The sequence below is a fragment of the Ambystoma mexicanum genome, chromosome 3q, assembly GCF_040938575.1.
Source record: "Ambystoma mexicanum isolate Mex_15411 chromosome 3q, UKY_AmexF1_1, whole genome shotgun sequence".
Classification (NCBI taxonomy): Eukaryota; Metazoa; Chordata; class Amphibia; order Caudata; family Ambystomatidae; genus Ambystoma; species Ambystoma mexicanum.
In genome coordinates, this window is record NC_090926.1 from 416,904,212 (window position 1) to 417,048,390 (window position 144,179).

The window sequence follows — 144,179 nt, forward strand, 5'->3', positions numbered from 1 at the left end:
CCCAAAGTTTATACTCAACTCCTACTAATTTCATGAGCGGTTTCTGCACTGGTTCTGGCAACCCTTGGCACAATATGTGGTAAAACACTGGTATTGATTTCGTCCAAGATTCATGCTTTTCGAGTATCCATGCGTCTTGGAAATTCTGGATATAGATTAACAGATCTTCGGACTCCTTAAATTTCTGAGTCATTATAGCTCCCATATCAGAGGTGTCTGGGTAGAGCACTCATAGCGCTTTCCATACTGCTGCTCTGCAATTGTTAAATGGTGCTCCATCGTGTGCAGTGTTAATTGTGGTTACACCAGGGTACCCTGCCCATGTCCACACATCGTCTGCTTTCTCACCAAGTATGGCGATCAAGAGACCTTTAATGTCCCCTATTGTGAGCGTGACTTCCCCCCGCCATTTATTCTAACTCATCTATCCACTTCCCGTCTCCAGATGTCAGCATTGGAAGCTTATTTTTCAGGTTTTCTCGGTCCATGTGTGGCCATGGAATATATTGTGGTCTTGCTCCCCCCTTCTCCAGTAACGGAAATTGGAATGGGCATCCTTCCTTGTCTTCTCTCATAGTTCTCCTGTCAATCGCATGGGTAACATTCTCGCATAGACGTCTACCTGGCAAAGTCCTCAATCTGTCTACATGGGGCGGTGAGGACACCCCCCTCTCACCATGATGTGTTCCTTCATTTCGGTCAGACTGTGGGGCTGACTCTGACGCCCTTGGTGTGGACTTGCTAGCATCTGACCATCGCACCCCTTTGTTCCTTGGGAGCTGTCTTTTGCGCCCTTTCCCTTCTTCATTTGTCTCGTGCTCCTCCTCTTCGGAGTCGGACATTGGTCCTTCCCAATTCATGCAACTTCTTGTGTCAGCATCGTTTCTGCTGATTCCTAAACTATCCAAAGACAGTTTCCTACTCTCACTACTTCGGTGACATCCTCAGTGTCTTACAGCTGAGTGCTCTCCAGGTGCTCATTCTCCCCCTCCCTTTGGGGTTATTGTTCTAGCCCCATTTCATCATATATTTTATCAATCGTTTCCCCGATGGTTCTGGTGTCGAAGTCATCTTCAATATTTGCCCTAGGCGTGTCTTGTACTGAATGGTACGTAGGGAAGAATTCCTCAATGTATTTGTATTCTATTTGTATTTTATTTATTTGTATAGCGCACCAGGCCCAGGGGCAACCGGGCGCATCACTTGGTTACAACATAAGAAAGACAGATAGAGCAATAATTACAAAAGTTTACAAGTATAATACAGAATTTACAGGTATAATGATATCAATGGAAGGGCAAGCAGATTGTATATACATGAGTACGGCTATGTACAAGTTAAACAGTGAACCCAGAGCTAGATGTCTTGGGCGGCCAACCAGGTTTTAGTAAAGTGTTTGAATCTCAGGAAGGAGGGTTCTGCTCTGAGCTCATTGGGAAGCATGTTCCATAGTTTGGCTGCCATGATAGGGAAGCTAATTCCACCTGATCTTTGGAGATTGAAACGTGGAACGACAAGGCTGTTTGAATGAGCCATTCTGCGGGTTCTAATGGAGTTGTCGAGTGCAAATCGGTTTGGCCAGGTAACAAGGGGCTTGGTTATGTAGGAATTTGTGGGTAAGAGCCAGGGTTTTCAGGGAGTTTCGGTGTGGGAGGGAGAGCCAGTGAATGTTGCGCCTAGCGTCAGATATGTGTTGTCGCCTGGGAATGTTGAGGGCAGCTCTAATCGCATTGTTTTGGACAATTTGCAGCTTGTTTAGGTTGCAGCGATTGGTGCCTAAGTACAGTGCATTGCAGTAATCAATCTTGGATAACACAAGAGTCCTGGCCAGGGTAACACAATTGGTTGCAGAGAGAAAAGGGCGACAGGCTGTAATAAGCTTGCAGGTGTATGCTGCTGCGGATGAGACTGAATTGGTTTGTCTGGTCAGGGATAGAGTCGAGTCAATGTAGATCCCTAGGGTTTTTGTGTCCTTGGCGGTAGGGATAGCATTCCCATCGATGATGAAGGACTTGAATGCAGGGTCGAGTTTGGTAAGTTTTTTTGGCGAACCAAGAATGAGGAGCTCTGTCTTTTCATCATTAAGACAGAGTCTGTGTTGTGCCATCCACGCTTGGATGACCTGGTAGATGACATTGATAGCGAGGGAGTCAGCAGAGTAGTCGCCAGAGATGGGGATTAGTATCTGGTTGTCATCGGTGTAATTAGTGTAAGTGACACCCAGATAGTCCAAGATATCGAAAAGGGGTTGGTGAACACGTTATACAATGTGGGTGAAACACAAAATCCTTGTGGTACGCCGCAGGAGACAGGAGCAGGTGGGGCGGCTGCTAGTTGGGAGAACACGCGCATTGATCTATTGTCTAAAAAGGAGCTAATCCAAGTTGTAGCTTTATCAGCGAAATGTGCAGCTGATTTGAGGTGGTGGCAAAGAATGTCATGATTGTCGAGATCAAAGGCCGCCGATAGGTCCAGGAGGAGTAAGAGAGCAAGTTTGCCTTTGTCTTTTAGATCTTCAATCTGTGTTTTTAAATCTATGAGGGCAGTTTCGGTGCCGTGACGTGGCCGAAACCCAGATTGCCTAAATCCCAGGAGGTTGTTAGATTCAAGGTAATCTTGAATTTGTAGATATGCTGCTCGGTCGAGGATTTTTAGTAAAAACAGGACCGTGGTGATTGGCCGGTAGTTAGTGGGTATGCTAGCGTCCAAGGTAGGTTTTTTCAATAGGGGGATGACCCACGCATCCTTTAGATTGTCAGGTACAGTCCCAGAGCTAAATGACGAGTTGATGAACGTAGTGATGAATGGCGCTAGGTTGTGAGCTGCTTCCTTAATAATGGGTGCCGGCAGAGGTCGCCTTGGCAATTGGATGGTTTAAGGCTAGTGATGATCTTTTCTACTTCGGAAATGGAAAGTGGAGAGAACCTAAAAGGAGTCAGAGAATCAGGGAAGGAGTGGATTGGGGTGCGAATGGGGTTAGGTTGTGGGTTGGATTGTAGGCTTGTTTGTTTGTTATTGATTTTAATTTGGAGAGAGGCAATCTTGCCGAGGCGGGCCTCTTGGCCTCCCTTCCTGTCAGTCAGAATGTCTTCCCAGTCTACCACTGGATCGGGTTTTTTAACCTTCCTCTCCAAGTATTTGAGATCTTGTGACCTCTGTCTATGTTTACCTTCAATATCATCATCACATTCTTTGCGTTTCCTCGCCTCTTCTCTGACCTTACCTTCTTCCCTTCTCCTTTCATCTCTACGTTCATCTGCCCTTTGAACTTCTTCATCCCTTCGTCTCCTTATCCTTTTTTCACATACCCTTTGCTCTTCTTCTAACATTTGCTGTTTCTGTCTGTCATGATCATAGGCTGCTCTCTGTTTGCGATCGAGCTGTTTTTCTTGCTCTTCGCGATATAGCTGTTCTTGCCTCAGCCTATCTTTCCTTTTTATCCTTTCATCCATTAACTCCTTTTCTTTGTCCTTTTTCTGAGCCTCATCTAACCTCTCTTTAGGTCTCACATCATCACTTCCTTTTCCATCGAGTTTCAATAATATTTGTCCTCCCATCCATTTGTCTTTCGCGATTGCAATTTCACCAGTTCTGTCTTCACTTCCTTTCCATTTCTTCCCTCTGTCTCCTTATTGAGAGATGCACTTGTCTGTGCCTTATCCTTCCTTTCATTGTCGCATCTCTCCTTGTCCCTCTGGACTGTGGAGGTAAGATTCTGGACCTGATCCTTCCCTCGATTCTCATCACTACTGTATGTAGGCGACTCATATACAGGGTTGCTGTACTCTGTAGCTGCTTTAAGCTCCCTTAATGGGTAGAGTCCCTCATGCTTACTTTCTTCGGGTTCTGTTTCAGTCGGGGCAGGTGGCGCAGTAGGCGGCTCACCCCCCTCAGTGCGGCTGAGTCTGATGCCCTTGGTGCGGACTCGCTAGCATCTGACCATCACACCCCTTTGTTCCTTGGGAGATGTCTATCGCGCCCTTTCCCTTCTTCATTTGTCTCGCGCTCCTCCTCTTCGGAGTCGGACATTGGTCGTTCCCAATTCATGCAACCTCTTATGTCAGCATTGTTTCCGCTGATTTCTAAACTATCCAAAGACAGTTTCCTACTCCCACTACCTCGGGTGACATCCTCAGTGTCTTACAGCTGAGTGCTCTCCAGGTGCTCGTCCTCCCCCTCCCTTTGAGGTAATTGGTCTAGCCCCATTTCATCATATATTTTATCGATCATTTCCCTGATGTTTCTGGTGTCGAAGTCATCTTCAATATTTGCCCTAGGCGTGTCTTGTACTGAATTGCACATAGGGAAGAATTCCTCAATGTCTTCCCAGTTTACCACTGCATCAGGTTTTTTATCCTCCCTCTCCAAATATTTGAGATCTCGTGACCTCTGTCTACGTTTACCTTCAATATCATCATCACATTCTTTGCGTTTCCTCGCCTCTTCTCTGACCTTATCTTCTTCCCTTCTCCTTTCATTTCTACGTTCATCTGCCCTTTGAACTTCCTCATCCCTTCGTCTCCTTATCCTTTTTTCACGTACCCTTTGCTCTTCTTGTAACCTTTGCTGTTTCTGTCTGTCATGATCATAGGCTACTCTCTGTTTGCGATCGAGCTGTTTTTCTTGCTCTTCGCGATATAGCTGTTCTTGCCTCAGCCTATCTTTCCTTCTTATCCTTTCATCCATTAACTCCTTTTGTTTGTCCTTTCTCTGAGCCTCATCTAACCTCTCCTTAGGTCTCACATCATAACTTCCTTTTCCATCGAGTTTCAATAATATTTGTCCTCCCATCCATTCGTCTTTCTCGAATGCTATTTCACCAGTTCTGTCTTCACTTCATTTCCATTTCTTTCCCTCTGTCTCCTTATCGAGAGATGCACTTGTCTGTGCTTTATGCTTCATTTCATTGTCATGTCTCTCCTTGTCCCTCTGGACTGCGGAGGTAAGATTCTGGACCTGATCCTTCCCTCGATTCTCATCACTACTGAATGTAGGCGACTCATATGCGGGGTTGCTGTACACTGTAGCTGCTTTAAGCTCCCTTAATGGGTAGAGTCCCTCATGCTTACTTTCTTCGGGTTCTGTTTCAGTAAGGGCAGGTGGCGCGGTAGGCGGCTCACCCCCCTCAGTGCATACATTTAGGGGGTAATTCATAGAATTTAGCGCACAAGTGGCGCACACGGCTGGCCCACAGTGTGCGCGTGCGAATCCCTGCGCCAGCCGCGTGCGCTAAAATCCATTTCCGCGCACAGCGTATTCATGGATTCCAGCTACCAAAACCAGCCGTGGCGCACAGTGGCGCAGCGACACTGCAGCAGCGCCAGTTACACCCCCAAGAACGCCCAGGGAAAAGCCATCAAAATCCCCAATCCAGCGCAAAGGGCTGTGCTAACCCTGTACCAGCACGGCAAGCGGGCTACGTGTATCACTGAGGTGCGCGGGAAGTACCTCACGTCATTTCAGCTGGGTACGTGTATTTCAGGGGTGCGCTGGAAGTTCCACACGCGATTCCATCAGGGTACGTGTACATAAGGGGTGCGCGGGAAGTTTCACACGTGAATTCAGCAGGGTACGTGTATATCAGGGGTGTGCAGGAAGTTCCACACGCGAATGTCCTGGCTACGTGTATTTCGGGGTGCGCGGGAAGTTTCACACTCGATATCAGCAGAGTACGTGTATTCCAGGGGTGCACTGGAAGTTCCACACGCGAATGTCCTGGCTACGTGTATCTTGGGGTGCGCGGGAAGTTTCACACGCGATATCAGCAGGGTACGTGTATATCAGGGGTGCGCGGGAAGTTCCACGCGTGAATGTCCTGGCTACGTGTATTTCGGGGTGCACGGAAGTTTCACACGCGACATCAGCAGGGTACGTGTATTCCAGGGGTGTGCGCGGGAAGTATCACACGCGATTCCATCAGGGTACGTGTATTCCAGGGGTGCGCGGGAAGTATCACACGCAACAACAGCAGGGTACGTGTATTCCAGGGGTGCGCGGGAAGTATCACACACGATTCCATCAGGGTACGTGTATCCCAGGGGTGCGCGGGAAGTATCACACGCAAAAACAGCAGGGTACGTGTATTCCAGGGGTGCACCGGAAGTATCACACGCAAAATCAGCAGGGTACGTGTATTTCAGGGGTGCGCGGGAAGTTTCACACGTGAATTCAGCAGGGTACATGTATATCAGGGGTGCGCGGGAAGTTCCACACGCGAATGTCCTGGCTACGTGTATCTTGGGGTGCGCGGGAAGTTTCACACGCGATATCAGCAGGGTACATGTATATCAGGGGTGCGCAGGAAGTTCTGCACGTGAATGTCCTGGCTACGTGTATTTCGGGGTGCGCAGAAGTTTCACACGCAACATCAGCAGGGTACGTGTATTCCAGGGGTGCGCAGGAAGTATCACACGCAATTCCATCAGGGTATGTGTATTCCAGGGGTGCGCGGGAAGTATCACACGCAAAAACAGCAGGGTACGTGTATTCCAGGGGTGCGCAGGAAGTATCACACGCAATTCCATCAGGGTATGTGTATTCCAGGGGTGCACGGGAAGTATCACACGCAAAATCAGCAGGGTACGTGTATTTCAGGGGTGCGCGGGAAGTTTCACACGTGAATTCAGCAGGGTACGTGTATATCAGGGGTGCGCGGGAAGTTCCACACGCGACTGTCCTGGCTACGTGTATTTCGGGGTGCGCGGGAAGTTTCACACGCGATATCAGCAAGGTACGTGTATTCCAGGGATGCGCTGGAAGTTCCACACGCGAATGTCCTGGCTACGTGTATCTTTGGGTGCGCGGGAAGTTTCACACGCGATATCAGCAGGGTACGTGTATATCAGGGGTGCGCGGGAAGTTCCACACGCGAATGTCCTGGCTACGTGTATTTCGGGGTGCGCAGAAGTTTCACACGCGGCATCAGCAGGGTACATGTATTCCAGGGGTGCGCGGGAAGTATCACACGCGATTCCATCAGGGTACGTGTATTCCAGGGGTGCGCGGGAAGTATCACACGCAAAAACAGCAGGGTATGTGTATTCCAGGGGTGCACGGGAAGTATCACACGCAAAATCAGCAGGGTACGTGTATTACAGGGGTGCGCGGGGAGCACCACACGTGAATTGCACGTGTGGGTCCTCCCAGGTGTTCCCTCTACACCCTCCACAGCACCTGCAGGTGGCCCACACCACAGGGGCCTACCCTGCAAATGTCCTGCAGGCACCCCATCCACCATGGCCATGCCCCCCAGCCAACCCACATGTCACCTTGCACTACTGCCCACCAACGCATGTCCCCCTGCACCCCCAGTCACCAGGGGCAGCCTCCACCAGGCCCCCACCCATGTCTCCCACCACCCCACCCCCCAGCAGTGCAGGGGCAGCCTCCACCAGGCCCCCACCCATGTCTCCCACCACCCCCACCCCCCAGCAGTGCAGGGGCAGCCTCCACCAGGCCCCCACTCATTTCCCCTATCACCCCCAACCCCCAGCCACCAGGGGCAGCCTCCACCAGGCCCCCACTCATGTCCCCTATCACCCCACCCCCCGGCAGTGCAGGGGCAGCCTCCACCAGGCCCCCACCCATGTCTACCACCACCCCCACCCCCCAGCAGTGCAGGGGCAGCCTCCACCAGGCCCCCACCCATGTCTCCCATCACCCCCACCCCCCAGCAGTGCAGGGGCAGCCTCCACCAGGCCCCCACTCATGTCTCCCATCACCCCCACCCCCCAGCACTGTGGGGCACCTGCCAGCAGGCCCCAACTCATGTCCAACTCATGTTCCTCTGCACCCCCACCCCCCAGCACTGTGGTGCACCCTCCACCAGGCCCCCACCCATGTCTCCCACCACCCCCACCCCCCAGCCACCAGGGGCAGCCTCCACCAGGCCCCCACCCATGTCTACCACCACCCCCACCCCCAGCAGTGCAGGGGCAGCCTCCACCAGGCCCTCACTCATGTCCCCTATCACCCCCACCCCCCAGCAGTGCAGGGGCAGCCTCCACCAGGCCCCCACTCATGTCTCCCATCACCCCCACCCCAGCCACCAGAGGCAGCCTCCACCAGGCCCCCACCCATGTCCCCTATCACCCCCATCCCCCAGCAGTGCAGGGGCAGCCTCCACCAGGCCCCCACCCATGTCTCCCACCACCAACACCCCCCAGCAGTGCAGGGGCAGCCTCCACCAGGCCCCCACCCATGTCTCCCATCACCCCCACCCTATCACCCCCACCCCCCAGCAGTGCAGGGGCAGCCTCCACCAGGCCCCCACCCATGTCTCCCATCACCCCCACTCCCCAGCACTGTGGGGCAGCCTCCACCAGGCCCCCACCCATATCTCCCACCACCCCCACCCCCCAGCAGTGCAGGGGCAGCCTCCACCAGGCCCCCACCCATGTCTCCCATCACCCCCACCCCCCAGCCACCAGGGGCAGCCTCCACCAGGCCCCCACTCATGTCCCCTATCACCCCCACCCCCCAGCAGTGCAGGTGCAGCCTCCACCAGGCCCCCACTCATGTCTCCCATCACCCCCTCCCCCCAGCACTGTGGGGCACCTGCCAGCAGGCCCCAACTCATGTCCAACTCATGTTCCCCTGCACCCCCACCCCCCAGCACTGTGGTGCACCCTCCACCAGGCCCCCACCCATTCTCCCACCTCCCCCACCCCCCAGCCACCAGGGGCAGCCTCCACAAGGCCCCCATCCATGTCTACCACCACCCCCACCCCCCAGCAGTGCAGGTGCAGCCTCCACCAGGCCCCCAATCATTTCCCCTATCACCCCCACCCCCCAGCAGTGCAGGGGCAGCCTCCACCAGGCCCCCACTCATGTCTCCCATCACCCCCACCCCCCAGCCACCAGGGGCAGCCTCCACCAGGCCCCCACCCATGTCTCCCACCACCCCCTCCCCCCAGCAGTGCAGGGGCAGCCTCCACCAGGCACCCACTCATGTCCCCTATCACCTCCACCCCCCAGCCAGCAGGGGCAGCCTCCACCAGGCCCCCACCCATGTCTCCCACCACCCCCACCCCCCAGCAGTGCAGGGGCAGCCTCCACCAGGCCCCCACCCATGTCTCCCACCACCCCCACCCCCCAGTAGTGCAGGTGCAGCCTCCACCAGGCCCCCACCCATGTCCCCTATCACCCCCATCCCCCAGCAGTGCAGGGGCAGCCTCCACCAGGCCCCCACCCATGTCTCCCACCACCAACACCCCCCAGCAGTGCAGGGGCAGCCTCCACCAGGCCCCCACCCATGTCTCCCATCACCCCCACCCTATCACCCCCACCCCCCAGCAGTGCAGGGGCAGCCTCCACCAGGCCCCCACCCATGTCTCCCATCACCCCCACTCCCCAGCACTGTGGGGCAGCCTCCACCAGGCCCCCACCCATATCTCCCACCACCCCCACCCCCCAGCAGTGCAGGGGCAGCCTCCACCAGGCCCCCACCCATGTCTCCCATCACCCCCACCCCCCAGCCACCAGGGGCAGCCTCCACCAGGCCCCCACTCATGTCCCCTATCACCCCCACCCCCCAGCAGTGCAGGTGCAGCCTCCACCAGGCCCCCACTCATGTCTCCCATCACCCCCTCCCCCCAGCACTGTGGGGCACCTGCCAGCAGGCCCCAACTCATGTCCAACTCATGTTCCCCTGCACCCCCACCCCCCAGCACTGTGGTGCACCCTCCACCAGGCCCCCACCCATTCTCCCACCTCCCCCACCCCCCAGCCACCAGGGGCAGCCTCCACAAGGCCCCCATCCATGTCTACCACCACCCCCACCCCCCAGCAGTGCAGGTGCAGCCTCCACCAGGCCCCCAATCATTTCCCCTATCACCCCCACCCCCCAGCAGTGCAGGGGCAGCCTCCACCAGGCCCCCACTCATGTCTCCCATCACCCCCACCCCCCAGCCACCAGGGGCAGCCTCCACCAGGCCCCCACCCATGTCTCCCACCACCCCCTCCCCCCAGCAGTGCAGGGGCAGCCTCCACCAGGCACCCACTCATGTCCCCTATCACCTCCACCCCCCAGCCAGCAGGGGCAGCCTCCACCAGGCCCCCACCCATGTCTCCCACCACCCCCACCCCCCAGCAGTGCAGGGGCAGCCTCCACCAGGCCCCCACCCATGTCTCCCACCACCCCCACCCCCCAGTAGTGCAGGTGCAGCCTCCACCAGGCCCCCACCCATGTCCCATATCACCCCCACCCCCCAGCAGTGCAGGGGCAGCCTCCACCAGGCCCCCACCCATGTCTCCCACCACCCCCACCCACCAGCCGTGCAGGGGCAGCCTCCACCAGGCCCCCACCCATGTCTCCCACCACCCCCACACCCCAGCAGTGCAGGGGCAGCCTCCACCAGGCCCCCACCCATGTCTACCACCACCTCCACCCCCCAGCAGTGCAGGGGCAGGCTCCACCAGGCCCCCACTCATGTCTCCCACCACCCCCACCCCCCAGCCACCAGGGGCAGGGTCCACCAGGCCCCCACTCATGTCTCCCATCACCCCCACCCCCCAGCCACCAGGGGCAGACTCCACCAGGCCCCCACTCATGTCTCCCATCACCCCCACCCCCCAGCCACCAGGGGCAGCCTCCACCAGGCCCCCACTCATGTCTCCCATCACCCCCACCCCCCAGCCACCAGGGGCAGCCTCCACCAGGCCCCCACCCATGTCTCCCACCACCCCCACCCCCAGCAGTGCAGGGGCAGCCTCCACCAGTCCCCCACCCATGTCTCCTACCACCCCCACCCCCCAGCACTGTGGGGCACCTGCCAGCAGGCCCCAACTTATGTTCCCCAGCCAACATGTCATCACAATCTAGATCCCTGGTCCCTATGGTCAGCCTCCAAAGGCAAAACACCCACCCGAGTATTGCATCCACCCACTTAGAAATGGCAATAACATGATAGAACACCAATTGCAAGTTCGGAAACGAACACATGTCCCTCACATACACCCAATGGGTGTCAGTGAATCTCAAAACCCATATCATGATATGCATGAAACCAATGAGATGATACTACACATTGAAGTTTGATCAAAAAATATGTATTTAAGGAAACATAAATTGAATCAAAAATAAACAAACAGAAATGGGAATGTAAAAAAATGAAAAGAAGCATGTCCGTGAAAAAAAGCAAAACCAAAAATCATAATCCAAAGGAATGGTTTCCAAAGTCACAGTCCACAAAAGAAAATCCAATGGAAAATTATAATTGAAAGCCATTGCTCCATGGGTAAATTGTAAAAGAAAAAGAAAATCCTACAGTGAACTATGTACAGATGAACAAGCCAGGGTCCATTATCCCAACAAAAGAAATGAAACCTATTTAACAACACTAACTAATAAAAAGAAACTATATACAAAAATGTGGCCCATTGTCCAAAAGGTCCAAAAAAATTCAAAAACAAAGGAAACCTAACACTAACTACATAACTATGTACAAGGGCAGCGGGCTAGTCTGACAGCTCACTTTTGGATGTCCCGGGCCAGGGCATCATCAAACTCCTGATCAATGTCCCGGAGGCGGTCCTCCTCCATGGCCCGGAGGGTCCGCAGGGCCGTCGACGTGCCCACCTCCAACCCCCTGCGGATTGCCTCGAGGCACTCGGCCCGCCTATGGGCCCTCCGCATGGAGTTCTCCGCCCTGACCATCGTGAGCCGTGCCTCTTCCGCCCGCTGCCGCTCCGCATCTATGGCCCAACCGCTGCCACACAGAAGACACTTTCTGTCCTGGGTCCTCCTGCCCTCCGGCCGATGCCTGCCCCTCCGATGTTGAAGGCCCTGAGCCTTCATGGCTCCCACCACGTTGCTGCTGCTGCTGTGCCTCTGCCCGTGCATTGCCTCCTGCTGCCTGCACATACTCCGCTGGCTGAGGTGCAGTCGTTGATGTGGCCACCCCTGCTGGACGTCCGACTCCCAACTGTGGCAGGGATGCCTCCTCCACCAGCCTGGCCGCACCGTCATAGGCAGCTCCACAGGGCACCCAGGTGACTGATGGGTGGGAAGATGGCACGGAGGACGACTGGCGCATAGGGGGTTCAGTTGAGGAGGGGGTCACAGCAAGCCCCATCAAACGGAGGAATCCGGCCTGGGTGACCTGTCCCAGTAGGCCGACGCGGTCAACGAGCCATTCGAGATGACGTGCAGTCTCCTCATGAAAAGACTGCAGGTCACCTCGCATGGCCCGTTGACGCAACGCCACACCGGTCAGGACAGGCTCAAACCGGACCCGGATAGCCACGTACGCAGGCAGAGGAAGGCCAGTTGTCGTGAGCTCACCCCCTGCCTGAAAATGGGTCTGGACGTAGGCATCCCTGCTGGTGCAAGATGATGCATGGACAGGATCAGGGACAGGATTGCACACAGGCACCTCCGCGGCGGCCTGTGCTGCCTCCTGTCCCTGGTCCTGCACTGCACCACTAGCACCAGTGGGATCCCCACCTCCAGACCCCGTCTCTGTTGCTTGCACGGCCTCCTCCTCCACCAAACCCCCCACCAACCTGGATGATTCCGTGCCATCTTCCCCCGTTGGGCCCAGTGGAGTCCCAGCTGCCCCTTCTGCTGCCGAGGAGTCCAACTCCAACCTCCGCCTCTTGGACCTCCCCCGCGGCAGCTGCGGCCTGGGACGCGGCACCGGACTCCTCACTCCCCGAAGAGATCACAACATGGGAGGGGAGCCGAGCCTTGCGTCTCCGGCTGGCGGTGGGATCCCCGCCGCTGTGCTCCACAGCACCTTCTCCGCCTTCTTCATCAGTTGACGCTGCAGACAGGGAGAAATAAAACACAGGCATCAGGGCACTGTACAATGGACAAATACACACATGACAGTTGTACATGAGTGGCATTGGCAAACCTCAGACATGCCATCACAATCCCCAACACACATGTCATTTCAACTCGCACACATGAGCCATACCACAGCCATATCGCAACTGCCAGCACCATCCATACACATACAACAGCATGAGCAGGCAAAGCTGAGCCAGACATCACATGCAACACAGGAAGTGCACTACACATGTACACACACCACCACACTTGCATGCATGTGTACACCTCTGCCAAGTGTCGCAGTGTTCAGAGGGGCATCCATGTCACATCTGCCAATCAGGCTTCCACATCCCGCTGTCACATGCATCCATGTTGCATCACTCTTGCACCCTTGTCAAATACACACAAATGCACATGTACACAGTGCTGATACATGCAGCTGAAAACAACATACATGCATGACATCACGAACATGTCTACTTACATACACATTCATCCAAACATGTGTGCCCACACAACTGCATTTGGCATGCAAGCCTACATACACAAGCACCATCCATGTCTCACACATTACAGCCCTCGCATGTGTTAGCCTCACGGCCCTGTACACCCCCACCTATACTCGACCCCATACAAACAGATGTGCAACCTGCACACTACTGAAACATCACCACACGCACAGCGCACAATCATGATGCATGTACACTTACCTCTCGACTCCAGACGTGTCTGCCTCTCAAGGACCTGGACGTGGAGCGCTGGGGATATGTGTTCCAGGACCCTCATCTGATCTTCCGACAAGTGGCCCCGGCGCCCCTTAGCATCCGCTGCCTTCAAGAGGCGCCGGGCCTTGTTCAGGCTCCTGGACCTGAAGTCCTCCCAGCGCTTCTTGACATGTTGTAAGTCGCGGACTGCCACCCCCTCCGCGTTGATGGCAGTCACGATGTCAGTCCAGATCCGAGTCCGTCCTTCCTTGTCGGCGCGGGAACTTCCGAAGAGGGCATCATACTGCCCCAGGACTTGCTCCACCAGGACACCAACTTCCCTGGCACTGAAGCTGGTGCCCCTCTGCCTCTCTGGCCGGGGGTTGTCAGTGGTGCCAGATGTTGCAGTGCCCAACATGACAACCCCAGAGGCAGGAGTGGGTGGGCAACTGGGTCCTGGGGATGGGCTGTGGAGCGATGGACTCCCAGTCGGGAGTCTTCGGTTCCAGCAGGGGTGGTCACAGCAACAGCACCCCTGGCTGATGTGCAGGCAGCAAATGGCAGGGCACGTGGGCAGCAGGCAGTCAGGCAGCAGCAGATGGCAGGTGGGAGCATGCTCAGGGCTCTGGGGGGCAGTAATTCGGCCTTCTGGGCAGGAGCGTGGTCTTCCGTGTGCTTACGCGTGGCCAGCTTGATACGGAGTGATTTGGCACGTGAAAATTCTGCACGTCAGCGTGTAATTCGAGGAAAGGCCCTTAGCGCGTAAGCGCGTCTGCACGCATACGCAATTTCATTGGACAGAAGGCCCCTCAAGCGCAAGCGCCCCTGTGACGTGACACGCACAGGCATGCATGGGCATTTCAGCGCGCGTGAAAAACTGCACGTCCGCGTGTAATCCGAGGAAAGGGCCCATGCGCGTAAGTGACGTGACGCGCGCGGGCGTTTCCCTCAGCACGGGTTAAAGGTGAGCGGGCCCAGCAGTTCGCTGTACGTGCCTTTCGTGGAGACCGACGTGTGTTGCTGCTTCCTGTTGTTTTGCGCGCCATCACAACTTCACAGCTATCAAAGACTTTTCTCTTCTTTTGGCGGCGGTATTGGCTACTGTTAGGGAGAATTCTCTGTTTAGGCTGAATTTCCTAACCTAGTGAGTCCTCCAGCAGCTTTGCTGGATTTCTGGAGTTTGTTTTTTCCATCCTTCCAAGAGTGAGACGCTTTTCCTCCCACTCTTGGACATGTATGTGTGTCATTCCTTTGAATGTCGATGTGTTCTATGGGCTATGGGGTCTTTTACTCCATAGGGTCTCATATGTTTTTCTATGTGCGTTACACTGCACCCTACGTGCCGTAACACTGGGGCGTCCTAGCGGACCTCCACCATAGACTCCATACCCGGGGACTGACTACTGTCTACCCGGGCATGTAAAGTCACCATTTGCTTTACTATACCTAAATTTACTAACAGAACTAGTACACACCATCTTATTGTGGACGTGCTAGTAGGGGTAATTCGATTACTCCTAGTTCTGTTACTCGAGGGGGCACTGTCCCGTCCCCCCTCGTCGAGTTTTGGCTGGTGGCAGTGGAAACTACTTGTTATTTTCGACCCCGAACATAACCCTATGGGATTCGTCCCATTGTTGGAGATTGATACTTTTCCTCGTTAATCTCTAACATACCATCAGTTTACTTATCTTAAATAAGTTTATCGGATGGTATTTTCTGCCAGAACTCGGTTTTTAAAATGGCGTCTGTGTTCGTCTCTGTGACTCCTAAACCAAAGGTTGAGCCCTTTGTTCCACTTTTGGCGGGCCTCTGTACAGAGACCCTCCAAAGTGGTGCCATTCTGTCTGGGTTACCACAGGGGTGTGGGAGGGGGTTTAGGCACCCTGGACCGAGTTGCCTTGCCAACTCCGGTCGCACTCTGGTGTGATTGGCCCAAGTGGTGAGCCTCCCCGCTCACCACTTAGCGTGTGTTGATTGACAGCTAGGCTGAATGAATGGGGGTTTTCTGCATAAAAGCAGGGCTTTTGGGACTGGATCTTCAGAAGTCGCCACAGGACTTAAGAATCCAACGAGGGTAACGCTGAGCCGACCTGCACGACGACACCTCCAGTGGAGCCCTGCGGAACCGACTCACCACTTCCCGACGACAGAGGAGATCTCCCTGCCGGAGAGTCTCTTCCCCTGACTGGTGGGAACAACCAGTCCCCTTTGCTTTTTCTTCGCCTCAGGATGCAGTGGTCGAATTGCCCGTGCAGAGCACCTCGGCAACCGGATAGCCACTATCCCTGTACCGCAACCAAAAGGTGGTGCCTTGTGACGGAGCACTCCGTGGCTGGTCTCTTCCCTGGTGGTGCACCGGACTTCACTTTTCTTCGACGACGAGATCATCTCTACTCTTGGCAAAGACCCGACGTGCATCCACCACCAGGAACAACTGCCCCTGCCGGAGCTGTCTCTCCACAAACAAGGTACTGTGTCCGCCTGGCTTCCCTTTCTGCCGGATCGAGTGAGGTGTCTTAATCCTCGCCTTTCCGTTGGGTCGCCTCCAAGCTTTCTCTAACGTGTTGTTCTGAACAGTTTCAATCTGCCGATAACAATTTGCTACAAAGACTCAAACGCATTTCCACTAAGAGACTTTTTGGGACATACCGCCTTGCCTCTCTCCGAGTAGGCCTGGCCTCTGAACTTTATAATCTATTTTGGTTCTCGCCTTCTTGCCTTGCATTTTTCCCGTGAAGTATTGAACTGTGTTGATTTCGTAACCTGCTTATTTTTCTCTCCCGTCCTAACTAATATTAGAGTGCCATCTAGGTTGAGGCATACACCTCTGTCTGCAAATAAGTGATGCTGGTAGAACCTAGACTTGTCGAAATATTGTTAGGGGGATTGATCGTTTCTTCTTCGTAGAGTAATTGTAATTGAGGTGTTTGCCGTGATAGTGCCATAGTGTTTTCCATAGATGTTCCGTTATAAATAAATACCTTAATATCTTTACACTGAAGCCTCGTTGCGTGTTTGCTTGTCTTACTGTGAAGAATTGCCCTATATTGTATACTCCACATACTGCTTAACTCTTCTTGAGGGAAGTCTGACTGCTCAGCCACAGCTACCAAGTGAATCTGTGTCGTACAGGCTGCTACCAAGTGGGTTTACTGCCAAACACCTGTAGTCCTAAATCTTTTGCAGTGGTCCCAGAGGGAACTGCACAGGTTTCCGCCTAACAGCTACGCGTGTTTTTCTGCATCGCGCTAGTCAGACGGTGAGTCGCACACGCTCTTTTTCCCACTGCGGGTGCCCATGTGTATCGCACCCATTTTCGATGTCATAGTAGCCTGCGTGTCCCACGCGTACGCGTTATTGGTGTTACTGGGTGCCACCGCGTACTGCGGGAGGTTGAATCCACGCACGTAGGCTGCAGGGTTGCGTGCACGGTTTTACTGCAGTTTTGGGGTGCCTGAGCGTTGCGTGACCCGTCACTACATCACCGGGGTCACATACAGCCTTGCAGGTGCAGGGGGGCTGTTAACATCTTGCTTCCCACCCCCTTCACCCCAATTGCCCAGGTTAATTGTGGTGTACACCTCCCATTGGCACCACTCCATCTGTGCCGGCACTACTACATCTGTGCCATGGTTGGGAGGCCACCAAAGGTGAGGGGCGCCTCAGCTGGGCGTCCTCCTCGTGGCAGGCGTGGTCGGGGACGTGGCCGTGGTTACCAGGGAGTAGGAGGACTCCAGGGTGTCCAGGGCGGCCACAGAGGGGGAAGAGGCAGGGGTGCGCCACTTGAGCACAATGTCGTGCCATGTGTCGGTGCAGTCATGCCACCACCCCCTGTCGTTCTGGGGGATGCAGCTTCTGCATCTGGCACTGGTGCCCGTGTGACCCGGCAGTCCGTTCCATCGACTGCCACGGGCCCAAGGGTAGTGGTAGCTGCAGGTGCAGCTGTGGACACCGCCACCCAGGCTCAGGGTCTGCCAGCGCAGGCTGCGTTGGCACTTGAGGAGCCCTTGGTAGATCTCCAACAGGCCAGGAGGGAAACCATAGGGGCAGGCCGGGCTGCTCAGACCAAGACACGTGTCCCTGGGGCAGTCATGTCATCTGCTGCCCCGAACAGCCGGGTTTTGGCAAGTGCAGGGGCAGATGCACCCAACAGCACCCCGGTTTTGATTCTGCCAACCAGGACCGTTGCGGTCGATGACCCTGCCACAGCTGATGTTGCTGCGCAGGGTCCATTAGTGGGCACCCAGCTGCCACTGACACAAGTCAGGCCTTTGGTCATCCCTCCACCTGCCACTCCCTTGGCTCAATCCACCGAACCCACTGGCCATACTGGTCAGGGCGGCATTAGCCAGCCAGGGTCTGCCCCACAGTCCAAGAGGAGGAAGGTTGCACCTGCAGCACAGGCTGGGACCCCACACACAGCCACGACCTCCTGCACGTCGAGGAAGAAGCCTTTCTGCAAGCAGGAACTGGACTTCCTCATGGACTATGTGCGGGGCCACAGCCGTGACATGCTAGTGGCTGCCAATAGTCAGACTACGGCTGCCCAACGTGACACCCACTGGAAGCATGTTGCGGAACATGTCAGTTCATTCGGCCATGAGGTGCGCACGGCGCAAGAGTGCAAAAAGCATTGGAATAACATCAAACGCAGCACTAAGGCTAAGCGTGCCTCTAATTACAACTTGACTCTGGTGACTGGCGGTGGGCCTGCACCAGAGGAGGAAGAGCTCACTCCGCATGAGGCACTCGTTGCTGAGTTCATACCACCTGAATTGGTCGAAGGAGTGGGAGAGATGCTGGACTTTGATGCCCAGTCCAGAGAGTGTTGATGCGTGTTTGTTGAGGCCGTGTGTGTTTCACTTGTGGGATGTGTTGTGCATGATTGCCACTACATGTGACGTGTACATGGTTCTGATGTGTAAGTAATGCAATGCTTCCGTCATGCATGTCTCCTCTGCCTGCATGCGGGGACTCCATGTAGGCACGCTCCCTTGCCCCTCCTCCGCCACTCTGCACCCCAGTTCCACCTTTGCACTGGTGTTCTTCAATCTTGCCAATGTGTACTTTCTTGTTCATGCGTCCTGTGTAGATGCTAACTTCCAGCGTAGAATCTGCCAAACATATGCCGTGTGGTACAGCCTTAGTACTTGATGCAGGGTATCTCACTTGTACTGTGCATAGGTCAGATGTCCCGCAGGGACATGAGTGCCCATTCATGCTCCATGTGCATTGCACGCATGCCCCTATGTGTCCTTGACTGGATGATCACTGTAATACAAGTCCTTGGTTACATACATTGCCTGCCATCTCATCAGCCTTCCCATGTCAACTGTGGCTCAGTCCTGCGTTGCACACATGTTTAGGGTCTGACAATCTGTGTGGCTCACAGGCCTCAGCCTGTTCAATGGCCAATGACTCTGTCCAACTGTTGTTGTGTCTTCTTCACACATGGGCGGAATCCAGAGTTTTCATCATGTGTCCTGCTTACTGTCCCAGCATCATTTGCAGTGTTGTCACTTGAATCACATTAAGCTGTTGATGCCAATCAACACTGCCTGTCAATACACAGGTGTATGGTCAGCCTTTTGATACCATGCTAGGCATCCCTTCTTTGGTACTGGGGTGGAGGGGTGCTTGGCTTCTAGATATGGTACACATTGAATGCACAATGCATGTGATGTCTGAATTTGACATTGCACTGCCTTCACATTTCCTGGCACACATCATGGAGTCCTTGTACATGTAGGTAGTGAGTGGCGTACACATTTTCTGCACTGCATAGACTTCCATGGAAACTGCCACATTTCAACAGGTCTGATCACAGAAGCAATTCAAAGTTGACCCAGCATGCATGCCAGGTTATATGTTGTGTGTCACATGTCTGCCTGATGCGTTTGCTGTCGGTGTGTGTGTGTGTGTTGTGTGCTTCTGACATGTGTAGTGACCTTTTTTCTCTCTATTTTTCAGGTGATGACGCAAAGGAGGCGGAGGATGGTGTTGTCATGCCAGACACAGGGTTGTTACCACTACATCAACCCGGCACTAGTGGGGGTCGTGTGGTGGTAGGCCACAAAACCCCCCAAGTGCTACAGTCCATCTTTTCTCTGCCTGCCTATGAGTCCAGCCTTGATGATGACTCTGACGTCCATGTTGAGTTGGATGAGCATCAAGTCCATGTGTCAGGGGTGAGTGATTCTGATGTGGACACTCCTCTGTCTGCGACACCTGCACTGAGGGATCAGACAGTCTTGGTTCCTCCGCCCGTGGTGGATCGGGACGCAGGGTCACCCTCCACACCAGTCACTGATGTGCCTGGGACATCACGTCGACGGGGGCATGTAGTCGTGCAGCTGCGGCCAACACAGCGAGGACCCCCGGTCCTTGGGTCCCGCAGGGGTCAAGCCCGGCAACGCGGTCGCCGCGCGCAACCGCAGTATACTGAGTGGGAGCAAGACATGACTGCCAATTCAGAACGGCAGGGGGCAGCAATGGAGAACATCGCTGAGAGCATGGAGCGTGTGGCCCGATCTGTGCTCCCCCCTGCTAGGCAGGTGCTTCTCCAGCAGCAGGCGGCACGGTTCACGGCCCGCTCGCTCAGGCTGGGCATGGCGGCTTCAGACAGGGCACGCCAGGCTGAAATGTCGTCTCTGCGTCAAGCAATTGCTGCTCACGCAGAGGCGCACATGGATGCCCTGAGGGAGGAGTATGCTTCCCTCAGATCCACTCTGGGTGTCCTTATGATGTCCCAGAGGCAGCAGGCAGAGGAGAGGTTTGCACAGCTTGAGCGTACCATCTCGGCTGAGCTACATGCTTGCCGGGAGGTGCAGTGGTTGTCCAGCCAGGCCTTGCAGGAGGAACTCCGTGTTACACGTGCTACCTTGCAAGAGGAAGCACGTGTATCATGTGAGGTTCTGCATGCAGACCTACGTCACATCGCAACACAGAACCAGGCTCACCCGTCCGGCAGACTTGCTGCCGACGAGGGGCAAGCTGCGGCTAGGCATGGCCAGGCTACTGTGCCATGTCCTCCTTTACAGGATGAGCCAGACTCGGACGACCATCTATCTCCCACATAGGTCGGGCTGTGCAGGCGTTGAGCCCATGGAGGTTTTTTTATTGGCTCAGCATCATCGCATGTGGATGTTGAGCAGCACCCTGTACCTCCCCCCTCCTGGGTGCCTCCCCTCCCCCCGGGTCGTATGTGGCCATTTTTGATTTTTCTTTTAGTTTAGTTAGTTAAGTTTCTGTTTGATAGTTAGTTTAATTAGGTAATGTAGGTTTTCCATAGTTAGTGTAATTAGTTAATATAGTTTAAAATTGCTTGTCTATTGTGCTTTCATGTGACGGTGCGGTGCTTTGTGGCTTTTGAAGGCATCCACTGTCTGTTCCAGCTGGGCCCTTCAGGCTTGTCTTGTGTATGTGTTTGCTGCTTGGGGTCCTTGACTCACATATGCCACTCCTGCCTCCCTTATCCATGGGCTCGCAAGGATGGTTCGGTGTCACAACCTTTTACACAAGGGCTTTGGACTGTCATATCTGTGGCATGTCTGGTGCTGTGTGACTTGTGTTTACACCCCTAGTGGGGATGATTTAGGTGTTATTGTCCACTGTTCAGCTTTTGCTAGATGGGGTGTTTCATGATTAATGTGTACATTCATTGCTATGCATTGTGTATTATGTTTCTTATCTTTACTGTACACATGCTTGTTGCAATTCATGCTGTAGATAGTGTTCCACACTTTGGATGTGAAAGACGGACTAATGGTGTGATTTATGATGTGACTTTCTGACATGGTCAAGTAATGAGATGCCTGAAGAGACACACACAGATGACTTTGAAGCATTAATCATGTGTTTCATGCCCTTTCTGCAGGGGGATGAGCCTCCAGAGCTTCTTTGCCAGCAGACATGTCCCATTGGGTGACGGAATTCTGGACACGTTTGTTGGTGCCCACAAGCAGAGGCACAGGGATTGCAGACCTACATCCTAGAACTGCTGACGTGTTCCAAGGAACTCCAGGCAAGGTGAGCAGCACAGGGGGGCCACAACACAGCAAAGCTTGCACCAGGAGAGTTGCACATGCAGGCTTAGTCACAGCACTGAGGGTGAGCTTGGACGAATATTGGTGTTGAAGCACACAGTGCAGCTCAGATGTGTTGGTGGACTGATGGCTGTTGATTGTAAGGTTGTCTGGGACACCTGCAGGGGCAGTGGCACATACCCTCCGGTACACCAAGGTCCATCGAGGCACTTGTATCAACCATGTAGCCTTCATAGACATGGAAAGGGGCAGCTCACAGGGACATACAGCAAGGGACATACTCGGGTGCAGTGCATTTCATTTCCATGTACATTATGATAAATGCACTGCCAACTTTGTTTCGGTCATGGTGGTACACAACTTGCTCTGAAGTCATGGCTTGCTATATGGGTATGTCTGCTTACCCAGGGAACATTGCATGTTGTGTGAATTGTGACACATTGGTGTTCCATTTGCCACGCACCCACCGGCGGCTGACTTACTGCATTGACTGTGTATGACCCATCACAGGGGTAATGTTATATATGGGTATGAAGCATCTACACCAGATTGTCTGTTTGTAGAGTAGTTTGTTGCTATGGGGCATGTTTGGTGGTGTGTTTTTGTGTAATTGGCACGTACAGGTTGTTGACTGTGGCTCTCTTCGCAGCATTGCTGTGCTCCTGTAACCGGACCTGAGAGTGCGCAGGCAGGAGGCCAGCACTCAAAACCAGAGCAAAGTGTCTTGTTGTTTTTCTTTCAAACTGCTCTGCATAGGCTTGCTGGGGGGTGCACTAATGCATGGATGTATGTGTAGTTCAATTTGGTATGTTTTTTTTCGCCCTAATCACCCGGAATCCTATGCAATTTTGAACCCTGTACCCTCTACCCGGTGTTCCTGCTTCCCGTACCTATCCAAGCAACGTTCCCTAACCCTCTTTCCCCGCTGGGGTTGCGGATGCCTGTGTAAGCCCCGAACTTGCAGGCGCCAAAACTCTAGAGGGGGTGGTTGGTTCGTGCCACTCCTAAGCCTGGACTACAGAAGGCCATGACAATGATGTCCAAGTTTGTTTGGATTGTGTATGTGTTCATGCAGGTAGTACATTTTCGTGCATTCCCTACTTTCATGTGTCATTCCTCCTCCCCTGTCCTGCCACTCATTCCAGTTATCCAGTGTGCCAACACCTGTCCCGACTGCATATCCCTGAACCTCCTTCCCCACCAGGGTCTCAGGGGCCTGTGTGAGTTTGACCTTGCAGGCACCCGGGACACGGTGGGGGTGGTTGTTTCGTGACACTCCTGCGCCTGTACACGGGACCTGTGACAGTATACATCCGTTCATGGTGCATTATCCTATGTTATGTACCACACATGGTTCACATCCTGTTGTGACATTGTTTTACTGTGCTACTTTGGTTGTTGCATCATTGTGGTAGTGCTTGGCCTTTGTGAGGTACTGCTACGTCAAGTCATCTACTGGAGGGTGTTCTGGTTCGTTTTTATGCCTTGGATTTTGTGATTTTGGAAATTAGTGTGGATTCTGAGGGTGCAGGCACCTTTTTACACACAAGGTGGGAGATGGTGACGAAGGGTAAAGGTGATCCTGTGGCCAGGTGGAATTAAGGGTTGAAGGCTCCATGACCCAGGTGCAGTTGTTCAGTGGGTCATGGTCATTTGTGAGGGAGGGGGGGGGGTTGTTGTTGATAGTTGCCTTGCCCTGCAGTGTGATGGGAACCCTGACATTGTAATGGTGGTATCCTATGTACATGTTGTGTTATGCTGATCAATGCCTGTTCATGTGTTGTGTTTACCTTTCAGGTGCGAGGGGATAGTTATGGTTTGACATGCTGGGGTGTACACATGGTGAATGTTCACATGTGGTGTGTAGAGAACACTGATGGTCACTTGATTGCGCATGCATATGTTGAGTGCATGTCCTTGCTGACCCATACACTTGCACTCTGATGCACTACATGTACTACCACCCTTGCATATCCACGTGTACACTGTTTGCCTTCTGGTGCCCACTGTGTCCCTGCAGCACATGTTCTGTGACCAATTATGGATCCTGTGCATGCCTAATTTGCTTTTTGATGTGGTCTGTCGCTTAGATGTGATGCTCAGGGTGTGCATCACACACAAGGGCTGTTCTGTGTGCTGTGCGCTGAGCAGTGTGTTGCAGGAGTAGGACACAGCACACAGAAGCGGCAGTGTTGATTTTGCAATGCACAATGTGCATGTAGACAGGCATTCATTGTTATGTTACGTCTACAACTCTTGTAATGCATTTGGAAATGACTTATTTTGGGTGGGAGGTTGTTGGTCAGTCATTTCATCTGATTCCAGGTCAGGCATCATTGTCTGATACCACTGTACATTTTGGACATGGCAATGTGTACCTTATTGTTACTGTGTTGGTGTATGGGTATTGCTTGCCATGTCATGTTGTGGGAGGGTTTGAGTGACATAACAGTGATGGCCATGGCCTGTTTTGCAGGTGTGTGTGATGCAACCTTGCATGTCAGGGTCATCCGCTTCTCAAAGCAATTAGCTGGGGGTAGATCTCTCTCCGCGGCAGGGCCCTCCCTCTGGAACAGCCTTCCTGCCTCACTGGAACTTGAGGGGAACCATCTCCGGATCGCGAAGCACCTCAAGACCTTCCTCTTTGCTTCTGCTTTCTCTCTGCCTCTCCCTTGCAAAATTCTTCACTGGAACTGCACTGGATCTGCAACTGGGCCACTCTCACCGACCTCGGTCCCTGGCCCAGCCACTCTCCACTTGCACTGCCTCCCTGGCAACCCATGCACTGTGGTACTGTCTCTCTATCCCTACAGCCCCCCTTCCCAGCACTTGTCTGCACTTACCTTTGCAGTTGCCACCAGCTGGCCTATGTATTTGTTTTTTGGTCTACTTACCCTGTACTGCACTCCCCCCCCCTCCCCTTCCCCTTGCACTTTTCCCTTCCCCCTACCCCTGCACTTGCACAATCTAAATGACACCTGGCCTAGTAGTACCGTTGTCTGTCTTCCCTTGTTCCCCCCTCCCTGCCTCATCGCACCTTGAAATACTTCTGTATAGGCCATATCATGTCATGTCATATGTGTGCCTTTTGGTCACACAGGATAGCTTGTATTTAAGTAGCTAGGGATGCAGACAATGTGGCACTTCCATGGCAACTATCTCAGGGTGGTAGGGTTGTGACAGTTGACTGTCTCTTTGTCATCATCGATTGTCACCTGGTATGTGCCAGGCCTGTGTGCACTCCGCAGGGGTGGGAGTTTAGGTGAAAAATGTGGCCACAAGCTGGGTCCGGGCTTCCTCGCCACGTGCCCTGTCCCCTCACATGGGCAGCGCTTGTGCCTGTGGTTGGGGATGTGGGGGCACCACCATGTCCACCGGGACGCCCTGCAGTGTTGCAACATTGTGCAGGACACATGCTGCCACAATGATGCTGCTCACTACTGGTGGTGCATAGAGTAGCTGCCCACCAGAGCGGTCAAGGTAGCGGAAACGTGACTTGAGCACTCTGAATGTGCGCTCCACTATGGCCCTGGTTGCAATATGGGCGGCGTTGTATCTTACCTGGGGTGGTGTGGTGGGGTTCCGGATTGGCGTCATCATGTGGTTGCTCAGAGGGTAGGCACGGTCCCCTGGGGAGGTGTAAATGGTTGTGATTATTGGGGTTTGTTTATTTGTGTGTGTGACATGCATGCATGTGCAAGGGCATTTATACTCACCTAGGAGCCATGTGTCGCCATGCTGCCCAGCTTCCAGGGCCCGGCTCAGGGCGGACATTCTGTATATGAAACTGTCATAGGTGGAGCCAGGGTAGTTTGCATAGACAGAGGTGATGATTCCCTTTGCATCGCATACCACCTGTACATTGATGGAATGCCAGTGCTTGCGGTTTCGGTAGATGTGCTCAGTGGCCCTAGGTGGACGTAGGGCCACATGGGTGCAATCTATGGCACCGAGCACTTTGGGGAAGTGTGCCACCCTGAAAAAATCCAGGACAACGGCCTGCCTTTCTGCGGGTGTTCGGGGCATGTATATGTGCCTGCGGACTGAGGGGCGCGCTGTCATGATTGCCAAGACCTGGTGTAGGCAGCGTGACTGCGTGGCCTGTGAGACCCCCCCCACTATGGCAGTAGTCCACTGAAATGACCCAGTGGCCAAAAAATGCAGGACATTCAGCAGCTTCTCCGAGGGGCTCAATGCTTGGGAGCAAAGGGTGGGGGATGTAAGGTCATCTTCCCACTCCCTGACCAGGTCTAGGATGATGTGGGGTGGAAACCTATACCTGCCATAGACCTTGTCGTCAGGCATCCCAAAAAGGCTTGTCCGTGGTGCGAAAATGCGTGCCCTGGCTATTCTCCTCCTCCTGCGGTGTCTCACGATCAGTGCTGCGACAAATGGGGCATTCATCGTAGCTGTATATACGTGTTTGTTGTTTGCGTGCACTTTTGTACTGTGCGCGGGGACGCTTCCGCCTGCCTTCGTGTGGCGGACGCGTTGACGCCTGTGTGCGTCTTTTGCCGTGCGCGGGTTTCCCGTATTCGAATCCATGAATACGGGTTGTTCGCGTGCGTGTGGGCGTTCCGTGTAGTTCCCTGCAGTACTTCCCCAGTTACGCCTTCTTTTTCACGCGTTATTCCCCATTCCGCGTGTTACGCCCACTGTTCCGCCCACTTGGGTTGTGTGCGTCGCGCTATGTGTGCTTTTGCTGTGCGCGTAGCGCACGCCGTGTATGCCTGCGTGGGCCATGGCTGGTTTGGGCGCACGGACACGGACTTCCTTGCAGCGCACACGTGCGCGTGCGCTGCGTTTCTCGCGCTTGCGCTACCTTGCGCCTGCTTGCGCTGGGATTTTCAGCGCACGTTTGCTCCATGAATCGACCCCTTAATATCCAGTCTGCAGGTGGCTCTTACTCCTTTGGCTGTTCGAACATTTTCCAGAGTTCTAGAACAGCAAGACGTTTCTCTAACTTCTTGGCTGTGTATGAGGCATAAAGAAAAGAGGGGGCTAGGTGCCTTCTTTTTTGTTAAAGAGGGGCTTGACTCAAAAAGGCGTTAATTACAGGGAGAAGAGAGAGTCATAAGCTACCCCTATTTCACTGTGTTAACTACGGTAGGTTTCCAAAAGGCAGGAAGCTAGATTGTAATTGCTAGCTGTCGAAAGTCACAAAAAAATATATATATATATCAGAATGGAAAGACATTTTTGGTTTATTCAGACATACATATAGAGTATAGAATTCATAGTAAAGAAAAAACAGTTTAAAATGAAAGATCACATGCAAGCCTAGTTTGGCTTGTAACAAAAGCACACAAAATAGTAATAAGTGCAAAACTGTTGTTACATCACAGTTTGGTAGGTGAGGGTTAGTAACATATATTGTGGATTTCAAATACTACAGTCAGATTGGTTGTATATCATAGTGGTCGACACATTGTTATAGGTGTTTCTGGTTCGGGGGGTATTCAACCTTCACTGAGTAGATAATGTTCACAGATGAAGGGTCCGAACTTTCATCAGGACGTTGTTGGGAATGCCTATTGGGAGGGAGGGAGAGGAGAGTATGTCAAGAGGAAAAAGTGTGACCACACAGAGGAATCCGTATGAAAAGAGTGCTGCACTTTAGGAAACCTACCTATGTTCTGTCAACGGTTGAACTGAATTCAGGGAGACAAATAAATTGATCTGGTGTCCGTGGTGGTAATCTACAATTGGAAAAAGGGGGCAATGAATGCGCCTGGATGGTATGAAGGATCATACATAATGGATCGAATAACGAGAGTGTTGCATACCTTAATTGATGGTATGCGGTCCAATTTAGAATTGTTTTGTTAAACGGGTGCAATTTACGTGTACTTGGAGGCTTTTTCAGGTTAGAAACATAGCCTATGCCGCTGTGTAGGAAGGAAAAGGATATTGTTTAGTGGCTAAAAAGGTGTTTTTACCTAGTGCTTAAAAACGATTTGGAGAAAAGTGCCCTTATTGCTAAAAAAGGAGAACCACGGATGGTTGAGCTAAGTAACGACCGCAGGCAAAGTGTCAATGATAATTATTATGGCAGTGAACTACCGGGTGCCTGAGCGGGCTCGAAAGTGTGGTATAGTGTTAAATTATGATTTCCGTGGCCATTGTCAATATAGAACCGTCATGACCATTTATTGAGTATAGAACGCAATTTATTGGTGCAAAACCCGAAAATATCTAGTAAAGCGTGAGGTAATTTCATGTCTGTTCTGTCTATTGTTGGTTGTACGTTTTTGTGGTAGTAGTTTGGGCTAGGGCCTGCCATCTGATTAGGTATGTGTTCGCGGTGCGGCGGTGGTTTGGGCTAAAGTTTGCCAAACAGAAGGGTAGTTTTTGGTTTAAGCGAAATAATCACGGTGCGGTTCTGTATTAGCGATAGACAGTCTAGTATTTAACTCTAACAAAGTAGTTGCTGGGTCATGGTGAGCTCGATTTCTTACCTGAAAAAGGAGCGTGAGGCGGTTGAATGAACGTCTGCCTTGCGAGTCCGGAAACCAAATAATTACTTTGGGAGAGGCGCGTAGTGTAAATACAAATTATGGCCGGTATGGCGCATGCGTAATGGCGACATTACTAGGGACGCTATGTTTGAAAAGAGGGCGCGCATGCGTCGTAAGGTGGTTTGCACGTATGTGGGATGGGGCTGGGATAAGGACACTAATAGGTGTTAGTGTAGAAAGCAAATGACAGCCGTGGTGGAAAAACATGGTTAATGTGTACATGTAACATGTATATGAGGCATGCAAGTAGGTCGCCATATGTTGTAAGAAGGCTTTAGATAAAGACCCATTTTGTGGCCATGGCATAAACATCCTGTGGGCGGTACCCTTAACCCACTCAGTGCTATACTTCTTTAGCTTAGGTGCGTGTTTCGGCAGTTGTTTGCATAAGTGTGCTAGTGAAGTAACGTCTTCCATGTTGAAATCTGTTCTTTTCCTCTTATACAACACCTTTCAATGCTTTCATGTAACCTTAACACTTCCAACAATATGAGCGAGCACCAAACACTGCAAGCTCCAATCCAATTTTTTCCCCCAAATGTTATATTACCACTTTACTCGAAACATCACTTCATATGCAATTCCATCTCAGCTGTCAAATTGCATGCATCTTAAACAACTCTCACATAAACACACAAAAATTCCTTCACAATAGGGATACACAGAATATGTAAGACAGACACTTAACGGACTAGACAGACACCAGCTGGGCACAAATATCTCTGCCTCTAATTTGTAGCCCTACATGGAGTTTAAACGAACCCCGTTCATGATGTCTTTAAACGTGGTGGTAGCCTAGTCGTCCCCTATTATGTGGGGCTCTGAGTTCATGTTTCTTCTGACTGCTATATTAAAGCGCAGGAATTAGGCGTATCCTCTCTCTTCTCAGGTGTCTGCCCTGGTATCCTCTCTCTTCTCAGGTGTCTGCCCTGGTATCCTCTATCTTCTCAGATGTATACCCTGGTATTCTTCTACTTCTCAGGTGTATACCCAGGTATTCTTCTACTTCTCAATTATTCTTGAGTCATTATCCCCTTGTATATATACAGTCTTCTCTACTTCTGACTATTTCATTTTCTCCACCACCCTCCATTACCTTTTCCCCTACTTGTTCTAAAGCCTGTGACTTTTATCGAAACATTACATTTTTTGTTTCACTGACCGCTGGCATCGTTCCTTTCTGGACCCTCGAGATAATGCCTCCGTTACCACCTCCTTCAGTCTTTCGCCTGATCCGCTGCCCGTAGGAATAGAAGGGTTATGTTTTTAAAACGGGTCCGTTCAGGCCCACTGCAGTTTTGGATCAAATTAAACTATCATTGTCCACGGGAAGCTTCACAGTTTACTCGGCCAAATGGCGAAGGACTTGTGATATTGCTGAAGACCTAGAGTTACTTTGTGTCGACGGTCAATACGTGTCTTATTTTAATCAATAATTAATGGTCAAAACCATCCTCTCCACTACCAAGTGTACAAGAGGATGGAGTGACCTCTTACGTGCCCATAGGATCAGAGCTCACCCTCTAGTACTTAAGACGAGATAGCTGCACCTTGAGGTGGATGTGGGTTCAGGCTTCTTGATCCAACACCAATCAATAAGGACAACTCAATGGTTTGGCAAAGGGGAGTCCGTTTAATGACAAGTACAAAAAACGGGGAAACATAGAAATCGACAATGATGCGATGGTCCATCTCGCTTCAACTCTCACTCTCTTCATTCAAACGACACTAGTTATAGTGAAAACTCGTCATCATTGACGTGTAACAATGAAAAGTTTGACATGCAATTCTACTGGTTGGAAAAGGTAACTGAAGTATAGGTACTATATCTGTATATGGTAACGGAGTGTTAGGATTGGATAACTCTTATCGAGTGGGCGTCTACGCCCTTCCCTCTAACATTACTCATGCAAACGTCACTAACAGTACGATATATCATTGGTTCTACTGTCTATAGGACCTTAGATTATTTGGCCCACTGTGATTGGGCTGGCGACAACCCTAAGCATAAATCTCCACTTTAATTAGCAGCATGCAGAATGGTCACCCAGATACATGATGCCCCAAGATTCACCCTGCCTCTCTTCCATCAATCGGTACTTTTAGGGCTATGTGTCAATTAGTTAGCTGAGGCTGGCCTCGAAACTGTAGTTTCTTATCAGTGAAAGTTATGGCATCTCCTGCTTGGGGTGACATCAGACGTTTGTACCTCTTCATGCTTGGCTAGTCACGTGTTGGTACACCGTGAATCGGCCTTGTTTTTCCTTCTATTTATGCATTTAATTCTCCTTTTCGGCCACCACCTGCCTGGGTCCCCTTATCTTGACCTTCACGGGGCAGGCTGCTCTGCTCCTAAGTTTTGATTCTCCGACGTTACTATTCACCTCCCCCTCTTGGTCTCACCTTGATTTCCAAGGCACGGCCTGCTCCTTGCTGGGTTTTGATTCTGCCGTCTCTCTTCTTGTTTCAGCTGGAAATAGAAATCCTGGCCTGTTTGACTCTCAGTATCCTGGGTTACTTCTGTTTTGGTATAAAGAGGATTGCACTTATATAGTGTGCTTTGTTGAGGTAGATATATATAGTTGGTGCTTGCCGCTCTGTTCTCCTAATAAGCATAGCAAGCCACACAGTTCTCTTAGCTTCTTTCATTACAAGCCTATGTACAGGTGTTTAGTTGGTTGAATACCTTCATCCTGCTTTATAGTTACATTTCTTTGTATTTCAACATCGTCTCTTCTTCCATGCCTGTTATACTCTTATCCATGGTGTTTTCGTCTCTGTCTGTTCCACGTGGGAAAGAGGAGGAACACAAATATATTAAATCCTGGATCCAGAAAGCCAGGTTCTTAGCTAGCCTTGTGAAACAGATTTAAAGGAAAATCATTGACTCTTGGAGCTAGGAGCAATTGTTTCTATTGCTACATGAGAGGGACAAATCTGAGAGTATATTACCACCCAGAGACTTCAAATACAAACTGAGATAATCCTCAAAGGAGCTGTATGGATCTGGGGCTAATCAACAGAACGAAAATGGATAGCTGGCAAACTTGAAAAAACATTTTACCAATAAGATTTCAAACTTTAGGTCTGTGTCTAGACATCTTAATTGAGGCAATCACATCACTTTAACTTAGCTACCTAAAATTGTTCCAGAATGGCCCCATGCCAGAGTCCTGCTGTATGGGCAAATTCACAAATGTCCTTGTACTGCTGTCACAGGTTGGCTGGTTAAGGAGCATATATACATTTGACCGAGTAGATTAGCAACTACTTGTGAAGTACTACCAGAAGACCCACACACACTCTAAGTAGCTTCACACAACCAAACTAATCTATTGTGGGTCACAATCCTCTACCTAAGGCCTCAGACATGTTATCAATAAATACATTAAATAAATAAATACACCAAAAGGCCCACCCTGCCTGATGACATGGGGGCATCCAGTCCACTAAAAGCACAACCAGCCTGCCTAACGCGTCAATTCAGAGGTGTGCAGTAATAAACTTGCAGCAAAACAGTAGTCTGTAAAGAATATTGTGCCAAAAATGCTGTGGGTTGTCCTGGTAAAGGTTTACCCATTATACCATTTAAGGGGAGCAGGGGTTGTAGGGGTGTCCCCCGCTCCTCTTAAATGGTAAAATGGGTCCAGGGCCACCAGGGTCTCCCCCACATCCATTACATGGATTGCGATGGCAAAACCACAGCCTTTTTGCTGCGTTTTTTTGTGTAAAAGGCCATTTTTGCCACGATTTTAATACATGGAACCAATTCAGATATATTGCCGGATTTATCTCAGGGTAAACATGAGAAACAACCAAGAGTACCACTGCTATAAAATCAGCAAATCCCAAAAGAAATACAACATTATGTATACTACTGCTGTTAGATTTATCTGCAGCATTCGACCTAGTGGATCACGACAAACTATGTGCGACACTAGCAAATTACTTTAGCTTCTCTGAAAATGGTACCCTCTGGGTGAAATCTTTCTTAGCTAAACACACGTTGCGAGTAACCATTGGCAAAGAGGCTGATGATGCTACACCAGTCCCCATCGGGGTGCCCCAAGGCGTGTGTCTCTCGCCCACATTATATAATGCGTACACAAAGCTTCTTTTCTCGGCATTGGATGACATGGTAGTTATCTACACAAACTTTGTGGATGACATGCAGATCCTCATAAAAATTACAGGGGACTATGTCCAGGATATGCTGACCATCAATGAGATATATGCCATTATCCAAAACTGGATGGCTCTGAACAGTCTCTGTCTCAACGATGAGAAAACAGAGATTCTCATTGTGGGCTCCCATTCCTAAATCAGTGCCCTCCACCCATATTACATATCTATCAACATAGATGGTAGCTTGATTCCAGCATCAAAACAGGTAAAAACCTTAGGAGTGTACTTAGACGCCAATCTTACGATGACCAAACAGGTCACGCCTTATAGTCCTCCACCTCGCACACGTCCAAACTAATTTCCCTTAGTCACCAGTTCCTTACACCAACAAATTGTGTCACCCTAGCTAGAGCATTAATTTTATCTAAGCTGGATTACTGTAATAAATTACTATTAGGAACTTCTAATACCAATTTAGCAAAACTACAACTAATGCAGAACAAGGCGTTACAAACAGCTCTAGGAATTAAAAAGTCTGATCATATCTCCAATATCAGACAGGGCGACCCATTGGCTTCCCGTCTAGGCAAGAATCTTCTTGAAAGCTTTATGTGTAACACACAAATACCTCACCACTAAAGCACCTATCTACCTAAATAATTCCATAAGCAGAAAACAACCCAGTAGAATGCTTAGATCCAACAAAGACTCGCACCTTTTGGTCCTGTGCTATAAAAGCTCCAGAGCAGGGGGTAGTAGCTTTCCAGTAATGGCCCCTAAACACTGGAATGCCCTTCCGCTTAATATCAAAAATGAAGGCACCCTCCACCGCTTCTAAAAATGACTAAAAACCTGGTTATTTAACCAATATTAGCTACCTCAATCACAACTAATCGCTCCTAGCTCTCTTTGACTTAGACCGAGACTCACCTTAATGGACTTTTATCATAATGTAATAACTAACCTAATTCTTGTAATGTATCAAACTATGTATTTTCAATGCATCTATCAGAATTTAACATTGGGCCTCATTACGACCCTGGCGGAGTGGGTTTACGCCAGCGGTATTCGCGGCGGACCCGTCCGCCCTACTACGAGTTCCCGTAGCGCCATGGAGCGTTTTCCGCCTGGTTTTTCCGGGCGGAGAAATCCATGGCGCTACGGGACCTTGTTGTTAATTACGCCACCGTATTTTACGGTGGCGTAATTAACGCCTTCCCCACTCCCATTATACCCTATGGGGCAAAAATGGGAATGGGGAAGGGTAAAATGGGGGATGGGGATTTACCGCCCCGCCAAGGTCGGAATGGGGCGGAAAATCCGCCAACCCCCATGGCGCTATCGGCAGCTTTCCGCCGTGCTCCATGGTGCATTTTGCACCACGATTTCCGCCAGGGTCGTAATGAGGGCCATTGTGTTTTAATGCTGTCAATATGTATGTATCCTTTGTATGCTGCTTAACCAATTATAAGATGTCTGTAACAACCGTGTGGTACCTCAGGGTTTGGGCGTTTAACAAATGTAATAAATAAATAAAAACGAAACATACTCTTGGTATCTTGGAGCTGGCACTGGATTGGCTTACCTTCTTCCTAACTGACCATTCATCCCGAGACATTTTGGGCACCTTCTCCTCACCTACTTCCTTCTCCACCTGTGGTGTCCCCAGGGCTCAAACCTTTCCCCCTGGCTCTTCAACACTTACCTTGCTCAGCTGACACTTCTCATTTCCTCCTTTTGCGCCAACTTCCAGTGCTATGCAGATGGCACACAACTATTTTTCAAATGCCCTGCTGACCCTCTTGCATCTTCTATCATCCCTAAATGTCATCCAGTCCTGGTGTACTTCCAACAATCTCTGCCTCAATGCCAGCAAATTGAGATCCTTCCCATCGGGACCACTGCTCCCTATGTTTTTCCCCTCACTCTGGTCATCCTATATGGGCTCTCCCCCAGCTCCTACTTCAGAAGCCAGAAACCTTGGAGTTATCTTTGACTCCTCTCTTTCCTTCCTCCCTCACACTCAGGACATTGCCGAGAGGTCCACTTTCAACTCTTTCTTCTCAAAGGAATTCTCCCTGTTCTCACTTTCCCCTAGAAGCACAATGTTACCCGAGCCCTGGTTCTTGCTAGGCTTGACTACTCAATAGCCTTCTCCTGAATCTACCCTCTTCCACTTTATGACCCTTCTGCCTAATCCAGAATAGGGCAGCACGTTGTATCCTTATCTTTGGCCTTAAGCTCAGGGACTGCATCTCTCCTGCCCTAAAATCTCTTCACTGACTCCGGTTGCACCATGGATTAAATTGAAATCCCCTGCATCCCCCACAAGGCTTTCTGGTGCCTGGGACCACACTGCCTGCAACCTTCTGTTACTAAATGCTCTCCCTCTAGAACTCTGTGGTCCTCTGGCGCCAACTTTCTGTGTGTAAAGCGTTTCGCTAAACAGAGGGCCAGAGGCCGATCACTTTCTTCAGCAGGCTCCCTCTTATGGAACACCCTCCCCTTCCCTCTTCGTCTTGAAAAGGACTTCCTCAAATTCCAGAAGCTCCTCAAGACTTTCCTCTTCACCTCTTCCTTCCCTTCGTCCCTCCTCTGCTAATCTCACAGTCACTGTGATTGGTGGCCAGGGCCATAATGCATCCCTCAGGGACCTGGTCTCCCATACCCAATCACACCAGCCTCTGCCTACCTCTCAGCACTTGCCTCAGCAACCACCGGCCTCAATCTTGTAGGCTTGCACATTCTACCCAATGCAACCCCAGGCCACATAGCCCTTACCTTACTATGTATTTCATCTGCTGCTCACCCACGAGCACAGGCATGCCAGCACTTACCCCCACCCTCCACCTACCCTCTTCTTGATGCACTTGCACCTTCTGAATTCTCACAAGGCATAGTAGGTTTGTCTTTTATCTTCTACTGTATTCATTGTTTTTCAATCCCATGTTCCCTCCCTGTTGCCCTGTGGGCACTTTGAAACAGAATTGACTTACTGTGTAAGTGCCTAACAAATGCACAATAAATAAATAAAATAAACTACACGACCCAGAATCTCCATCCCTTATTAGCATACTCCTGGAACAGGTCATGGCTTTACTTGTCCATACCGTGGTCCTCTAACAGGACTGTATGTCTCCTGTGCCGCCCTGCATGCAAAATTACCAGCCCTGGTAGCCCTTGCCTGATACTCCCAGTGGAGTTTTTAACAAGCCCTCTTATTTTATTGTGAGGCACCCCCACCGGGGATCTTCAATAAGATGCGACTCAAGGTCCAGCGACGCTCAGCATTGTGTGACATATCCGAGCCACAAACACCATCTGTCAAAGAACAGAAAATCATCACCCAATTAGTCCTCATCGGGATGAACAGGCAAAACTTTATTCCAAGACCTGGACGTTTCATTCAACATAACATCCGACCACGCTACCACAGCCAACCCAGCCTTGCCCTCCAACTCACCTCACCTTTAACCCACCTGAAGGCTCTTTCTACTTTACATAACTACTGCTTGGTTTCCTCCCGACTCCTCCACAACAATAAACCCTTTCATATGCAATTGTCGTCTTTCATCGGGTCGTATGTGTCAATGTACTTCTGGTTATCTTGTCACAAATAACAACATCCGCCCCATCCTCCTCAGGTGAGGGTTGTTGGTCTGCTGCCCCTTGTGTGTATATCTGCTGGTGATCAAGGCTCCATTGCTCGTTCTGCTTATAGTCCGTGCAGTCCAAAGATGGTGGCTGGGTGTCTTTGACCCAGTGCCATTTACAGTCTGAAAAGTGCTGATCTTCACATTGTATTTTGCACATGTCCCTAAACCAGCATTGACATTAGCAAACAGGATTTCGAGGAAAGTCCCAATTGTAAAAGTCTGCTGTAATTTAAACTGAAAATAATAACACTAGGACTCAATGTGACAACAGACAGCCATGTGGTATCATAAAACAGAGATCAGTGCCATAAAATATGTAGTGACCTTTCCCATTTTAAACATTCTTAATACTTCCGTGTTTAAGTACACACAGGGAAATGATGTCACATTCGTCAGTTATCATGACCCTGGGTTGCCCTGCACTGACACAATGAAAACAATAAAACAAATGCAAACTTGGAAAATGCTCTAAATGTGATTTCCAGAAGGAGCCCTTCTATTTCTAAATTCAATTCTCAATTCCATACTTTATTTCTACCAGTAACAGGTCATAAAAGTAATAAAATACACTGAAAAGACAATAAAATGCATCAATTCGATAAAACCAAGGATAAAACATAAAATATACTGAGAGTAAAAACAATACACACTATGAAGGTATGATAAAATTATGCACTGCGTATATAGCTCATGAACCGGGCCCTCCAGCGGCCATGTATTTGAATCGCTTCCCCCATGCTAACAACAAAATGTGCCCCATGCCAAAAAAGCGCACTAGGATTGCCAGCCAGACAAACATGCAGCTCTGAGGATGCCCTACTGAAGTTAGAGAGCCTAACTAATGGTAGCAGATATGTATTCCTAGCATACTTTTAGGCTGGGCAGAAAAAAACAAAATGCTCAATGCTTTCGACTACACTGCAGCAAAATGGACAGATGGCTGAATAGGACGCATTCCAAGAATGCTGATCAGAGGCCAAAGGCAGTATGCCAAGACGCGTCTTCATGTACAGGGCCCTCATTAATTTAGGAGGCATGATATCCAGGTAACATCAAACCCTGGGGTTAATATCCTAGTTAAATAGGGAGCTAAACTAGTTGAGCGTGCAAGGATTGCGCTAGTGTCTCTCTCCCATCTGACCCTAGAGGTCTTCTTGAATAGTTATTTGAAGTTCCTCGGGGATATAATTGGGCTGCAGCTAGTAACCGTATATCCCCACTGTGGACAGCCCCCTACGAATCACCCGGAACCAGGGTAGGCTTGGGCCACCCTAGCAAGCCAAAACATCACTAACCACTCTCCTATATTGGGCCAGTTTACCACTGGACCGCAATTGAGCCCAGAGAAACACCGGCCTCAGCAGAGATAACAAAAGCAGTGCTCTGTAGTCCCAGATCCCATAGTACCAGTGCATTTGGTGCATTCACAGGGAGCCCTAAATCCGATTTGAGGAACTGAATTTCTGTCCCATGGCCAGAGCTCTGCTAGGTTGCAGATGCCCCACAGCTTGGCCCCATACAAAGCTGCCTGCCATGCTTGGCTCTATTAGATTTGCAAGGTTACACTGATGTACTGCTGATGGGGCTGCCACAAGTGGAGGCTATCATCCATATATGTCGGAAAGAATGAGATACCATATGTGAAAGGTGGCCTCCAGAATTGAAGACAATTCTCCAGATGTGTTTTAAATAATTGGACACTAATGCTCCTAATGGCCTTCAGACTTGGAGACAGTACTCCATATGTGCCCTTAGGAAATGGGCACAGTTCCTCAGGAAGGAGTCCAGCTGACCCACCAGTGAGGCATGCAGGCACAAAGCAGTCACATTTTCCTCCTGCAGGTTGCACCTCTCCTTTTGTACCCTAGCAACTTCTTTACCCTCCTACGCAGTGCTTCATTTGTAAAAAAAATAAGTGCCAGTGCCAAAAAAATATTGACCCCATAATGCCAGGCGTGGCACCCAGTGTGGGCGTGGCACCACCCTCAGCGCAGGTGCAGCACCGCCCTTAGCACGGGTGCACCTGCCGCGCCAGTTCAGTGCTAGACCTACCTAGATCAGCCCCCCACCAGCCCATCACACTGCTGCTGCTCCATGTCACATGTTTGGTGCTGCAGCAACTGCTGGCACAGGCTAGTAGTAAATACGCAACCAAGGCATGCTCCTCCTGTAACTGCGTCCCGATGCCCCCGGGCTGTGTGAGCGCTTTAAAAATGCAAATAAATAAAAAAGCATTCTGTTTCAGTCACTGTTGCACTGTATTTGTCTCTACCCCTTCTGCCCCATCTGGCAGTCAGTTAAATACACCAAGTATTGTTAATCGGTTACCTCCAGGAAGAGCACCCTCCCTCAGCCCGTTCTTCAGTCACCTCATCCAGGTGTTTTGTGTAATTAATTTATTCTCAAGCCCTTATCAGTCATCACATCTCAGAAATGCATCCCCCTTCACCATTCCTTCAAGCATGAGCATGGTGTTGTATTACTTGGAGAAAGTCATTTCTGCAAGACATTGTTGTGAAATCAACGCCCTGTGCTACTTCTGCTTTAGGGCCTCTTTCCACCCTAACACATATTAAAAAACTAAATATGTTTTGTCACCCAAATTCAGGAGCCAGAGGAGAGTGCTTATTCGGATATCTCCTTCCCACTGACATGTTCTTGACATACTTCACTAAACTGCGGGGTGTAACAGACACCCACCTCCCTATCTGAGGATTCCTATCTGATGATTGCATGTGCTCTCATTCGGAGCACATGCTCGGAGTGTATTGTACCCAGGTTAAGGGGCCACATCTGGTGTATAAACCACACATCAGGATAGAAACCATGCGCTGGAATTATGTAAAACAATGACAGAAAAAGACGGTTGAGAATTATACACGAATACTCAACTAGTGCTTTTATTTATGACGACAGATTAGTGGGCATGTGCACCATGTTTATCCCCGTCTAGTTTCCATATGTGTATCTTTAAGCCTGAAATAGCATTTCAGAAGTTCGTCTTTGCATGGGCTTTTCTCGCGAAGTGCAGCCGCTTCGGTTTCGGCCCAATACTTGCACCGTTCCGGGTCCCCTCGCTGAAGCTCGTTTGTGAACTAATGAGGCCGATAACATTAAAAGGAAGAACGGAAACACCCAGGCAAAAATTCACAGTTCATGTTTCGCTTAGATGAATGCTATCCAGGGTCGGACTGGGGCATACAACTGTCTCGAGGAGGGTTCGGCACCAATGAAAAAGTGGCCAAAGTTGCAAACGACAATTCATTCCTTTTGTGACAGACACTTGTGGGACCACGCTGCCGCCCATGCCCCCTGGTCCTGGGCTTTGCCCTGCTTTACCTCAATCACTTAGGCTACCTTTCGTGGGGCCACCACCGCCACGGCCATGCTGAGCCTGATGATGACAAAAATAGGTGTGCAGTGCAGCGGCCCCACGGAAGGTAAGATTTTAAAAGAAAAAACACATATTTTGGCGGCTGGGGCCCATCACTTTTCAAAGTGATGGGCCACAGCCACCACTCAAAATAAGTTATTTCTTTTAAAACCTACCTTCTGTGGGGCGGGGCCCCGGCCATCGGTCCCACAGAAGGTCAGGTTTTCAAAGAAAACAGTAAAAAACATACTTTTGGGCACAATCCACGGGCCCGGCTGCCTGCGGCAGAGTCATTGACTCAGTCTGCGGCAGCCAGCAGCACCTGGTGACAGAAATTGGCCTAGGCCTGGCACTGACTGCAGTCAGCAGCACACTGCACACAGGTCACACAGACAGAAGCCCGGGCGCGGACGGGCCCTTAGTGGGGTCCTGACTACTGGGCAGTTAGGACACCTCAGGGGATCGCGCCGCCGCCCGGGCCCCGACCTGGGTGTTCCTTGCCTGATCACTTGACTGTGACAGGCTCAGGCTGCACTGCACGCAACAACAAGTGATTTACCTGCTTTGCCGGCTGGTTATTGGTCTCCTGGTGGGGCCTCAGGGTTGGGGGGGGCGGGTGCACATACTGGCACCCGCACAAATGAAAAAGCAGGCAGAGGGGGCCCCAGGAAGCAACTAGGCCGCACCACGCAGTGCAGCAGGGAAGGGTCTCTCTCTCTCTCACAAGTCAAGATCGCCGCCTGTGGCAACAACAACACGTCACCATGTAATTTCACTGGCTCAGAAGAGCAGCCAATGACAACTGCACATTCTGTGTTACTATACAGAAAGTATCAAATACTGCATAGTAACAACAGAATGGTAGTTTTCATTGGCTGTTGTTTGTAACAGTTTGTTGTTCATTGCTATTGCTGGCCCCTCCCAGGCCCAGCCAGCCATGGCCTGCAACCTGCAAGCAAGAGAGGGATCGAGATCAGAATGACAAATCCCAATGACTTATAATCGAAGCAAAGCGAAGTGGAAGAACCAACAAAGCAATTGCACGTGCGCTGGCCCCGCATGAGTTCCGGTGCCCAAAAAAGAGTGCCGGTGTTGGGCACTGGCAACCACCCCCACAAATTAAGCACTGCTCCTACGGACTTAAAGCATTGATTATTTTATTTGATGTCATCAGCTATTATAAAACCAGTATACGTCTCTTAATTGATAATCTTTACGGCCGCATCTCCCATCCATGACTACTCATTGAGACACCTAAGCATTGCATCTTTTTTTTTCTTCTATAATCTGCAAAGAGGTGACAACTCTGACACCAACATTTCCAGGTTCGTTTTTATGCACACCAGTGTCACTTTAGATTCACAGAACCTGCTTAGGCCTCATTTTGTGATGTTTCCTGATTATGTTAGTTGCATTGAACAGGGCTACATGCATGCACTGGCATCCTCGGAGCTTACCCATGGTCCTCAACAGAAGAAACATACATGCTTCTGCTTAGGTGTATGGAGAATGTTCCGAAGATCTGCAGTGTTTGTGTGGTATGCGGCGACGTTAACGAATACAAAATAAAGAATGAATATTAAACGAAACAGAAATGACAAAAAATGACTGATTATTAAAATCAAATATATGTGGGTGTGGGGCAAGGGGTTAACTCTGGTGGGGAAGGGGTTGGGGTGCAGTTTTAAACATGGTACCCCCCCCACAAAAGCAAGAAGAAAATGTAGATATATTTTTCGTAGTTTTTGTTTCGGAAAACATTAATTATTTAACAAACCGTGTGTGTGTGTGTCTGTGTGTCTGTGCATGTGTGTAAGTACTGAGCCAGATACGCAGTCAAAAAGTTCACTGAATCCACCAATACATGAACATGAAATCTAGCAAGCGTTCACAGACACCTCACAGGCGAACTTTAAGTACATGCCCAGGATGGAGGAAAGCAGGTCACCAGAAAGCAACTTTCCTTGTTAGCTTTTTGTGACCACTTCAGTGTTCAGGGATCGTGTGGACAGATGTAATCGGAAAGGCAATATGGCTGAGCACTATCAATTATTCAATGGCAAATTATACCTCATGCATGTTCTACTTTTCATCTAAAACTTACATGTCTAAGGGCTTTCAGACAATAGATTTTATTACAGCAAAAGTTGCTGCAGCTTTTAAGAATGTTCTCATATTTTTCTGTTTCCTTCAGACAGTTTTTGGCAAGGCCAATTATTTCCCTCTACTGCTGCAGGGTTTACATTTTGTTTAGTCGGTATGGAGCGGTGTGCTTCGCGCACTGCAGTGCACTGCTTCTTTTGAGCACGTGCTTGGAAAGCGGACATTTCTATAGTATAAACTAAGTATGCACAGAATTTTCTGTAGCAAAATGAATCGATTACGTAAAGGTAATCTTTATAACTCCTAACAGTATGCTTCCTCGTCACAGTACTTACCTATGGGACACTAGACTCAATGAAGGGATCCACTCTTAAACCTATTTAGTCTCACCCTCCTGTCCTGAAGGAGGTATAACACCTCAAGTATTTTACAATCACACAAATGATTTTCCAAGAGGAACATGGACACTTTCATAACATTGGAGGGCCAGACTAGGTCATCAGCACCAAGAGGAGGACTGGAAGTGATGAAGATCACCTGTAAGAAATCCATTAATTAATTCCACCTCCCACATCCATGTCCAAGTAGTTAGGTATGTGGTATACCAACACTGATGATTTACGGGGTCCATGACAAAACACACTGACCAGAAAGTATGCTGCCACACAACCCCTCATCATCTTGTGGTCTTGTGATTTGTGAACATTTGAGACCACTTTTGATAAACGGAATGGGCCACACCTTAACAAAAGTGTGTGTGAATGAACTGACAGAAGGGTGGCCTACATGAGAGGCCCTATGTCCCCAATTATCAGGCTGGTGTAAATGCCACCAAAAGCTTTTGCTTTACAGGTTTCCTTTAGAGTAAGGTGCTTAATGTCGATGTACTCAAGGGGCTCCAATGGTGTTACTTGCATTGCAGTAGCGGTTGTAGCATTCCTTCTTTGGAGGGGGGTACATATGCACCACAAATGAGAGCAAGCGACCGAGCATAGTGAGAGAGCGACAGTCAATCATGGAGGATTCAGATGACTGAAACATGTTTTAAATAATATATTAAAATGGTGAATTTTACAGCAGACACTTTTTTGAAAATTGGGTAAACAGCTATAAAATGTACAGATAGTTTTGTAGGGTAACCCGAGAAAAGTGAAATAGATGCCAGGGTGCTAAAAATACACCACAGTATTTTCCAACATATTACCTGATGTCTTTGCACACACTATATCCTAGTATTCTGCTGGTGTGAAACAACATTTTCATACTATCTGTGTCAATACAAACAAGTATTCCCATGTAAGAACACAGTCATGTTGGCTTTGTCAATGATTTTTTGATAAATAAAAATGAATGATGGGATGTTAGAATTGATATAATATTGTTTCGTCCTCATTGTATATGTTGGCCTATGCCCAGTCGCTTTGCGAGGAAATCCGGATTACAAGGTCATGACCTTAAGTAAATCAAGCCTCCATTTCAGGTTAAAGCTGCCATTTTAGTTATTCGTGCAAAGTCACCCTGCAGTCTAAAATGGCCGTCTCGTGTGCTCTTGTTCTTGCTTTAACCTCTCCAACCTCTGTAGGGGAGTTTATGTCCAACCTGCCTTCAGGCTACATGTTAGGGTCATGTAGACCTTGTCCTTCGTTGACCTCGGGATCAGGGGATTACTTGAATCAGCGATGTTAACCTACAACTATACAAGTATACAAGAACAATAACGCTATCCAAATACGACATGCTAAACATTTGTTTGATCTGTATTAAAGCAATGTGTAAAGAGTGTAAACGTTAAGCTAAAGAATAATGGTGTGTGTTAGTAAACATGTTAAAAAGTAAACCGCATGCACGAGATATGTAAATTAGGAAAAGAACCTGGCGCGACCCTAGCCCAGTATATAATTAACTTGTAAGAGTCTGGACATCATTATAACAAACTGTATAAATACGCTGATGTCCAGCTAGCAAATCCTGCTCACTGCTCACATTGAACCCTGCTGGTGGTCTCTGTGATGTATTCACAGCCAAATAGCTATTTGTGTACTTTGTTCGATACTGTTCAGTTTTGTAATAATGATTCTGGGAATCTTTACAAGCCTGTGTCGGTGTATTTTCCTTTGCATGGTGTAAAAGCCTTAATATTGTATTTTTCTGATTCCACAGATGGCGCCCAAATAGGGACCCTCAAGATCGACTTCGTCTTGTTGAAGGTTGGCTCGTCTATCGGACCGGGATCGGACGGTGCCAACAGAAATGCCCACTCTAGACGAGAAGCAAATTCCTCGACAAAACTGCACGATCCGATCCCTGAACGGTGAGCTGCAGCCCGAGACGACGTCTTGACGAGGGTCCATATATCGAGGTGGGTAAATTTGCCGAAAATCACCAGACACGTGGGTCCTTAGCGTTGTCCTTAGTAACCCAATCGGGCCTCCCAGTCCTTTGGTCAAGTGAATCGTGTCCCGATTCTTAATTTAACCCTGACAATTTGAATTTGGCGCATTGAACTCACGAGCACAATTACTTGACCAGGTAACACCAGAACTTTGATATGCCTGGGAAATTGTCTGCCTGCTTTAGGGCATTATTCCGCAGCGACAGACAATCTTTGGAAGATAGCCATCCCGCACCACAGGAGGGGTCGCCGGCATGTACTATGTACTGTAAGAAAGGCTTTGGTCATATAGAATTTAATGACATTTGGCACAGACAGACCAGACATAATTCTAATCTTCGGTGGCCAACCAATGGTATTTTTAAAATCCCTCGTATAGAATATCTAGAGTCTGTAATAGTAAAGAAAAAGGCTGGACCTGCAGCATTTGACGCATTGCACAGTTGGAAAACAGAAGCTTTGCAGCAACAAAAGAATAGAGAAAAACATATGCGTAGACATATGACAAGTGTCGAAAAGGCATGGTTATATGATCAAAATAAACAATTGGAGTCAGTTAGAAACACGGACAGGGCGTTTCAATTAGGCATTCAGAAAATCTACCCCTCAAAAGATTTTCATACGTCAGATGAATTGATTAATAAACGTTTGCATGAGCGAAGGCCCGGTGCCTCCGCGCCACCCCCGTACGTACGTCCCTCCTCCTGGTGCTTTGCCCCTTCCCGTTGTTATTCCCCCTCCTATAGTTCCTCCGGTCCTCCCTGCTGTTCTTCCTGTTCTTCCACCTGTCGCTCCTTTGCCCGCCCTCTTGCCTCCACCTGTTGATATTCAGAATGTGCCTACTCTTCCTCTTCCAAGTGATTCTGTATCGCTTGTAGTAGACCAGGGAGCGAGACCAAGGGTTGTGACTCGTAATACTGTGTCCCCAGACAAAAAGAATGAATTGATTGCTTGGGCTAAACATTGCATGGAGAAGGGTGAACAAGCTGATGTTTTTTCCACACTCGAAAATTTAAAAGGTATTACTGAGAAAAATGTTTTTATTGAAGGATTAGGGACTCATTTGAGTATAATGTGGAATAGATTAAACAATGTAGATTTCCCACAAGGGTTACGGGATTTGAACGCCTTAGCATTGTCCAGAGATACTGCGGAGAAAGTATATGAGCATGTTGAGAGGATTTTTGAGTATAGGAAGGAGTTGGAAGGGTTACAGAATGAGGAAGTAGATGGTAGTAGTTTAGGTATTATGTACTTACAGAAACGGTTTTCTCCTCGCCGTGAATTAAAGGATGAGAAGCGCAAATTTGTATAAAGGATGCGATAAGATGGATTTCGGATATGTCGATAACTCCAGATGAAGTATTTGACACATATATAGTCAGTATACATTAGAAATGCAAAAGAAAGTGATACAGGTGATGGTAGAGTACCTACAGAATGAGTGTGTAAAGAAAAAGATTTGTTGTCCCGCAGAATTGTTGAGTGTTTATAAGAGGGCTTTTTCGATTGATACTTCTTCGACTGCCTTAGCGCTTGACTTGGCTCTGTTGCTTAGTAAGCGTTCGGAGCTGCCTACTTCTCAGTTGCCTATGAGAGAGGTCCGACATTTGTCCCAAAAGTTGAGATTGCGGCCGATGCTGGACGAGGAATACTTGCGGGAGAAATTCCTGCACATTACGTATCGCAGTTTTTTCACGTCCCGTTTTCAAGACAGGAAGTGAACACCATAAAGCAATCTATTCCCGATGTAAGAAAGAATCCGACCGGGTTCTATAAAGAAATAGAGTCGGTCTTACAGTCGTCGGTATTCACCTTAAGTGATATTGATTTATTATTTCCCTTACTCCTGCCAGTCGATTTGTGGAAACAGATTAGGACTATAGATGATATACCTGGGTTGGGAGATACATGGGATAACATGGTTAGGCTAGATAGAGAAAGACCAGCTGGCGAATGACCACCTCAAGTGATATTAACCTTGCCTGATAGAATTATTGTAAAATTGAAAACTATAGTTCCTGAAAAAAGAATCATTTGGGACAAGCTTACGGCCTGTGTCCAAGGAAAATCTCAGGGTGCTACCAATTTCTTCAATCTGTTCGAGCAGGTATTTTCAAATTTCAGTGGACAAGACTTAGGCACAGAATCAGGGAAAAGGCTGTTTGTCGACAAATTTGTACATGGATTGCTGCCTGACATCCAGTTACAGATTATGTCTTCCGAAAGCGCTTGGCAGGCGAAGTCTCAATCAGAAGTACTGCATATGGCTCAGTACTATGAAAATCGTGTAAATACTGAAAAGGAAAAACTTGAGAAAAAAAAGCGTGACCTGAAAACAAAAGTCTTATTACAACAGATTGTTAGAAGCCCTAGAGGGGGTAATCAATTTAGAGGTCAGAACATTCCACAGGGAAGTGCGCCCTTGGCTCCGGTAACCATTAACCAGTGTGCTTATTGTCGACTGGAAGGCCACTGGCGTGCACAATGTCCGACCTTGCAGCAAAGGTCATTTGGGAACATGGGTAGACGATCCAGAGGTCGCCCAGGTGAAGGGGGCCCTGGCAGAGGTCAGTTTGCACCAGAATCAAAGCAACCTCATTCACAAGATAAGCAAGTTTCGAATGTGGGTAATAGAAACATTTTTGATCACCCTTCTGCCGCGTACCTCTCTGAAGAGCTTCCTTTTGATAATATTCTGTTTCGCTAGGATTGCCCGAAGCAGGATTTGGAACCAACGCCTATTCCCGTTCATCAGAAAGGCCCCTACGTTGAGATGGCGGTGGGAAATAGGAAGCATCTATTTTTAGTAGATACGGGAGCACAGAAATGTTCCATTGATCATTCACGGGTTCCAAATATTCCCCTGTCAGGGCAGTCCAACGTTTCCATAGGGTTTTCAGGCACACCTGTAGTTTGTCCGGTCTTTGCCGGTAGCGATAACACTGGGTCCCTTCACGGAACAGTGTCCATTTCTACTTACCACAAACTGTGGGGAGAACTTGCTGGGGTTAAATTTGTTGAAGGCATTGCATGCAGTAATACATCGTTCTCCGGACGGAGTTCCGTTAACAATTTCACCTCAGCAATCACTCGCCTCTCAGTTTTTGACTCGACCCTTACCGACAGAATTCAGTAATGTTCCAGAATGCTTATCGGCAATTGATGATAATGATGTGGGCATTCTTCAAATTGAACCTGTTAAAATTATTCTGAAACATGAAGTAAAATTGCCTCGCATCCCGCTATATTAGATCTTAGTTGAAGGCGAGCAGGCTTTGAAATGTATAGTTTCTGATTTTGTACATCGTGCAGTAATTGAGGAAATTACGGGTAGCCTATGTAACAGCCCCATTTTGCCAGTATACAAAAAAGGTGATAATGCGATTCCCTTTCGTTTTATAATTGATTTACGTGCTATTAACAAAATTGTGGATCCTCAGTTTCCTATTGTACCTGATGTTACAACGATTCTAACCATGATTCCGGCTTCTGCCACTCATTTTAGCGTTCTTGATCTTAAAAACGCGTTTTTCAGTATTCCTATACACAAGGATAGCAGGTATTTGTTCGCGTTTACTCTAGGTGGATGCTCATTCACATTCACTTGTGCACCACAAGGGTACACTGACAATCCAAGTATTTATAGTAGGGCATTGAAAGAGCAGCTCGATACTCTTGAGTCGCCTACTACTTGCACATTACTACAGTACGTAGATGATCTCCTCTTGGCTGCTGATTCCGAGAGCGCCTGCAAAGAAGGCACTGTGTTGTTGCTTTGTCATCTAGCGAAACATGGCCACAAAGCTTCACTTAAAAAATTCCAATATTGTTGTCAGGAGGTCGCCTATTTAGGCTATCTCCTGTCAAAGGAGGGAAGACGGATGACACCTGAACGAATAAAGACTATTTCTGGCATGTCTGTCCCAAATACGCAGAAGGAAGTTAGAGCCCTGATAGGTATGGCTTCTTACTGTAGATTGTGGATCCCTAACTTTTCATTAACGATTAAACCAATGCTTGCTTTGACAAAGAAGGGCATTTCTTTGCCATTGCCATGGACTTTGGAACACCAGACAGCATTTGATTTGCTCAAATCCGCGCTCAGCGTCGGTTTTAGGAACTCTGAATTATGACAAGGCCTTTGTGTTGTATGTGCATGAAGGTGATGGATGTGCTTTGGCTGTGTTAACGCAAGAACATGGAGGGAAGAATAGGCCATGTGGCTATTTCTCATCCACCCTTGATCCTGTTGAATGCGCTTTGCCGAGATGTTTGAGAGCTGTTGCTGCTGCGTCTGTAAAACAGAGTGAGGGAATGGTCCTGGGTCGTGCGTTAACCCTAATGGTACCTCACTCTGTAGATATTTTATTGAATAGAACTCAAACGCAACACCTCACTTTCGCACGATTGACAAGATATGAACTAATCTTGTTTGCCCCCCACATTCAAGTTCAGAGGTGTTGTGTATTAAATCCGGCTGAACATTTACCTGTCCCGCAAGATACTGTTGATGGTGACGAAACGTCACACAATTGCCTTTATGTGACAGAAGAAGAACTAAAGGCAAAATCGATCTGAAAGACACACCTTTGAATAACCCACAAGGAGAGCTATATTGTGATGGCTCTTGTTTTAAACTTCCGATCGGTACATCCACGGCTGCTTATGCCGTCACTACTTTAAGCACGATTGTGGAAACCAAAAGAATTATGCATAATTCCGTGCAGGCCGCAGAAATTATAGCATTAACTCGAGCTTGTGAACTTTCTGAAGGGCTTATAGTAAATATATATATCGATAGCCAGTATGCTTTTGGGGTGGTTCACAACTTCGGTAGACTTTGGAAAGAACGAGGGTTCTTGACCTCGCACGGAACGAAAATTCAGCATGGCACTTTAATAGTGTGATTGCTTTCAGCACTCGCACTCTCTTTTCAGTTAGCTATTATAAAATGTTCAGCACATCAAAAGATTACAGATGATGTAGGAAAAGGGAATGCTTTCGCTGGTCAGATGGCTAAACAAACTGCCACTGATTTCAGTTCAGAAATGTATGCTGTAAGAGAAACTGCAAATATTTGCACTTTGGGTGAAGTATCAATTCAGTAAAAGACATTCAAGCAGATGCTACCATAGAGAAAACTAAGAGATGGATCGAGGGTGCAGGGAGACTGGATGATGATGGGTGTTGGGTGGACAATATTGAAGGAAAATGGTTACTCTCTGACGCCTACATTACAATGATGGTTATTCTGGCTCATGGCCCGACACATGTTTGTGCACGTAAATTGACTAAAATGCTACACAGTGTATGGGCCAATGATAAGATTTTCAAAACTGCGGAGCGCTTTGTCCAAGGGTGCATGGTCTGCTTGCAGCACAATGTAGGAAAAGGTACCTCGACTCCTAGAGGAAGTTTCGCTCCACCTTCTGTTCCGTTTGAGGTTAGTCACTTTGATTTTATTGAAATGGAACGTTGCAACAATCTTAAATATGTGTTGGTTGTCATTTGTGCCTTTAGTAAGTGGGTTGAGGCCTTCCCGGTTAGAGATGCAATGGCCATAACCACGGCAAAAACTCTGTTGAAAGAGTTTTTTCCTAGGTTCGGGCTGCCGAGAGTCATCTGGTCGGATAATGGGCACACTTTATCGCTACTGTAATCCTACAAATTTGCAAAGGATTACAGATTGATAAACGGTTCCATTCGGCCAGGCATGCCCAAAGTGCCGGATTAGTGGAAAGGCATAACGGCATTATAAAGAACAAACTTGCTAAGACGTGTGCTGGCACCAAGCTAAAATGGCCGGACGCCTTACCGATCGAGTTACTGTCGATGAGAACAACCCCTCAAATTAAGACTGGGCTCTCTCCCTTTGAGGTGGTAGTGGGGAGACCTGCTAATATTTGGGGTTTGCCAAAAAGCAGTTCATTAAGGGATACAGAAAATGTGCTTCTATCAGATTACTGTAACCAGTTGACCAAAAATCTGTTTTCAATTTATCACCAGATGCGAGAGGCATTACCTGTACGGTACGAGGGTCCAGGTCACAGTCTATGACCGGGGGACTGGATCCTCACAAAGGTTTTTGAGAGGTTGTCTTGCCTTGCACCTCGGTGGAGTGGTCCCTACCAAGTCCTGCTAGTCACTCAGACTGCTGTGCGGGTAGCGGGTCGTAAGAACTGGATCCATGCGACACAAACCAAACGGATCCCGCAGCCCGTGCCATACGATACAGAAGACACAGAATCCCTTCCCACTGCTGTAACTAGCGTGCCTGAAACAGCAACAACCGACAAGGGAGTATCGGAGACCGTTCCAAAATTCGCAAGGCCAGACAAAACGGCCATCTTGTCTCCACACTCCCCAACAGTGGAACTTCCGGATCAATCCTTTTCTGATCCCATTTCCGTTCACTCGCCACCTCCAGGAGGAAGTGACGACACTTTGTTCTCACCAGAAACTGTGAAATATAATTTGCGTCCAAGGAAATAGACGTACAGCACGGTCTGACTGTGCGATTGAGAAAAATCATTTGAGGGCTTGTCTTTTTGGCCCGATTGTATGGAAGGATTCTGTTGGCTGAGGGTTGTGGGAAAGACATTAAGAAGACGCGTGATGGAGTCGCCAGCAAACGAACAATTGGTGTTTTTTCGATTGAAGACTACAATGCCTGCACCCGCTACTCCTCGTACTGAACTTTTAGATAAAAATGTGACTAGCAGAGACAATGATCAAGCATGTAAGGGGACCCCCAAAGTGTATTGTTGCCTTTTTGTAATAATAACTGGATTTTTAGTAACTGTTGGTTTTGGGTTATGGTATCTGGAGGAAGCATATCCGTTAGAGGACTTTTTACCTATTGAAAATGTATCTGTAATCCCCACTCCTTCCGTGCAATTACTTTATCGCCAAGAGATTCTTCGCATAGACGGAACTATCAGAATAATACCCTTTTGTTAATTATGAATGCCACTCATGCAATTTTAAATAGAACCAATTGCTGGATCTGTTCACACCTACCGCAACATGGGGATAAGGGGCTAGGTTGGTATATTCATCCTTTACCTTTGACAACTGCTTGTTACGCTTCTCTTAGAGCACTATTCTTTGGCCGATGGAATGACAGCATTTCAGGGAACTTTGATGGTACAAATTTGAATAGTTTTGAAAAGCATGTTTTGATGCCCCTAGGATGCTCGCTTTTTGCAAATAGAATTAAGCCAAACGTTGCTCTGTTAAGCCCTCTGATAGATTGTCTCGTCCTTTTCAGTCTTTAATCTCTTTCAAAATGGCTCCTATAGGCAATAAGGATGCCACGCCTCCATCTTAGTCTGTTAACCATAGCCCCGATTCAGTATCCTTCGGCATACAGAGGAATGGAACACGGTCAATGGGTAATTTTAGACAGTGCGCCAACATTGCGAATTTGACTAGTGAGAACAGACCTCTGTACGTAGGCGAACCTGTCTATTTTGTTTGCGGTGATGTGGCATTTCCATGGTTGCCCAGGGATTGGCAAGGAACCTGCTATTTAGGGATTCTACTACCTGGGGTATTTATTGCCAGTACTGCAGAAATTTCGAAAACTCGTCCACGACGAGGTGTAAAAGGGGATGCTCCAGCGCAAACTCTAGGAAACATCATGAAATCCTTTGTGCCATTTTTTGGGCAAATTACGAATTCAGAATATATCAGGGGACTAGCGAGAGTATTGGAGAGAACCAGCAACCGGACCACTGACATACTCTATAATATGACTTTAGTGGCTCTTCAGAACCAGATGGCATTAGATGTCATTCTGGCCGAGCGTGGAGGAGTATGTAAATTAGTGGGGTCCGTTTGCTGCGTTTACGCACCAGACTCCTCTCCAACGATCCTTAGGGCTATCCAAAATCTACATGTTCTTAGTTCAGAAGTACATGTTCCTGAGGGAAACTGGGAACTTGGTGCATGGTTTTTGGACCTCCTACGGTCATGGGGATGGAAGTTGTTTTTGGCCCTGTTGATTATCTTGGGAAGTTGTCTGTTCCTTTGTTGTTGTATACAGTGTCTCCCTGGTGTATGCTCAGTGTTAGGGGGGTGTTGCGCGCAAGCAACACGTGTATTAGGGCATAAAATATACGCCTCAGATAAGGTTTCCAAAGAGTATGTGTTGAAAGAAACTCTAGTGTCTGATCTAATGGCAATAGATATGTCCGATAATGATTCGGGATGTATAGATGTTGAAACATGGAGTTAGTCGCAAAGTGGTTGAAGGTAGTTTAGCGCTTGGCATAGGCCAAAAGGAGGGTTTGTTAGAATTGATATAATAATGTTTCGTCCTCATTGTATATGTTGGCCTATGCCCAGTCGCTTTGCGAGGAAATCCGTATTACAAGGTCGTGACCTTAAGTAAATCAAGCGTCCATTTTAGGTTAAAGCCGCCATTTTAGTTATTCGTGCAAAGTCACCCTGCAGTCTAAAATCTCCGTCTCGTGTGCTCTTGTTCTTGCTTTAACCTCTCCAACCTCTGTAGGGGAGCTAATGTCCAACATGCCTTCAGCCTACATGTTAGGGTCATGTAGACCTTGTCCTTCGTTGACCTCGGGATCAGGGGATTACTTGAATCAGCGATGTTAACCTACAAGTATACAAGAACAATAACGCTATCCAAATACAACATGCTAAACATTTGTTTGATCTGTATTAAAACAATGTGTAAAGAGTGTAAACGTTAAACTAAAGAATAATAGTGTGTGTTAGTAAATATGTTAAAAAGTAAACCGAATGCACGAGATATGTAAATTAGGAAACGATCCTGGCGCGACCCTAGCCCAGTATATAATCAAGTTGTACGAGGCTGGACATCATTATAACAAACTGTATAAATACGCTGATGTCCAGCTAGCAAATCCTGCTCACTGCTCACATTGAACCCTGCTGGTGGTCTCTGTGATGTATTGACAGCCAAATAGCTATTTGTGTACTTTGTTCAATACTGTTCAGTTTTGTGATAAAGATTCTGGGAATCTTTACAAGCCCGTGTCTGTGTATTTTCCTTTGCATGGTGTAAAAGATTTAATATTGTATTTTTCTGATTCCACAGGGAGACCAAATTCTGAGAAATGAGAGCGGCCATTCCGCATCCATTTTATCTGCTTCCTGCACCAAACACATAGTCACATGTACTCCGAGAAGATACAGCCTACAGGTGCTGTATTCCCCTGGCATATTCAGCTGGAATGTGACAGCTCTGGTTACATCTAAGCATTCCAATAAGGGGGAAGGCACAACTTCCTCCAGCCATGAGCAGTCTAATTTAAATATCAACGGCTCCATGGATCTACATTCCTTTTGTTCTCCGGCTGGTGGCAGTGCATACTAATGCCAGATAATTAAAGCAAGCCGAGAGGAGGGGCTTGGTTGCCAGACAGACAACAGGAAGATGGGACTAACACCCTTTGGTATGCAATGTGTCAACTTGAAGCTAGTTCCCGCCTTTCTATATGAAAGGCAGTGAAATGCGGTTCTGTGTTCTTTCATCGTCGGGGAGTATTACGACTGCCTTGTAAACCTATATAACATTTCGAAAAGATGTAATTGAATCTTCCTTCCACCACCAAACCCTAGTCCTGCACCTATTTTTAATTATTTGTGACCCCCTGGCACCTTAACTACCCTTTTCCATCCCCCAAAAATAAATGATGACATTTTTCGTAATTGTATTCACGTTTAAAAGGCAGTCGTAATACTGCCTAACAATGAAACAACGGTATACAATGAAATGCATGTCCGGGTCCGCTATGTACCGTAGGAAAACTCCTGAAGAGCTGACCCCTTTCAGAGGGGAGAAGTATGTGGTTAGATGTAGACAGGAAGTATGCTCCAAGCACAAACTTCAAGGGAACCCTGCACTTTAATCAAGAGTCACAGGGCTCAGTTCACCAGAGAGACACTTTGATCTACAACAGATAGGGAGAAGGGTGGGACTTAGGTATATGTTGTCACCCCCTTGTCTGTCCTGTTGCAGAGCACTCTGGTCGTGGCCTCATGCATAACAGAAGATTGTTGTTGGGGACCCAGGATTGGTTCCTTAAAATGGGCCTAGCATGTACCAATCACTGGGGTCCATTTGGCTTTGAAAGAGGGTTGATGGCCTCACTTAGCATATCATCTGAAGACTTTGAAAGGAGTAAGAAGAAGGACTCATTTGGGCCGAGCTGAAGGTCCAGTCTACCCTACATTGACATATTACATGATGGGTATTTAAAACAAAAACACCTAGGAGTTACTTAGAGACATGCTGATTGCGATTCATACTCTGCAACTAGGTTTGCCATATGTTGGTGCCTACTATTCAGTAAGAGAGACTACCGGGTACCAGCTTGCATCAAACACTTGCATATGACATTTGCTGTCACTGGCACATTGTGGAAATCTACAGAGTGGATTGGCACAGCTGATTACCATTCAGTAAATATAACTGACTGTGCCATATGTTTGGGACTACAATGACTACTTCAAGGAAGGAAATAATCCCAGTGATGAACTTGAGTGACATGCAAACACATGATATCTGTTGGTAGTGACCAGCAGGAAGTGGAAATTCTCAGGGTTGGTTGCAGACAAGAAATTGCATGCACTGGTTGGTAGCTGTGTGTGCAACCATTGAGTCCTTACAGTTTTAAAGTTTGGGTGATTGTGGATGCAGTTGGAAGGTCCTTGCAAGCCACACAAAAACACATACATTTTCTGTATCCTGAATATTAGATTTGGTTTGGCTTGTGAGTTCATTGACATGTAGGTTTGCCGAGTATAACTCCCAAAGAATGAAATTATTAGGTTGGGATATTATGTGGTACTTTCACCACCTATAAACCAAAACTATTGCTTTAGAGTACATACAGAGTACATAGAGACATAGCATTTGAGCAGGGACACAAGCTTGTAGGTGTTGTTTGGTTATTTGCACATCCATTGACTGCTAATGGCCATCCTAATCCCTATGATCATTCACACCCACTTCCTTCCCCTCTGCGCCCAAAACACCTTCTCATGGGAACCCTTTTAGCTCTATTTATTCAAGACTTTGCACTCAAATTGCCTGCCAGTGTTTTATCAAAGAAACCTTCTGAGAGTTAATGGCTTCATTGGAGCAGTAAACCCGATACTGGGGTAATAAAAATAACTTAAGCAGGTCTGCCTTCGCCCACTAGATTTATAAGCACAATGCATAAAAACAAGCATTGGCAAGGCCACCACAGTTAGTTGTGTATAAGTATTTGGCATTTGCCAGAAACTGCTATTAGATGCCCAGATACTCATACCATGTGCGCCTGGTACCATTAATGGCCAGTTACTACCACTAAGCAAAGGCCTGGCAAGTGCCTTTACCATACCTACACAAAGCCTAAAGTGTTGGCATTCTCAATGCTTGTTGTATAATGTCCTGTAAAGATTTTAAAGTAAATGACCCAGATAAAGTTACCAGTGGCCTGCAACTCTGTTATGAGGGAAATGTGGCCCATGGATATAATATGATGTGATATATGTCATTTATAACGCACCTGTACACAAGTGTTTCTACGCATGACAAGACAAGGGAGGGAAGACAGAGGGAGGACAAGACAAATGATCTTAATAGACCTTGTGTCATTTAGATTGTGCAAGTGTGACAACGCAAAGTGCAGGGGGAAGGGAGAGGGGGAAGTGGAATCAGGACTGCATTGTTCTGAAAAAGTGCAGCAAGGGCAGCACAGCTCTGGGTAAGTGCAAGGAGGGCCAGGACTGTAGAGGTTACAGTTAGAGCCCCTAAGTGCACGCTAGGCCCAGAGGCAGTGCAGGGGGACTGATCATGGAGGAGCCTGGTGCCCAGTGAGACTCTGAGGGTACCAAGCAACCAGTCATCGGAGCAGACATGTAGGACAGCAGGGAAGGGAGAGAGAGTTGCAAGGGGCAGTGAGTAGAGGAAGGCAGATTGAGAAAGAGGCTGTTGCAGTAGTCCAGCCTAGAGAGAACTAAGGCTCTAGAGACAGTGAATTTCTGAGGGAAAATGAAAAAAGGGTAATACCTCTGAGGTGGTGCAGCTGTTAGTGGGATTTCTTGGCAAGGTCTGTGATGTGCAAAGAGAAGGAGAGGGGAGTCGTAGATGAAACTAAGGTTTTTTGCCTCACAGGAAGGCAAAGGAAGAAGACCCAAGAAAGGCAGCCATAGTGAGAGAGGGGGAAAGAAGGAGCAGGGGTCCCCATGTGAAGGATCTCCATTCTACTGGCATTAAGGCAGAGATCATTGGAGGTGCACCAATCCTGAATCGTGGACAGACAGTCAGGAATGAGCAAGAGAGAAGAGGAGGCTGAGGGGAGCTTGAAGAGAGCTGACTGTCATCTGCATAACTTTGAAAGTTAGAAGAGAAGGTAGAGATCAGGCGGGCCAGACATTGAAAAGCCAGGGTGAGAGGATAGAGCCCTGGGGAACACTGCATGTGGAGAGAGAGAGGGGGGAAAGAAAGAACTTAAGTTGGACATGAGTGGGTCGGTGCAGGAGGAAGGAGGTCAACCACTCCAGGGCCTGATCCGTGATGCGCAGGTTCTCATGGAGTCGATTGATCAGGATGGCGTAATTGTCTGTGTGAAAAGCACTGGAAAGTGCAGGGGGCACATGCCATGTGCCCCCTGCTGTTTCTTTTGGACGTTCCCTGTTGTTCTATAAAACCAATCAAATTAAATAAAAAAAAAAACACTGGAAAGGTCAAGAAGGATGAGGACAGAAGGAAGGATGGAGTCAAGATTAGAGAGCAGATCTTCACGGGTGTTCAGGAGAGCAGTTTAATTGCCTCTGGCTGCTCTAAATCTAGACTGATGGTCATGGAGACAACCAACAGATTCAGTGTGCAGAGTAAGCTGGGAGATGGCCAGCTTTTCCAGGAGTTTGCCCAGGAAAGGACTGATAGAGAATGGGTGATAGTTTTCCAGACAGGTAGGATTGGCAGGAGGCTTTTTAAGGAGGGGGTGCCCACGAGAGTGCTTGATGGAGAGGGGAAACATCCAGTGGTGAAAGAATGATTGCAGAAATCGACCAAGGACCATGCAAAGCTGTTAATGTGGTCCTTGATGGTTCTGGAGGAGCAGCTGTTTGGATGACACTTTCATAGAGCGAACTTTTATAGAAACATCATCAGGTGGTGTCAGAGAGAAAGAGTAGAAAGGAGGAGGAGAGGTAGAGGCAGCCAGAGGGGGGCTGAGAGGGATAGCGGGAGTGGAATAGGAGAGCAAGGACAGGATATCCTGAGTTTTAGTGGTGAAGTGAGAATCCAGAGCCGTACACAGGATTTGGGATGGAACGGGAGAGGTGGAGAATGCAGAAGGATTGGCTAGCTCCTTGTAGATTGTAAAGAGTTTGGTTGTGTTGTCAGAGGCCGCAGGGACATGGGCTTGATGTGGACTTTCTTTTTGGACAGGATGGAGCGTCTGTATTGCATTGGAGTAGGCAGCCGGCCAGTTTGTGAAAAGATGCACCAGAAGCCCTCCACTTCACTTTCTCTCAGCCATCCTGCACTTGTGTTTCAGGGCAGTGAGGTTGGAGTCATACCAAGAGTTGCACTAGGAGGTAGACTTCAGATGAATTTGCATGACAGGACAAGGATGTCCAGATTGTTGGCGATAGTTGCAGTTTAGGGAGAGCTGTGTCAGAGTGTGAGTCAGACTGCAGGAGTAGTAGGAGCAGAGAAAGTAGGGCCAAAGGCATCCACTGGCACACGTTTCATGGGCCAAATGACTAAACAGATAGGTGGCAGTGCTGCGGTGGGCTTTGCTTGAGGGACAGAGAGGTTCAGGCAGAAAGTGGTTAGTCTGGCCACAATTCAGGCCGAATGTCCACTTCAGGTCACTTGAATGCCTTGTAAAAGTCCAAAGCACGTGTTCCCTAGGCAAAGGAGCCACATGCTCAATAGGCACAACAAGTGGCTCATCGGATAGTCTACCTGGAAAAGTGGACAGTGTCCATACATATTGGTTACACCAGTTATGATAGTGAATCTCCTTAAAAAAAGTGACATTATTTGAATAATGTTATTTAAATGATCTTACAGTTAAATTCACCTTTTAGCAAAATGCAAACTCGGTGAAAAAACGCTGTCATATAGGTATTATGGAGTGAAAAAACAAAAAGACATGGGAGCATTCATCAGTTATGGTTTCTAAAGAAACCCTAAAACTAACTCCATTGTGATAGAGCAGCCACAACCTGTCCACTGCCATCATAAAACAGACACCACTCGACAATTGTGAGGACACAAATGCCAGCATGACTGTAATACGAGTAAACACATTAGTTATGCAGAAAAAAAGACTTGTTAAAGGCTAGAAGAGTTTAAATTTGGTGGCTGTAACTCAATGGGCCTCATTACGACCCTGGCGGAGTGGGTTTACGCCAGCGTTATTCGCGGCGGACCCGTCCGCCCTACTACGAGATTCCGTAGCGCCATGGAGCGTTTTCCGCCTGGTTTTTCCGGGCGGAGAAATCCATGGCGCTACGGGACCTTGTCGTTAATTACGCCACCGTATTTTGAGGTGGCATAATTAACGCCTTCCCCACTCCCATTATACCCTATGGGGCAAAAATGGGAATGGGGAAGGGTAAAATGGGGGATGGGGATTTACCGCCCCGCCAAGGTCGGAATGGGGCGGAAAATCCGCCATCCTCCATGGCGCTATCGGCAGCTTTCCGCCGTGCTCCGCGGTGCATTTAGCACCGCGATTTCCGCCAGGGTCGTAATGAGGGCCAATGTGTTATTTTCCTTTAACGCACAAGATAACATAATAGTTGCATAGAAAAGTCTTGCAATTCGTTGCAGGCAGGAGGGGATTATACATAATGGGCCAGATTCTCAAAGCGCAGAGCAAATGAAAGAAACACAGATAATGCGCTATTTACATTTGCTCTGCTTTCAGAAATGCTTGAGTCACTTAAAGAAGACCTGAGCATTTCAGGAAGGGCTGGGTAAGGGCTCAAAGATGCACCTTCCAGCCCTTGTGCATGCATTAGTGCCAGGAGCGCGCTTCCAACACTAATGTACGACAGGCTGTGGTTATAGTTTATCTCACTATGTGAGAAAGGGTATGCCCAAATGTGGGTCTCTTGCTCGCTGCACCATAGGGAATCTAGCTGCACCTCACTGAGGAGAAGTCAACAAGACCAAGGCATATCTGGGGTTTCTTGTGTTTCCGTTCAGAGGATCCTGGCCTAGCATTTCCGGCTGGGCTGCTACCATTGGTGGCAGTACCTGACTGATTTTCAAATGGCTGGATCCCTTTGGCAGAGGCACAAAAGGGCTAAAAGACAGTGCTCTGGAAGGTTGCCCCAAGCAATGTCAATGGTTCAGATTAATTCAAAACCTTCCATCCATCACTTTTGTAGTTATAGTTTGTCGCGCTAAGTGAGAGAGGGTATGCCCAGATGTGGGTCCCTTGCTCTATTCGCCATAGGGAACCAAGCTGCACCTCGCTGAGGAGGCCCAACAAGGCTGAAACATGTCTGTGGTTGCTCATGTGTTCGTGCAGAGGAGACCTGGCCTAGCAGTTTGGGCTGGGCTGACAACACCTGACTGATCTGCATATGGCTGGACCCTTTTTGCAATGTCGTAGACGGGCTAGAAAACAGTGGTGTGGAAGGCTGCTGCCCAGAGCAATGCCAGAGGTTCAAATTCATTCAAAACCTTCAACCGATCACTTGTGTGGTTATGCAAAAGAAAATATGACATAGGGTCCTAATGCCCACACAAACAGACACAAATGTGAACATAAGGATCAAAAAACACAAAAAACTAATACACTGAATAAAAGAGGTCCAAACTCCAACAAGATCCACCAAACGTCCTGTTCACCCTGCTTTTATGGTCTAACAAAACCCAAACTTGGCAAGTAAAACTGAGCTGGGCCCAGTGGTCGAAGTGTACAAAAAGAAGTAGTGGAACTATGTTCCCAACTGGCCTGCCCTCGTGTCCCACAAATCCCAACCGCCATGCCATGCCCCCCTCCCACGCACAATACATCCCCCAAACACTTGTACCTGCTGTTTAAGGGAATGTTTAGGGCAGTGCACTGAAAGTGCAAGTTTCAATTTCTTTCTACACTTTTATTTTAAAACGAAACCATTTCAAATAAAAGTATAGAAACAGTAAAACGTAATTTAAAAAAGTAGAGGAGCACCGATTCCAATTACTCCTACCCACTTCGAACACTGGCTGGGTCTTTTATAAGGCCTGGAACTTACCAAGAGCCTGTAGTTCTGATTTGCCTGCTGAAGGGAAATCTGTGCCACAAAACCTTCTTATAGGCTCGGGTGGTACCGAGGGCTGGAGGCTAGTCCAATGAGATCTTGCGAGTCTGTTAAATCTCAGCCAAGGGATTAGGTTTTGGCAACGTTTGCTAAACTGTAGGACAGCATTGAAGAGCACTGCCAGTGTGTGCGCGCGCGCGTGTGCTTCTGTAACTAGGAGATTAATAGCAGAGGGTGCTTTCATTTGGCATATTAGCAGAGCTGTTCCAGGACTGGGTTTTCACAGGGCGCTGCAGAGCAGGCTTTAAGTGAATGGCATTACTCAGTATGGAATCAGCAGCAATTGAAACTGCGGGTGGTGGCAGGTCAGGGGAAACTGTCATTTTAAACGGGGACGGATAGATCGTCTTTGCTGCGTTTATCATTGGAGTCACATAGTTATTCTTAGATATGCTATGAAATGTTCTAAACATGACACCAAATATGGGTGCAGTCACCATCTCTGAATTGTGAGCTAGGCCAACTTATGTTCTCTGGAGGAAACGTCCTTTGTACCTTATGCTGTGTGTGGGAAGCTGCTATGGGAACAGGGAGATTTCAAAATGTGAGTGTTAAAGGAAGAAGGCAGCTGCTCCCACGACTTGCCACCCTTTCCAACTCTAACAAGGAAGCCAAATCCGCAGCTTCTCGTGCCAGGGAATGCATTAGCCTGATACACACACAAGCACACACACGCATTCAAACAAGGACAAAAGCGTGTGTGTGGGGTGAGAGTGTGTGTGTGCACACAGAGACACATACCCTGAAACAGGCCCGTCCTCTACTCCATACACACGATTCACTTCCATCTCTTTGTAAACACGCAACACACCATCATCAGGCTATGCACTATGCCCATTCAAACCATTACCATATTTGCCTTCCATGGACTACTTCACCACAAAAAAAAAAAAAACAATATGCTTAACATGATTCCATCTTAACTCTTTTCTAATACACCAAGAGAAAAACACACACATAATACAAGCATAAGCAAAGGCACATACACACACATATGACAGGTACTGCCCACTTTAAAAAACACACAGAGAATGACACACATCCAATGAACCACCTATTGTCACGAAACACACAATGCACAGTTAATTACCATAGTCCAGGCAATCTCACATTCACAATTCATTAAAGAAACAACATAGGCAAGCTCCCAGGCAGCAGCATCCTGACACATAAAGGAAGCAATACACACCCCCTCAGTATATGTGCCTCCCCTCGACTACCCATCAAATACAACAATTATACACTAGTCAATTTGAACATAATTTTACTAAGGTAAGCACACATCACAACTCGAAAACATATCCAAGCAAGCTGAAGCATCAAAGGTGGACACAGCTGCGTTTTAGAGACAGTGGGCCTCATTACAAGTTTGGAGGTAGCCATGCCCTTTCTAAGGGCATGGCTACCCCTAAACTCGGGACCAGCTCCGGGTCCCGCAAAGGGGGAATTACCGGGCCATTCCGACCTTTGCGGGCCCGGTAATTCCCCTTGCGCTGGACCCGGAGCCGGTACGTCCCCATTCCCATTTGAGCCCCCATAGGGCTCAATGGGAATGGGAAGGATGGTACCGTTGCTACCATCCTGTTCTGCTCGCGGGTGCCGCTCTGCACGCCTGGTCTGACTCACAGAACTCGCAATGTGGCAGCATGGCAACAACTGTTGTAATGAGGCCCAGTATTTATTTAGTTTCTCATTTCAAGACCACAGCAGATGAACGACCTCATCACTCTCCTACCAACCGTCTCCCCACCATAGGCCCGCAGCTTTATGTCAACATTTTGCAGCTAAATGTCAGGAAACACTTTCTGGAAGACACTTTTGGGTATAAGAGTGTACTTCACTTCAGAGTCTATCATCATGGATATTTGTTGACCATTACTGCACACCAAATCTTTACGTCCTTCAAGGTCTTCATCATCGACTACCAACACTGTCTCTTCTGCCTGATCATACCATTCCTCAATCATGTTAATGGTATGAGACCTACAACACTTAGCAAGATGACCCTTCGTCTAAATTTGGTGCATTTCACATCTCTCACCAGGCATGACATACTGTTGGCGAGATGTCCTACAGCATCACATCTGTAGCAAGGTTTCTGTAATGATACCTTAGATTGTTTATTTGTATTAGCAATACCTTTTGGCTTTTCTGCAGATATACTATTGGTGACAACCACAACATTCTCATTTGTAGACTCCGCCAGTTTACTTCGCTGGACCTTCTTCTCATGGTTTTTCACACATTTCTCTATTCTCCCAGAGCCTCTCCCTTATTTGTTCATCCCAACACTGCAGCATCAACTGGTCTCTTAATCGTTCATCTTTGTGTTGACCAACATTGCAAGCTCTGGCTAACCCTAAGGGCTGTAAACCTTCCACTGTTTCCTCCTCTTATTGCGTTCGTTTTTCAAATGTATAGCTTTCCTATATTAAACTTATTTTTGTTTCATAAGGTTTATCTAATTTCAATATACATTTCTCATATTCATTGAGACCATCAGCTTCTTTATCTCATAAGTCGGGTAAATCATCAAATTGCTCTTGACCAGGTGTTCCAAGGCAATGCACCAGGAGTGATTTCTTCCTCTCTGCACTAAAATGTGTTCTTCATAATGTTCAAAAGATTTCTTCCATTTTTTCCAAGGTACAGGTGAATCCCAAGGATTTGGGAGGAATGTCAGAGGGGAACTATATTTTGCATCATTTCTATGCCACTGCTGTAGTCTCCAGCTGCAATTATGACACAATCCAAATCCTCTATACATCTATATTTTTTTTTTCAGTTTTTATTTGATGATAATCCAGAGATGCATTTCATTTAATGGTCACTTTCTTTCTCTCAAATCCATTGTAATTACTGACAGTATTGAGTTTTGTTGGACTGTTTTTTCTAACATAAAAAGGGTTTTAAAATATATTTGTAGATTCTCAATGCATATGCTCACAATTTTAGAACTTGTTAAACTTTTCAATTATGCAGCATTCACTTCACTTCTGCAGCCTTTTGCAAGTCTGTGCAGTACCAGACTGAGGTTGAAAGACGTAGCATAGTGTTTCTGCTGTGATTGGAGTATTTACTTGTCTCCGGGCAACAAGCAAAAGTGTTTTCCAGCGCGACATGCGTAACGTGCGTAGCGCTAGGATCAACGGCCGGTTGCTGGGCAAGGTGTATCAAAAAGGGACCATCGTCACACATTCCGGTCCTAATAGGCTCGCTCTCGAAAAGGACTCGACCACGATCACAATTCAATTGCGTGGTGTTCAGTAATATATTTTAGTATAACTTTACCAACAATGTAGCATGGGTCTGTCCCTCTCACAAGCACAGGATAATTCCTTACTGGCAGTGACAACATACTTTCCAACCCTACAGATTTTAAGCAGTCCTACCGCCTACAGATTTCGGTGACAGATCTGCTGCTTTTTACAGTGGCAGGTAATTTGTGACTCCAAGGCAGGCTCCAGGACAAAGCATGCACCACATTAGTCTCTCTGTACAGTGGGCTAGTAGGTGATTTCTTTGATTATGATTAAGCTCAAACCAATCGACTGACCTGACAGCTAGTTGACTCTGTCTTGCACTCTTGCAGGGACAACCCTTAGGTGAACCACGAGTGAAGGCAAGTGGCAGAGTGTAACACCATCACACAGCATCTGCCTATTAGACTGAGGGGGTTATCAGTCGCCATGTCATTCAGTGTACAACTTGCAATACATATGTACTACCTGGGCTGCTACTACAGAGCAGCGGCAAACGTTGCCTACCAGCACTGTGTGATTACCTTCTGTGAAGTTAGATCATTGAATTTGGTGTCAAGTTAAGATTCAGAATTATGCATTTTAAACATTTGAACATCTATCCATGTTGTGCTGTTTGATGGGTTGTGTATTTTAGAATGCTTCAATGGTGCCAACAATGTATGTGATGTTATTGTTATGGGAATTATTATTTTTGAAACTTGAAAAATCCTACATCTTTTTGGTCACAGAATGTTGACAAGTATGTGACAATGGAGATGCAGGGAATGCTCGGACAGCATTTGTTAAGGCGGCATAGCATCACACATGGATTCCTGCTGATTCGTTCTCGTCGCCAAAGTGAAGTAACAATGGTGGACAGTGCTGCGTTTTAGAGACGCTATTTATTTAGTATCCCATTACAAGCCTTTCAGCAGATGATCGACCTCATCACCCTCTGGTTGCCAACCGTCTCTCCATCATCCCATTCTAGAGCACACACCACCACAAGCCACTCACCATCAAACATTTCCTGCAGCCTACTAACATCAAGCACACTAAACAAGCCTTTACAAACTGAAGCACCCTTGACCACAACACATCTCACAGCTGTAGGCAGAAGTACACATACCACAGGGAAAACTCCACACTACAAAACACACAATGCACGCCACCTTGCGCATCATTCAAAACCACACATACACCTACATACAGCCCATCCACCATTGAACACCAGCAAGTTAACACTGATAAAGAAACTCCTCACTACAATGCAAAGACACCCCAGAATCCATACTACAACATAAAGCAAACATCATATTATTCTGAAATTCTGGCAGGGTTTAGGCAGAGTCAAACATATGTCAGTTTGTGGCTTATATTCAAGGTCGAATTGAAAAGTAAAAATAGCCATGAAAACAATTCATCCATACTGCCAACGACATATTTATTTTCCAAATAGATATTACTTCTTTCTTATTCAGTCCGCCATGATAAAGAAAGCAGAATCCAAAGAAGGTATTGCACAGATTTTTTTATTTGAAAAGCACACAAAAAGGAACATATTTCGCAGAAATGCATCTTTTATTTGGATTCAGTAATTCATATTTCTGGTTGTTCACTTTCAGCATCACATAGATTCAGTCCTCAAAACACAGCTGAAACAGATCATTCATTAATACACATTAAGGCACGTCTTATTATGGGTGCATGGAAATTTGACCGAATCTTAATAAGGACACGGCTAACGCCAAACTCGCTAGCAGCACTGGCACCCATGAATGGGACATTACCGGCCCATTACTAGTTGAATGGGCCCGTAATTGCCCATTCGCGGGTGCGGGTATGGGCGGGCTTCCGATCCCCATTCTGCATCATAGGACAGAATGGGGGTGGGGTGCATGGTTGGTTGCCGTGATGTTCCCTTGTGCCCCCCCCATTCTCGCACACAGGTGTTGCCTGTTTTGCTTGATTCTTCTACCCTGCTCCCTCCTCATCACACTCAAGCCTACTTCTGCAGGAGTCTGTCCTGATACATTCTGGTTTCACCATCACCGTCTTGTGGACAATGCTGGATTTGACTTTCATGAACTTCATTCATTCATGGTGTGTCACCCTTTCTCAACTCTCATGCTGAACTTCTTTTGCATCTTGTACTCATGGTGGCCCTGAATCATGCTGTTCCCATCTTCATCTTGTATCCTGGCTTGCAACATTGTGTTACTACTGACTTCTGCAATTGTATTCACTCTCCCCTCTTGCTTCTCCACTCTTTTGACTGTTAACTCTCTGTTCTCTCCTCTTTTCCCTTCTCCCTTTTCCTATCTCCTCCCCTTACTTTCTTCTATGCACTTACTCTATCAGAATTGTCCCTGGACCTAGTGTGATAGCAATCTCGTCCGTCTCCTCCTCCCTCCCCTTACTGGATTTTTCCTCCCCACTACCCCTCCATCACTATCTGAAATGTCATCAGGCCTAAAATGATAGTCACTTGTTTTGTTCCTCCCCTACCTTTCTGCAACCCTCTGCCTCACATCTTGTTTTTTTTTCCAGCTCTACCAGAATTGTCGTCAGGCCTAGTACGGTAGTCGCCTGTCTGTTTCCATTTCCTTCCCACTCTCCCCCTCCCTTCCTTATCTATGTCTTAGCTCTTGCACTATCTGAAATGTTGTCAGCCTGAGTACGATAGTTAATTTCACATCCTTACTGTTCATGGCCTGTAAGAATGTCATTGTTTTTCCCTTGTTCCCTCCCTTGCCTTGAAGCGCTTTGAAACACATTGTGTATAGGCGCTATATAAATAAACTATCATATCAAACTATCATATCACGAGTTCTGCTCACTGATGCCGCTCTGCACGCCTGGTCTTACCAGGCGTGCAGAGCGGCACCCGCAAGCAGAACTCGTAATGTGTTGGTATGGTAACAACGGTGCCGGTAGCACTATTGGCGCCATTGTTGCCTTACCACCACATTCGTAATGAGGCCCATTGACTTCCTCTTAAGTCCAGAATAGTGTTCAAAACAGCATGTATCATCTACAAGTCACCAGTAGCATGCAAGCGTACCTGAAAGCTAATACCACAAGTCTGGTGATATATGCTCCTTGAGCAGCAAATTGACAAACCGGCGCAAATCACAAAGGGTTATGTTATGTTAGGTGGTATTTGTTTGTGCCTGCTGGCATTGGTATGGCCTCAAAGCGTTGTGAGGATGAACGCCCTTCCCAGTCTGTGTTGAAAGTAATGAAGGAGTGGTAAAATGCGTGTGTGCATTTGTAGCTAGTTAGAAGGTAGGTAGAGAATGGTTATATCTCTTAGAGCAATCCATTTTACAAAGGTGTGAGGGTGGGTACTGTGTCAAATTGTCAAAGAGTCAAGCTATGTGAACTGCTGGACCAAATTTTGCGTGGGACACACCTTTCTTCTATGTGTCATAGCGCTTTGTGGTATGAAGGTAATGTATGTTTAGGCAGCGTATAGAAACATATTGGTTGTCCAGGGAATTACCGAAAAAATACCTTATTAGAAATTACTGCATAATTGGGGTCAAAAAATGAAATTGTGCCCCTTTTTTGAATAGTGCGGGAGTTGACCCCATGCACCCCCCACTTCCCCTACTTTAACTTATACCTATACTCCACTCCCACCAATCTTTTAATAACAACGTACAAAAATCCCTAACAAATTCAACCCATAAAATGTGGTCCTTTCTTATTTGGTATTATCATATTTGATTTCTTCTACGTATACCAAAAATGTCATGAATATCAAAGGAGGGCCGTTATGTGAATAACTGAACAAACGTTTTTTGAGGAGCTCAGCTGCATTTTATGGGACAGGGCTCATGAAGGTCCTACATAGAAGGACTGAAGTATATTAGTTTTATTCATTCGGTGCGTACTGTATAGGCGTGGTAAGGAGTGCTGTGATCCCCCTAACTGACTCCACTTATGCAACCAAATTCCCTCGCGAGGGAGGGTGGTGGTTAGCGCTCGAGTTGGCCGTCAGATCCAGACTTCCGGAAGACATGGTGGTCATCTATGAGGTGGATGGTTAATGGGAGGGAGTTTCAGATGGTCGGTACTTGGACTGTGAAAGAGGAACCCCGATACAAGTTGATTTTGTCACTGGAATGGCCAGAAGAAGTGCTGAGCCTAATATGAGGTTTCTAATAGGCTTGAAGAGGGTCAATTTATGCTGCAGGTATTCTGGTCCTTTGTTTTAGAAGGCTCGATGGTTGATGCACATCACCTTGAAGAAGGATTGCTGTCCACTCTGAAGCCAGTGAAGGGCACATAGGGCTCAGAAGATGTGTTCTCTGGGGCCTAGGGATAGGAAGAGCCTTGTGGCATTGTTTTGTTCATAGACTTTTCTTAGCTGAGAGGCAGGAGCCTCAAGTTAGATGGTGTTAGCATAGTCATGAAAGAATGATAGCAGCAATTGCAGAGACTCTGTGTGGAAAGGTCACGTAAGGAAAAAGGCGTCAGAGGCTGTAACAACATTTTACCACAGAGTTGATGTGATGTGATAGGGTTGAGTCTGTGTCCATAATGCATTTGAGATGTTTCTATTGTGTTGGATGTGTGGGGACGTGGGTCTAGGAAGAGTGGCTGGGTGGGGGGGTGGGTTGAGGGAAGAGGGCAGTCTTCCCACATAGCAAGATTGAAGTTATGCCTGGATTTAGTAGGAGGTGGTTGGCCGTCATCCAATGTTCGATCTCTGTGGTAAGTTGTGAGACACTGGGTGCCAGATGCCGGGTTGTTTGGGATTTTGAAAATTATTTGTTGTTGTTGTTGCACAAACTTTTATTTGGCACATAGCCATAAAAAGTATAAACAGTTATAGAAAACAATTTGGGACAATGTGCATTTCTTACACTATAGCAACAAATCAATAAATATAAGTACTTCTTTTTTTAAACAGAGGGTAATAAAAAGTGTATAAAATGAATAAACCAAAAATAGACAATCACATCAAGAAGCATCGTAAACCCAAAGGTGAAAAGGTCACATGTGCAAGGGGGAGAGATGCTTGCAGCCCCCACATCCAGGCATTCCATTGTCAGACATGTTTCCCTACTTAGATAGTAACCTAGTTCCCCTATAATGTTTGAATCTTAATTTGCAATTTAGGCCTTGATTAAAACACCATAACCCAAACATGACAATGGGGCAAACATGAGGTGGAGAAAAACGTGCAACCCCCATGTCTAGGCTTTCCATTATCAAATTGTTAGCCCCCGGTTATGTTGTTGCTGAATTCTCCTTGTTTACTTGTGTCCTAGCTTACTCTTTGGGCCTTACTAGCCAAGCACAATAAACTAATTTGGCTACTCTGTGAACTATATCTACATCATCCGAGCATCTGCATAGTTCCAGAGCAATGGAGGTTGTAAGTATTCCTGCAAGTCTCAGAAACGGTCTGAGAAAAAACATTCTAAGTCCCCTTGCCTGAGGGCAGAAAGACAAAAAATGTATTGTCTCCTTACAGATGCTGCAGAGTGAACATCTGTGCAAACTCCTCTTCTCCATGTCCTTATTAAGGAGGCCAGCTTAATTGTGCCCGGTCTGAAGTTAATCTACATATCTTTTGAATGCCTTGTCTGCAGGCTCTCTCTCTCTCCTGGCCCCTCTCTTACCGTGGCTACAATCTACCGGCCAGCTGGTCAGGTCACCTCTTTCCTGTCTGAATGGGCAGAACTCTTTTCCTCCCTCCCGGCCTTGACCACTCAACTCCTCCTTGTTTAACATCCACCTGGATGGTTCCTGTCACTCCTCTGGACTCTTTCATGACCTCTGTGACTCTCTCTCTTGCTATTCTCCACTCGAGCCTGACTCACTCTGCAGGGCACACTCTGGATGTTCTGATCTCCTCAGACCTCCCGCTTTCTGTCCATTTCACTACTCCTTGCTCCTGGAGTGATCATTTTCTCCAATCCTCCCATCTCTCCCTCTCTATCCCTCAGGCCAAGCCCACTCCAGCACTGCCACCTAACTTCTCAGTCATCCAACCCATGCAGCGTGTGTCAGTTGAGGCTTTTACCGCCACTTTCTCTCCTCCTCCTCCTGAGTCACATCCTGATACAGCCCTTTCCCTGCTCCACTCTTCTATCTCTGATAATCTTGATGTTCTAGCCCCTGTTATGAGGACATGCTTGAAACCCAAAACCAAGTGCAACTCCTGGTATGATTCTGACCTTGTCCCCTTAAACGCAAGTGCAGGGTGGCTGAGAGGAAATGGCTAGCTTCTTGTACATCCTCTGACAAACTAACCTGCCGCCTGCTCCAAAGGTAATACCAGCTTTCTGGCCACACTAAGAAGAGAGCCCACATCCAAGTCTGTTTCTCTGCGGCATCTAACAACTCAGTTGAACTCTTTAAAATCTGCAAGGAGTTTGCCAATCCTGCTGCAGTCTCTACCTCTCCTGTCCCCTCCCAGGCCCTTTGCAGGGCCCTGGCTTCTCATTCCATCTCTAAAACCCAGGATATTCTGTCACCCTTTTGTCCTCTCCTCCTCCTCCCTCTACTCTCTCATCTACCTCTGGCGCCCTGTGGCCAACTTTTTTCCCTCTTTCTCTTCCTTTCCTCTGTTCTCCCCTGACAAGTTTTCGAGACAAGTCTGATCTATGAAAGTATTGTCAAAACAGGCTCTTTCCTGTTCTTCCAAAACCATCAAGGACCACATTGACACCCTTGCTTCTGCCCTGGATGACTTCTGCAACCACAGGAGCCTTCCTTTCCCCCTGGAAGCACTCTCTTGTGCACCCTCTTCTCAAGCCCCCTACTGCCCGGCTAACTAACGCCCGATCTCCATCACTGCTTTCCTGGGAAAACACCTGGAAAAGGTGGCCATCTCCCAGGTTAATCTTCACACTGAATCTGTTGGTTTGCTCCATGACCATCAGTCTGGCTTCAGAGCAGCCAGAAGCATGGAAACTGCTCTCCTGATCATCCACGAAGACCTGCTCTCTAACCTTGATTCTAATCTCCCATCTGTCCTCATCTTACTCAATCTCTTGTCTGCCTTTGACACGGTCAACCATACCATCCTGCTCAATCATCTCTGTGATAACCTGGGAACCACCGATAAGGCCTTGGCCTGGCTGACCTGGTGCCTCTCTTATCGACCCTCCCAGGTCCAACTTGGGTCCTTCCTATACTCTATCTCACTCTCTACCTGTTGTGTTCCACAAGGGCTGAACCTCTCTCCCTGGCTGTTCAACCAATACCTTTCTCCTCTCGCCCACCACATTGCCGCTCTCTGCTCCAACTGTCACTGCTATGCGGATGACACTAAGCTCATTTTCAGGCCCACTCTGCCACATCTTCTCCTTCTCTCATCTCTGACTGTATGTCTGTTATCCATGGGTGTGCTGCAATAATCTTTGCCTTATTGTGAGTAAGACAGATATTGTTCACATCTGCACACCTGCACCCTCCTTTCCTGTCACTCTCTGGTCGGACTCCCTGGGCCCTCTTCCTGCTCCCACCTGTAAGGCTAAGAACCTCGGGATCATCTTCGACTCCACACTCTCCTTTTTCTCCTCACATCTCTGATGTCTCTAAGAAGTCAAACTACCAACCCGGAAGTTCAATGTCCCTAGAGCTCTTTCTCTCTCTAGGCTGGATTACTGCAACGGCCTCTTTCTTAATCTGCCTGCTTCTGCTCTCCACCCTCTGCAACTCATCCAGAACAGGACGGCAAGACTTGTCCTTATCTCTCCAGCACTGAAATCTCTGCATTGGCTCCCAGTGGCTGCAGGGATTAGGTTCAAGACCCTCTGCATTGTCCATAAGGCCTTCTGGGTCCTCAATACCTTCAACTGTCTCTTCGTAAATACCTTCCTTCTCAAGATCTTCGCTCCTCCACCTCCAACTCCCTCAGGGTGAGTCACTTCTAAAAGCAACGGATTGGTGGTAGGTATCCTTCGTGGGCTGGGGCCTCCCTCTGGAACAGCTTCCCTGTCTCTCTGAAACTTGAGGAGAACTATCTCCAGTTCTGGAAGCAACTAAAGACTTTCCTCTTTGCTTCTAACTTCTCTCTTCCTCTCGCCTGCTGATTTCCTGTCTGATACTGCACTGGTCACCTGGCTACCCTCTAATTCGGGCCTAGGTCCCTGCCCACCCAGTTGCACACTCACACTGCCTCCCGGCAACCCTTGCACTTGGGTCTGTATTTCTAACCCTACAGTCCCCCTACCTGCACTTTTGAACACCTACTGTCTGCACTTACCCTAGCACCTGCCACCTGCTGGCTGCTCTTCTTGTTATTGTTTTGATCTCATGTACAGCACTGTCCCCTCCCCTTTACCCTGTCACTTTTCCCCTCCTACCTCCCATGAACTTGCACAATCTCAATGTCACTTGGCTTAGTAAGCTTGTTTTCTCTTTCCTCCCTCTGTTCCCTCTTCCTTGCCTCGTCATGCCTTGAAACACTTGTGTATAGGCACGTTACAAATGCCATATTATATATCATATCATATCATAGGGAATGAGCACATTTTGGTTTGATATGATCCAGATATTTCTTGAAGCTAAATGCATGATTGATTCCTAAATAACTGGGAGACAGTTTCAAGTTACAGCATGTGTTCATCATGTTCTTCGTATAATAGGCCAAGATTGACTTACTTTTTAATTCTGGTGGACGTGGCTTTATTAATCTGCATGAGGCACCACCATAGATCGTATCATCTAGGTCGTAAAGGCCTTTTTCACATGAGTAAACCATGGCAAGTTTTTGCCCCCTTGAAGGCTCAGCACATGGGTCAACTCATTCCTAAAATCTACATGCTCTGGGGTGGGCCATAGTCATAACCAATATACAATTGGCTTCGTTCAGACCATGATATTAATGGGGCACAAGTTTATTTCTAAGTGGATTAAGGCATTTGGTATGCCGTGTGAGAGCAAGAGGAGGTTCTTTAAGAAAATGTTCTCTAAAATGGACACACTCTTAGCATCGGTGTACCACAAGTGTTCAGCCCCAAAGAGGGCAGATGTTATGGCTCGTTTCATATACAGGTCCAATACTGGACTTATTGTCCCGCTCCCATGTCTGTTTAAGAATGCACATGTGCCTTTGCTGTCATTTTCCAGTTTAACACAGGTCTTCTCTAGCTGGCTTGTCCAAAAAACCGTTCTCATGAAATCGAAGTCCGAGGTAGTCATACAACTTCACTTGCTGCAGAAAATAATTTGAATGTCGTCTGCATAATTGTAGCATGATATACAGTGGGCTAGAATGAGTGGGGGTAGTGGAACCAGGTAGAGGTTAAAGTAGAGCGTAGACAGAGAGGTACCCTGCAGCACTCCATGGGTGACTGGGCCGGAAGCTGAGGAGAATGGAGGCATGTGTACTATTTGTGATCTGTTGGAGAGGAATGAGGATATCCAATTCAGAGCAGTGTCTCTGATGCTGAAGGTATATAGTCTCTTGGTAAGGATGGAGTGGTTGATGGTGTTGAGTGCTGCTGAGAGGCTGAGTAGGATTAGGGCAGCTCAACGTTCTGCATCCGAGTGTCTTTTAAAATCGTCCCAATGGAGACTAGGCAGGATTCATTTCCTCACAAAGGTCTGAAGCCAGATTGGGTGGAGACAAGGATCTTGATTGGTTCTGAGAAGAGGCATATTTGTGTGTGAGTATGCTGCTCATTCTGCTAATTTATCTATATAGTGGGGTTAATAGACATATCTGTAGTTGGTCGGTACAAGAGGGTCGAGTGAGGCCTTTTCAAGGAGTTTTGATGGGTGGTCTTAAATTCTGCTGGGAAAGTATCCGAAGTGAGTGATGGTGGATCTTGCTAAGCTTCTGCACAGGTGGCTGTCAAGATTTTCTTTAGCATTGAGGGCAGGCAGGTGTCCCCAGGGGATCCTGAAGCCCATCTGAGTGATAGTATCTCAAGGAATTCTGGGGGAGGGCAGTGAATAGGCAGAGAAGAGTGGGAGGATGGAGGGAGGTTCTGATATGGTTGAGGGGGGGATCCAGGGGAGAGTGATGAGATTTTCTAGAGGATGGAATTGTGTCTCACTTGGGCTATGCTTTAGAAGTGGTCTGAGAAGTAGTCACAAAGGTATTGGGTGTGACTGGGAGGGTTGGTGGTGCAGGCAGGGTCATTGAATTCGGAGAGGAGCTTAAAGAGTTCCCAAGAGATGTTGCAGGGGTTTGGAGATTGTTCCAATAGTAGCATTCTATTGCTTTGCATATTTCTGTGTGATAAACCTTGAGCTGGGAGGCATTGGTCATTTTGCTGGATGACGATGGGTCTGCACACCATCTATGCACCAGGATATGGTTCATGTTTTTCATTATTTCTAGGACTGGGTTGAACCATCTGGGTGAATGGTCTTTTCTGTTAGAGAAAGATCTGATGTGGGACAGGGAGCTCAATGCTTCTGAAAGCGAGTGATCGAAGTTAGAGATAGAATAGAGGGTGTGGAGGTCAAGGAGGCTAGTAGGGTCTATGCCAGATCAGGAGTCACTTTGATTTCCTTCTAGAGGCAGGATTGGGTTAGTGGCCCCAATGCTGCCAGAGGGGCAGGTGGGTGCACAGAGATGCGGGTGAATAGTATGGCAGAGCGGTCAGACCATGCAAGCGGGCATTGTGTAGTGTGGTGAGGAGGTCTAGTGAACCAGATTTTGCATATAGGGTGTGAGCTGGTTGGGCTTGAGACTAGCTTTGTTAGATGAAGGTTTCCAGGTTGCGCAGTAGTGGTCAAGTCATTGGGTTATGTGGCATGTCGAACCAAATGTTGAATTCCCCCAATACTGTGAGGTGGGGGTGGGAGACCATGCGGCTGCTATGGAGTCACTTAGGGATTCTGCAAAGCTTCTATTGTATCATGGGGTCAATAGATGAGCAAGAAGCTGTGAATATTAGAAGGTGAGAACAGGAATTTTACCAGGAGGGATTTGCAGTCTGTTTTGCGGGCTTGTTCACCAGAGTGCAAGGTGGGTAGGGAGGCTTTGTGAAGGATGGCAATGCTGGCCTAACCTGCTGGTCCCGTTTTGCACAATATGTTTGTGTAGTCAGCCTTGGGAGAACAAGGTTTTGGTGACGAAGAGAATGCCGTTGTGTTTTGATGAGGTTAGATCGTATATATCGTGACAATTATTTGTGGTGGATCTGGCCTTGATGAGAATGTAATTCAGACAACTGTTTAGTTGCTAGTTTGAATGTGTGGGTTTGGATTTTGGGTGGTTGCTGGGAGAGGAGGAGGCCTGACCACTGAGGTATGGGTTGGATTGATGCAGAGGTGGGAGAGGGTGATGGCTGATGCAGTGATGGAGGTTGTGACAGGGAGGGAGGTCTGGAGAAAGTTGTCAGTAAGTTGGCTTTTGATGTGGCAGGGGGAAAGGTTGGAATCAGTGCATGGACTGGGATGTGCGTGTGCGGGGGTGTCCATAGGGGGATGCAGCTTGTTTCCAGTGTGGGGGTGAGGGTACAGAGACCATAAATGCTATTGGTGGATGTGTGGTGGGGGCTGGGATGGCACAGGAGTTCTGGATGTTAGATGGTAGTGTGGCTACAAGGGATGGGAGTATATGTGGGTGAAGGTGTGGATTAGTGTGCCAGGTCCTGGGTCCATGTGGGTTAGTGGAAGTGGATACTGAAGTGTTGGAAAGGGAGACGGGGGTGGAAGGTCTCTGAAATGGTATTGTATTTCCAGTTGGGAGGGGAGAGTCCAGTGACAGTCTCCTAGAGGGGCATGGGTGGGAGTGCTTGATCTGTTGGCTTTGGGGCCTATATAGCTGGATAAGGAGTGAGGATGGTGAGGAGGTGAGGATGTAAGTGTGACAGTAACTTTTATGTCTGGGTGGTACGTAGGGGATTGCATGTAAGGTGCTTAGGGATGCAAAGCTGGGATCTGAATGTGATGGTTGCAGAGCTGGTGGGCAAGTTACACTAGTGGGAGTGGAGGTGAAGTGGTCAAAAGTGAATAGACCAGATGGGAGGGAGGGAGCTGAAAATACAACCTATATGAGGGAAGGTGGATGGCTGAGGGGCGCTGAATGGAAGGTTGTCTCGGTGGGAAGGGGGTGTAGGTCGTTGATTGTATTAAGAGAGTAGAAGTAACGTATACAGATTCTTAGCGGGAGGAGTAATGAGGTCAAGGCAGCGTTACCTGGTTCTGGACGGGTGACTACAGGAACCCGAACCCTGCATAGCCTCCAAGAGACAAAATGAGACTGCAGCAAAATAACACCAATGAGAGATCAAAAGTGACACATTTACATGAGGAAGATTCTAGGAGGCAAAATGGAAGTGTGCCAGAGTGTTGCAGTGGTGAGACTCAAAGTTGCAAACCCAGATTGGGAATACTCTGGAGGCAAAATGCAGGTGTGACAAAATACGACTACGGCAGGATTCACAGTGACAGACCTATATTTGGAAAACTCTGGGAAGAAAAATGCAAGTGTGGAAAGACCCAACACAGTGACAGGATTTACTGTGGCAGACCTATATTCTGAGCTCTCTTGGAAGCAAAATGCAAGTTTGGCAAAAACCGTGGCGGGAGTCAAAGTAGCAAACCTAAACTGGGAACACTCTAGAGGCAGAATGCAGTTTTGGCCAAAATGCAAAAGTGGCTAGATTCAAAGCAACAAACACAAATTTGGAAAACTCTCAACGTGAAATGCAAGTGTGGCAAAATACAAAAGTGGCGACATTCAAAGTAACACACCCAAATGGGGAACCCTCTGGGAAGTGAAATGCAAGTGTATCACGATACAATAATGGCGAGATTCAACAGTAAGGAGTCCCTTACCTGCATGTAGCTGTTTGTCGGGGCATCGCCTCTGGCTGGGCAATGGCAATAGGCAAACAGCCAAACAGGGAGGTAAAGCACCCTAAGGAATGCACCCTTAGTCTATGCCCTTTGCCGGCTGCAGAGGGGGAGACAGAGATCAGGGCTGTTGTGTTTCACCTCACCACCAGCAATACCAATCAGGGCCTAGGGAAGGTGCACAGGATGGATTTCTTTTTTTTTAAAATTTAACTTAAGGGAATGTGGGGGTGGGGCTGGGCTCTGGGTGAGTTAAGGCCTAATGCCTTAACTTAACATGGTCTGGACGGGGTCTTCTCTTTAGTGAGGCAGTGGGAAGCAACTGAGCTTCCTCTATCTGATTTCTATATTTTGCTTGGTGCTCCTGTTCTAGGTCACATGACCCACAGCAGCGCCAATCAATCAGGGGCTGGGGAGAGCAGTCAGTGGTAGGGTTGAGGGATGGTTGGGGGAATGGTATTGGGTTTTCTTTTTTATTTAACTTAAGGGAAAGGGGAGAGCAAGGGAACACAGGTTTCTGGGGCGAGTTGAGACTTAAGGTTTTAAATTACCTTGTACTGGGCAAAGGTCTTCTCTTGAGTGAGGTGGGGGGAAGTGAGTGGGCTTCATCCATCTTATGTCCCTGTTTTGGTTGGTGCTGTTCTTCTGGGTCACATGACCCCCATCAGCACCAATCAGGGCCTGGGGATGGTCGTCAGTGGAGGGTCGAGTGGTAGGTGGAGGAATGGGGTTGTTTTAAAAAAAAATAACTTAAGTGAATAGGAGGTGGTAGTACAGGGCTCTGAGGCGGGTTGATGTCTAAGGCCTTAACTTACCTGTTCTGGGTAGGGTTCTTCTCTTTAGCAAGGCTGCGGCAAGTGAATGTTCTCACCTAGAGAATTCAGAACAAATTGAGTCACCAAAAGATCCTAAGATGAACCATGATGTGCAAGAACCTCTACTTTGCAATTGAACGGGCTGGTCCTATCATGTGGAGTGATGGGTTGAAACAATTTCAATATGCAGACAGATTATTTTAATGTATATATAGAGAGAGAAAAAGAGTGTTAAGATGGATTGTGACAATTTGGCCTGGTGGGCAGATTTTATGATGCATCCTTGTTCTAGTGAACAGGCTAACTCTGAGAGGTTAGCCAAAACAAAATCAAGGTATTAATGGAGAGCAGTCAAGGCTATTCTCAGGAGAGTGGGTGGGGTCAGGGGTCTACAATGAGTCCATGCATTGAAGCAATCAATAATTCAATGTACACCGGCAAGTACACACATACTATATATCTATTTTAAGCCCAAAACACACACTAAAAAATGAAACAAGCAGATAATAATATTGTACAACACTTAAATATAAACATACATATAGTCACCATAAGTTCTTATAAATGCATGCAATGACTTATCATAAGGAGGAAAGTAAGTGATGCAGTAGAATGGAACCATGTCAGAAGAAATATGCCATAACTTCAGAAGTCCAATCCCTATGAAGAGTGCAGCCTTGTGTCCAAAAGTCACAATGCTTCTCCCCAGAAAGTATCTCATGTAGGTAAAGTTTTGTGTTGGTGAAAGTTCCAAAAGTTACTTAGTTGTAGGTAAAATGTGTTTCTTTCTTTCAGGTTGAACTACTTTAGATGAGTGGATCAAAAGGCAGTAGAATCGAAGAATACCTCAAGTTTATTATAAGGTTAATCAAAAGAGAACGGTGGGGGGGGCAAATGCTTTGTGATTACTTACCCCTTGACTCTGGTTTTCTGCCGAGGACTAGATTGGTCGAGTGGGTGGAAGGGGCATCGCTGAAGGAAGGTTTTCACACCGTTAGTTCCGGTGGGAGTTTCCCAGGAGCTGCAGGTGCTAATATTCTTATAGTCAGGTCCAGGAGCTGCAGCCCTTCACGATGGAAAAATGCAGGAAACACCTATGCGGACCTCTTCTGGACACTGCACAGGATGGAGGAAGATGCATTCCAGCAATGACCACCACACACGGGCGATGGCAGATGTCCTTCCAGTCAATGTTGGAGAAGACCTACCAGAGCAGGATCCCTTGAAGCTGGGAGGCTGGAATTCAGCAGGGAGTTGATTTGCACCACAAGCTGGCAATTACAAAAGATCCAGCTGCAAACATGGAACATTCATTGTTCCAGCGAGGTAACCCATTAGAGCGCTGGTCAGTCCACTGGTTGGTCCAGTGACACTTCCGAAGGATCAGGATGACTGGATCCTCAAGAACAAGTTGAGACTTGTTCATCCCACTAGTCCAAGGGTTTTAGCACCATTTGGGTCTTTGCAGATCAGATAGTCTAACAGGGCTTCACTGGGCAAGACACAGGAAGTGATCGTGGGAATCGTCACAGGTCTTCTTTGGACCTTCAATCAGATGTTCATCTAAACATTATACTCCGATTCTGAGCTGAATAAATGGCTGCAGGAGTCTTCCTCTTATCCAAATTCATTGCTGGAAGAAAGTCCCAACCCAACAATGGTAAGGATCTGCAGCATTCTAACAGTCAGCACTGGTCCAATCAGGGACAAATGTGGTTTTCACTCATGTCCCACACCCAGACTTCCAGGCATGTCAGATGTGGAGTGGGACCAGACGGTCCCCATCCACTTCCTTAGCCACACACATACACACAGGCCTCACTAGCCCGCAAAATCTGGTGACTTCCCGGGAAGTGCATACCCTTATATGGGATTTCCTGACCTGGCAAGGTAGGAAGAAGGCCAAACAACAATATGGCCAAAGAACACATGCAAATCTCATGGTGTGGCTATTTTAGGGTACTAGCAACATGTATTTGCCATACGCAGTGAACGTGAATGTGCACAAAAGAAATAACACAGAAATAACACAGAAATTGTACAAATATAATTGCTGCCACAATCTTGTCTTCAGGCACTTATAAAACTAACCAAAAATCCCAAGTCTACAAGACTAGGGTGATACAAAGGTATCCCCATTGCTCTGCATTGTAAGATGCTGTGCCCAGTGATAAAATGATACCAATAAGCTAAAAGGCAAAAAGACAAAAGGGAAACAGTTTCCCAGTACTGATAGTATGAAGGACTGATCAGTTTCTCCATGAAAAAATGAGCAACAAGCTAGGGTAGAATTCACTTCCCTATAAAAAGGCAGGTTCAAAACAAAATGTTTGATGGTCCATAGAACTATCAAAGGAAAGTTCAAAATGTATGATTTTCAAATTTGAATTCAAATAAAAAGTCAACTCTTAAAAAAAAAAAAGAAAAACAAGGGCTTTGTTAGACAGTCAAGTCAGTTATTTAGGATTTTTGACCTCCCAGTATGATCAAACACTGGAAGATTTGTGACCTCAATAAAGAGTGATTTGATGGATACAGAAACACAAATAAAGAATCGGATAGCATCTACTACAGGTCTATAGATTCTGCAAAGAAGCAAACACTGATTAGCAAATAGTGCAATTCAAGCTAACACCAGGGATTGACTCTGTGGGCTACAGAATATATAGTATTAGCCTTCTATTTGTTATAGGTTTTGAGATCAATTGTGCCATTGTTTTTGACGTGGTAGAATGTGACCAATATTGCTAGTACCTCTCCATGTAGTACAGCAAACTTGATACTGTTTGGTTCCCAGGCAAATGTTCTGATGCCCTCTTTTATTTCCATCAAAGAGAGGACCCACAAACAACCCTTCTCTTGCCACACATCCCCTGTCTGGAATTCGATCCCGGTTTTGACTTGGAAATGCCTCAGCAATTCTCCAATGTTTCCAATCTCGCAATATGTGGCATTTTAAACAGCACTTGACTATGGACTGATCCCAACGGACACACAGAACGCAACTGACAGTACTGTTAAAAGATGCCAGCTCAAACTGTGTCTAACCAAACCTTGTATAGCACTCTGTTGCTCTCGAGCTAGGGCAGAGCAGTTTAATTTAAGCCTAATATGCTGAAGGAGGGATCATGATTGCAGGGTCATTCCCTCTTTTGGTGTCTGAGGCAACGCTGAGGGGGTATATTTGGGAAGGTTCATTATCTCAGGGGATAATGACCCCTCCCAAAGTCTACATGGCTAGGATCCTTTTTAGCCCTCTTTTTAGGATGCTTGTTGACTGTTTCCCAGACTCAGCATAAAAGAAAGAAACAACGGGCCAAAAGACAAACAACACTAAGATGCCACAGCATTGGACGAAGCTCATTCAAAGATGCTCACAGAGTGTGTAGAGAGGGATAACCCTGACTTGGAATATCAACATTTTCACCATGGAAGTCTGCAGTGCAGGAAAGTTGGCAACTAGTGTAGCCAAGGCAGGTGCTAGCATTCCTAGAAAGGTAAGTGATGCAGTGTGGTTGGAATGGCAGAGGTTTAAGTGGGAGGAAAGATTGAGGAAAGCAGCATCATCTGGTCGACATAGAATGCTTGTGATGCAGTCTATAGACCTCATCCTGAGAAACCATGTACATTCCCTACTTTACTCATGGCGTCCATATTCTGATAACTTAATTCAAAAGCCAGTGCCCACCGCTAGATAAGATGTTAAGTGTGGCCGATAAGTACTGCCCTCATTTTAGCCACTCTGACGGTGGCTGTAGCATATTATAAATGATGCAGTCAATTCCACCAGCTCCCTTACAACAGGCTGAAAACTGAGATGTCACTGTTTCAGTGCAGGGTGGAATTTAACCCTCTGTACGGTTAAGCATTTGCGAGAATAGTGCAATACAGAGTCCGACAACTGCAATCGCCAGAGCAGTCAAATGAGTGGCGCCTAATTAGCATTGAAACAGCGACAAATATTCTGAAATGTCTGATGTTTGGTTGATGCATATGTTCTTCACACATGCCATCTGGGGGGCCAAATGTGGCCATGTGTGCTTCTTCAATTACCTGTGGAAACCCTAAGCTGTCACCCTGCTTAACATACATTCTGAATGGGTTTTAATGCTGTTGGGGGCTATTGCTCAGGTCACAGCACATGTCTCAATGACACACAAGAGAGATCACTTTTCTAAAAAGGAACACGCATCTTATAGACCAAGGCTTGGTGAGAAAAATCACCAGTTCATCACTTGGAAGGTAACACCAGATTCCGCAGATGATGAATATCTGTGTGCAAGGTATCTTCATTTACATCAATGGAGTGGCATTAGGAACGATTATGGAGACTTAGGGGGTAATTCACAGAATTCGGCGCACAAGTGGCGCACGCGGCTGGTGCACTGAGTGCGCGTGCGGCAGTCTGCGCCAGCTGCGTGCGCCAAAACTGATTTACGCGCACAGCGTATTTATGGAATTACACATCCATAACCAGCCGTGGCGCACAGTGGCGCAGCGACACTGCAGCAGCCCCAGTAACGCCCCCAGCCCCGCCCCGTGCACCAAAGAAATCGCACAAATCCAGTACCAGGCGCAAAGGCCAGTGGACCACCATACAGCCCCCCAACCACGAAAACGCATGCAAAACTCCCCGCGCCCGCCCCAGAATACACGTACGCTGCTCGCGCTAGGCCAATAGCATGTAAAACTCCCCGCACATGCCCCAGAATACATGTACCCTGCTTGCGCCAGGCCAATAGCATGTAAAACTCCACACGCACCCCTGGGAATACACGTACCCCGCTCGTGCAAGACCAATAGCATGTAAAACTCCACGCGCAGCCCTCGGAATAAACGTACCCCACTCGCGCAAGGCCAATAGCATGTAAAACTCCACGCGCACCCCTCAGAATACACGTACCCCGCTCGCGCAAGGCCAATAGTGTGTAAAACTCCACGCGCACCCCTCGGAATACACGTACCCCGCTTGCGCCATGTAATTTGCATGGAAAAAGTCACCCCTGTGGTTTGGGCTGCCTGTGGGGAATGGGGAGGGTGGATGTGGTGCCTGTGGGGCATGGGGAGGGTGGATGGGCTGCTGTGGGGTATGGGGAGGTGGGGGATGGGGAGGGTGGATGGGCTGCCTGTGGGGCATGGGGAGGGTGGATGGGCAGACTGGGCGAATTTCGGGGGTGCGCAGAAAGTGTCACACGCGATAGGCCCTGTGCGAGCAGGGTACATGTATTTGTGGGATTGCGGGGAGTTTCACACGCGATAGGCCTAGCGCGAGCAGGGTACGTGTATTTGGGGGATGCGCAGGGAGTTTCACACGAGATAGGCCCTGTGCGAGCAGGGTACGTGTATTTGTGGGGTACGTGGGGAGTTTCACACGCGATAGGCCCTGTGCGAGCAGGGTACGTGTATTTGGGGGGTACGCGGGGAGTTTCATACGCGATAGGCCCTGTGCGAGCAGGGTACATGTATTTGGGGGGTACGTGGGGAGTTTCACATGCGATAGGCCTAGCACGAGCAGGTTGCGTGTATTTGGGCAGTACACAGGGAGTTTCAAATGCGATAGGCCCTGTGCCAGCAGGGTACGTGTATGTGGGGGGTACGCAGGGAGTTTCACAAGCGATAGGCCTAGCGCAAGCAGGGTACGTGTATTTGGGGGGTACACGGGGAGTTTCACATGCGATAGGCCCTGTGCGAGCAGGGTACATGTATTTGTGGGGTACGCAGGGAGTTTCATACGTGATAGGCCCTGTGCAAGCAGGGTACATGTATTTGGGGGGTATGCGGGGAGTTTCACACACGATAGGCCCTGTGCGAGTGGGGTACATGTATCCTGGGAGTGCGCGGGAAGTTATAAACGCTATAGGCTTTGGGCAGCGGGGTACGTGTATTTAGGGGGTACGTAGGGAGTTTCACATGCAATAGGCCTAGCACGAGCAGGGTACATGTATTTGGGGGGTACGCGGGGAGTTTCACACGCAATAGGCCCTGTGCGAGCAGGGTACATGTATTTGTGGGGTACACGGGGAGTTTCACATGCGATAGGCCCTGTGCAAGCAGGGTACATGTATTTGGGGGGTATACGGGGAGTTTCACACACGATAGGCCCTGTGCGAGTGGGGTACATGTATCCTGGGAGTGCGCGGGAAGTTATAAACGCTATAGGCTTTGGGCAGCGGGGTACGTGTATAGTAAGGGATGTGCATGGAGTTCCACACGTGATTTCGCTGGGCGAGCGGGGTACGTGTATTCCTGGGGTGCCCCAATGCGAATTGGCAGTGTGTGTCCTCCCAGGTGAGCCCTTTCCTCCCTCCCCAGGGCCTGCAGGCAGCCCACAACACAGGGGACTACCCTGCTACCCTGGCCATGCCCCGCAGGCAGCCCATCCACCCTGACCATGCCCCCCAGCCAGCTCACATGTCACCATGCACAAGTGAGCACCGACTCATGTCCCCCCACCCACTCACCCACCCAGCAGTGACGGGCACCTGCCAGCAGGCCCCGACTCATGTCCCCCCACCCACTCACCCACCCAGTAGTGACGGGCACCTGCCAGCAGGCCCCGACTCATGTCCCCCCACTCACTCACCCACCCAGCAGTGATGGGCACCTGCCAGCAGGCCCTGACTCATGTCCCCCCCACCCACTCACCCACCCAGCAGTGACGGGCACCTCCCAGCAGGCCCCGACTCATGCCGCCCCCAACACGTCATCATGATCCACAATCATGGCCCTCATGCCCACCCAAATTCCACTGCACGCCACCCCTGCCCAAAGAACCAACCAAGTATTACATACACCCCACATTGAAATGGCCATTACATGAAACAACCCAAATGGCATGCATGCACATCAACACATGTCCGTCACACACACACAATGGGGGCCAGTGAATGTGAAAACCCACATCGTGACATGCATGAAACCAATGAGAGAATACCTCCTCGAAAATGGGTCTGGACGAAGGCATCCCTGTCACAGGATCGGGGACAGGATTACACACAGGCACCTCCACGGCGGCCTGTGCTGCCTCCCATCCCTGCCACTGGAATGCACAACTGGCACCAGTGGAATCCCCCCATCCAGGCCCGGTGCGTGTGACTTCCATGGCCTCCTGCTCAACCAAACCCCCCACCAACCTGGATGACTCCGTGCCATCTTCCTCCGTAGGCCCCTGTGGGGTCTCAGCTGACACTTCTGCTTCCGAGGAGTCCACCTCCGACTTCCACCTCGTCGACCTACCCCGGCAGCTGAGGCCACGGACGCGGCACCAGACTCCTCACTCCCCAAAGAGATGTCAACCTGGGAGGGGGGCTGGGCCTTGCATCTCCGGCTTGCGGTGGGATCCCTGCCGCTGGCCTCCACAGCACCGTCTCCGCCCTCTTCATCAGTTGACACTGCAGGCAGGGAGAGACAGAACACAGGCATCAGGGCAATGTACAATGGTCTGGTACACACGACAGTTGCAGATGAGTGGCAGTCGCAAACTTCAGACATGGCATCACACACCCCAACACGCATGTCATTTCAACTCACACATGAGCAAAACAACAGGAATGTTGCACCAGGCAGCACCATCCATACACAAACAAAAGCATGAGTAGCCAAAGGTGAGCCTGACATCACATGCAACACGGGAGTGCAGAACACATGCACACACACCACCAGACATACATGCATCTGTATATCTCCACCACCTGTCACAGTGATAACATCGCCATCCATGTCACATCTGGCAATCAGCCTCCTACATGTCAGTGTCACATGCATCCATGGTGTATCACAGTTGCACGCTTCTCATATACACACACATGCACATGTACATAGTGCAGATACATGCAGGTGGAACCAGCATCCATGTGTGACATCACAACCATGCCACCGTACATACTCAGATATTCAAAAATGTGTGCACCCACACCTGTATTTGGCCACCATGCTTACCAACACATACACCATCGATGTGTCTCACACATGAGAGGACTCACATGTGGAAGGCTCACGTCCCTGTACATACACATCCATACATGGCCCTACAAAGACATATGTGCAACCTGCACACTCCTACCACACCTCAACATGCACAGCGTCCAATCACTACGCATGTACACTTACCGCTCGACTTCAGACGGGTCTGCCTCTCAAGGACCTGGACGTGGAGCGCTGGGCGTATACGTTCCAGGACCCTCATCTGGTTGTTGGTTAGGCGGACCCAGCACCCCTCAGCATCCGTTGCCTTTAAGAGGCGCCGGGCCTTGTTGAGGGTCCTGGACCTGAAGTCCTCCCAGCGCTTCTAGACGTGTTTGATGTCAAGGGCTGCCACCTCCTCCATGTTGATGGCAGCCACAATGTTCCAAAGAGGGCAGCATACTGCCCCAGGACTTGATCCACCAGGATACCAACTTCATTGGCACTGAAGCTGGTAGCCCTCTGTCTCCCTGCTGGGGGGTTGCCACTGGTGCCAGATGGTGTTGTTTCCGACATGGCAAACCCCGAGGCAGGTGTGGGTGGGCAACTGGGTCCTGGGGCTGGGCTGTGGAGCGATGGTATCCCAGTCGGGAGTCTTCTGTTACAGCAGGGGTGGTCACAGCAACTGAACCCCTGCAGATGGCTTACATGCAGGCACCAAAGAGCAGGGCAGGTGTTTTGCAGGCAGGCAGCAGCAGATGGCAGGTGGGAGCGTGCTCGGGGCCCTGGGGGGCAGGAAAATGGCCTTCTGGGCAGGAGCATGATCTTCCGTGTGTTGTCGCGTGTCCAGCTTGATACGGAAAAAAGTGCACGTCAGTGTGTAATTCGAGGAAAGGCCCTTAGTGCGTAAGCCCATCTGTGATGTTACGCGTGCAGGCTTTTCCCTCGTGACGGGTGCATAGTGATGCAGCACGTGAAAACACAGCACGTCCGCGTGTTAATGCGTGTAATCCTAGTAAAGGGCCTATGTGCGTAAGTGACGTGACGCACGCGGGTGTTTCCCTCAGCACGGGTTAAAGGTGAGCGGGTCCCGGCAGCTCGCTGTACGTGCCTTTCATGGAGACCGACATGTGTGTTGCTACTTCGTGTTGTTTTGCGCACCATCACTACTTCACAGCGGATCAAGGACATATCTCTTCTTTTGGCGGGGGTATTGACTATGCGTGTTTTTCATTATCACGCTAGTCTGACGGTGAGTTGCGCATGCTATTTTTCCCACTGTGGGTGCCCCTGTGTATCGCATACCCATTTTCGAGGTCATAGTAGCCTGCGTGTCCCACGTGTATGTGTTTTTCGTGTCCCTGGGTGCCACTGCGTACTGCAGGAGGTTAATTCCACACACGTGGGCTACCGGGGTGCGTGCACGGTTTTACTGCAGTTTTGGGGTGCCTGAGCATTGCGTGACCTATCAAATCATCACTGGGCTCACATACAGCCTTGCAGGTGCAGGGGTGCTTATAACATCTTGTATCCCACCCCCTTGACCCCAATTGCCCAGGACAATTGTCGTGTACACCTCCCATTGGCACCTCACCATCTGTGCCGGCACTACTCCATCTGTGCCATGGTTGGGAGGCTACCAAAGGTGAGGGGCGCCTCAGCTGGGCATACTCCTCATGGCGGGCGTTGTCAGGGACGTGGAAGGGGTGACCAGGGAGTAGGGGGACTCCAGGGTGTCCAGGGTCACTGCAGAGGGGGAAGAGGCAGGGGTGCGCCAGCTCGGGATGATGATGTGCCACATGTTGGTGCAGTCATGCCACCACCCCCTGCGGCTCCGGGAGATGCAGTTCTTGCATCTGGCACTGGTGCCCGTGTGACCTGGCAGCCCGTTTCATCGACTGCCACGGCCCAAGGGTAGTGGTAGCTGCAGGTGCAGCTGTGGACACCACCACCCAGGCTCAGGGTCTGCCAGCGCAGGCTGTGTTGGCACTTGAAGGGTCCATGGAAGATTGCCAGCAGGTCAGGAGGAACACCGTAGGTGCATGCAGGGCTGCCCTGACCTAGACACATGTCCCTGGGGCAGTAATGTCATCTGCTGCCCCGACCAGCCAGGTGTTGGCAAGTGCAGGGGCAGATGCAGCCAACAACACCCGGGTTGTGAGTCTACCAACCAGGACAGTCGCGGTCAATGACCCTGGCACAGCGGATGTTGCTTTGCAGGGTCCATTCCAGGGCACCCTCCAGCCACTGACGCAAGTCAGGCCTTCGGTCGTCCTTCCACCTGCCACTCCCTTGGTTCAATCCACCGGTGCCACTGACCATACTGATCAGGGCATCATTCGCCAGCCAGGGTCCGCACCACTATCCAAGAGGATGAAGGTTGCACAGGCTGGGACCCCAGACACAGCCACGGCTTCCTGCACGTCAAGGAAGAAGCCTTTCTGCATGCAGGAACTGGACTCCCTTGTGGACTACGTGCAGGGCCACAGACGTGATATGCTAGTGGGGCCAAATTGTCAAACTACGGCTGCACATCGGAATACCCACTGGAAGCATGTTGCGGATAATGTGAGTGCATTTGTCCATGTGGTGCGCACAGGTGCTGAGTGCAAGAAGCGTTGGGATGACCTCAAACGCAGCGCTAAGGCCAAGCATGCCTCTAATTACAGCATGACTCTGGTGACTGGCGGTGAGCCACCACCTGAGGAGGATGACCTCATTCCACACAAGTCACTTGTTGCGGAGTTCATACCAGCAGAATCGGTTGAAGGAGTGGGAGATATGCAGGACTTTGATGTCCCATCCAGTGAGTGTTGTTGCGTGTATGTCCAGCCAATGTGTGGTTTGGCTGTGTGATGTGTTGTGCTTGACTGCCACTACATGCTATGTGTACATGGTTCTCATGTGCTAGTCATGCAATGCTTCACTGATGCGTGCTTGCTGTGCAGGATGGTGGACATGTAGAGCAGACAGGGAGTGTCCTCATCACCACACTTGCACCCTACTCATATGCTAGTCACCCAGATGCCCTTCCGGTCCATGTTCCAGCTCACTGGTCCTTCTGCATGTAGCTAGGGGTGTCTTTCTTCTCAGCACTGGGACTATGTCATTGCATGACTGACCTGCATGTGTCCTCTGCCTGCATGTGGGTACTCCACGTAGGCATGCCCACTTGCCCCTCCACCCCCCTGCACCCCAATTACACCATTGCACTGGTGTGCATGATGTTAGCATACTGCAATGGCCTGTTCAAGCCTCCTGTGTACATGCTAACTTCCACCAGCCAACCTGTCAGACACATGCATTGGGATACAACCTCTGCCCTTCATGCAGGGTGTCTCACTTGGACTGTGTGGATGGCAGATGCTCCCCAGGGACATGAGTGCCCATTCATGCTCCGTGTGCATTCCATGAATGCCCCTATGTGACCTTGTCTGGATGTTGATTGTAGTATGTGTCCAGGATGATCAACATTTCATGGCATTTCTTCAGCCATCCCATGCCCACTCTGGCACAGTCCTGCATCACACACATGTTTAGGGTGTCACAGTCTGTTTGGGGCACAGTCCTCACCAGTTTCAGGCCCACTGACTCTGTCCAACCGGTGTAGTGGCTTGTGCACACATGGGTGTAATACTGAGGGTTCATCATGTGTCCTGCTTACTGTCCCATCATCATCTGCTGTGTTGTCAGTTGACTCAGATGATGCCATTGATGCTAGTCAACAACGTCTGCCAATACACAGGTCTCTGGTCACCATTTTGCTACCATGCAAGGCATCCCTGCATTTTCACTCAGGGGTGGGGGGTTTGCTTGTAGCCATGCAAACCATTGCATGCACATTACATGTGATGCCTGAACCTGCCCTTGCACTGCCTTCACGTTTTTTGATACACATCATGAAGTACTTGTTCATGTAGATAGTGAGTAACGTACACATGTTCTGCACTGCATCAACCCACGTCTGAGCCGTGTAACAACGTTCTACATGCCTACTCACTGATGCAATGTCAAATTGACCAGGCATGCATGGCAGGTTCTCTTTTGTGTGTGACATGTCTGCTTCATGTGTTGGCTGTCTGTGTGATGTCCATGTGTGCGTGTGTTATGTGCTTCTAACATGTGTACTAATGTTTTTTTCTCTCCACTTTTCAGATGATGACACAATGGAGCCAGAGGATGGTGTTGTCATGCCAGGCACAGGGTTGTTATCACAACCACAACCTGGCACAAGTGGGGGTCATGGGGTGGTAGACCACGAGATCCCACATGTGCTACAGACCATTTTGTCTTTGGCTGGCAATGAGTCCACTCTGACCACTTTGACAGCCATGTCGAATTGGATGTGCATTGGGTCCATATGTCAGGGGTGAGTGATTCTGAGGTGGAAACTCCTCTGTCCGCGACACCTGCACTGAGGGGCCAGACAGTGGTGGGACCTCTGCCTGTGGTGGATCGGGACACAGGGTCACCCTCCACACCAGTCGCTGATGTGCCTGGGGCATAGCGTAGACAGGGGCATGTAGTCGTGCACCCACGGGCAGTGCCAACCCAACAAGGACGGCCGGTCCTTGGGTCCCGCAGGTGTCAAGCTAAGCAACGCGATGGTCGCGTGCCACTGAGGTATACTGAGTGGGAGCAAGACATGACTGCCAATTCAGAATGGCAGGGGCAGCACTTGACAACATCACTGTGAGCATGGAACGTGTGGCCCAATCCGTGCTCCCCACTGCTAAGCAGGTGCTTCTCCAGTGGCAGGCGGCGCAGTCCATGGCCCGCTCGCTCAGGCTGGGCATGGCGGCCTCAGACAGGGCACGCCAGGCTGAAATGTTGTCTCTGCATCATTGCTGCTCATGCAGAGGCACACATGAAGGCCATGGAGGGTGAGTATGCTTCCCTCAGATCCACTCTGGGTGTCCTCATGATGTCCCAGAGGGTGCGGTCAGAGGAGAGGTTTGAGCAGCTTGGGCGTACCATCTCGGCTGAGCTATGTGCTTGCCGGGAGATGCATCAGTTGTCCAGCCAGACCACGCAGGAAGAACTCTGTGTTACATGTGTTATCTTGCAAGAGGAAGCACGTGTATCACGGAGGTTCTGCATGCAGACCTGTGTGTCATTGCCGCACAGAACCAGGCTCACCCGTCCGGCAGACTTGCTGCCGAAGAGGGGCAAGCTGCGCCTAGGCATGGTCAGGCTCCTGCCCCACATCCTCCTTTTCAGGATGAGGCAGACTTGGACGACGACATATCTCCCACATAGGTCGGGCTGTGCAGACGTTGAGCCCATGGAGGTTTTTTTTTTTGTCTGAACATCATCACATGTGGGTGTTGAGGTGCACCCTGTATTTCCCCTCCTGGGTGGCTCCCCCCCCCCGGGTTGTATGTGGCCATTTTTGATTTTTGCTTTTAGTTTAGTTAGTTAATATTGACTATTTGATAGTTATTTTAATTAGATTATGTAGGTTGTTCATTGTTAGTTTAATTAGTTAATATAGTTTAATATTGTGTGTCTATTGTGCATTGTGACGGTGTGGTGCTTTATAGCTTTTGAAAGCATCCACTGTCTGTTCCAGCTGGGCCCTTCAAGCTTGTCTTGTATATGTGTTTGCAGCTTGGGGACTTTCCTTATAACTGTGGCCTGTCTGCTGCTGTACTACTTGTGTTAACACCCCTAGTGGGGATTGGTTGCGTTTTATCCACCCCATGTCTGTGATCAATTTGGGTGAGTACCTGATTGATGTCTCCGTTAATTGATGTGGATTGTGATGTATGTTATTTTCTTGCCTGTATATGTGCTTTATGCACTTCATGCTGTGGACAGTAGCCTGCACCCTTGGCCTCTCAAAGTGACTGATGGTGGGAGGAGTTTGGATGTAGGTCTGTGACCTGGACCAGTGACAACCAGCATGAAGACACACACACAGGAAACGTTCCTGCCTTATTAATTTATTTTATGCCCTTTCTGCAGGAAGATGAGCCTCCAGACTACCTTTGCCAGCAGACACAGGGACGAGTAATCCAGAAAACTGGCCACGTTTGGTGGTGCAGACGTGTGGATGTGTGCGCAAGCAGAAGCACAGGGCTTGTGCGAAGAAGTCCGACAGAAGCAGACGTGTTTCCAGGACCTCCAGGCAAGGTGACCAGCACAAGGGCCCACACCACAGCCAACCTTCCACCAGGCCACTTGCACATGCATGCTAAGTAGCACCAGTGCTGGGGAGCTTTGCCAGGCATTGTTGGAGAAGCACACAGTACAGCTGACATGCATTGAGGGCCAAATGCCAAGTGGCTTTACAAGTTGTCAGGGGCACACACAGGGGCCATCAAACATATCCTGGAGTACCCCCTGCTCCAGATACTAATACAGTGCACAAGGACGACCAGCGAGGCACAGACTCATGGGCAATGCATGTCAGTTGCATGTGCAAATTGCCAGGTGCACTACCTATTGAAATCTGCGGCTGCCAGAACACAACTTGTACTGAAGTTGCACCTTGCTATACATGTTGCACCTTGCTACACATGTCTTGCAGCTCACCCAGGGACCATTGTATCATGTGTGATTCTTGACCCATTGGTCTTCCATTTCCCGTGCGGCCACATGCTCCTGCCTTACTGCATTGACAGTGTATGAACCAACGGTGGGCCAAGCTAACATATGGGTACAAAGCAGCAGACAGGGGTGTTTGCTTGTGGAGAAGTCACTTACTTTTACTTTGGGGCATGGATGGGGTTGTGTGTGTGTGTGTTGTAAACACACATTCAGATTAGTAACTCACGCTCTCTTTGCAGCATTGAAGTGCTCCTGTTACCAGACCTGAGAGTGTGCAGGCAGGAGGCCAGCACTCACCCTAGAGATAAATCTCTCTTGGGCTTGCATATGACTAATTTGGTATAATATGCATGATGAACATGTTATCTCTAATTGAGTATGTGTTTTTGTGAATAGTTGTATTTTGCCTACTTTCCCTTGCAAATCCACATCCCCTCTCCTGCCCCACTTTCCGGTTATCCTGAATACCAATGCCTGTCCATGCAACATATCCCTGACCCTTCCTCCCTGCCGGGGTCTCAAAGGCCTGTGTAAGTTTGACCTTGCAGGTGCCCAGACCACGGAGGGGGTGGTTGGTTCGTGCCACTACTGCACCTGGACACCGGAGCTCTGACACTACCCATCAGTTGTTGCATCCCCATTGTGTGTTATGTACCGTAAATGCTACCCATCCTGTTGGACCATTGTTCAACTGTGCTACCTTGGTTGTTCTATCATTGTGCTTGTACATGTGCTTTGACATTTCCTGCTATTTGAAGTCATCTACTGCAGACTCTTCCAGGGTTTTTTGGTGCCTACAGCCTTTTTCCCTGGTTTGTGGGTTTGCCTACTTGGAGTTCTCTGCGATGTGGTATTTTTACCAGTCAAGGTGGCCTCTGAGGGGGCTGGACCCTATTTACACGCAAGCTGGAACATGGAGACCAAGGGGTAGGGTGATCCTGTAGCCAGGTAGACTTGAAGGAAGAAGGCGACATACCCCAGAGGCAGTTGTTCAGAAGGTCACAGTGATGTGTAAGGGAGGGCCTTTTATTGGTGGACAGTTGGCTTGGGCTACAGTGTTTTGGGCACTCTGACTTTCTAATTGTGGGGTACTATGTACATGATGTTTTGTGCTGGTCAATGCCTGTTCCTGTGTTGTCTTTACTTTTCAGCTGTCAGGGGATTGGTGTGGTTTGACATGCTGGGGTGTTCACATGGGCAATGTTCACATGTGATGTGTACAGGACACTGAGGGTCACTTGATTTCACATGCATTTATTGAGTGCATGTCCCTAATGGCACACACAGTTGCACAATGATCCACTACACATACAACCACCCTTCCATGGCCACAGGTGCACATAGATAGCATTCTCAGGTCCACTGTGTCCATGCAGCACATAATCTATTACCATTTGGGTATCCTGTACATGCGTCATTTGGTTATAGATTTGATTAGTCTTTTTCATGTGATGATCAAGGTGTATCTGCAACACAATGGCTGCTCAAAGTGCTGTGTGCTTAGCAGTGTGTTGCAGGAGACACACACAGCACACAGGTTTGGGAGCCGTGATTTTGCCATGCCCAAATGTGCATGTGAATGGGCATTCAGTGTTGTGCACATGCTACGACTGGTGGAAAGCCTTTGTGTCTGACCTTGTATGTGTGGGAGGTTGTTGGTTAGTCATTTCATTGGATTCCATCTCAGGCATCATTGTCTCGTGCCAGTTTTCATTTATGACATGTCACTTCGTATCTTATTGGTCATGTGTTGGCCTTTTGCTATTGCATGCCATATCATGGTGTGGCAGACAAGGGTGATGTGGTTTGGGAGGGTTTGAGTGACATACCAGGGATTGCGAAGGCCTGTTTTGCAGGGGGGTGTGATACACACCTTGCATGTGTTCCTTTTGGTCACACAGGATTGGTATGTTTAAGCAGCTAGGGATGCACAAAATGTAGCACTTCTGTGGCAACATTCTCAGGGTGGTAAGGTTGTGACAGTTGACTGTCTCTTTGTCATCAGCGATTGTCACCTGGTATGTGCCAGGACTGTGTGCACTCTGTAGGGGTGAGAGTTTAGGTGAAGAATGTGGCCACAAGATGGGTCCGGGCTGCCTCGCCACATGCCCTGTCCCCTCCCATGGGCAGCGCCTGTACCTGTGGTTGGGGATGTGGGGGCACCACCATGTCCACCGGTACCTCCCGCCGTGTTGCAACATTGTGCAGGACACATGCTGCCACAATGACCCTGCACAATACTGGGGATGCATATAGTAGCTGCCCACCAGAGCGGTCAAGGGAGCTGAAGCGTGACTTGAGCACTCCGAATGTGCGCTCCACTATGCCCCTGGTTGCAAATGGGCATCATTGTATCTTACCTGGGGTGGTGTGGTAGGGTTCCGGATTGGTGTCATCATGTGGTTGCTCAGAGGGTAGGCACTGTCCCCTGGGGAGGTGATAATAGTTGAGATAATTAGGGTTTGGGTATTTGTCTGTGTGTGACATGCATGCATGTGCACAGGCATTTGTACTCACCTAGGAGCCACGTGTCACCATGCTGCCCAGCTTCCAGGGCCCGGCTCAGGGCAGACATTCTGTATATAAAACTGCCATGGGTGGAGCCAGGGTAGTTTGCATAGAGAGAGGTGATGATTCATTTAGCATCGCATACAACCTGCACGTTGATGGAATGCCAGTGCTTGCGGTTTTCATAGATGTGCTCAGTGGCCATAGGTGGACGTAGGGCCACATGGGTGCAATCTATGGCACCGAACACTTTGGGGAAGTGTGCCACCCTGCAAAGGTCCTTGACCAAGGCCTGCCTTTCTGTGGGTGTTCTGGGCATGTATATGTGCCTGTGGACTGAGGGGCGTGCAGTGATGATTGCCAACACCTGGTGTAGGCAGCGTGACTGCGTGGCCTGTGAGACCCCCCCAATATAGCAGTTGTCTGCTGAAATGACCCAGTGGCCAAAAAATGCAGGACATTGAGAACCTTCTCCAAAGGGCTCATTGTTTGGGAGCACAGGGTGGGGGATGTAAGGTCATCTTCCCACTCCCTGACGAGGTCTAGGATGATACGAGGTAGAAACCTATACCTGCCATAGACGTGGTTGTCAGGCATCCCAAAAAGGCTGGTCAGGGAAAAAAATGCGGGCCTGGCACTTCTCCTCCTCCTGTGGTGTCCACGATCCGTGCTGCGATAAATGGGGCATTCATCGTAGCTGTATATACGTGTTTGTTGTTTGCGCACACTTTTATACTGTGCGCGGGGATGCTTCCGCCTGCCGTCGTGTGGCGGACGTTTTGACGGCTATGCACGTCTTTTGCTGTGTGCGGGTTTCCCGTATTCGAATCCATGAATACGGGTTGTTCGCGTGCGTGTGGGTGTTCCGTGTATTTCCCTGCAGTATTTCCCCAGTTACGCCTTCTTTTTCACGCATTGATCCCCATTCCGCGTGTTACACCCAATGTCCCACCCACTTTTTGGTGTGTGCGCGGACGTTGTGCGCTTTCCCTGTGCGCGTCTCGCACGGCGTTTGGGATGTTGCAATGACGTGTGCACCCGTGTGCGCCACTCATGGGTTTGGCGCACATCCTGAGGAAAACACGTGCAGGAACTTCCATGAATTGCACGCGTGCGCGTGCGCCTGTTTTTTCACTCTTGCGCCAAGATTTTCGGCGCACGTTTGTTCCATGAATCGGCCCCTCAAACTCTTATAGTAATGGCTAAGTGCATTGCCAAAATAAACCCTTAGTTCTCCTCCTGGTTCTAGTACCATGCTCAAAAACTGAAAGTGTTGACTCAGTATATTATGCCCTACCAACCAGTGGAGGCACTCTCCGAGTCCTAGTAGCATGATATCAAATTGGAGATACAGACACAAGTTATTGGGCTCTACAAACCAGCATGCCAAATAATGTTTTTTTTCGGCACTTTCTCTGTGGGCGATGTACCCCCTTTTAGGGCTCTCTTGCCCGGTCATTTTGAAGAGTGTGGTGCAGGAGCATGTGCTTCTCTAGGGCATCCCAATCTACCTTGCTATCTAGCTCACATCCACTGATAAAGTTTACATAATGCACAAAGTATGTGCTTGCATTCCTCATTTCTCTGCCTTACCTCTTCTGCCCATATAGTATCATACCATGTATTCTGCTACCACCAACAGGAGTCTGGCTTGCTAGTGAGGGTAATGTAGCACTTCTAATTGATGGTTTCACTAGGTCTTGCTCTGCCTTGCCAGATATTGGGTGTTGGGGAGACAGTGGCACTGACCCTGAGTAAGGAGGTATGAGGTTGCTTGCTAGATTACGGCTGGCGGCAAGCTGAAGTGCCATCTGACACTCCCTTGCGGCACTGCCACTGATGCTGGAGATTACAGTAGTGGCACGTGATGGGCTCTTCTTAGACTGCTAATTGCGACACAGCCTACAGTGTGTTTCCATTGAAGAGTTTTCCAAGGCACTCTCACATGTGTTTCCCAGAGTAGCTGGATTCATGCAGGCGTTGCATATTACACTACCTTCCTCCTCTGAGAGTGGGCCTCATTACGAGATGGGTGGCAGCCATGGAGCTATGAGCTCCATGGCTGCCACCCATACTGTGCCCGGTCTCGTTCAATGGGGACTTACCGGTGTAGTCCGACCCTGGCGAGACTGGTAAATCCCCATTGAACAGACCATTCCCCATTCCCATTTGAGCCCCCATAGGGCTCAATGGGAATGGGGAGGGCACTAATAACGGGCTCGCGACTTGCAAGCACGTTATGTTATTAGCACCCTGGTCCCTTAGGGGGACCTGTAAGGGACGTGTGGTCAGACCACATGTTCCTTACGGTCCCCGCCAAGGGACCTTGGAATAGGGTGGTAAGGGATTACCGGCACCGGTCTCCTTACCGGTGCCCGGTATCCCTTACCGCCCACCTTGTGATGACCCCCAGTGACACCCTCCAGCAAACTGAAATGATTCCACACCCAGGTCCAGATGGGCAATGATGTCATGGGCGGGGGTATCTTATGAACTGACTTCACCCAGTTGAATAAAAACCTGAGTCTGCCATTCCATGTCTGCATGGCTAGGTAATAGTCACAGCTGCAGTGTCACCAGTATACTCATTGGTGTGATCCATCTGCTGGAATAACATCCTGCACATGATTGTCTGTCTCTGGCTGCTCCACTGCAGCACCATCACCTCCTTTCCCCTCCATCCCACATCCCCCTGCACTTCTCAAGCTGCATCTTCTCTGCATTACCTCCTCCTGCCTGCCAAGTTGAAGTTGAATGTAGTTGCCCACCACTCCACAAATGACTCTCACTCTACCACAGCCTCCTCCATATTGGTAACCATGTCTTCCCCTTCTTAGTGCTCCTCTCCACTTACTCAACCACCTTCTCCAACTCCTCAACCACTGTCCCCGCAATGGTGTGCAATCTAAACCTGTGTGTACCCCTACTCCTTGGCCTTTTTTCTCCCCCTGCAGGATTACCTGAACCTCTGATAAAGACGTGGAATAATCCGACTCCTCATCTTCTCCACTTGCACTCCCCCAAATAAAAGGACATGATGCCTAAGCATCCAATGTGCAAAACCCAAATATGCCTAAGGTGTCAATGCGCAAAACACAAAAGTCAAAGAAAAGCATCATCACCATATTCACAAATTGGGAAAGAGTTTGCAAACCAAAGAAACAATATGAAAGATGACAGGTTCACAGCGCTGGATGACTTCCTGTGTTTAGTACACCCACAAATATTTCTCCACAAATACAGGAATGGAATGATATTGGGAAATGTTTTTATGTCAAAACTTTCTTAAAGACACCCACAGAAACTCCAAATCTCCTACACAAGCACCATTTCGTGAGCCTTTTTATGCCTAACTTGACAGCCAAACAAGACCCACAATGGAAGCAGGAAGCAATCTGGGCTTTTAAAGTCCTTGAAACCAGTTTTGGAATGGCTTAGAGCATCTGGTTGGCTCGTCAAGCCCATCAAACTCCCTTCTTATGCCATGCACCTTACAATTGGACATCAGAATCCATAAAACTGGCAGTGGTTTTGATCCAGAGCAAATCTTTCTAGAATAACACTAATGTAATAATGGAAGTGAGGGTTGCACCACGTGTGCCCATGCCTGCACCCATCTCACAGTATGCACAAAGATACAAACTGAGAACTGGTCTGTAAACTGTTAATCAAAACACTAAGTATCATGTAGATATACTGAGCGTAGAATAGATTATATGACTTAGGTAGGGCAACAGGTAGATCGCATTTTGTTGCCTATACAGGCAGGTAACTATGAAATTGTGATGCACGTACACATCAAGAGCACTTGCACATAAACACGAAGAACATATGCACGTATACACGAAGAACACCGGCAAATAAGCAAAAAGAAAACATATCCATAAACGCTAGGAACACAAATATCTAAGAGACTACGAAAACAACATGGCGCGAATGAACAGAAGTGCCGCCATTATTTGCACCAAATTCTGCTAATTCTCAATTCTGAAATACTGCAGCCTGACATAAAATCACTGAAAAACAAGTTTCAAAGCCTCACGGTGCTTGGACAAGCCATAGACACCAATGTCGGTGCGCTGATGGGATTTCTGCTTAGCAAGCTAAAACTATACCAGATAACGTTTCCCATGGCAAACAGCATACAGCTATTAAAGATAATTAGTTTCAGTTGATTAGCAGTATGAAACACACATATCCTTGCGGGCCAGGTGCAGATAGCTACCATGCCAAAAGACCCCATAATAAATGAACACACAGCACTCCAAATGGCTGCCGAAAGGAATTACACACGTTATAGTAGCTGAAAATCCAATAAATAGATTACATTGAGCTTCAGACTATGGTCCTCAACCACGTGAACCCAATAATGACCAGTCATTCCTGACCCAATAAGATAGTGCACCGGCCACTACCTCAGCACATCCAGAAACAGACAACACAGCTAAAGCCACAAACAAAGGTAGCAGATAAGACTACATGCCTGGGAACAAAGGGGAGTAGCTTCTTCAACTAGATCATAGCGGTTTGCTCGTCTCTCCCAGGCCCATCACGTAACTTGGCACCGAGCAAGGTGTTAAAGGTTGAATGAAAGAATGTCTGACCAATGAAATTGTGTTCATCTTATCAACTAGTGTAGTAGAATACCAAACAATGACATATCAAATTTAGACATATCGTCCCTCATCAGGGGTTGGGCAGAGCATTACAAATGTGTCAGTAACGCTATTACCAACACATTACCACTCCGCCCAATCCTGAATTTGAGTAGTAAGTGGGAGGTTTACCTCCAGTTTTAAAACCGATCCTTTCTGCCAATTTGCAGTGCTATACTGCCAACGCTATTACACCCAGCGGTAATAGCTTCAAAAAGCCCCATAGAGTCGTATGAACTCTGAATAAATGGGGACTAACAGAGACACTGCAACTGGGGATCCAGTGCAAATTGCGCCAGACCGAGGTGCGGTAACGCTTAAAGCAATTGGCGGTATCCCGGCGCATTCACCACTGGGATGCCACTCGACTTGTGATGAGGCCCATTATCTGTAGAAGGTTTGCCCTAGGAGGGGTTATGAGTTATTGAAAGACCAATTATAAAGTGGTCACTTATAGATAAGTATATACCTTGTGGTCTACCATCCAATCAATTACATGAATATAAAGTTGTTGTGATGTACTAACAATGACGTCAATTGTGATGATTTCCTGTGTTAATAATTGGTGTTTCCTACGTACCACTGTGTGTTTGTCCTTGTACGCTCTGCCAATAGCCGTCTGTTTTGTAATAAAGCTGGGTTTTCTCGTGCACTTGTAGATACTCTACTACTATTGATTATTTGTCTTATTACTGACACCTCTTGGGCCTATCGTAACATTTGGAGGTGCTGCTGAGAAACCGAGTGTCTGGTGGAGGATGGAGGATTCCTCGCTGTTGCTCCCTCGGACTGCAGAGTCCACCAGCAGGGAGTGGTTTGTGTGTGCACCTAAGAAGACGTTGGCAGGAATCCAGTTCAGCGAATTCCAGCCTGGCCTCATGGGCATAAACACGGGGCACAGAGGCGGAACCAGGCACATAGAGTAGACTCAAAGCTGGCGTACTGCTGCAATTGAAGAGTGTGAGTATATTGGTGCCTGAAAATACCTGTGGGGGATGGTATTCTGTTAGCGTGTTTTTTATTATTTAAGAATATTGAAGAAGATCGTAAAGATACCTCTCACAGGGAAGGCCGCACAGCAAAGCATAAAGCCCAGTCTACTTTGGATTGCAATAAGAGATAAGAGGAGGGACTCCATATAAAAAAGTGAAGACAGCTGTATGAAAAAGATTGTATTGTTGTTGGTTGTGTTGATGTCGTTTTTGTATAGAATCAGATGGCACAGCTGTTTTTTGTGTGTTGATGGCATAGCAGTTAGGATTGTTTGGAGGTAAGTATGGAGTAGATTGAGATTGTGTTTGTTGGTGTGAGCTAGGAGAGATATTGTATTGACATTGTGGGGAATTGTGATGGAGTGGATAGAATGGTGGTAGTGTGTTGAAAAGGTGATTATTGAAAAATGATTGGTAAATTGAGTTTTTATTATTATAATGGCGGACACCCCCATGGTTTATTTGTGTAAGTTGCTTCCCCAGTATAAAAGAAAGATTTTAAAATGTCAAAAGCAGTGTGTTAAAGGCATGGCTGGCAAAATGGCTCATGCTTAAAGCATCTGCTGCCACATGTGCACAACTATTTACACTCTACACATAAGTGGGAACAATTACAGAGCAGAATCGGCATGTTGGATATAGGGACAATATTTGAGGAGGAGCAGGTCAAGAAAGCAAGTTTCAGTAGAAGAGACAATGAAGGTTTTGTGAAGCCCACAGCGCTTCCTCCCCCTTTACTCTGTATTCGACTGTACCAGGATTATACCCATTGAAAGCAGCTGCAGGTTACATCAATCCCCGAAATGTGCCCCAAGAGACGGAAGGTAATAATAAAAAAGGAAAAGGAAAGTGACAAAAAAGGACACTTTAGCAGAGCGAGTAGAATATGATAAAAAAATATTTAAGGAAATACTATTTTGTTGGTCCAATGAGCATAACACTCAAAAACTCAGCGGAAAATGTTTAGGAAGAATAATTCTACCCGCTCATTGACACACAAAATGTAACACAGCTAATATTACACAGTCTCAGAATTTAATACAGTGTGATGATGTTCTTGGCCTTGCCAACATGCATTTCGACCTCACGGAACATAGGTCTTCATCATGCATGGCACATTACCATCATCATTGCAAGATAATACATTATAATAATTCCATTATGTAAATTAAAATATGTGCACAAATAGGCACATATCATTAGAGAAAACGTTGCACCAAACAATAAATTGAAGATAAAAAAAGAATAGATAGCAAAAATGTTCAATACCAACCAGATAATATACCAGTGTTGTGTTACACAGCAGGGGGAACATGGAAAAAATGTAAAATACAAACATGCGTATAAACTGGTTGTCATAATTATACAATCATATCATGCTGCACGTAGCATCAGCAAATATATATATATATATATATATATATATATATATATATATATATATATATTACACAGCCACGGGCCTATAACTCCGCTCCCCTTCGACGAATCCTCACCAAATTATGCGAAAAAAGTATATGGGCCACTCTGCAAAGTTTGGTGATGTTTGGTCCAGAGGGGAAAAGTTATTTGGGGGCGACCCAAAACGTCTTTTTTTCCCATAGACTGAATGGGGGAAAAACTTTGCGCACGCCTACAGGCCAAACCGCTGGACGGATTTTTACCAAATTTGCGGCAGGGGCAGGGGCTTGGTCATAAAGCGTGCTTTTGTAAATTTGGTGACAATCCGTGCAGTAGTTTTCTTTCAAACGACCAAAAAGTAGGACTAAAAAAATTAGTGATATCTATGTCCGCTCCGCGGTCACACTTCCCTGTTTGCTCCGTGGACAAGACACCAATTGGCTAAGGGGTTGGCGTCATGACCACGGACACGCGACCTCTCTGCCGATTGGCTGCAGTGAGCCATGTTCTGCGTCAGATTGTTTGGATGCGCCCGACATCTTGGATCCACTGACAGCGCAGCGGCGACCAGTGGCAAAATGCTATTTCGGAAACTCTTTTGCTGTGTCAGAGTGCTTGGGGAGGTTCAGACAATAAGAGATGGGTGAAAAACTGTATTTGTTCAGTCGGTAGGTGTTAATGATGTAGTCCCTATGCCCGCCTTGTTCAGGATGTTTGTAAGTACAGATAATGAGGGGTCTCATAAGGGTAGTACTTCAGTCCGTACTGTGTGCAGGCAACTTGAAACTGTTCTAAGGATACGCGTGGTGTTAGCGAACATTGAAATTGAGTACATGCCGAAGTAATTTTTTTTTCTATGGGTGTGCTATTGATTTATACGCCGCCATGGGTGTGACATGCTGCGGTGGTTGAGGCCAGGGCCTAGAGTCTTGGATGCATGGCCATAGGCCGTAGGCCATAGGCCATACTTCCAAGACTCTAGGCCCTGGCCACAACCACCGCAGCATGTCACAGCAATGAATACACCTGTAGTATTGCTTATCACTCAGATGGTTGTGGGGATTGTGTAGAGTCTTGGGTACATGGCCGAAGGCCATGCACCCAAGAACAAAGTTATAAGCACTGGAGTTATACGCCTCTATGGGTTTTATATAGTGCACAACCATAAATTGAAATATCTATGGCCTTACATCCAAGACTCTAGCCTCTTGCCACAACTACTGCAGCATATTATAGCTATAGGTACACCAGTAGTATAAAACATCATTCAGGTGGTTGAGGGAGGGCCTAGCGTCTTGGGTGCATGGCCGAAGGCCATGCACCCGAAAATAAATGTATACGTAGTGAAGTTAGAAGCCACAATTGGTGTGATACCGTGTGGTGGTTCTGGGCAGGAGCTACAGTCTTGGGTGCATTGCCGAAGGCCATGCACCCAAGAACAAAGTTATAAGCACTGGAGTTATAAGCCACTGCACACCGATACATTGAAATATCTATGGACATACACCTAAAACTCTAGGCCCTGGCCACAACCACTGCAGCATATCACAGCTATAGATACACTCGTAGTATCAAACATCACTCAGGTGGTTGTGGGGAGGTCCTGCAGTCATGGGTGCATGGCGGAAGGCCATGCACCCAACAGCACATGTATACAAAGTGTAGTTACAAGGAACAATGGGTGTGATATGGTGTGGTAGTTGTGGCCAGGATGTAGAGTCTTGGGTGCATGGCCAAAGGCCATGCACCCAAGAACAAAGTTATAAGCACTGGAGTTATAAACCACTATGGGTTGTATATACTGCATACCCATAAATATGGCCACAACTACTGCAGCATATTACAGGTATACGTACACCCGTAGTATCAAACATCATTCAGGTGGTTGTGGGTAGGGCCTAGTGTTTTGGGTGCATGGCTAAAGGCAATGCTCCCAAAACCAACTTTATGCGTAGTGAAGTTAGAAGCCACAATGGGTGCTATGTGCTGTGGTGGTTATGGCCAGGACCGAGAGACTTGGGTGCATGGCCAAAGGCCATGCATCCAAGACTGAAGTCATAAGCAGTGAGGTTATAAGTGAGCATGGGTGTGCTGTGGTGCGGTGGTTATGTGCACGACCTAGAGTCTTAGGTGCATGGCTGCAGACCATGCACCCATGAGTAAACTTATAAGTAGTGAAATTACAAGCACCATGGTTTTGGTATGCTGCGTTGGTTGTGGGTAGGACCTATAGTTTTGGTTGCTTGGCCGCAGGGTGTAGGTGGTAGGTTATACATCCAAGATGCTAGGCCCTGCCTACAGCCACTGCACCATATTACTGCCATAGATTAGACATGTAGATTTGATTATGTATGACATGAGTGCAATTATGCTTACTGTTTACTTTGTTGAGAATCCATACATTTATTACATGACTTTAGTACTTGGGGGAAATATCCTTTTTTAAATATTTGTGATAAAAGAAAAGAGCATGTAAGTGTTTGTATTTTATGAAGATTTATTACATTGTACAATAGACATTTTAGCATATTTTTTTTTACCCTCATATATAGTTTACAAACCAGTGTACTGTGCATTTTGCTCAGTTTCTGTGTTTGTTTTTCAAGTCCTTGGGTCTGGGGGAAAAATAATCCTTGTCGGATAAAAAAAAAACTATCTTTGCTATGCTACAAACTATTACTTTGTTTTCTTTCAGTGTTTCCTTGTTCTTTCTGATTAATGTTATGTCTGTTGGCTTGTTGCAGATTTTTAAAAACAGTTTGATACCTGTTGGCGTATTCTAACTGTGCATTTGTTGTTACGGATCTGTGGTATTCATTTATCTGTGTGGTTGATATACACTCTTGGGCAGTTAGATACCTGTTGGCGTATTCTAACTGTTTATAGTCTTTTACTTGAATTTTTGGTAATGTTGAAGTACACATTAGTTATTAAATTTTGGCTTTAAGAAGATTAAATACGCATTTGTAAGATTAGCTGGCAATCACTGCTTTAGAGTAATGGTGGTATCATTACATTCGAACCATCCACATTTCTTTTTAATGTATGCAGTGTAGTGACCTGCATTGGTTGTAGCTCCTGCGTGGTAGATTATACCTATTGTTGTAAAGGTTTTCTTTCCAAGTGACACTTGACCGTGTGTGAATCCAGTCAGCTTGCAGTTGTTTTTGGTAGCATCTGCATTATAACGTAGAAGCATAAGTATTATGTAGTTACGTGTTTGTATCAGTAAGGTGGAGCGATTATCTGAATTGCAAATAGTACATAATCTGCCATGGTTTGCATTCTGTACAAGTTGCTGACATGGAATGGATTCACAATTAGGTAGGGATACATACACAAATCGCTCATTTGGGATTTGTTCCTGTATCACATTGTTACAGAGAGTGCATGTATGTTTCCACATGTATGAAATCTGGAAGATATCATGTATAGGTATGTTTTTGTTTTCCAGTACTTGTACTAAGTACATTAGAAATTCTTGTGGATCTTCTTGTGAGTTTATAGTGAATCTCACCATTCCAGCACAGTAGTCCAATTCTTGTCTTATTCCGTGAACACTGTACGTGTTGTCAGGATTATTTGTTGCATTTCTATGAAGGACTAACATTTCCAAGCACAATTGGTCTGTACTGTGTAAGTAAATATTGTTACCAATTGGTGGCAATTGAAATAGAATATTCATTGCTACATTTGCATAGCAACTTACACCAGTTTCATTAGAAAACCTGAATGGACCAGCTAATTCTTTCTCTGAGTCCTTTTTTCTGAGCTTCTGTTCCTTCTTTGAAGAAGTACCTGATTTACTTTCCCTAACAGGTTCTTCTTTGCTTGTTGTAATTGATGAAGTTTTAGCTTCTTTTGTTTTCTTTGAAGGATTTGCCGTCAGATTCTGTTGCATTTCTGTTTGAATTAGTTTTCTGTTAACACATTTTACTTTTTCTGGAACAGGATATGGTTTCAGATGAGGGGTGTACAGTGAACCCAGACTATTGTATTCTAAAATGCAAGGAATATCAGTGTTCAGTTTACTTGTATCAAAGTTGATTAGAAATAGACTGTCAAGTGTAAGTAAGCGTGATAGTGCGACATAGCTCATGCCTTCTTTAAAGACTTTGTTTTCTATATCTATCCATGCTTTGTCTAAGGTAAGACCTTGGGATTTATGAATGGTGGCTGCATATGCAAGTGTTAGAGAAAATTGTTCTCTATGTACATACATGTCTTTGAAGAGAAGGAATCAAGCAGTTGAGAGCCCTATCCTTTTCACTTCTGAAAGTTTGTCAAAGCGAATATTGACAAAATGAATGTTGTTGTCACGTGGGTATGTTTGAAAGTCAACAACTGTACCACATACCCCATTAACTAGCCCTTGCTCCACGTCAAGGTTGCGCTTAAGCATTACTCTACAATTTAAGGATAATTTTAATATTTTTTCCAACCCAGCTGTGTTGGAGATTGAATTTTCTAAGGTATTTAGTCTTGTTGTGGCTTGCTCACACATGGGAAGTGTCAAACCATGTACGTCTAGTTTTTCTGTGGTGCAAATTTCCATTATTGGTTGCATTTCTTTTTCTAACATTGTTTCATTGAATTTGAAACAGCTTGCTAGAGTTGGCATTAAGGCCATACAATTGACATTTTTGTGCACTAATTGTTCCATAACATCAGTAGCACATGCTTTATCGCCATTAAGTGCATGAATGTGCCGGTTTTACAATATTGCTTGTGTTTCTTGAGATAGTAAACCAACTCTAAGACTCTTTAAAATGTGGCCGTAAGTGAGATCTGCAGATTGCTGCATGTTTTCTGTTAATTCTCTGTATTGGAAATGTTGCCAAAGGTTGACATTTCCTATCTGCCAACAGTTTTATGGCAGAGTTTGTGTCCTAAGGTTTTAAAAATCGGTTCACCTTTCACTAGTGTCAATTGTAGAAGATCTCCGAAAACAATAATGTGTTTCCCTGCAAAGAGTTCTTCGTAGATTGTTTTAAGTACTTTGTGCAATCTGAGGTGAATCAAAGCCAACATTAAGTTGGAGACCATGCTCACTTCATCTATTAGTAGCATTTTCATTTGTTTTAATACTCTGCGTAGTTCCACTGCAGCTTCTGCAGAAAGTTTGTAATATTCTAATTTGTTTGGTGTTCTACTGGAAGGAGTAGTAATCGGTGTGAAGTACAACAGCTGACAGTTTGTTATTTGTCATTTGTTGAAGGAACTTGCTGATGATTTTGATTAAGAATGTTTTTCCTGAGCCAGCTTCACCACTGACGTACAGCAGTATAGGTTTGTAATTTTGACAGGTGCATTCCTTATTTTCGTGTTGTACACCATGTGCAATTTGTTTTGTTACTTCTTCAAAAATGGTGCGCTGATCTTTGTTAAGTTTTGCTTGTTGTACAGTTAAGTCTTCTATAGCTTCTTGATAGAGACACATGGTGATTTCCACTTTTGTCATAGCTAATTCTGCCTCATTTGCTATTAGTGGCTGTCCTAGTGGGTCTTGGCTCCCTGTTACAGAAGGTTGACTACTGTCGGAAGTGTCCTTATCTAGTTGGGCCTGAAGTTCTTCTTCTTATTGCTGTTCAGTGTGCAACATTGTTTTGTACTGCGTAAAGTTCACATTGGTGATAGCGCTTTCATTTGCTTTGAAAGCATCTTCATAGCAGTAATAGTTATCTAGTATCTCTTCCTCTTTTCTCCATGATTTAAAAAGTTGTAGAAGAGACATGTAATATAGTTATTTCTGTTGAGGAGTTTTTAATGACAATTTGACATGATTAATTAAGGTTTGTTTGTTAAGTTTCACTAAGCTGCCTTCACAATCTGTCACTCTATATCTACCTTTGCTTTCATCGGGTTTTAAATTTTTTGTATGCAAAGTTTTGAGCTATGTGGTATAGACACATTCTTTCTAAAGTGCTACTCCTGTTCGGATAGTATGTGTCCAGTAATATGTTTTTTAAAATGTCTTGGCTGTTGGGATCATTTCTGGCAATAGTTTCTATGTCCTCATATGATTTCAGAACTCTTTTTCTAGATTTAGCAGGACCAAGACTTGGCCATACTATGCTGTCTGATTTTCAATACAAAGCAGTACCGTTTAAACAAGCTGCCGCTTCATAGGTGCCACATTCTCTATGAGAGAGCATTTGTATGCCTAGGCTGTACAATTTTTGAGATAGTGTTTTGTCTGATGATAGGTCATTCCAGAGATCTTGAAGCACTGTTTTTTCTGCTTTTGTTAAGTAGGCTGTAACATATCGTGCAACTGCAGTGGAATTGTCTGCAATGTACTGCACATCTATGTTTGCATTCCATAAGAGGGCAATGATTGCATTGTAATCATTGATATATTTTGATTTTTCTGTTCTTTTTATGTAATACATGTTCTTAGGTGATTTACCTTTAACACTAGGTGAACTGAAGACATGAAGTTGTTCACTCACCTGTTTCTGTGACTGGTCTATGGAAACCAGAGTGGCATTTGGTGTAGTATTTCCCTTTGCTTTTGTATTTGCAACGACAATATTTGCCACATTTGTGTCTTTGAAATTTTAAAATCTGTCCATGCAGGTCACTAGATCTCCGTTGTGAAGGGATTTCAAATGTGACATATTTTTGGATGAACTGCAAAACAGTGACATCACTGTCGCGACCAGATTCAGGTGCACCTTTGAGCCATAAAAGCATGTGAATATGTGGTGCTCCTCTCTCTTGGTATTCTTTTCTTCAAAAGAAGTGTTGCACTTCTCCGAGGGGAGGAACAGTTTTATTGCAAATAAAGTGTAGCATAGCAATGAAACGATGATGGAAATATATTGACACATTAACTGGATCTAGAGAGCAAAGTTCTCCAGGTGTTAATATATCTATGTTGGTTTTGTTGTTGTTTGATATGCGTAGGAACTCATGTAAATATTCCCATGCATATTCTTAATTGTGTAGCTGACATATTTTGAAAATGGGTTCCTGATTTCAATATGTGTGCAACTACGTAACATAGCGTTGCTAGTTCACTTTCAAAGAGTAGGTGGAATATGTGTTCCACATTTTGTCTAAATATGGGATCTTGCGAATACATTCGTAATGAGCGGTATTCTGATGCCGTAATCTGAGAGTGTCTATCATCGTATCTTCCGCCTTTGCCAATAGGAAATAGCATTGGAAAAGCATGTGCTTCTATACTTTTTTCTGATATGCTCATTGGTGACCCTTTGGTTTGTCGTATTTGGTAAGTTTCTAGTGCATCATCTATGCTTTCATTGGAATGCAATGGATGAATTGTGTAATTGTCCAGAAGAGTGTATACTGCAGCAGGATCCAGAAGTTCAAATGGTCCAGTTTCTGGTGACTCCTATTTCAGTTGTTTCCCTTAAGCTTTCTTCAATATTTATTTTTTTGTAGTATTTGTTTTTGTATTTTAGATATTGAAAGGCTTGTCTGACTTTATGTACGTCCACCAGTTGTTGCCAAATGTTTTTGTCTTTTGTTGGTACACCATTTACCAAAACAATTAAAGGATGCTCTATTGGATACTGCACTCCTAGAGTGTGTACATGTTCTGTTAGATCTAATGGCAAATAAACTACTTTGCCACAAATGCCTTTTACCAATTCAGAGGGAGGTAATTTTGCTGTTTTTGGTTGTAATTGCTTGAAATGGGTGAACTGTTTGAATTATGATGCTCTCATACAAATTGAGTTGTTGCAGGGGTTTTGGTTGTGGGAACAATTCCAAATTATTTGTGATAGCGCGTGAAGGAGTTTGTTTATTGTCCAGTTTTGTACTGCAGTAGCTGCAACATATTAGGGGTTCACTTATTTGGTATTTGTTTTCAGCTAAAAGGTAGAGAGCTAATTCAAACCATTTGGAATCTTCATTGTCTTTTATTTTGTATGTTATGTCTATTTTTTTGTGTTCCTTTTGTAAAACGTTCTGCGGCAACACACACACAAACACACACACACACACACACACATGGTTTGGGACTTCAGACGATGCAGTTTTGAATGTCAGTATTTCTTTTTTGTATGTGTGTAATAGAAGGTTGTTATGTGCAGTTTTGTTGCTAGTCTGTTCTAAAACTATTGCATTTTGTAAGTGGCTTTCACTTCCAAAATATTTTCTCTGGATACGGTCTATTTCCTCTTGTAGAAGAGTGTTATTTAAATTGGCTAATTCTAAATCTGGACTTTTAGCATAGTATATTTTATACATTAGATTTCTTACATTTGAATGATGTATTGATATCCTTTAGATATCATGGAAGGTGCTTTTGCAAATAGGTCCTGAAATGCAGGCTAATGAATGTCCTTGTAGTCCTGTGTATTTGCGCACTGGACAGATATCCATACTTTGCAACACTTTTATTTTTATTTTGTCTTTATCTTTCACATACTGATTGAGTAACTGACGTAAAGATTTGAAAGATTTGTTAGGAATGTCACACATTGACGTGCACGGCCATTTGTATACTGGAAGGTCTGGTTCAGTCGAATCGAGAGGTAATTCTGAGTTTTCAGAGGGGATACTTTTATAAGCAGTGTTTCTTGTTCCATGATGCTATTATTGATTTTTTCATACCCTCGTCCACTGCTATGGATGGCAATTGTGTTTGTTTGATTTTTTTTGTATGCTTCTTCATTAAAATATGGTTCTGTGGTTGTTGTGTGACTCCATTCACCTTCACAAATATTTAAGAAGTTAATATTGTTGACATTCCGTTTATTGATAAGTTTATTTTGTAGTTTAGTACTTAGTTTTGTCAGTGGTTTCATCCTATTTAACACTAGTATGAACAACTTACTTTTGAGAAGGATTGCACTGTCTACGAGAGCTTGTAGGATTAATTTTCTACAGTAGGTTTTAAGGGTTGAGGATGATTTCGGTCCTCTTCCTATTAGATTCTGAATAACTCTGTGGAAAAACATTTTTGCTAAAATACTTTTTTTACTATGGGTTCTTGTTACTATATCAGGATTAATAGGAGCATTGTTAGCAGTGCTGGTAGCCGATTTTTTGTGAAGCGTTCTGTGTTTCGTGCCACATTTTGATAGAGGAAGTAAAGCTTTGGTAGTTGAAGCTTCCTTTGTTTCGCTAAATGACTATATTAGCTGTTTTGTTCCAACATTCTCTACAAACTCTGCTGCAGAAGAATGCTTACTTTGGACACTTTTATTTTCATTTGCTCTATTTCTGCATTCCTTTCTATGGACTTGCTTTTTGGTAGGCATTCTTTAGGGTCTTTTGAAAAAAAAAGGCATGGTTTGGTCTGTTGTACAATGTATGTGTGCTGTGTGCATGCATGCATGAGTTTGATTGGGAAGCTCTTTGTGGTGGTGTGTGAATGTGCATTGGGCTGTTACAATGAGTTGAGAAGGCTATTTTTCTGTTTGAATACTACTACACTGTGCTTCCGATGAGAGTACAAAGTGAGCTAGTGGTGAGGAGAAGCATGAATAGTAAACTTAATGGTATAAAATTGAAACAGCTATTTCTTTTCTAGTACTAACATTCTAAGGCTTCTGTATGTTATTTGAATTACAAAATTACAAGGATTTGTGAGCCATATTGCCTCTTATACTTTGTTTAATGAATGGGGATTTGTGGGCAGAATGGTTCAGAAATCAATGTTTGTTTTGGTGCTCAAATTAAATAAATAACCCACACAGTCTCTTTGAGGAACAGTAAGAATATAAAGCTAGTACTGTACTTACCTTTTTTTGCAGAATGACCACGTTTCTTCGGATATGTCGTTTGCAGTGTAGATGCTGTTGATTTTCAGGAGAGTAGTCTTAACTGCGATTGTAAAAAGAAGAAGTTAGTAACTATGTGTGTTTAAAGCAGTGATGTTACTGTACACGTTAATTTTGCATCTTTCGTCGGAGTATTCTCCTTTGATATCTCAACACAGTGCATGCGTGCATTTCACTTCACTATGTGCTGCCTTTGTATGTTATTTGCAGTATGTTAGTTGAACGAGATTCACAAATGAGTACAATTTTTAGTTTATGAAAATACCTTGTTTTTTTTTAAGCTGTGTTATCCATAGCAGAGAGGTTTGTAAGTGATAGGTCATTATAGTAGATGGGAAAAATTTCACTACTTTCATATTGTAAGTACACATCCAAAAAATCGGGAGACCCTCAGAGGGAGATGTCACCATAGCAATCGGGAGCGTTTATTTTTCTCATAAGATCGCATTGGAAGTAGCATTAATGTAGGCAGTACACAGTAAAAAATTGTGACATTTTCTAATGGAAAATCGAGTTTTGCGCTAAATAGGGAGGGTTGTTATGTATGTATATGTTATGCGGGAGACAGTAAGAAGTAGTGCGGTTTGTCAATGAAAAATCAGAAGTCTTGAACTTAAAGGGGGAGCGTTGGTATGTATTGGCTATGCAGATATAGTGCCATTAATTTATTTAAATGTAATCATAAGGGTTGCACATGTTCTCTGATTAAAATATGCATACCTGTACTTTATACTCATGCATGTGCGCATGCATGGAGCTGTACGTAGAAATCCACAACACTTGCACAGTAGCTTTTGAAGTAGGTGCTTTGCAATGATATGCAACTTGCATTCAGAGTAATCAATAGTACATTTGAAGTGCGAAATTTTGATGACGGAGTTAGATGTAGAGATGTTGAATGTAATTGGTGGATGGTTGTGTGACTGCTTAGCTGTGTCCAATGAGGGAATGGATTTGCGAGTGATGTGGAAAGGGTAGAAGGACTGGCTAAGAGTTACATGCCGCACGTAGACAGCGCTTGTCTGCAGGTAGGGCGTGTCACATACAGGGTTCTACAGCAAATCCAGCATGGAAAGGGGACTGTAGCCATCAGCCAATCAGATGTTCACATTGCTTTTTTGTGTTGAAAGACGCTTCATATACTGAAAATGGCAGAGGTGGAGAGAGTTCGGGTTTTGGTGCTTGGAGATTTTTTTGTCCATGGTTTAAAACACTATTCCGAAAGTAGGCATGTGGCACACAATTTCGATGTGAGAGGAGTAGAGGTGGTGTGGAGCGCTGAGACTGATCGCAATGTTGCAGCAATTTTCCAAGTTTGCAGAGACATGCGTAGGATGACCACTCCCCATATGGTACTTTTGCACTATGGTGCTTGCCATTTGGGCTGAGTTCACGTACTTTGTTGGAAGATTTGGAACAGCTGGTGCAAGCAGTCATTAACATCTTTCCAACTGCGAAAGTAATTTTTTCTGGGTTACTCCCTAGAGGAAAATGGGACAATAGTTCTGTTTTCTGTCCTGGTCCAAGTATTGGGAGGTGTATCATCAATTGTGGCATGCATGCTTTCTTATTATTTTGAAGCAGATAGTGTTGCATTATCTTCTTTGGGAAATGCCATGTTCTTTTGGAATGTAAGGCTTGCTTTGGAGAAGGTTCTGTAATGGTTGTAGGAGTAAAGTAAGAAGAAAAAACATGAAAAAACAACAAAATAACAGGTGTCTGTAAGGCATCTGCCCAAAAAAAAAAAAACAGCTCTTTTCAGAAAGGGGAAAAGGGGAATAATATTTAAATGTACAGTACAGACGTCACGCTCTGATCCTCTACTTGTGCGTGAAAATAGTGGTAGTTTGCAGGAAGTGCGTATTACCAACAGGGATTCTGGGGTGGAGACGCATGCAAATGAGAATGTGCGAAGGTAGGGATTGGTCTGTAAAGTTCAGTGGGTGTGTTCTGAATGGAGAAATTTAGTAAGAAGGTCTTTTCCCTGACAGGAGACCAGACAGCCATGACTCTGAGTGCTTGAAAATAGATTATCTGGATTTTGGGAGACTCATGGATACATTGGTTTAAGATGCATGCAGAAAGTTGCGGTCTATCTGCAGATATTGGATTTCCTCATGTGGAAGTCCACTGGCCTGGCATGCGTGGAATGAGGTAGCTGGACTTGGTACCTCTCTGTGCTACTTTAGAGACAGAGCGTCATCCTGATATAATTATCATTCATTGCGGAGGGAACAGTTTAGGCCATTTCATTTGCAATGAAGGAAGGTCTTGCCAAGGTCATAGACATGTTTCCAAATTGCCAAATAGTGTTTTCCCGTATTGCACAAAGACAAATATGGCTGCGTTCTTCTGCATTTTGTCCACAAATGGAGAAAGAGAGGCGCAATGTCAATAAGGCTGTTTGTGCCTTTCTAAGAGATGTTGGCATGTCCTCATTCCACAATGAAAACATTTTGTTTTGCAGCACTTTCATTTTTCGCAGAGATGGAGTCCATCTCACATATGCTGCTAATCAGATTTTTATTTGCAATGTACAAAATGCATTGAAACCTTTTTTAGATTCATAGGCACCTATTTGGCAATCCGTTTTTTGAAACAAACAAAACACCACCAAAAGGCTCTTTTTAGAGCCACCACTTACTCCCAACGAAAAGTGCATTGGTTTTGCTCTGCTTGCACCCTCAATTTTTGTTTTTCCTATGACTGTCCGCTGATTTTTGAAAAATCCGCGGGGGCATACAACGGTCATTTGATAGGTCTATTGTTCAACTGAGAAAGGCGGTCCTGAAAAGAGCCTTTTTTGTAATTTTTGTTGTTTTCAAGTTTATTGCTTTTCAGCACACGACACACTAGGAGAGGAGGGCAAAGGAGGGTAAGGAAGGGACACCAGCCACGGGGATAAAAAAGGGCAAGTGTAGAGAAAAAGATGTAGGGTGGCCTTTACTTAGGTAGGGGGCAGTTCTTCTGGTGCTCCCTGATCGTACTTCGAAGACTCTCCCCCCTGCAGAGTACTGCGTTGCAGTACATACACAATATTGTGATCCTCGAAAGGTAAGGGTCAACAGCATTGCGAATGGCTTGTGAGGTAGCTGGAGGGATGCGCTCCACTACAGGAGTGTCTCTTGTGGTGAGAGGATCGGACACAGAGGATGCTGTGGAGGAACTCAATCTACTACATTCTTCACATGGCACCACCTTGTGAATGTCCGCACTGTGGAACAAAGTTAGGTGTCGCTTCATGGTTGTCATACCAAAGCCGTACGCACCAGGTCTCCCGCGAATCAGCACGTACTGGCACTGGCTACACCTGACCTGGTTCGCACGTGCTTTTGGTACGTTCCCAAAAACGGTAAACAGCCGCCACACCCACGACTCCCGGCGAGTGCTTGTAGTGTGGAGTTCCTCCACCTCATTCTCTTCTTCCTCGCTCTCTACCTTCTCACCCGTATTTTCCTCTGCAGGCCCTTGGGGAGGTGGTGGTGGAGGGTTTGGGGTGGTGCTGAGGCTAATGAAGCAACAGTAGCTATGGATGTCATACGGATTAGGCGGCTAATGTTCGCTACAGCAGTAAAGGCAGCACAACTCAATCTGCTACAGCCAGAAGCTCAATGAAGATGTGCTCGAGGGTGTGCCCATTCATAGGGGCGGAGGGGTGCGGCCCGTGACCATATTAATCACTCAAAAGCGTTGCAAAAATTCTAAACAATACGTTCAAAGGTAGGCCAATTGTATGGGACATGTGAAATGGTGATTTTATAATGTCAAATAATTTCCCATGTTTGTATGAGTTCTTTTGAAATGTTGTGGAAGCAGACAAACTGTGCAAATTAGTCCACACGCTCAGCATGGGTGCCGTGACATGATGACGTCGTGAACACATCCGCAAAGGAAATGGGTGCCCGCTGGACAGCAAATGCAGAGTAACAGACGTGCGCATGCGCGCGGGTGTTCTACGGACATTGTTTGGCTCCTGAAACTAATTAAAAGTGCAACACAAGTAACACGGACAGTTACAGACAGGCGCGATGTTCGCAGTACTTATGGGTGTTGTGAGCATGTGCATACATGATCTGCTGACTGTACGGACAGGTACAGTGTCCTTAGGACACCTCCATTTTGTTTGACTACAGACATGCCGGCTACCGCGCCTGTTCTACGGACAGTTCCATCTTGGCTGCAGACTGTACTGACAGGTATAGTGTCCTTAGGACACTCCCATTTTGTTCATTTACAGACATCCCGGACACCTGGTGTGTTCTAAGAACATGTTTTATTTTGTTTGTGAGCGGTACGGAGAGGTATAATGTCCTTAGGACGCCCCATTCTGTTCATTTGAACATCTGGTCCATTCTAAGATTAGTTCCATCTTGGTTGTAATTGGTACGGGTAGGTGTATGCCGTTCGAACATCCATATTCTATTGCTTACGGCCAGCTCAAACAGGCGCGCTGTCAGCGGACATTTTAACTCTTTTAAAAAAAAAAAAATGCCTCACACCCTTCCACTACAACTAAAATTAAAAAATTAAAAAAAAATTCAATACACACACACACACATATCAATCAAGAGAAATACAGGGGGAAGCAGATAAAGGATAATTAGGGTTTAACCCGGGCTGGTTGTGAGGGGATGATTTGTGAGGGCATGAAGGGATGGATGTTTCATCAAAATGTTTATTTTCTTCTTGAAGGTTTGGAATGGTTCACTAGGAAATGGAGAAGGGGGGGAGGTACAGGTGGGACAGTGATATTGTATTTTCCTCTCACATACTCCTCCACAAATTGCCTTAAACTGATAAAATTGTCATTTAGTATGTCCATTTTCAATTCTATCCTTTTCAGCCTGTCTTCCTCTGTGTCCTTTGTTGACCTTTCTTCTTTTTGTACCTGGTCTGTTAAAAATAAATATATATATGTTAAATGCCCATAAAATAATGACCATTAATTTGCTTATGCAGAGTAGTGTGTACCATTATTATCGCTATCTTCCGACATTTCCCCCTGCGGAAAATTCTCCTCCAGCCACTCCAAAGTACTGCACATTTCTGTGTCAAAATAACAGAAATACATTATTTTTTCTGCCCCTCATACAACAAAAAGTACACACACATATCAGAAAAATGAAGGTCACTTACTATTTTGTTGTAATTTGTCTTCGTTGTACTGTGTGCGTCTACTGTCACTCCTGGCTGCACAGTTTCTGTGAGGTAATTACGTTGGAGGCATACCTTTTTGTGTTATAGTACTATCCATTTCATTCTACATGGACATTAAATGCATGGTTAATGTTTCAGAAGTTTAGGTTCACTTATTTATTTATTAGTACTTATAATGTCTTCATATGTTCTTTTTCAAAGTTGTGCATTTTTCATATAACACAATAATACAATTTCAGATAACCCTTCACTGTTTGGGTAGTGTTGACTTCGTCTGCGCCCATCCGCCGACAGACGCTCAGTCCATGACTTTCAAATATCATTAGCGAGGGTGTTCAGTATGTTCTATGTTATGTATATAAAGTACGGAAATGATCGTACTTAACTCCCAAAATCACATGATGAAAGTGTACATTCAGTAGAAAAACTTTATTAACGAGATGTTATTATTAAGTTCCCCTTCTAAAAACCAGTGAAATTTAGTAAAAAAAAAACTTTTTTAAAGGGACGTTATGGTTAAGTTGCCCTACTAAAAACCTGTAAAATTCACACAAAAAACGTTGTTAAGGGGACGTTATGGTTAAGTTACCCTACTAAAAACCCATAAAATTCACTAAAAAAACTTTGTTAAGGGCATGTTATGGTTAAGTTGCACTACTAAAAACCTGTGAAATTCACTAAAAAAACTTTACAAATGTGACATTATGGTCCAAAGTAAAACTGAAAAACCCCTGGAATTCACCAGTTATGGTAGGCTGAGGCAACCATACCTGCCCGCACCACTGTGTACTGCTAACACTAACACCCAGGACATGAAAGATGGCATCACAAATGTCATTGATGACATCACTGATGATATCACATGTGTAGCTCCTTTGTTTTTGTTCACTGCCATATATATATATATATATATATATATATATGTATATTCAGTAAAAAAAAAACTTTGTTAAAGGGACGTTATGGTTCAAAGTAAAACTGAAACCCCTTGACATTCGCTAGTTATGGTAAGCGAAGCAACCATAACTCGCGCCACTTATGTGCATTGCTAAGACTAACACCCAGGACATCAAAGATGACATCACAAATGTCATTGATGACATCACATGTGCATGTACTTTTCATAAAGAGTCTGCACAAGGGCGTCTTATTATAATGTTGATAAAAAAAAACTGTCAAGGATCATTGGAATAGATGACATGAGCTACGTGGTGCATTAAACAACACCTTGATATAAGTAGCTGATGAAACCAACTTCCTATATAATTGCATTATTACATACAAATCACAAAGACATAAGAACAAATACAAATATGAGTATATACAGTGAAAGTGAAGTACACAAAAAAGCAACAGTAAAACCAGAAATTGTTCATAACCTACCTGATTATTTTTATGCACAGAAATGATTGTGACTAAAGAGAGTAATGTGAATACAAATATGAGCATATCCACAGAAAGTACAGTGATAAAAAAACAGCAGACCAATAAGAAAGTGTTAATAACCTTATTGATTGTCTTCACACATAGAAAGCGTTGGTATCTTTCAAGTGTCTATTTTCCCCATGTATATGTTTCATATGCTATGAGTGAAACCCAAATGAATTACTGTAAGAACATATTTGAAGTGTAAGTCTACAAATACAGTACTTTTCCATTTTGTAGTTCCTAAGTGTTACTGGCTAAGATATATCACTAAAGGAAAAAAGAAGGAGCCAGACATGTGATGTCATCAGTGATGTCATCATTGACATTTGTGACATCATCTTTGATGTCCTGGGTGTTAGTCTTAGCAATGCACGTAGGTGGCGCGAGTTAAGGTTGCTTAGCTTACCATAACTAGCGAATGTCAAGGGTTTTTCTGTTTTACTTTGAACCGTAACGTCCCTTTAACAAAGTGTTTTTTACTGAATATACATATATATATATATATGTCAGTGAACAAACAGAAAGGGGCTACACATATCATCAGTGATGTCATCAATGACATTTGTGATGCCATCTTTCATGTCCAGGTTGTTAGTGTTAGCAGTACACAGTGGTGCGGGCAGGTATGGTTGCTTAGCCTACCATAACTGGCGAATTTCAGGGTTTTTCCAGTTTTACTTTGAACCACAATGTCACGTTTGTAAAGTTTTTTTAGTGAATTTCACAGGTTTTTAGTAGCGCAACTTAACCATCATGTCCCCTTAACAAAGTTTTTTTTATAGACCCAATTGCTTAAATTCATGGAACCAATAACCAGCAGCTGTGCATTCATGTGTCTGCCACAAACTCAAAATTGTGGGCTAACAACCATCCACAATTCGAGAGAAAGATTAAGGGATTTCTGTAAGACAGAACCTATTCACCATTAAGGTCAGCTATGTATTTACATTAATTGAAACAGAATAGCTACCATTTCCACCATAAATTCACAATGACAAAGATGATTAACACCTCAACCCCTTCATACTCCACAACTGCTGCTTATATATGAAACCCACTGATTTTACCTAGGATCAAATAAACACAACGTCCAATGCAATTGTGCTCTTCTTCTTTCAAAATAGGGTTGTCAGTCTTCACAAAGTGATACCTAATGCACACAATATATAAAAAATTAAAAAGAAAAAAGCAGACGCGCATCAACAGGGTGTTATTTTCGCTAACACAACAAACACTCTACCACTTATGTGCTTGACTATGCGTGACATTCTCCCTAAACCTAAATTTGGCATTCACCATGTAACTATCTAACCAAATTCTTTCCTCGTGACTGGAGGTTAATAATTGAAATTATAAGGCATTCCTAATGCTGCTGCAGCTTCCCACTCCTAAATATCCTGTAACAAATAATTGACAATCAAAATCGTAAACTGTCACATCCTTGTGTGACACAATCTGTTAAAAACACGGATAGACCCCTCTGCATCCTGAACATTTGATGAGGATTTTCACACAAAATACAAACACACAAAGCCCCATCCCTGGAATACTTCTAATACCTGGTTGTTAATAATCCTTCCAGTGTTCGGTCTGAACAACATAATTAAACAAACTATTCAACAGAGCCCCAAATAATGTGACATGTTAATGCCTCCTTACCTATATCTTGCTCTTGTTAGCCCAACATATGCAAGCTAATCTTCAACTACAGAAATCTGCGCAGGGCAAACACGCCATTTTGTTTCTATGAGTTTGCGTCAAGCGTTCTGGATAGAACAAGAAAATATGCAAAAAGATTTTTTTTAACTGCCAACTTATAACCACAAATCCTTATTGAGCTTGCTTATCCTACACAATAGCTTCCCTCACAATCTGTGAGTTTTGGCAAAATGTACGAGCACTACAGAGTTTAAAAGTATCTACCACATCATTCACTTGCTCTTTCAGGTTAGTCAGAGCTACTGTTACAACAACTCAAATTCGAAAGGATGATCACCGAATTACAAACAAGTGTTCAATCTGATCATGCACATCCTGCATGCAAACTCGCCTATTACCTAGATGCAGTTTGACAACCCTGCCAAATTCCAATTGCCAAGTTGCATCTTGCTAGATATGCCTACTGTGCTCTAAAATGCTGTTTCTCCTGTTATTAAGCAAAACACCCTTTTATTATGCAACTTATGTCCAATATTCCAAAGGTTCTGGTTATAAGTAGATACAAATAGCCACATTGCATAGAAGTTTGCTGTTGCTGGACACATACATGGGCAACCACCTGTACACTGGTTAACCTAAATACATACTCAAATTCAAGCCAGTGACCAAGCATGTTATTCAATTAACTATTTTCAGAAAAAAATATTGGTGTTCCAACATGAACAAATCTTGCCATATCATCCAAGCACATTTCAGATAATCACTGTATACTGAGAATAACTTTGACATAGTAAATGTCATGCTGATTCTAAACACATAATTCTACCAAAAAGCAAACAATCTGTACAAGTTAAAGAAAAAACTCACATCTGATGGTCAGCGTTTAAACCATTTAACAGTGTTTTATGTTTACAAACCATTTTTCCTTCTAATCTACAAAAAAGTTCTTGTCTGTCTTCCCCTCTTGGGTCAGTCCCTACTTTGTTGTCCATTTGATGATGCTCTTTCCAAAGTATGGCTAATGGAAACCTAATATCCTCTTTCTGCAAAATATTGATATGCTCTCTGGTCCTAAACCTTAATTAACACTTTGTACTCCCTATAGAGACCAATCCACACAATCAGATTATAGAGTAGACCACACATTAAGTCCTACAAGTGATACACTCCTGAATCTTCTCCTCCTCTTTGATGTTCATCTTTACAGTCTGGCATTCATGTGTATATTGACACATGGTACAATGGATGATTCGGAGGGACCGGACCATGATTTGGTGCTTTTGGAGGACAGTGTTGGACATGTGGGAAGATGGGACAACATGCACGGGCGTGCAGGGGCAGAGGACCAATGTATGGAAGATGGCAATAATCCGGTCCAAGAGGGGGGCCTACATTTCCTCCACAATTTGTTACACAGGTACAGTGTGAGCAGGGCACATTTCAACATATGCAACACAGCCACAGACACAATCGCAGATGCAGCTGCACATGCACCAGGCACCAAATCAACACACGCCACATAACCAGCACTTACAGGAGCCACGTCAAACACTGAACCCATTACAAATGAAAACACAACAGCCCCGACAGTGGAAGAGGAACATATTGCAAAAGACTACAGTATTGAGCACAGGTTGTGCGACAGTAGTAGGAGGGAACCCCTTTACAGGAACAGGGAAGAGAATGTACCGACAATAGGATACTCCACAGAGAAGGTTGATCTGCCCAGTGCTCTCAGGTACTCGAGACCCGGAAGAGGAACCCCGGGTGGGGTGACAATAGGGGATACAATATTTTGCTTTTTGGTCAACAGTGGGGCAACAAGAACATGTGTCAACGGCAGACGGTTTCCACTGTCACAAATTACAATGGGCACACAAGGGTTTCCTGGAGCTATGATAAAGGTTCCATTTACAGAAACATTCCCCATAACACTGGGTGAAGATATTATGGTTGCACCATTGTTATACTCTCGGTAAACACTGGTTAACATATTGGCAAGAGATTTGGTTGCTAAATTGAACATGACCATCTCCTTTACTGAGGAGGGAAGGATATGCTTGATACCAGGCTTGCATTATGCAAATATAAGAGAGTTCTTTTGGGCATCGTATTGCTGGAAGGCATTGAGAAGTACACCCCTAAATTCAAAATTATTCTTCTATGGAGTACAAGAGTTGTTACGATGGTTCCCACAAATATGAGAGAAGCTGCTACAATCACCCACAGAGATTTTGTTTAGAGCAGAAATAACCATGGATGTGGCAGAAGGCGAGGTCATAATGATACATTTAGAAGCAGCAGAGGTCTAGGAACACAGGTTGTGTTACATTGGTTCTCAAATGGACCTCGGAAAGGACTTTGCCAGGTTGGTAGTGGTAAACACGATAACAAGACAAACATATTATTTCTGGTGATTCCAATCACAGCAGGATAGATTGGTATCTGCCATATGAGAACCCAGCTGCTGTCCAGGTGACTGCAAATGCATACTGCCACAATGCAGCCAGCCCGTCATCTGGGCGGTGTGGTGGTGGTAAAAATACCACACCGTTTTCTGTGTTTTACCTGCATCTGTCAAGTCCAGAACCAGGCTGCAAGTTTGTGGTTTCAAATGGGATCATACTAAAAACGAGAATGCCAAAATATTGAAACCCAAAATGCCAAAAAATGAGACACCCATTTGACCACATAAATATGTGGGCAGTTGGTTAAGTAAATAATACATGTTGGAGGGTATTGAGGGGGCTTTGGGGGGTTTCCACTGCATTTTGGAAAACAAGCATTTAATATCAATGGCAGAGGATCCAACTTTTGAATTTCCCAGGGAGGCTGGTGGCTAGCTTTTAGAGTTGTTCCATGGAAAGTATATGGACATTTGCCACAGATTGTTTTTCCCGGGGGTTTGGGTGTGGAGCACCCACATACTCGGCAACCCAAACCAAATGGGTGTCTGCTGTCTAATGTAGCCTCTACAGCGCTTCGAGGGAGGTACATTAAAATGCAGGAGCAGGGTTGACACATAGCTGACTGCATTAGTACATCATTGGCTTATTTACAGGGTGCAGTCTGCATTCTTGACATTGTAGATTACATGGTAGATTTACTGTGTGATGGAGCAGCAGTTCAAAGGGGCAGAAATCCCAGAAGTGCCCAGTAAGAGTACTTGCATTGTCTTTTAAATTGGGCACATAAAACATATGTTTGCAGACATGACGCTATTGAAATGGAAGGGAGCGGGTGGTGTGACAGAAACTCCTACTGAAGTTGAAAGACTATAAGATTGGTTGAGGCACCTGGTGGCACCCTTTGCATATAACTGGGTGCATAAAGATGCCTGCTCTCTCACCGGGGGTAGCATGATGTTGGTACAGAGTGGCTGGTAGTGTGGAGCGAAACAGCTTAGAATGTTTTATGCCAGCGCATATTGCTGGTGTATGTCTGTACAAACCTTAACTGCAGCTTTGTCCCATATTCTAATGAATTTGCAGGTGCACCATAGACTGTCATGAAGTGAAGGCTATGCCTGCCCACCATTAAAGTATGCAACTAGCCCAAATTCAATTTGTGGGGTGGCCAGAAACTTACATTAATACTTATTGCAGTCCAAAACTGAACCTTGCCTTGTGTGGTTCACGTTTACTTTAGCATTTTCATGTTGCATTTCCCTATATATTTCTGTGTTCCTGCATGTTGTGCTCATGGCCACATTTTGTGTTTCAAATGAGTGTTGAACCTGATCAGATATCCCTGTTGATATTGCTTGTATGGCTGTTATTTTCTGCGCTTCTGTTTCCATGATTGATTGTTTTCCCTACATTGTGCACAGGCCGACATTGTGAAATGTACATAATGTTATATGGCGTGGGGGTGGGGGGGTGTTTCTTATATTATGAGCATTTTATTTATAGATTATATATGTTTCTGTGTATATTTGTCCTTTTTCCACATATTATGTGCATGTCCTATTTTTTAGATATCTCAAACTGCATGATGTGTGGCTTATCTTCATCAAATGCTTAACCCCTTAAGTGCCAAGGATGAGTAGGCTTGTTATTTTTGCATAGACTTGCATTATAGCCTGGCAGTTAAGTAAAGGATAGTTGCTGTGTCTGTTAACCTGCGTGTTTATCAGGGAGGTCAATTTTACCAAAATGCCCTCAGTGGTGGAAGGGACATCACGCCCCAATGACATCAGAGGAAATTATATCATATGACCTTTAGCTGCAATGGCATCACATGAAATGTAACCACAATGACATAACCTGAAGTGACTTATGGATGTTACAAAAGAATATAAACTTACATTTCATAAAACACCAAACTGATACTAAGCAGACATAGGACTTTTTAGATACCAACAATATTTTAACTAGGGTTCTGCCTGATATGCAATGAAGGGTATCATGCTATGAGAGGGGTAGACCCAGTAGAACCAACATAGGCCAAAGGCATAGCCGTTCATATGCCACTGCAGCCTCATATTGCCATTACTGCCATTCTATACCAAATATAGCTGGCATCTAAGGTCTAGTAATCACATGCCAGGTAAATCCCTAAATTCGAAGGTGCTGCCATACTACTTTATACAAAATGCATAGCCTTACAGCCCATGTACAGTCCGAATGTATTAGTTTCATCTTTATATAGCCAGATGCTACTATTATATGCTAAGTGCTTCTTCAAGTGTCCAGTAATGATACCCAGTGTCAGTAAATGCCTCATACCAACTTTGGTTGGGTGATAACTGAATGTACATATCTTCTATGTGCAGCACTTTGGGGAAAGGGCTATATATATATATATGGTTATGGTTAAGTTGGTGTTTCCATAGGAAGAGCATTTTTTGGGCGGCCTATAACTTCGCTCCCTCTGGACGAATCCTCACCAAACAAAGTATATGGCCCACTCTGAATTGTTTTGCAAAGTTTGGAGAGGTTTGGTCCAGGGGGGTAAAGTTATAGGGGGGGTCCCGGACTTTTTGTTTTTTCCCATAGACATAATGGGAAAAAACTTTGCGCACGCCTACAGCCCAAACCGCTGGACGGATTTACACCAAATTTGCGGGAGGAGTGGGGGCTTGGTCCCGAAAGTGTGCTTTTGTAAATTTGGTGTAAATCCGTCCAGAAGTTTTTTTAAAATGACCAAAATGTAAGGCAAAAAAATTAGTGATATCTCTGTTCGCTTCGCGGACGGACTTCCCGGTTTGCTCTGCGGACAGTGCCCTGATTGGCCGAGTGGCTTGCGTGATGTCCCCGGACATGCGACATGTTCGCTGATTGGACGGCGTGGTGCGTGAAGCGCGTCAGATTTTCTGTGGCGCCCGCCATCTTGCATTCGCCGACGACCGCGGACAGCGCGGTGAAACTTGGATTAAAAATTGTATTTAGTGGAGTGTGTTGGTGTGTAAGAGTGTTTGGGGAGGGTGGGGGAGTATGAGATAGGTTCAATGTTCTGTTTTTTTTATGTGCTAAACACTTTTGTTGTGTTCGATTTTTCTGCGGACAACACGGCTGTTCTGAAATGTTCGTAAATAAAAAGAATGGATTAGGTGAAAGTGTTCTAAGAAGACTTGTGGGGTCCTGGAATGTTCGCAGGGGGTGTCCTGAAGACGTTGTCTGTCTTGTTCGTTGTCAAGCTGAAAGTGTTCTAAGAACACTCGCGGTGTCCTGAAATGTTCGTACATAAAGAAAATGGGGGTGTTCTGAGGACGTTGTCTGTATTGTTCGCTGGCAAGTTGAATGTATTCTAAGAACACTCGCGGTGTCCTGAAATGTTCGAAAATAAAGAAAATGGGGGTGTTCTGAGGACGTTCTCCGTATTGTGTGCCTGCTTAGCTGTATCCAATGAGGGAATGGCACAGAGAATGAAGTGGAAATGGTAGAAGGGCTGTCTAAGAGTTATGCGGTCTGCGGACAGGGCGTGCTACATCTGGGGTTTTCCAGCAAATCCAGCATGGAAAGAAGACTGTAGGGATCAGCCAATCAGATGTTGAGGTTGTGGATTTGTGTTCAAAGAGACTGTGTGTAGTGAAGATGGCAGAAGTGGAGAAAGTCAGGGTGTTGGTGCTCAGAGATATGTTTGTGCATGGTTTACAACAGTATGCTCAATGCAGGCATGTTGCAAATAATTTTGATGTTAAAGGAGTGGAGGTGGTGTGGAGCACTGTGCCTGATTGCAATGTACAGGGAATTGTACAAGTTTGTGAAGATATGGGCAGGATCAACAGTCCCCATGTGGTAGTTTTGCACTATGGTGCTTTCCATTTGGGCAATGTCAGTGCCCCTACTTTGTTGGCAGATTTGGAACACTTGGTTTAAGCAGTAATGAACATCCTTCCAAATGCCAAAGTAATTTTTTCTGGATTAGTACCTAGGGCAATGTGGGACAATAGTTCCGTTTTTTGTCCTCAGCAAAACAATGCTAGGTGTGTAATCAACCGAGGCATGTGTGCCTTCATGCTTAGAGCTGTTATGTTCTTCTGTAATAATGAGAATATTGATTCCAGTAATGCTGTTTATTTTAAAGAAGATGGCATTTCCTTATCTTTTATGGGAAATGTCATTCTGTTTTGGAATGTAAGGGTTGCTTTGGAGAAGGTTATGTGAAGATTTTAGGAGTAAAGTAAGAAAAAAAAATAATACAATATAACAGGTGTCTGTCAAGCATCTGCAAAAAACCCCCAAAAAAACAGCTCTTTTCAGAGCCAACCTCAAAGGGGCAAGGGGGCACACTATTTAAATTTACATTCACCATGCTCAGATTTTCGATATGTCTGCGGACATGGCGGTAGTCCGCGGACATCGAAATCACTAGCTAGGGGTTCAGTATGTTCTATGTTACATGTATATAAAGTCAGGTATATTATGGTTAAGTTGTGCTACTAAAAACATATGAAATTCAGTAAAAAAACGTTGTTAAAGGGACGTTATGGTTAAGTTGAGCTACTAAAAACCTATCAAATTCAGTAAAAAACTTTGTTAAAGGGACGTTATGGTTAAGTTGCGCTACTAAAAACCTATCAAATTCAGTAAAAAAACTTTGTTAAAGGGACGTTATGGTTCAAAGTAAAACCGAAAAACCCCTGAAATTCAGCAGTTATGGTAAGATAAGCAACCATAACTCGCGCTAGGGGTTCAGTATGTTCTATGTTACATGTATATAAAGTCAGGGATATTATGGTTAAGTTGTGCTACTAAAAACATATGAAATTCAGTAAAAAAACGTTGTTAAAGGGACGTTATGGTTAAGTTGCGCTACTAAAAACCTATCAAATTCAGTAAAAAAACTTTGTTAAAGGGACGTTATGGTTAAGTTGCGCTACTAAAAACCTATCAAATTCAGTAAAAAAACTTTGTTAAAGGGACGTTATGGTTCAAAGTAAAACCGAAAAACCCCTGAAATTCAGCAGTTATGGTAAGATAAGCAACCATAACTCGCGCCACCGTGCACTGCTAACACTAACACCCAGGACATCAAAGATGACATCACACATGTCATTGATGATATCACTGATGACATCACATGTGCATTTACTTTTCATGAAAACTCTCTACGAGGGATTCTTATAATGTTGACCAAAAAGTGTGAAGGATCATTTGAATGAATATCATGAGCTAATTAGTGCATTAAGCAATGCATTGATATAAATAGAATTCTATTATGAAGTTCTATCCAGTATACTAAGCAACTCATGCAGACAGCAGTGTGTGCAGTATACATGATGAAGTTGCAATATTAATAATCTAACATGAAATAAGTAGGTAATAAAACCCACTTAATACATAATTACACTTAATACAGACAAAACACAAAGAGACAACAACACATACAAATATGGGTATATACAGGGACAGAGAAGTAAGCAAAAAAGCAGAAGTAGTAGCAGAAAGAGTTCATAAACTAACTGATTATCTTTATGCAGAGAAATGATTGCTCTGTTTCAAAGGTGCTACTTACTGTATGTATGTGTATCAAATGATGTCAGTGAACCCTAAGGAAAGGAGTGTGAGTACAATGTATACAAATATGAGCATATACAGGGAAGGTATAGTAATAAAAATAAAACTATGAGAAAGTGCTGATAACTCTAATGATTATCTGGTTTTCATACGCCAACGACCGCGGACAGCGCAGTGAAACTTGGATTAAAAATTGTATTTAGTGGACTGTGTTGGTGTGTAAGAGTGTTTGGGGAGGGTGGGGGGTGTATGAGATAGGTTCAATGTTCTGTTTTTTTTATATGCTAGACACTTTTGTTGTGTTCGATTTGTCTGCGGACAACACGGCTGTTCTGAAATGTTCTATATAAACTAAATGGTGGGGTGTTCTGAGGATGGAGTATGTGTCTGTTTTGTTCGCAAGCAAGCTAAAATTGAGCTGAGAACACTCACGGTGTCCTTAAATGTTTGTACATAAACAAAATGGGGGTGTCCTGAGGACGCTGTCCGTATCGTACTCTGGCAAGTTGAATGTGTTCTAAGAACACTTGCGGTGTCCTGAAATGCTCTGATTACTTACTGGTAATCTTCATTACTCCTAGTCCTACTCTTCCTCGTCACAGTACTGATGACCCTCCTCACCCTCCCTGCGGGGAAGGTCCCATGCTCCGGGTTGGTAATATGAAACTGAGTGATGTGGATGTGGGGGAGGAGTTATAGGAATTTAAAGAAATAGAAGAAGGTCCTGTGTTGGAGGCAGGGGCCTCATGAAGTAAGTACTGGGACGAGGAAGAGTGGACATGGAGGTAATGTTTGCAATTAAACAAAATGGGGGTGTTCTGAGAACGCTGTTCGTATTGTTCGTTGTCAGGTTGAAAGTGTTCTAAGAACCCTCCTTATGTCCCTTGACATTACAATTTCCTATGGGCCTTATCCGACTTTTTGTCCACTAAACAAACGATAAATCAGGCTGCTGTGCACCGACATTATGTGATAATCCTATCACTTGCCCCATCAACCTGTCTGACCTGCTTTTGCGACACTAAATCATGTCTCCCGCCCCTAAGCCTGACATTATCAAAGCATTGATATTCCCCGTCTCTCTCCGTGACATTACAGGGTGCATAGCCAAATGCGCCCAGTCGTCTCCAGTCCTACGCGACTTTACACAGAACCCGGAAAACAACACACATCATCTCACAACACAGCGCGCCACAATTCGGAATATGAAACTGTGATTTAAAAGCAAACAGCAAGATTGTACATTTCGAAAAGTACTTTCATTTGACATCAAGGGGCCGATTCATGGAACAAACGTGCGCCGAAAATCTAGGCGCAAGCAGGCGCAAGCAGGCGCAAGCGGAAAAAAAGAGGCGCACGCGTGCGATTCATGGAAGTCCCTGCGCGTGTCTTCCTCGGGATGTGCGCCAAACCCGTGCATGGCGCACACGTCACTGCAACATCCCGAAAGACGTGCGCGACGCGCACAGTGGAATCGCACAACCTCTGCGCATACACTAGAAAGTGGGCGGAACAAGGGGCGTAACGCGCGGAATGGGGAACAACTCGCGAAAACAAGGGCGTAACTGGGGATGTACTGCAGGGAAGCAGACGGAACGCCCACATGCACCCGAACCACACGTATTCATGGAATCGAATAGGGCAAAGCCACGCACAGCGAAAGACACGCACAAGCCCAAACACGTCCGCCACACGAAGGCAGGCGGTAGCATCCCTGCGCATTACAAAAGTGGCAACATACAGCAATAGTGCCTGTGCGAGCGGGGCACGTGTATTTCGGGGTTGCGTGGGAAGTTACACACGCGATCGGGCCTGGGGGAGCATGCTACGTGTATTTCAGGGGTTCGCGTGAACTTTTCCACGCGATCGGGCCTGGGGGAGCGGGCTACGTGTATTTCAGGGGTTCGCGTGAAGTTTCTCACGCGATCGGGCCTGGGGGAGCATGCTACGTGTATTTCAGGGGTTCGCGTGAACTTTTCCAGGCGATCGGACCTGGGGGGGCGGGCTATGTGTATTTCAGGGGTTCGCGTGAAGTTTCTCACGCGATCGGGCCTGGGGGAGCGTGCTACGTGTATTTCCGGGGTTCGCGTGAACTTTTCCAAGCGATCGGGCCTGGGGGAGCGGGCTACGTGTATTTCAGGGGTTCGCGTGAACTTTTTCACGCGATCGGGCCTGGGGGAGCGGGGTACCACTCACCATCTGCCTTGCGTGTAGAAGAACGCGTAGCCAACACCCGCTGTGAAGTAATAGCGTGTGAACCCCAACGGATGGAAAACACACGCACCGCACGAAAAGCACGTACAGAACATAAAGGCACGCGGGATCTCCAAGCCCTGCCAGGGCAACGCCCGTGCGCAAAACGTCACAGACGCGCTTACGCTGTAAGGGCCTTTGGTCCAATGAAATCGCGTACGCGTGCTGACGCGCTTACGCGCTAAGGGCCTTTCCTCGATTTTCACGCTGACGTGCAGGATTTTCACGTGCCAAATCACTCCGTATCAAGCTGGCCACACGAAAACACACGGAAGACCACGCTCCTGCGCAGAAGGCCGAATTACTGCCCCCCAGTGCCCCGAGCAGCCTCCCACGTGCCATCTGCTGCTGCCTGCCTGCCTGCCTGCCTGCTGCCACCGTGCCCTGCCATTTGGTGCCTGCACATCAGCCATCTGCAGGGGTCCAGTTGCTGTGTCCACCCCTGCTGGTACAGAAGACTCCCGACTCGAATAACATCGCTCCGCAGCCCAGCCCCAGGACCCAGTTGCCCACCCACTCCTGCCCCTGGGGTTGCCATGTCGGGCACATCCACATCTGACCCCAGTGGCAACCCCCGGCCAGAGGGGCAGAGGGGCAGAGGGGCACCAGCTTCACTGCCACCGAAGTTGGTGTCCTGGTGGAGCACGTCCTGGGGCAGTATGATGCCCTCTTCGGATCGTCCCGCGTCAACAGGGAAGGACGGGATAGGATCTGGGCCGACTGTGTGGTTGCCATCAACGCGGAGGGGGTGGCAACCCGAACCATCCAGAAGGTCAAGAAGCACTGGGAGGACTTGAGGTCCAGGACCCTCATGAAGGCCCGGCGCCTCGTGGAGGGGGGCCGGGGCCGCATGAGTTCCATCCAGTTGAGGGTCCTGGAACGCGCACACCCAGCGCTCCACGCCCAGGTCCTTGAGAGGGAGACCCGTCTGGAGTTGAGCGGTAAGTGGCCAAGCATTGCTGTGTGAGACAGGGCATGTTGCAGTGTGCTGGTTGTCTGATACTTGCCTGCATGTGTGACATAGGCCATGTACGCATGTATGTGTGCTGGGACATCATGGGAATACATGTGCGACCTGTAATATGTGAACCGCACGGTTGTTGCATGTGTTTGAATGCGACATGGGGAGCCCTGTGCAGATTGCACACATGAGAGCATGGCAGTCTCTGTTCCTGGACATGGGTGGGGGCGAGGGATGGGTGCTGATGCCAGATACATATGTGGTATCCATGTCTGTGTGCCTGACCTGCGTGTCTGTGACTTGTGAGTGCCATGGATGCATGACACATGTCTGTGACAATGTACAGATTCACTGATGCAGCCTAGTCATCCTTGTATGCACTGTGATTGGGGTGTACGGGGCCAGATGGATGTGACTGAGGTGAAGTGTGTGCATGTGATAGGCATGACCCATGATGCATGTGAGTCCCATTACATTGTATGATTCGAGAGTCCATTGGACATGCATTGAAATGTCCATGGCACGCACCATGACTGTCACTGTGTGTGTTTTGCCTGGACTGACACATGTGTTGTGGTGTGACATGATGGAAGTGTACTTTGACAGTGGCACTCATCTGCTATTGCTTCCTGTCTAGGGGACCATTGTACAGTACCCTGATGCTTGTGTTCTATGTCTCCCTCTACGCAGCGGCTAGTGAAGGAGAGGGCGGAGACGGCGCTGTGGAGCAAGGCAGCGGGGATGCCCCCACGGCTGCAGCGGAAGGGGTGGGTGAGCCCCCACAGGGGCCTGCTACGGCGGTAGACGGCGAGGAGCCATCCAGGTTGGTGGTTTCCACAGAGGAGGAGGAGGCCGCCACTGAGGCGCACATGGGGCCTGGTGGGGGCATCCCTGCTGGTGCAAGTGGTGCAGTCCAGGGGCAGGGGCAGGAGACAGCACAGGTCACCGTGGAGGGGCCTGTGCATGTCGCTGTCCCTGAACCTGTGGGTGCACCACCTTGCACCAGCAGGGATGCCCCGTCCCAGGCCCGTCCGCAGGTAGAGGGGATGTCCATGTCATCTGACTCCCCTCCACCTGCGGACGAGGGGACCCCTGGCCGTGTGGAGAAGGTCCTGATTGGTGTCGCGATGCGCACGGCTGTGATTCGTGATGCCGTGCGTGCTTTCCAGGAGGAGCACGCACGTCATCACGAAGAGCACCGTGCCGACGTGGCCCAATTGGGATCGGCCCTGTTCGGGGGTTTCCTGCATGTGCCGGCCAATCTGGCGGCCCTCTCCTCCTCTGTGGAGACTATACGCCAGTCGTTCTAATTGCCGTCTTCTGGCCCAGATGCCACCAGGGCCCCCTGTGGACCTGCCCTGACCAATGCAGCCAGCTCGGTGGGGATCCCATCCCTGCCACAGTCGGGAGTCAGAGGTCCAGCAGGGGTGGACAACACAGCAACTGGACCCCAGCAGATGGAGGATGTGACGGCATCATCGGGCAGGGCACGTGCACGACGGCGTCGGTGGTTTCCATCATCCTGGATGCCGTCGTGCTGGCAGAGGCAGTGGCGTCGGAGGCAGCAGCAGGCTCGACGTGGGAGGCATCATGGCTCGGGGCCATCAAGATCAGAGGGGCAGGCATCGGCCGGAGGGCAGGAGAACCCTGGGATGGTAGTGTCTTCCGTGTGGGAGCAGTTGGTCCAGCGGATAGGTGCGGAGCGGCAGCGGGCGGAAGAGGAGCGGCTCACCATGGTCAGGGCGGAGTTCTCCATGCGTCGGGCGTTGAGGCGGGCTGATTGCCTCGAGGAAGCTCGCAGGGAGTTTGAGGTGAACATGGGGTTATCCCTGCGAGACCTCGGGGCCAGGACAGAGTCCCGCCTCCAGGACATCGACATGGAGTTCGATGATGCCCTGGCCGGCAACATCACAGAGTGAGCCGCAGGACTTGCCCGCTGCCATTGTATATAGTTATATAGTTAGTGGTAGGTTTCCTTTGAATTATTTATTTTTATTATTTGGTTGCGATTGGACATTGCGCCACTTTTTTGTATATAGTTCAGTTTTTAGTTAGTTGACATAGTTAGGTTTCATTTGGTTGGGCTCATGGACCCGGGATTGTCTTGTATATAGTTCTTCTATGGATTTTTGGATTTTTTGGATTTTTTTCATGGACATTCAACTTCTTTTTGTTGTTTTGCTTTGTGGTTTTTCTTATTTCATTTCCATTCTTGTTGATTTTCAATACATTTTTATTTTCATCCTTCAATGTGTCGTATCATCTCATTACTTTCATGCATGTCATGTTGGGTGTTTTAACATTCACTTGCAACCATTGTGTGTGACAGACATGTGTTCATTTGCATTATTCACATTGGGTGTGTAACATGTAATTGCCTTTGATATGTGGGTGGATGTGATAGGTGGTTGGGCCTTTTGGCAGGGGAGGATGGCCATTACGGACATGATTGGGGATTGTTGGGACCCAGGTGCAGGGGGGCATGGATGGGACATGGGTGGGGGCCTGCTGGCAGGTGCCCCACAGTGCTGGGGGGTGGGGGTGGTGGGGGACATGAGTTGGACATGGGTGGGGGCCTGATGGCAGGTGCCCCACAGTGCTGGGGGGTGGGGGTGGTGGGGGACATGAGTTGGACTTGGGTGGGGGCCTGCTGGCAGGTGCCCCACAGTGCTGGGGGGTGGGGTGGTGGGGGACATGAGTTGGACATGGGTGGGGGCCTGCTGGCAGGTGCCCCACAGTGCTGGGGGGTGGGGGTGGTGGAGGACATGAGTTGGACATGGTGGGGGCCTGCTGGCAGGTGCCCCACAGTGCTGGGGGGTGGGGGTGGTGGGGGACATGGGTGGGGGCCTGGTGGAGGCTGCCCCTGGTGACTGGGGGGTGGGGGTGCTGGGAGACATGGGTGGGGGCCTGGTGGAGGCTGCCCCTGGTGACTGGGGAGGTGGGGGTGCTGGGAGACAAGGGTGGGGGCCTGCTGGCAGGTGCCCCGCAATGCTGGGGGTGGGGGTGCAAGGGGACATGAGTTGGTGATCATTGGTGCAAGGAGACATGTGCCTTTGCTGGGGGGCATGCCCATGTTGGGTGGGCTGCCCGCGGGACATGACCAGGGATGCAGGGTAGTCCCCTGTGGTGTGGGCTGCCTGCAGGGGCCGTGGAGGGTGTATAGGGAACACCCGGGAGGACCCACACTGGCAAATCACATGTAGGACTTCCCGGCACCCCTGAAATACACGTACCCTGCTGGAATCGCGTGTAAAACTTCGTGCGCACCCCTGAAATACACGCGCCCAGGCCAATCGCGTGTGGAACTTCCTGCGCACCCCTGAAATACACGCGCCCAGGCCAATCGCGTGTGGAACTTCCCGCGCACCCCTGAAATACACGCGCCCAGGCCAATTGCGTGTGGAACTTCCCGCGCACCCCTGAAATACACGTGCCCAGGCCAATCGCGTGTGGAACTTCCCGCGCACCCCTGAAATACACGCGCCCAGGCCAATCGCGTGTGGAACTTCTCACGCACCCCTGAAATACACGTAGCCCGCTCCCCCAGGCCCGATCGTGTGAGAAAGTTCACGCGAACCCCTGAAATACACGTAGCCCGCTCCCCCAGGCCCGATCGCGTGAGAAAGTTCACGCGAACGCCTGAAATACACGTAGCCCGCTCCCCCAGGCCCGATCGCGTGAGAAAGTTCACGCGAACCCCTGAAATACACGTAGCACGCTCCCCCAGGCCCGATCGCGTGAGAAAGTTCACGCGAACCCCTGAAATACACGTAGCCCGCTCCCCCAGGCCCGATCGCGTGAGAAAGTTCAGGCGAACCCCTGAAATACACATAGCACGCTCCCCCAGGCCCGATCGCGTGAGAAAGTTCACGCGAACCCCTGAAATACACGTAGCACGCTCCCCCAGGCCCGATCGCGTGAGAAAGTTCACGCGAACCCCTGAAATACACGTAGCACGCTCCCCCAGGCCCGATCGCGTGAGAAAGTTCACGCGAACCCCTGAAATACACGTAGCCCGCTCCCCCAGGCCCGATCGCGTGAGAAACTTCACGTGAACCCCTGAAATACACGTAGCCCGCTTGCCGTGCTGGTACAGGGTTAGCGCAGCCCTTTGCGCTGGATTGGGGATTTTGATGGCTATTCCCTGCGCGGAAGGCGTTCTTGGGGGCGTAACTGGCGCTGCTGCAAGGTCGCTGCGCCACTGTGTGCCACGGCTGGTTTTGGTGGCTTGAATCCATGAATACGCTGTGCGCGGAAATGGGTTTTGGCGCACGCGGCTGGCGCAGGAATTCGCACGCGCACACTGTGCGCCAGCCGCGTGCGCCACTTGTGCGCTTAATTCTATGAATTACCCCCCAAATGTCTAGAGAATATTCAGCGATTTGCATTTGTCTTTGCTGTCGATCCGCAAAAGTTCATCTGGAGTCACACGCTGTTCCTTTGCGGTACACAGGGTGTTGGTTTATGATAAAAGAAGCACTATGGTCACACTGATAATCGGAAGGCTGTTCCAACAACGAGGCATTAGGCCACCGTAATGGTTGGTATGTTGATTCTAGCCGCTAGTACCGCATAAGGGCATATTGGTGTTTGGCTGTCCCATAAAACGGTGAGGGTCATGAAGTTGTTTAGAAATAGCTGCACCTGGCAGTTAAAAAATCCATCGGCCGGGGTCTGAAAATCGTGGCATTGACAGTAGGGCAGGATGTACCTGTTTTAAAAACATAAATTAGTCTCACGAGTCGATCTTCATTAAAAATATTCATTTTATTTATTAGGGCGTGAAACTATTTGCTAGCGAGGATAGTGCAACGGAGTATGTTAACTTATTCCCACTAACCCACCCTCTCTCGTGTTCCTTTTTCAGAGCCGTCTGAGTGCCGGGGCACCACTTCGGCGGTGATAGTATGTGGTACAAAACAATATGCCACATTGAACGAACAAGTACAACTTAACCGGGCTTTAACGCCACGCTATTGTTATTATATTCCGGTATAAAATATTCTAAAGGGTTACTTACATTATATTGGCATTTTCCATAGTCTACGCATAATACAGTCCCTAAATACGACTCTGTCTGTGCCAACGATATTTCTCATAATGATATAATATATAAAAGCGGTTTCGTTTCAGAAATATCTTCCTTATCGTCTCTTACGTTTTTGCACCCCTCCTTCAAAAGAAGTCTTTTGGCACGATCCCTGTCTGTCAAAGTAAAAAAACAATAGAACCTTATAGTGCGAGTCGTGTGCCACTCCGGCCCGCGAGCAAAAAATGGAAGCAGCTGACCTTCACTGTGAACGAGCATAAATTCTTACTTTGCAACATTCTTTGTAAAGCCATCCCTGAGAAATTGCTTTTTACACTCCATCTTTGTATATTGTCTGCGTGCTAATGAAAAAAGTTTGTTAAAGGGAGTTTATGGTTAACTTGCGCTACTAAAAACCTATGAAATTCAGTAAAAAAACGTTGTTAACGGGACGTTATGATTAAGTTGCGCTACTAAAAACCTATGAAATTCAGTAAAAAAACTTTGTTTAAGGGACGTTATGGTTAAGTTGCGCAACTAAAAACCTATGAAATTCAGTGAAAAAACTTTGTTAAAGGGACGTTATGGTTCCAAGTAAAACCGAAAACCCCCTGAAATTCGCCAGTTATGGTAAGATAAGCAACCATAACTCGCACCACCACCGTGAACTGCTAAGCCTAACACCCAGGACATCAAAGATGACATCACAAATGTCATTGATGACATCACTGATGACATTACATGTGCATTTACCTTTCATGAAAAGTCTGTACAAGGGATTCTTAGTGTAATGTTAATAAAAAAAGTGTGAAAGATTATTGGAATAAATATCAAGTGCTAATCAGTGTATTAAGCTATGCATTGATATAAATAGCATTCTATTATTAACTTCAATCCAGTATACTAAGGTACTCATGTAGGAACATAGGCATTGTGTGCAGCATACATGATGGAGGTGCAATATTCATAAACTTGCCATGTTGAATAGTGAAATGATAACTGTTTTCATATTAGAGTTTTGTGTACAGTGAAACTTGTGATAAGTAGGTAATAAAACCCACTTTCTACATAATTGCATTATTATAGACAAATCACGAAGAGACAATACCACATACAAATATGAATATATACAAGGGAATTGAAGAAAAGAAAAAAAACAGCAATAGTAGCAGAAAGTGTTCATAACCTAACTGATTACCTTTATGCAGAGAAATGATTGCTCTGTTTCAAAGCTGTTACTTACCCTATCTATATATATCACATGATGTGTCTGGACCCTAAGGAAAATAGTGTGAGTACAACATATAAAAATATGAGCATATACAGGGAAAGTACAGTAATAAAAAAACATCAAAAGTATCAGAAAGTGCTGATAAATCTACTGATAATTTTAATGCACAAAAAGGATTGCTGTCTTTCAAGGTTGTGTCATCCCCTATGTATATGTTTCATATGATATGACTGGACCATAAGGGAATTATTCTGAGAACATACTTGAAGGATAAGTCTACGAATATAGTAATTTACAATTTTTAGTTCCTGACTGTTACTGAAGAAAATCATGTGCCCTATATATGTCAGGAAAGGAAAAAAGGGGGAGTCAGACATGTGATGTCATCAGTGATGTCATCAATGACATTTGTGATGTCATCTTTGATGTCCTGGATGTTAGCCTTAGCAGTGCACGGTGGTGGCGCGAGTTATGGTTGCTTAACTTGCCATAACTGGCGAATTTCAGGGGTTTTTCGGTTTTACTTGGAACCATAACGTACCTTTAACAAAGTTTTTTCACTGAACATATATACATATATATATATATTTATATATATATATATATAAATATATATATATATATTCACTAAAAAAACTTTTTTAAAGGGACGTTATGGTTAAGTTGCCCTACTAAAAACCTGTGCAATTCACTAAAAAAATCTTTACACACCTGACATTATGGTTCAAAGTAAAACCGAAAAACCCCTGAAATTCACCAGTTATGGTAGGCTAAGCAACCATAACTCGCGCCACCATCTTGCACTGCTAAGACTAACCCCCAAGACATCAAAGATGACATCACAAATATCACTGATGACATCACTGATGACATCACATTTGCATTTACTTTTCATATAAGGGTTTGTGAATGTAATGTTGGCAACATTTTATCAGGGATTATTGGGAGATATGTAATAAACTACGTACTTCATTAAGCAATGTAGTGTTCTAAAGAACATTCCATTGCAGAGTTATTTTATAGTACAGGAATCTACTCATACAGAAATGTAGGTATTAGCTGCAGCATACACCATGGAGGTGCAATATTTGTAATTTTCCAAAGCTATATAATAAAATGGTGAATGGTTCTGCATCAGACTTTTCTGTACTGTGAAACATGTACTAAGTAGGTAATAATGCATCACTTACTAGATAGTTCTACTAATGCACACAAAACATGAATAGACTACAATGCATACAAATATGAGGTTTTATGTGGAGAGTAAAGTAAGCAAAAAAGAGGCAGTATCATTAGCAACTGTGTATAATCTACATGATTGTATTTATGCACAAAAATGATTGCTGTGTTTCAGGCCTGCTTCTTCCCCTATATATGTACATCATAAGATGCGAGTAAATTCTAAGGAAAGTAGTGTAAGAACATGTGAGAATAGCAACATCTATAGATGTAATACCTTTTGAATGTTAAGTTTTTGACTGTCAGTAAATAAAATTACCTGGCCTAGATATAGCATTGAACAAAAAAGAAGGGCTGGACATGTGATGTCATCAGTGATGTCATCAATGAAATGTGTGATGTCATCTTTGATGTCCTGGGTGTTAGTTTTAGCAGTGCAAGGTGGTGGCGCGAATTATGGTTGCTTAGCCTACCATAACTGCCGAATTTGAAGGGTTTTTCGGTTTTACTTTGAAACATATTGTCAGGTGTGTAAAGTTTTTTTAGTGAATTGCACAGGTTTTTGGTAGGGCAACTTAACCATAATGTCCCCTTAACAAAGTTTTTTTTAGTAAATTTTATGGGTTTTTAGTAGGGCAACTTAACCATAATGTCCCTTTAACAAAGTTTTTTTTTACTGAATTTCACAGGTTTTTTGAAGAGGAACTTAATCAAAACATCTCGTTAATAACGTTTTTTTGCTAAATATACACTTTCATCATGTGATTTTGGGAGATAAGTAGTATAATTTCCTTACTTTATATACATGTAACATAGAACATACTGAACCCCGTCACAAATGATATTTGAAAGGCATGGACTGAGCGCCTGTCTGCGGACGGGCGTGCAAGGTCAACAGTACCCAAACAGTCAGGGGGTATCAGAAATTGTACTATTGTGTTATTTAAAAAATGTACAACTTTGAAAAAGGACACATAAAGACATTATAAGTACTAATAAGTAAATCGATAAACCTAAACGTCTGAAACAATAACCATGCATTTAATGACCATGTATAATGAAATGGATTATGCCATAACAAAAAAAAGGTATGCCTCCAACGTAATTACCTCACAGAAACTGTGCAGCCAGGAGCGACAGTAGACACACACAGTACAACAAAGACAAATTACAACAACATAGTAAGTGCACTTCATGTTTCTTATAATGGTGTGTACTTTTTTTGTATGAGGGGCAGAAAAAATATTTTTTTTCTGTTCTTTTGACACAGAAATGTGCAGTACTTTGAAGTGGCTGGAGGAGAATTTTCTGCATGGGGAAATGTCCGAAGATAGCGATAATAATGGTACAAAGTATTCTGCATAAGCAAATTAATGGTCATTATGTTATGGGCATTTAACATATATATATTTATTTTTAACAGACCAGGTAAAAGAAGAAGAAACTCCAACAAAGGACACAGAGAATTGAAAATGGACATACTACATGACAATTTTAATAGTTTAAGGGAATTTCTGGAGGAATTTGTGAGAGGAAAAATACAATATCACTGTCCCACCTGTACCTGCCCCCCTTCTCCATTTCCCAGTGAACCATCCCCAAACCTTCAAGAAGAAAATAAACATTTTGATGAAACATCCATCCCTTCATCCCCTCACAAATCATCCCCTCACCGCCAGCTTGTGTTAAACCCTAATTCCCCTATTTTTGTTTCAGTATCTGTTTCCCCCTTTATTTCTCTTGATTGATGTTTGTGTGTGTATTGAACTTTTTTTTATGTTAGTTGTAGTGGAAGGGTTTGAGGCAAAAAACATTTTTTAAAAAGAGTTAAAATGTCCACGGACAGCGCGCCTGTTCGACCTAGCGGTAAGCAATAGAATATGGATATTCTAGTGGCAATACACTGACCCGTACCAATGGCAACCAAAATGGAATTGATCTTAGAACGCACCATCTTTTCCAGTTGTGCATAAATGAACAGAATGGGGCATCCTAAGGACATTATACCTCTCTGTACCGCTCACAAACAAGATAAAACATGTTCTTAGAACACACCAGGTGTCCAGGATGTTTGCAAATGAGCAAAATGGAGGTAACCTAAGGACACTGTACCTGGCCGTACAGTCAGCAGATCATGTACGCACATGCGCACTACACCAATAAGTACTGCGAACATCGTGCCTGTCCCTAACTGTCCGTCTCACTTGTGTCACACTTTTAATTATTTTCAGGACCCGAACACTATCCGTAGAACACTAGCGCGCATGCGCACATCCGTTACTCTGCATTTGCCGTCCAGCGGGCACCCATTTCCCTCGCGGATGTGTTCAGGACATCATCATGTGACCGCACCCACGCTGAGCGTGTGGACTAATTTGTGCACTTTGTCTGCTCCCGCAACATTGCAAAAGACTTATGCAAACATGGGAAATTATTTTACAGTATAAAATCACCATTTCACATGTCCCAGACAATGGCTCTACATTTGAGCGTATTGTTTAGAATTTTTGCAACGATTTTGAGGGCTCAATATGGTCATGAGCCGCACCCCTCGACCCCTATAAAATGCCAAACCCCCGAGCTCATCTTCATTGTGCTTCTGGCTATAGCAGATTGAGTTGTCCTGCCTTTACTGCTGTAGCGACCATTAGCCAACTAATCCTTATGGCATCCATGGCTACTGTTGCTTCATTACCCTCATAACAACTCCAAACCCTCCACCGCCACAACCTCCCCAAGGGCCTGCAGAGGGAAATACGGGTGAGGATGTAGAGATGGAGGAAGAAGAGGAAGAAGAGAATGAGGTGTAGGAATTCCGCACTACAAGCACTCACCGGGAGTAGTGGGTGTGGCGGTTGTTTTCCGTTTTTGGGAACGTACCAAAAGCACGTGCAAACCTGGTCAAGTGTAACCAGTGCCAGTTGGTGCTGAGTCGCGGGAGACCTGGTACGTACAGCTTTGGTACGACAACCATGAAGCGACAACTAACTTCTTTCCACAGTGCGGACATTCGCAAGGTGGTACCATGTGAAGAACGTAGTAGATTCAGTTCCTCCACAGCATCCTCCGTTTCTGATCCTCTCACCACAAGAGACACTCCTGTGGGGGAGCGCATCCCTCCAGCTGCCTCACAAGCCATTCGCGATGCTGTTGACCCTTACTTTTCGAGGGTCACAATATTGTGTATGTGCTGCAATGCAGTACTCTTGCAGGGGGGAAGGTCTTCGAAGTGCTTTTGAGGCTACTGTCACCGAGCACCAGAAGAACTGCTCCCTACCTAAGTAAAGCCCACTCTACATCTTTCTCTATCCACCTGTCCTTTCTTATCCACGTGGTTGGTGTCCCTTGCTTACCTTCCTTTGCCCTCCTCTCCTAGTGTGCCATGTGCTCAAAAGCAGTAAGGTAGAAAACAACACAAATTACAAAAAAGGCCCTTTTGAGAGCCACCTTTATCATTTAACAATAGAACTATCAAATGACTGTTGTAGGCCCCCGCGCATTATTCAAAAAGTCTGCGGACAGTCGTAGACGCACAAAAATGGAGGGTGCAAGCGGAGCAAAATCAATGCACTTTTCGCTGGGAGTAAGTGGTGGCTCTGAAATGAGCCTTTTGGTGGTGTGTTGTGTGTTTAAAAACTGTACATTGGAAAAAAGGATTGTTAAATAGGTGACTATGAATCCAAAAAAGGTTGCAATGTATTTTGTACAGTGCGAAGAAACATCTGATTGCCAGCATATGTGAGATGGACTCCATCTCTGTGAAAAATAAAAGTGCTGCGAAACAAAACATTTTCATTGTGGAATGGCCACATGCCAACATCTATTAGAAAGGCACAAACAGCCTCATTGACATTGCACTTCGCTTTTTCCATTTGTGGACCAAATGCAGAATAACGCAGCCATATTTGTCTTTGTGCAATAAGGGAAAAAACTATTTGGCAATTTAGAAACATGTCCATGACCTTCGCAAGTCCTTCCTTCATTGCAAATTGCAAATAAATTCCAGAGACATGAACTAAACTGTTTCCTCCGCAATGCATGTTAAGTATATCAGGATGACGCTCTGTCTGTAAAGTAGCACAGAGAGGTACCAAGTCCAGCCATCTCAATCCATGAACGCCATGCCAGTGCACTTCCACATGAGGAAATCCAAGATCTGCAGATATACCAAAACGTTCTGCACGCACCTTCAGCCAATGTATCCATGGGTCTCCCAAAATCCAGATAATCTGTTTTCGAGCACAGAGAGCCATAGCTGTCTGTTCTCTTCTCAGGAAAAAAGACGTTCTCACTAAATCTCTCTGTGCGGAACACACCCACTGATCTTTATTGACCAATCCCTACCTTCGCACATTCTCATTTGCATGCGTCTCCACCCCAGAACCCCCATTGGTAATACGCGCTGCCTGCAAACTACAGCCATGTTCGCGGACACGTAGTGGATCAGAGTGTGACAACTGTACATTTAAATATTATTCCCCTTTTCCCCTTTAAGGTGGGCTCTGAAAAGAGCGTTTTTTTTGTTTTTGGACAGATGTCTGACAGACACCTGTTATTTTGTATTTTTTTAATATGTTTTCTTCTTACTTTACTCCTACAACCATTACAGAACCTTCTGCAAAGCAAGCCTTACATTCCAAAAGAACATGGCATTTCCCAAAAAAGATAACGCAACACTATCTGCTTCAAAATAAGCCACATTACTGGGAACAATGTTCTCGTGCTGCAGAAAAACATACCAGCTCGTAATATGAAAGCACACATGCCGCGATTGATGTTACACCTCCCAATACTTTGATCAGGACAGAAAACAGAACTATTGTCCCAATTTCCTCTAGCGAGTAATCCAGAAAAATTACTTTCGCAGTTGGAAAGATGTTCATGACTGCTTGAACCAACTGTTCCAAATCTTCCAACAAAGTAGATGAACTCACGTACCCCAAATGGCAAGCACTGTAGTGCAAAAGCACCACATGGGGAGTGGTCATCCTACGTATTTCTCTGCAAACTTGGAGAATTGCCGCAACATTGCAATCAGTCTCAGCGCTCCAGACCACCTCCACTCCTCTCACATCAAAATTGTGTGCCACATGTTTACTTTCGGCATAGTGCTGTAAACCATGGACAAAAACATCTCAAAGCACCAAAACCCTGAACTTCTCCACCTCTGCCATCTTCAGTATGCACACCGTCTTTCAACACAAAAGAACAATGTGAACATCTGATTGGCTTTTGCCTATAGTCCCCTTTCCATGCTGGATTTGCTGTAGAACCATGTATGTGACACGCCCTACCCATGGACAAGCACTGTCTACGTGCGGCACCTAACTCTTAGCCAGTCCTTCTACCCTTTCCACATCACTTGCGTATCCATATCCCCCATTGGACACAGCTAAGCAGTCACACAACCATCCACCAATCACATTCAACATCTCTACATCTAACTCCGTCCTCAAAATTTCGCACTTCAAATGCACTATTGATCACTCTGAATGCAAGTCGCATATCATTGCAAAGCACCTACTTCAAAAACTACTGTGCAAGTGTCGCAGATTTCTACGTACAGCACCATGCATGCGCACATGCATGAGTATAAAGTACAGGTATGCATATTTTAATCAGAGAACATGCACAACCCTTCTGATTTCATTTAAACAAATTTATGCCACTAACTCTGCATAGCCAATACATACCAACGCTCCCCTTTAAGTGAAAGATGTCTGATTTTTCATTGACAAACTTCACTACTTCTTACTCTCTCACGCATAACCTATACATACGTTCCAACCCTCCCTATTTATTGAGAAACTCGATTTTCCATTAGAAAATGTCACAATTTTTTACTGTGTACCGCCAACATTAATTCTACAACCAAAGAGATCCTATGAGAAAATAAACGATCCCGATTGCTGTGGTGACATCTCCCTCTGAGGGTCTCCCGATTTTCTGGATTCGTACATATAATATGAAAGTAGTGAAATGTCTCTCATCTACTATAATGACCTATCACTTACAAACCTCTCTGCTATGGATAACACAGCTTAAAAACAGCAAGGCATTTTCATAACCTAAAAATTGTACTCATTTCTGATTCATGTGCAACTAACATACTGCAAATAAAATATAAAGGCAGTACATAGTGAAGTGAAATGCACACATGCACTGTGTTGAAATATCAAAGGAGAATACTCCGACGAAAGATGCAAAATTAACGTGTAAAGTAACATCACTGCTTTGAACACACAAAGTTACTAACTTCTTCTTTTAACAATCGCATTGAAGACTACTCTCCTGAAAATCAACTGCATCTACACTGCAAATGACATATCTGAAGAAACCTGGTCATTCCGCAAAAAAAAGTAAGCACAGTACTACCTTTATATTCTAACTATTCCTCAAAGAGACTGTGTGGGTTATTTATTTAATTTGCGCACCAAAACAAACATTGATTTCTGAACCATTCTACCCACAAATCCCCATTTATTAAACAAAGAATAACAGGCAGAATGGCTGAAAAATCCCTGTGTTTTTGGAACTCAAATAACATACAGAAACCTTAGAATGTTAGTACTGGAAATAGCTGTTTCAATTTTATAACATTATGTTCACTATTAATGCTTCTCCTCACCAGTAGCTCACTTTGTACTCTCATTTCAAGCACATTGTAGTAGACTACAAACAGAAAAATAGCCTTCCCAA